General features: G+C 49.7%; 4 protein-coding genes across 10 annotated transcripts in view; 1 reads left to right on the top strand and 3 right to left on the bottom strand.

Annotated features, from left to right (window-relative positions):
- LOC101127189 (pepsin A-5) overlaps positions 1-4,327 on the bottom strand; it is a 9,375-nt gene extending 5,048 nt beyond the window's left edge. The window contains exons 1-4 of the mRNA XM_004051301.5: positions 4,221-4,327; positions 3,572-3,734; positions 1,205-1,322; positions 214-332 (exon numbers count right to left, since the gene is read on the bottom strand). Of these exons, the coding sequence (XP_004051349.4) occupies positions 214-332; positions 1,205-1,322; positions 3,572-3,734; positions 4,221-4,276 (456 nt within the window). The 5' untranslated portion in view covers positions 4,277-4,327. The remainder of the gene's footprint in view (positions 1-213; positions 333-1,204; positions 1,323-3,571; positions 3,735-4,220) is intronic.
- A 9,085-nt stretch (positions 4,328-13,412) lies between these two features.
- Positions 13,413-22,127, bottom strand: LOC115936305 (pepsin A-5). 3 transcript variants are annotated; one of them, XM_063693190.1, is made up of 7 exons: positions 22,028-22,127; positions 18,670-18,788; positions 17,795-17,994; positions 16,327-16,443; positions 15,046-15,190; positions 14,846-14,944; positions 13,413-13,725 (listed from the first exon to the last, which is right to left on the bottom strand). In XM_063693190.1, exons 2-7 carry the CDS (start codon positions 18,700-18,702, stop codon positions 13,576-13,578), a joined length of 744 nt encoding a protein of 247 aa, XP_063549260.1. In that variant the 5' UTR covers positions 18,703-18,788; positions 22,028-22,127; the 3' UTR covers positions 13,413-13,575. The 3 variants fall into 3 exon arrangements, with proteins under 3 accessions (XP_063549260.1, XP_063549259.1, XP_063549258.1); XM_063693189.1 differs by lacking the exon at positions 22,028-22,127 and adding an exon at positions 19,283-19,385; XM_063693188.1 differs by lacking the exon at positions 13,413-13,725 and adding an exon at positions 19,661-19,778 and having other exon boundaries at positions 14,348-14,944; positions 22,028-22,115.
- Positions 22,128-62,363: 40,236 nt separating this feature from the next.
- VPS37C (VPS37C subunit of ESCRT-I) lies at positions 62,364-92,689 on the top strand. 5 transcript variants are annotated; one of them, XM_055354244.2, is made up of 6 exons: positions 62,431-62,657; positions 77,265-77,544; positions 84,101-84,199; positions 88,730-88,901; positions 89,609-89,691; positions 90,406-92,689. In XM_055354244.2, exons 3-6 carry the CDS (start codon positions 84,107-84,109, stop codon positions 91,123-91,125), a joined length of 1,068 nt encoding a protein of 355 aa, XP_055210219.1. In that variant the 5' UTR covers positions 62,431-62,657; positions 77,265-77,544; positions 84,101-84,106; the 3' UTR covers positions 91,126-92,689. The 5 variants fall into 5 exon arrangements, 4 of the variants coding, with proteins under 4 accessions (XP_018893156.1, XP_055210219.1, XP_055210218.1 ...); XR_010129122.1 differs by lacking the exon at positions 77,265-77,544 and having other exon boundaries at positions 62,517-62,657; positions 90,406-91,405; positions 92,344-92,689; XM_055354245.2 differs by lacking the exon at positions 62,431-62,657 and adding an exon at positions 62,858-62,964.
- A 2,412-nt stretch (positions 92,690-95,101) lies between these two features.
- On the bottom strand, positions 95,102-119,869 carry CD5 (CD5 molecule). The gene is made up of 11 exons (XM_004051298.5): positions 119,634-119,869; positions 107,715-107,753; positions 104,594-104,899; positions 104,097-104,159; positions 103,499-103,840; positions 101,178-101,471; positions 99,908-100,033; positions 99,003-99,056; positions 97,806-97,925; positions 97,116-97,206; positions 95,102-96,669 (listed from the first exon to the last, which is right to left on the bottom strand). Exons 1-10 carry the CDS (start codon positions 119,686-119,688, stop codon positions 97,118-97,120), a joined length of 1,488 nt encoding a protein of 495 aa, XP_004051346.1. The 5' UTR covers positions 119,689-119,869; the 3' UTR covers positions 95,102-96,669; positions 97,116-97,117.
- Between the last annotated feature and the right edge of the window lie 20,552 nt (positions 119,870-140,421).

Below are 140,421 nucleotides of genomic sequence, written 5' to 3'. Positions count from 1 at the left end.
GGTGGAGCTGAGGCTGGGTTATGGCTCCTCGCACCCCACCCTTTTACTCACTGCCACCCGAGCTAGCAATGTCTGTGACATCTCTGCTGCTTCTCCCCCACCCTGCACCCCCAATCAGGTTACTTCTGTGATCACCAAGACTCATCTTGCTGGAATAAACTTATTTTGGGGGTGCCTGATGGGTGGATGCAGCGGCAGCCTGCAGGTGCCCACCTGGACAGTGTCGTATCCGAGGATGCCTGTCATGCTGCCGGTGCCATAGGTGATGGAGACCGTCTCGCTGGTGGACTGGTAGGTGGAAGAATCCTCAGGGTTGAAGCGGTTGTGGTTGGCTGCAAGGACAAGTGGTGATTGTTATTCTCTGAGAGCTGGGTGAAGGTCATGGGCTGGATGTCTTCCTGGGATGGGGTGCCCTGGCCCTGGGACGGGCTCTCGAGGTGAGCAGCAACCTTTCGCCCTAGACCCTTGGAGCCCAAGAGACCCCAGGTTCTGTCCTGTCTCGTTGAACTACTGGGACCATCCACTGATGGCAGTTTCCCCAGCCAACCCCAAGGGCCTCCTGGGGACCTCCCCAGACCAACATTGAGTGGAGCAGGCCCATGGCTGCCCAGTGACGAGCGCTTTCACCCTCTAGCCCCCGGCCAGTGCTCCTGTTATGATGTGGATGATGCCACAGGCACCTCATCTTCATTAAAACTCCGGTGAAAACACTAGAAGAGGAAGGAACCTGCAACACACATTGTTCATGACTTCCAAAGACAAACTCTCTTTCATTAGCAAACCAATGATTCTTTTTTTTTTTTTTTAAAATGAACTCAGCACTCACCTCTAGCCTGTCCTAGCCAGGCTTTGAAGCCATTTTCTCACACTGGACTCTTTCCTGGTGGGCTATTCTATAGCCCTTTGGCCCTGTCTTGCTTTGGGCCCCCCATACTTCCTCTCCCAGGCAGTGGTTATTGAGGAGAGCTTCTCTGTGACCTCAGACTGTGAAGTCTTTGACTGCAGGGATCATATCATTCATCCCTTTACCCCCTGGAGCACCTGAGCCCAGTGCTTGGCACGTAGTAGGTGCTCAATAAATGCCTGTCGAGTGGCTCCAGCAGGCTTGAGGTGGGAGCTGTCTGAAGCCCGTGGGTGTCCAGGGTTCTCCAGGTTCGGCTGGTGCTGGGGAGTGAGAGTGGGGTAGGGCGGGCTGGGCACTTACTGCAGGCAAGACTGGAGCAGTAGACTGAGGGCACCCACAGGTTGGAGGAGCCGGTGTCAAAGATGACGGTGAAATCCTGGGCAGGAGTTCCGATGCCGATAGTGCCGAAGTACTCCATCTGTCCAGGCGAGGACAGGGCAGTTCACGGACCAGGGTCTCTGTTTTGGGGCCTCCCTAGGGGCTGTCTCTGGGTCATCTCCTCAGTCCGCCTCTCCATCTTTTCCTTCATTCCTCACAGTTCTTGTCTTTCTCTTCCCAGCCACTGCCTTCATCCTTCAAAGCCCAGCCCTGGTGCCCCATCCTCCTTGAAGTCTTCCCTGATTGCTCCCCCAATTTACCCTTTGCTCTCTGCTAAGCACCACAAGCACCTAACAATCTGCTGTTCCCTCTTTAGCCATTGTCTTGTCTGTCACAGTCTTCCCATCCTTACAGCGCATGTTCTCAGAGGATGGCGGTGGAACCTTCTAGCACCAGGCAAGTGACAGCTTAAGTGCTTGTGCCTTAAATTATCAGAAGCTAAGGAAACCACCTAAAGATGGAAACCTGTCCAGTTTTCTTATTTCTACATCTAGATGTGTATAGCAGGTTGCAAGAAAGGGCATTGCCAGTATTTTTATTCTTTTTTTTGAGACAAGTCTCACTCTGTTGTCCAGGCGGGAGTGCAGTGGCGCGACCTCGGCTCACTGCAGCCTCCTCCTCCTGGGTTCCAGTGATTCTCTTGCCTCAGCCTCCCAAGTAGCTGAGATTACAGGTGCGTGCCGTCACGCCCGGCTAATTTTTGTAGTTTTAGTAGAGATGGGGTTTCACCATGTTGCCAGGATGGTCTCGAACTCCTGACCTCAAGTGATCCACCCGCCTCCGCCAATCAACAAGTATTTTTCTTGTTAGTGGCAGCATTTCCCCCCTGCCGGCTCTGTTCCCGCCACACTGGTCTGCTTGCTGTTCTTTGGCGATGACCAGTCACTCCTGCCCTAGGGCCTTTGCACTGGCTATTCCTTGTGCTAGGAAATGTTTATTCTAGATCTTTCCTTGGCTGATCCTTTTTTCAAAAATCAATCATTCAGATCTCTAGTTAAATGTCCCCTCTGCCAACAGGCCTTCCGTGACCACTTTATCTAAATTTGCCCCCTCTCTATCTTCTTGTTCCCCATACTCCCATTAATTAATTTGTCATGGTCCTCATCATTACCTGAAATTATCTTACGTGGTTGTTTATTTGTCATCCCCTTTAGAGTATAAGCTCCAGGAAGTTTGATTATTCACCATCATTTTGGCAACTTGCATAGCCTCTGGCACATAGAGAGGTGCCAATATTTGTTAAATATTTGTGAACTAAATAAATGCGCTAATTAAGCCTCTTACCAAGGGCCTGCCAGACCCCATGCTAAGCACTCCAGAAAACATGATCGTGTTAATTCCTGGCAACAACCTCTGATGGTAGATATTAGTGGTTCTGTTTTCCAGACCAAGACACAGGCTCAGAGTATTTAAATGACTTGGCCAAGGTCCTGTGGCTTAGAGGCACTAGGACCCATATTTGCACCAGGTCTGCTGGATGGCAGAGGCCAGTCTCTGAACCACGGGCATCACTGCTTTGTGCCCTGTGCCCTGTGCCAGTCACAGAGGGGACATACAATATCTGCAGGAGGGCAGGGTGTTTGCTATCGGGTCTCAAATAACAAAGTCAGGGTGATCTTTCTGAAACTCAGATCTGATCTTGTCACCCCCCTGTTTAAGATAAATCAGAGGCAGTTAGGATGGAGTCTCTCTGCGTCCACCCCTCAGCTCCTCGGACTGCAGTCTGCAGCACCCTTCTTCCCTCCCTCTCGGCTCCCCTTCAAATGCACTGTGCTCCCGCCTGCTACAGGGTTTGGCACAAGGGATCAGGCTATGCGGAGTTCTGTCTTGTTCTCTTGGAAACTGCCGTTCTTCCTGCGTGGCTCCAGGGAGGCTCCCTGCCCAAGTGGCAGACTCTCGCAGTGTGACACCGTCACTCTGTAGTCCTCCTGCTGCCTGTTCCTTTCATTGCTTTGCGAGACTCCTTGATGACTGTGTTTGTCTCCTAGGCTATGAGTTTGCTCACCGCTGTCTCCCCCTGAGCCCAGCACAGGCCCTGACATAGAATGAGGCGCTCAGAAGAAATTAACATTGCATGAACGAGTGAACGAATGAATGAATGAACAAAAGAGCAACAGCTCTGACTGTGAGCTTTCCTGCCTGCCCTGGGCCACTGGCATCTAGGGGGCAGACTCTGCGTCACCGCCTGGAGCGGCAGAGCCCAGGCCCATCCTCCAAGACCCCTGGGACACCCTCTTTCCTGCGGGCCAAGTCCTCAGAGCTGGCCCCACCACTTGCCCACACACTCACATCCAGGTAGTTCTCCAGGGGCTGTTCATCTACCAGGGTGGGAGCCTCCCACTGGGGGAAGTACTTTCTGGCTGGGTTGAGGTTGTGCTTCTTCAGGAAGTCCTTCAGCAGGCCACGCTCGGACAGGGTGCGCCTCAAGGACTTCTTTCTGATGAGGGGGACCCTGTGGTTTGGAGAAGGAAGAGGAATTAGGCAAGGATTCTGCTGACCGGGTGCTGTGGCAGCCCCAGAAGGGAAGGGAAGCTGGTCTAAGAGAGGAAGAAGGAAGGAAAGGAGATGCCCCCACTTCTGCCCAACAATGCAAAGAAGTTAAGTTGACTAGTGGTGGAGCTGGGAACCAAACCCAGGCTGGACTCTTAACCAGCTGATGTAAGAGAGGAAGATGGAAGGAAGGGAGAAGCTCCCACTTCTGCCCCATAATGCAAAGAAGTTAAGCTTACTAGGGCTGGAGCTGGGAACCACAGTCAGGCTGGGCCCGAGTTTTAACCATGTCTGCAGGGCTGCCTCCCAAAAAGGCAGAGAGAGAGGCGGAAAAGGGGGATGGAGACAGCTGAAGAGAGAGAGAAAAAAAAGGGAAGAAGGAAGACACGGGAAGAAAGAAAGGTGATGTGAGAGGCAGCGTCTTCACACCCACACCACCCGGACTCACTTGTACATGATGCACTCAGAGAGCGCCACCAGACCCAGCAGCAGCAGCCACTTCATGGTTCTTCCTGGATCCCAACTCGAGGGAGAAGGCAAGACGGGAGGAAGGTGCAGAGCAGCAGCATGAGCTGCCCCTTATATACAAGTTGGGTCCCGCCTTATCGGCCTCAGAAAGTCACCGGTTCCCCTGATCCCAAACAGAAAAGCTCCTGATAAGATTGTGGCTGCCCTGAGCCACATTCTGAGATCTTTCCAGCTGAGGCACTTTCCATTGTAACCTTGCACCATGGAGAGAGGGGAGGGTGCCATGGGGATGGACCCGCAGAGAGAGAGAGGAGCAATGACCTGGAGGCTTTTTTCTTTTCTTTTTCTTTCTTTTTCTTTTTTCTTTTTCTTTCTAAGCAATGACCTGGAGGCTTATTTGTTTTCTTTTCCTTTGTTTCCTTTCTTTTCTTTCCTTCCTTTCCTTCTTTCTTTCTTTCCCTTTCTTTCTTTCTTTTTCTTTCTTCCTTTCTTTCTTTCTTTCTTTCTCTTTCTTTCTTTCTTTCTCTTTCTTTCTTTCTTTCTTTCTTTCTTTCTTTCTTTCTTTCTTTCTTTCTTTCCTTCTGTCTTTCTTTCTTTCTTTTTTCTTTCTCCCTTTCTCCATTTCTTTCCTTTCTTTCCTGATGGAGTTTTGCTCTGTCGCGCCGCCAGAGGCTGATTTCTGAAGCATTGACAAGGGCCTACGTTAAAACTTTACAAGCTGAGCATTTCGACAAAGTTGGTTAAAAGTGCATTTAACGCAGCATTGGACAGATGTGAAGGAGCCCCAGGTGGCCTGATTTGTCCCCGTGGTCACGCAGCTGGGGTTCTTAGAGAGGAGCCCCCCGACTCAGTCATAGGTGGTACTGGTTGTGGTCACTGCTTATTCACAGCACATTGGGGGGTCAGTCGTTTGGGACTCAGGACACAATTCCCCACATAAGTGTCATTGTGTGGGGTTGTTGGGCGTCTGACTAGCCTATGGGCCTTGCGGCTTGCTTTTGGTGCAACTGGGCTGAGTCTGGGAAAGAGATGTGCGCAGTACACGGGGGAGGAGGGAGACAGCACCGGGAGAATGCTGCCTTCCCTTCCTGGAGGAGGCAAACTTCAGACAGGCCAGGTATGTCTTTGGAATCTGTGTCTCTCCCTTTCTGCACCCCTTCTCTTTCTTTTGCTCCTTTCCCACCCTCTCCACCTTTGAGATCCCACCTGGGTCTGATTTCTCCAGGTGTTCCAGGCTTACAACTGGGTTGAAATCAGCTACAATGGAGCGAAGCAATCTGGGCAAACGATTCATACTCGTGGCTGAGTGACTTAGAAAGAGGATGCTTGGCCGGGCGCCGTGGCTCACGCTTGTAATCCCAGTACTTTGGGAGGCTGAGGCAGGTGAATCACCTGAGGTCAGGAGTTCAAGACCAGCCTGGCCAACATAGTGAAACCCTGTCTCTACTAAAAGTAGAAAAGTTAGCTGGGCATGGTGGTGGGCGCCTGTAATCCCAGCTACTGGGGAGGCTGAGGCAGGAGAATTGCTTGAACCCAGGAGGCAGAGGTTGTGAGAGGTGAAGCCCTCTGAGCTGCTGAGTCGATTAGCGACTTGGAGAACTTTTGTGTCTAGCTAAAGGATTGTAAATGCACCAATCAGCACTCTGTGTCTAGCTAAAGGCTTGTAAATGCACCAATCAGCACTCTGTGTCTAGCTGAAGGGTTTGTAAATGCACCAGTAAGCACCAGCTGTTACACTCACCGCGAAGGTCTGCAGCTTCACTCCTGAAGCCAGCGAGAGCACGAACCCACCAGAAGGAAGAAACTCTGGATACATCTGAACATCTGAAGGAACAAACTCCGGACACACCATCTTGAAGAACTGTAACACTGATCGCGAGGGTCCACGGCTTCATTCTTGAAGTCAGTGAGACCAAGAACCCACCGGAAGGAACCAATTCAGGACATAGTTGCAATGAGCCCAGATCTTGCCTCTGTACTCCGGCCTGCATGACAGAGCTAGACTCCGTCTCAAACAAAACAACAACAACAACAAAAAAAAACAAAAGAAAAAAGAAAGAGGATGCTTACCAACCCAATGGATCCTCTACTTTGTGAGCTTTTATTCACTGAAGAAAGTAGAGTGAAAACTCTGATACATAAATCACTGGGGAGGAGGACAGGGGAGCGGGGAGGTCACCAGGTAGATAGGAAGCCCTGTCTCAGGGTCTTGTTCTGAAATCAGATCCCCTGGGGCATCCTCAGACTGTCCAGCCATGAGAGCCACAGGTTCTATAAAAGCTCCAAGTGCCCCCAGTGCCTCCAGGTGAGTATTGAGGAGTGGGCAGTGTGGATAAGTTCAGGGACAGTGGTGGTTAGTAGAAAACACATTGACATTACAGACTCCCCTGTTAGTTGACATCTTTGTGCCCCAAATGTGAATCCTGGGCCCATTTTCTTTTGTTTCTTTTCTTTTTTTAACCGTGAATGTTACTCCAGTATGACTAGCCCTTGTATTTTCCACGTTCACGTCCTCTGGTGCCTCCTTCTCTTCCTCTCAAGCTTCTCTCTCTCTCTCTCCCTTTCTATTTTTTTGAGACAGGGTCTTATTCTGTCACTCAGGGTGGACTGTAGTGGTGTGGTCATGGCCTACTGCAGCCTCAACCTCCCACGCTCAATCAGTCCTCTGGCCTCAGGCACTGAGTAGCTGGGACGATAGGCATGAGCCACTACACCCAGCTAACTTTTGTATTTTCTGTAGAGACAGGGCTTCACTATGTGACCCAGACTGGTTTTGAACTCCTGGGCTCAAACAATCTTCCTGCCTCAGCCTCTCAAAGTGCTGGGATTACAGTGAACCACACTGCACCTGGCCCTCTCTCTCTTTATGGATACATAATATTTTACATATTTTGGGTACATGTGATATTCTGTTACATGCATAGAAAGAGTAATGATGAAGTCAGGGTATTTGGAGTATCCGTCACCTAAGTATGGGTTGATCCTAGCACTCATGTGAAGAACCTGATGGTCCTGAAGATGCTGCCTAAGTTCTGGGGGCACCAGGTGGAATCCCCTCACTCAAGGCTGCCACCAGATGGAAGGGAGGGAGCTTGGAGCCCAAGGATGGGCACTGATTTTGGGGGCACAGCTTGTCTGGGGCCCACATGGGAATTTTGAGCAGAGGAGAAGTATATTTGGGAAGCAGAAGGAAGATTCCCCAGGCAGAAACCTGCAAGCCCCTTTACACATTCATTCAAATGCCTTATTGTGCACTTGCTGTGTACCGTGCAGGGATGCTCTAGCTGCTGAGGGTACATCCCTGAGCATGGTAGGACTAGGCCGTGCCTTTGGCGCATTTGTGGTCAGTCGAAGGGAAAGCTGGTGTGGAAGGGGCTCTTTCTTTCCACCTGGATGGATATTAGGATCACATTGAGGGGAAGCTCTCAGATTGGTGAAGATGATAATGTTTCTCCACATTAGAGATTTTAGCACCCTGAGAGACGCTGGCATGCTTGCTGACACCAATTCAGGGGTATGGCAGAGAGACTCTAGGATGGCCCCCAATTATTCATGCTGCTGGTGTTCACACCCCTGTATAATCCCCTCCCCTTTTGTGTAGGCAGGACTTACTTCTAACTAACAGGGTACAGCAAAGTAGATGGGATGTCAGTTTTGTGATGACATTATACAGGCTTGTAGCTTGTGTCTTGCTAGCACACTGTCTGTATAGACTCTTCCCCTTGCTGACTGTGATAAAGAAAGCTGCTCTATAAAGAGGCCCAAGGGGAAGGAACCAAGGGTGGCCTCCAGCTGACAGCCAGCAAGGAACTCAGGCCTTCAGTGTGACAATCTGCAAGTAACTGAATCCTGCCAGCAGCGTGTGAGCATGGGAGCGGATCCTTCTCTAGTCGAGCCTCAGATGAGACCACAGACCAGGCTGACATCCCTGACTGAGAGAGGCCTCAGCTGAACCGAGCCTGGATTCCTGACCCACAGAAACAGTGAGATAGTCAGTCAATGTGAGTTGTTATAAGTCATTCAATGTGTGTTAACTTCTCATCAGCAATAGAAAACAGGACTGGAAACCTCGCTGATAACTCGAAAAGGATCCACCTGATTGCCTCTTGCTCTTCCCTCTTTTGGGACCATTTCAGTGCTCTGCTAGTTGTTTTTCTGCTTAGGTAATGTGAGTGATCTGAAAAGGGGGAAGGTGACATTGTTGGTCAGGTCATCTGCAAGTCTCCCACCACACAGCAGTGCTTACATTTGTGTGCCTATTTGTGCTTTTCTGAATGCTTTGAATTATTTTAAACAAGAATCATTATACTATAACCCCCACTTTTTCCCAACTGATGTGGCTCAGAGGGGTTAAGTGATCAGTGCAGGTTCACATAACTAAGTAATGACACAGATGGGACCTGAACCTGGGTCTCAGGAGGCTCTGGTCCCCGGCCAGACTATGTGACCATGTACATCCACCTGGTTTCTGTTCATGGGTTAGTGTGTGACATGAACATGCCATGATGGCTGCAGCCTCCATCCCAGGCGCACTTGGAGAAGCCATTCCACTCAGCCCCCTTTACTAGAGGAACCCTTGGGATGGAAAAGGGAATCCTGATTCTGCAACCACGTGCGCCCATGAGATCTGATTGTCAGCCAGGGCTGATCCGTGGCTGCCAGCAAGGAAGCCACAACATCTCATTGTACCAGACTGGCCCGGCAGAAAGATTAGACAACAACGTTTGCTTTGCCATTAGCCCTGCCTGGCACTCAGTATGGTAGTGCCTGGCTTTCAGGGGCACTGGTAGCAGTGTCTCCGATGCAGGGCAGCCCCTGCCAATGGCACAGGTGTTCATAAATGTTCCACGAACCAATCAAATCAAGTAATGGAATGAGATCTAAGGAACCCAATCATGGCAAGGCTGAGATGGAGCACTTAAGCATGATAAGTGTTATCAAGCTGGTGTGATAGGCATTGGGGCAGCTGGTCCCCTAGCAGCTTTCAATCAAGGTCTCACCCCAGGGACATGATCTTCCAACACCAAAGAGAACACTGTGTTTTCCACTCCCCAGTCCCACACCTGCGCTGCTTCTCCAGAGATGCCTGCAGGTTTTCAAAGTTAAATTGATGATAACTTTTTTGGCTCAAGTATAGAAGTAATACATGATCACTGTAGATTATTTATAGGTAAATACAATTTTAAAAATGGCTTATAACCCGACTACCCAGAACTAACCACCACTGGCGTAGTAAATGAATATATTGATTTACTTACAAATATAGGACCACAAGATATGGCACATGTTGTTTTGCAAGCAACCCGCTTTGATGGGCCCAGCTCACTTCTGCTGCGCTACTCTATCTGCAACCTGAACCCGCTTTTAAAAGAAAAATCATGGTCCTGTATTTTACAAGTGATTTTTATAAATCTACATTATCATTTTAAAACTTTTCTCAAAATATGATATGCACACAGAAAGGTGCATATCATAAGAAACAGCTTGATGAATTTTCACAAACCAAGCACACACGTGTAACCAGAACCCAGACCCAGCAAAAGAGCATGTCAGGTACCCCTGGAGCCCACCCCAGGCTCTTCCCAGTCACTATCCTAGGGCCAAACCAAGCGTATCACTACTCTGATTTCCAAACAGCAAAGATTCGTTTCACCTGTTTTTGTACTTTTGCTAAGCAGTACCACATAACAAGCACTTTAGTTTGCATTGCGCTTCTTTGCTCAAAATCATGTTTAGGAGAGGCATCCACGAATGGCGGCGTGTGGAGTTGTTACTCAGTCATTTTCATTGCTGTGTATTATTCCTCTGCATCAATATACCCGTTATTTTCTCTTTTTCAGTTCATAGGCATTTGGGTAGCTTCCAGTGTGGAGTTCTTAGGAACAGTGCTCTATGAACGTTCTCTTATATACACATCTTCTTTCTTCTTTTATTTATTTATTAAAAACAATAGAAATGAAGTCTTGGTATGTTGCTCAGGCTGGTCTTGAACTCTTGGCCTGAAGCAGTCCTCCTGCCTTGGCCTTCCCAAGTGCTGGGATTACAGGCGTGAGGATTATGCGAGGCACCGTGCCCGGCCGGCATATGCATTTTTAATTTTGATAGATACAGCCACATCATGCTTCTTAGGGTGGTGCCAGTTTTCACTGCCACCAGCAGTGTGTGGAGTGATCATTTGGGACAGGTGAGGATGGATGGGGCAGGAGACCTGTGAGATTAAAATAACACTCCTGGACGAGTGTGAATGAAAAGGATGGAAGGAGCTGTGCTTTGACCCCCAGGGCCCTTCGAGGAAGATGCATGGAGCAGAGGCCTGAGACTGCAGGAAAGGATTGTGAATTCATCTTCTGTTGTGCAGCAACATGAGGAGGATGAAATCAGATATGTTGGCACAGGGCTTTCTGGTCAAATGATCTGTCTGATGAGGAACCTCTTTAGATTATGACTGGGTTCAGGAATCCCAGGGTGGGAATGGAAGAGGTGCTGGGCGAGAGAGGCTGAGCTGCAGCTGCTGGGGTTGAGATGGGGGAGGAAGGAAGGTTGGGCCAGGTGCAGGAGAACAGATAGGATCCAGGAAGACCTGCCTTCCTATATCCCCGGAGCCTAGCACACTGCCTAGCTTCAAAGTAGGTACATGGGAAATGTCAGAAAAACAAATCCAGCAAAGAAGCCAGGATAGGGTGACATTCCTTCCCAGAAGCTTGAGAAATCCACCTGCTTATCCCATGACAGAATATGACGAGGATGGAATGTCGGTGGGGGTGGGAGCTGACCCACCTGTTGTTATTCACGTGGCCTTGGTCAAACCATATCCCCACTCTCATACTCTCATCCTATCTGAGATGTTTCCTTTTAAAAAGTCATCTCTAATCACTCTTTCAGCAAATATTTATTGACCTCCTAGTATGTGCCAAGCCCTGCTCTTGCTGCTTGGGCTTCAAACCTAATTAAAACCATCACCATCCCTGCCCTTGTGAATCTTAAACACTGAAATGCACGGTTACAGGTAGTGCCAAGTACCATGAGGGAAAAGGTAGGCCCAGGCTCTCTGAGAGAGTGGTGAGGGAGGGCTGATCACTTTTACAGGGAAGTGGCTTTTTTTTTTTTTTTTTTGAGGTGGAGTTTTGCTCTTATTGCCCAGGCTGGAATACAATGGTGCAATCTCAGCTTACTGCAACCTCTGCCTCCTGGGTTCAAGCAATTCTCCTGCCTCAGCCTCCCAAGTAGCTGGGATTACAGGTGCCCACCACCACGCCCAGCTAATTTTTTGTATTTTTTTTAGTAGGTATGGGGTTTCTCCATGTTGGCCAGGTTGGTCTCAAATTCCTGACCTCAGTTAATCTGCCCACCTCGGCCTCCCAAAGTGCTGGGATTATAGGCGTGAGCCACCAAGCCTGGCTGAGAAGTGACATTTAAGCCACGTCTGCAGATGCTAGGTGTTAGCAAGTCAAGAAAGAGGGAAAAGCAACCGTGGCAAAGGGAACAGCATGTGCAAAGTCTGGAGGTGGGAAAGCACTTGGGCTATTGTGGCCGTGGGAGGCCAGGGTGGAGGGAGCTCAGGGTAACGGGATCAGAGTGAAGCAGGGAAGGTTTGGAAGGAAAGGAGCACACAGGACGTGGGACTATGCCAGAGATTTGCTGTTTTATTCCAATGGCAATGGCAAGAAGGCATTAAGAGTTTAAAGCAAGGAAGGGATGAGATGAAATTTATGTTTCCTAAAGTTTATTCGGCTCTGGAAAATGGGCTTGGGAGGGTGAGAGTGACCCTGGGGAGACTGGGTGTTGGAGCTCACTCCCACCCTTCCTAGAGCCCAGCTCCAGCCTCTGGGCTTGTGTCTTCAGCAGAAAGCCTGGGTTGGCTGTCACCAGAAGCAGGAGCTATGGGAATTTTCCCAGCATACATGCCGGGGAGCCCAGGGCTGTAATAGACTTACTAGCAAGAGAGAGTCTGAGATGAAGCTCAGCTGAGTTAAAATGAAACAGATCACTTTGTAGCAGGGCTTGTCAGAGCCTTTGATTGGGAACTGTAGCTGGTGAACCCTGGGGAAGGGCCTAGAATGTAGCATGTTCTATACTTATTTTGAAACTGTGTTTTCCATTGAACATTTTGCTACCAAGCCCAGTCTGAGAAACTGCTCCATTTCCTCTTTGCCTTTCTAGGGTATATATGCTAATGAACATGCTTAATTCTCTGTCTCACAACCTCTGCTCAGGGAAGTGGAACACCATTCTCTTTGGTTACAGATGGGGAAACAGATGGATTCAGTGTCTTACGCCTAGGACCTTGGGGAGATTAACTGTTAGTCTTGGTCTTGGTAGCCAGTGAATCACAAGGGCATCCTGGAAGACTGTGGGGTGTCAGTTTCTTCCACTTCTCCTGTCCATGTCTTGCAGACAACACTGCCCTGTCCTATCTACTTAGGGACATCACCATTAGTGTCTACCTCTCCTGACTCTCCTGATTGCTTTCCTTTCCTCATGATCTCTTTTCTTTTTTTTTTTTTTTGAGATGGAGTCTTGCTCTGTCGCCCAGGCTGGAGTGCAATGGTGCGATCTCAGCTCACTGCAACCTCCGCCTTCCAGGTTCAAGCGATTATCTTGCCTCAGCCTCCCGAGTAGCTGGGATTATAGGCGCGCACCACCACACCCAGCTCATTTTTGTAAATTTGTTAGACAGGGTTTCACTGTGTTGGCCAGGCTGGTCTCAAACTCCTGACCTCAGGTGACCTGTCCGCCTCAGCCTACCAAAGTGCTGGGATTACAGGCGTGAGCCACTGTGCCCAGCCTTCTCATGATCTCTTATTGGCTTTGGGAGAATGAAGAAGTTGACTCCCTCAACTAAGAGCTTCAGTGTCCTATTTTTTTCCTTTTGAGCTGGAGTCTCTCTGTGTCGCCCAGGGTGGAGTACAATGGCAGGATCTCAGCTCTGTGTCCCTTCTATGAGAAGACAATTAGCCCAGTATTTTGGCCCCCAGGTCTTTTTATGATGCTTCCAGCACAACCCCCGAAGCCTCTCTGTCTTCCTGGCTCCATCATGAAGTGTTGGCTGCTGGGGTCACTATGTTGGGTGTCATCCAAGTGGATGTGGTCATTTTCATCCCTGCCCTGGCGTTCTAACCCCAGTAATGTGAAGGAAAAAGACCAGCAAAGAGAAGCAGCTCCACAAAACCTGTTTCAGTGGGTTATGTTTTTATTCTACATTATTGGTAGGACAGGGAACGGGGCCAAGACCTCCACACTCCCCTGGGAAGAACAGTCAGGAGAATTAGATACATCTAAAGTGGGCACAGGACGGAGGCCAGATCTTCCTGGGAGGTGGCTGAAGAGACTTCGGCTTAAGCCACGGCAGCCAGGCCGACCTGATTGTTTGCCCTGTCGAAGACGGTAAAGTACTGGCGGATGAAGACATCACCCAGGATCCAAAGCTCTCCAGATTCGGTGGGGACGTTCATGCCCTCGAAGCCACTGATGCAGCTCCCCTCGCTCTGGAGAAAAGGAGAATAAAAGTGGAGCTGGGACACCGATTCAGCAGTGACAGGCGCTGGGTGATAAACATCCAGGGTGCCCTGGTCCAGCTGTAAGGCACGTGCAAGGAGGAGCTTCCTGGCTCAGTGTCCAGGGACTCGGCTGTTCTTGGCCTGGAGTCGGCCTGTAGAAGCTGTACATTGCACGACTGGTTTCTACGCATTACTGGACATTATCTGGTGTTTCTGGCAGGCACACGAACCCTGACATGATCATCATTGGTGCTAAGGGGCTTAGGGAGAATTCAGCTGCTAGGAAGGAGTTTAAAAACCCTGCCACCACAGCCTTTTCTCATTATTATTCTGATCCGGTCAGAGGCAAACCGGATGAGCTATTAGCCCTCTTGCCTCACTAAGTCACTGGGCTGCGACCTTGTCTGCACATCACCTGGGGAGCTTTGAACCCCGGCAGCCCCATCCCATTGCTGAGGCCTTGCCCTCTCCTAATGTAATCAGAATCAGTGGGGGAACCCAGGCATCAGTGCTTCTTGTTGAATAACTTGAGTCCACTGGCAAAATTCGTTTTCCACCTGACATTATGATAACAGAAGGGAAAGAGTTTTCTTGTGGCTCGTATAGCTAAAGATTTGCTACTTGGTAGAGATGGTAGAAGTGTCAGAAGCCCCAGCCTATGGAAATTAGGATTTCCATTTGCCCAACCCTTGGTAGGTCTGATGTGATCAGTCTCACTTGGTTGACCTAACCGCACTCTGAGGGTGGGGAAAGCTGCCATCTCTACCTTTTGGATGAGAAAACTGAGGGTGAGATGAGTTGTAATTTGCTCAGAATCAGTGGGATAGTAATTCAGACCCAGGACTTGGACCCAGGGGTCCAAATAGAATCCTCTTTTCACCCCATTAACTTTCGCTTCACTTGTTCCCTTAGGGGGCTGTATCCGAGTTCTTATTCCTGCATTTGTTTTTAATATATTCTTTTTCTCTGGAGGCTGTCTAGGGCAGATGTTCGTCTGCCTCTGCCTGTTGGCTTCAGCTCGTGGAAGTGTACTTTCTGTCTGCAGAGGGCGACTCTGTGTCCACATTCTGTGTGAACCCCTCTAGTGGATGGTCCAGAGCCTCCTCACCTGCAGGATGTAGGCACTGGGTGGCACGGGGTACTGGACTCCATTGATGGTGAAGATGATGTCGGGCAGGCTGCTGATGGCTGAGCAGCTGACCACCATCTGGAAAGAGTGAGGGTGAGAAAAGTTAGAAGGGTTTCTGTCCCTTCTGCCTGGCACACCCACTACTTGAGTGTAGAACAGAGCAGTGGGGCTGGACTCACGTCGCCGTCTGAGTTCTCGCTGGCTCCGATGTCGCTCTGGATGTTGGCAATGGGGCTGGTTGGGCCGGTCAGCAGAGAGGTGCCGGTGTCAACAATGGCCTGGCAGCCCTCAGCGCAGGCGATGGTCTCTCCGTTCATGGTGATGCTGAGGGCAAGAAGCAAGTTAAGCTCCCTGAGCCCTCAGGGGTTCATCTCTCCAAGGAGGAACCAGGAGGTGAGTGAGCCCAGACATTTCTTCCCCACCCATCCATTGGCCAATGCGTGAAATTTCTGTTCCTCTCGTTCACGCACTCATTCGTCCCGCATTCATTCGCCCAACAAATATTTCCCAAGTGCCTACTCTCTGCCAGGCGTGGGAAACGCAAAGCGAAACAAGACAGCCTCACAGTTCCAGGCTGCAGGGAGCTCTTGGCCTAGCTGGCAAGATAAGTTATGTTGGCAGAAGGGCAAATGACCAGTCAGGCATGTGGTAGGGAACAAAAACAGGGTCCAGGGTGAGAGGTGGTGAAGGGGAGCAGCCAGGTGAACTGACACCCAGGGATGCCAGGCAGGTGAAGAGAGAAGGAGGACATCATCAGGGGATGGTATGTGGGGAGGGACAGAGACCAGAGGGCTGGGGCAGGTGTTGGAGGAACTGGTGAAATTCTAGCATGGCTGGGCAGACATGAGGTGATCCGTGTGTCCTGATTTGCCTGGGCTGGTCCCAGTTTTAGTACTGAAAGTCTCTGTCCTGGGAAATTATTCATTCTTGGGAAAACCCACACCACTGAGCACCCTAGCAGGCTAGCTGGGGAAGAACAGCGTGGAAATGAAGCTACAAGGGAGGCCGGGGAGGCCCTGAAGGGGAGGGTGGAACGAAGTGACTTCACACAATTTCTTAGCCATTTTGCCCCACTTCTAGACTGAAAGTGACATGTTTCCTCGAGTGGGAGGAGCATGTGGTGGTTCACAGGCCCCTTAAATTGTGAGATGCGTGGACAGGTGGGTCCCCCAGCTCTCCCCAGGGATGCTGGTGGATGGTCCTGCCTCCGTGACTAGGAGGACAGTGGCTATCTCACCCTTGCAGAGTCTCGGCTTCCCAGACAGCTCTTCCCTCCTCCTGCAGGGAGGTGTCTTTCTAGGGGTCTCTTTGGCTTGGCCAACTTCCACCTTCCCCCTGGAGTGTGTTCCCCTGTGCCAGCTGTTCCTGGGGGGATTCTGGAAAGCTGGTTGGCTATGAATCCATAAGGAAAAGGGATCTGGGGCCCAGGCCTGGATGCTGCCCGTCCATGGCAGTCTCACCTGTCCACGGTGATCTGCCAGTAACCCTCGACGGTAACAGGCACCCAGTTCAGGCTTCCAGTGTAGTAAGAAGAGTCAATGCCACCAAAGATCACCACGCTGCCACTCTGGTCATCGCTATGGAAAGTAAGGGGAGAAGACATGAATTTTTTTGTTCGTCCATTTGTGTGACCATCTGCTGTTGCCTCCTCAGAGCGACCGTTGATTGGGCACTTTCCAGGGCTGTCCTGGGGTGTGACCAATGTGGTTTCTTTTCCTCTTAGGCCAGGGCCCATGCAGTGGGCACCGTCACTGTTATTTCCACTTACCGTGAGGAAACTGAGCCTGCGGGAGGTGAGGCCACCTGCCCAAGGTCACACAGCGTGGGAGTGGTGGAACTACGTTTGGAAGAACACAGGCCTTTTAGGTTGAGTGTGTGGTTTCCATGGTGGTACCCACTCTGGTTGCCATGGGGCCCCCAGGGAAGTGAATGCGTGACAGTGTCGGCTCTTAAGGACTTGAGGGTGGAGGTCACTGGTTCTTAGCTGGGAGCAGTTTTGCCCCCAGGGGAATGTCTGGAGACATTTTGGATTGTCATGATTGGGTGGGGGTAGGGGATGCTGCCGGCATCTCATGGGTAGAAGCTGGAGATGCTGCCAAACATCCTACAATGCACGGGACAGTCCCTGGTGGCAAGGACTTATGGTGGTCTGAAATGTTAATAGTGCCCAGACTGAGAAACTGGGATCTGGCTGGGGAGATACAGTGGCCCCACATGAAACATTTAAGTGCTCATAAAGGCAGATGATGTTTCAGAGCCACCTTGAACATTAACTGGCCAAGAGGAATACATGACAAAGAGCCTTCCTGTTGTAAATTGCAGGAGTCCTTGTTATTGCAATATTCATTTTCTAAATCTCTGCAGTTTCAGGTTAGATGAGGAAGCAAATGTAGACAGCAAGAAGAAATTTGTCATCCAGGGCCAGGCACGGTGGCTCACGCCTGTAATCCCAGCACTTTGGGAGGCTGAGGCAGTCAGGTGATCGAGACCATCCTGGCTATCACGGTGAAACCCCGTCTTGAATCCCTGACTTCAGGTGATCCTTCTGCCTCAGACTCCCAAAGTGCTGGGATTACAGGCATGAGCCACCACACCTGGCCAAGTGTATTCACTTTAAATGGCATCTTTGCGGGCCAAGGATGAGGGAAGTGGCACTGAGGGGCTAATGGCTGATGACATTTGAGTTGTGCACATCAAGGGGACAAAGACGCTGGTAAAATAAGATGGAGTGCACATGGCCTGTCAGAGACAGACTTGGCACTATTCCTCTCCAAAGACACACTTCTCCAGCCTCAGACATTGACTTTCAAATCCCTTGCTTCCCAAGACCCTCTCCATCGCAGCCAGCCTTGGACAGCTCCTGCTGGGCAGGATCACTGTGACCTCTGGAGGGGGAGGTGGGAGGAGGCCCCTCTCCACTCAACTTACGCGCTGAGGTAGACAGAGAAGAGGTCCTGAGAAACCAGGCCCTGGTTCCAGATGTTGTCAAAGACGGGTGTGGCCCCGGAGGAGGAAATGCTGGGGTAGGCCAGCCCCAGGATGCCATCGAAGGGAGCATAATACAGGAAGGAGCCGGGTTCCGTCTCGCTCAGGCCGAAGATCTGATTGGTGTCAGAGATGCCTCCAACCTGGGTGGGGAAACCAAGATGATGTTCACCATCAGGTCATGTTCACTGAGCTCTGGGTGCCAGCGTCAGGCCCAGAGCCACCCTGGTTCATCTCATGCAGGACTTGGCTTCCAGGGTATCAGTCCGGAAGGAGGGGAGAGGGACTGTCTCCTGGAATGCTGGTTCCTCTGCTGGAGGTAACCATGGCAGCTGATCTCCAGATGGCCACAGTCGATGACTCAGGGTGAGATTTTGCTGGAGAACAGATGGTCACTGTGTGTTTGTGTTTCTGATGAACAAATGCAAAGCAGACCCCAGACCCCAGGCCTTTGACCCCTGCCATGCCCCGAAAGTAGCAGGGAGGGCTTGTGGAGATTTCGTGACTTGGGGTGCTGCATGTCGGGGGAAGAAGGAAGAGAAGGAGGTGCTAGTAGAGAAGTGAGCCTTTACTGACTCTCCCCACACTCCATAACATTCTGCTTGGGTGGAGCTGAGGCTGGGTTATGGCTCCTCGCACCCCACCCTTTTACTCACTGCCACCCGAGCTAGCAATGTCTGTGACATCTCTGCTGCTTCTCCCCCACCCTGCACCCCCAATCAGGTTACTTCTGTGATCACCAAGACTCATCTTGCTGGAATAAACTTATTTTGGGGGTGCCTGATGGGTGGATGCAGCGGCAGCCTGCAGGTGCCCACCTGGACAGTGTCGTATCCGAGGATGCCTGTCATGCTGCCGGTGCCATAGGTGATGGAGACCGTCTCGCTGGTGGACTGGTAGGTGGAAGAATCCTCAGGGTTGAAGCGGTTGTGGTTGGCTGCAAGGACAAGTGGTGATTGTTATTCTCTGAGAGCTGGGTGAAGGTCATGGGCTGGATGTCTTCCTGGGATGGGGTGCCCTGGCCCTGGGACGGGCTCTCGAGGTGAGCAGCAACCTTTCGCCCTAGACCCTTGGAGCCCAAGAGACCCCAGGTTCTGTCCTGTCTCGTTGAACTACTGGGACCATCCACTGATGGCAGTTTCCCCAGCCAACCCCAAGGGCCTCCTGGGGACCTCCCCAGACCAACATTGAGTGGAGCAGGCCCATGGCTGCCCAGTGACGAGCGCTTTCACCCTCTAGCCCCCGGCCAGTGCTCCTGTTATGATGTGGATGATGCCACAGGCACCTCATCTTCATTAAAACTCCGGTGAAAACACTAGAAGAGGAAGGAACCTGCAACACACATTGTTCATGACTTCCAAAGACAAACTCTCTTTCATTAGCAAACCAATGATTCTTTTTTTTTTTTTTTAAAATGAACTCAGCACTCACCTCTAGCCTGTCCTAGCCAGGCTTTGAAGCCATTTTCTCACACTGGACTCTTTCCTGGTGGGCTATTCTATAGCCCTTTGGCCCTGTCTTGCTTTGGGCCCCCCATACTTCCTCTCCCAGGCAGTGGTTATTGAGGAGAGCTTCTCTGTGACCTCAGACTGTGAAGTCTTTGACTGCAGGGATCATATCATTCATCCCTTTACCCCCTGGAGCACCTGAGCCCAGTGCTTGGCACGTAGTAGGTGCTCAATAAATGCCTGTCGAGTGGCTCCAGCAGGCTTGAGGTGGGAGCTGTCTGAAGCCTGTGGGTGTCCAGGGTTCTCCAGGTTCGGCTGGTGCTGGGGAGTGAGAGTGGGGTAGGGCGGGCTGGGCACTTACTGCAGGCAAGACTGGAGCAGTAGACTGAGGGCACCCACAGGTTGGAGGAGCCGGTGTCAAAGATGACGGTGAAATCCTGGGCAGGAGTTCCGATGCCGATAGTGCCGAAGTACTCCATCTGTCCAGGCGAGGACAGGGCAGTTCACGGACCAGGGTCTCTGTTTTGGGGCCTCCCTAGGGGCTGTCTCTGGGTCATCTCCTCAGTCCGCCTCTCCATCTTTTCCTTCATTCCTCACAGTTCTTGTCTTTCTCTTCCCAGCCACTGCCTTCATCCTTCAAAGCCCAGCCCTGGTGCCCCATCCTCCTTGAAGTCTTCCCTGATTGCTCCCCCAATTTACCCTTTGCTCTCTGCTAAGCACCACAAGCACCTAACAATCTGCTGTTCCCTCTTTAGCCATTGTCTTGTCTGTCACAGTCTTCCCATCCTTACAGCGCATGTTCTCAGAGGATGGCGGTGGAACCTTCTAGCACCAGGCAAGTGACAGCTTAAGTGCTTGTGCCTTAAATTATCAGAAGCTAAGGAAACCACCTAAAGATGGAAACCTGTCCAGTTTTCTTATTTCTACATCTAGATGTGTATAGCAGGTTGCAAGAAAGGGCATTGCCAGTATTTTTATTCTTTTTTTTGAGACAAGTCTCACTCTGTTGTCCAGGCGGGAGTGCAGTGGCGCGACCTCGGCTCACTGCAGCCTCCTCCTCCTGGGTTCCAGTGATTCTCTTGCCTCAGCCTCCCAAGTAGCTGAGATTACAGGTGCGTGCCGTCACGCCCGGCTAATTTTTGTAGTTTTAGTAGAGATGGGGTTTCACCATGTTGCCAGGATGGTCTCGAACTCCTGACCTCAAGTGATCCACCCGCCTCCGCCAATCAACAAGTATTTTTCTTGTTAGTGGCAGCATTTCCCCCCTGCCGGCTCTGTTCCCGCCACACTGGTCTGCTTGCTGTTCTTTGGCGATGACCAGTCACTCCTGCCCTAGGGCCTTTGCACTGGCTATTCCTTGTGCTAGGAAATGTTTATTCTAGATCTTTCCTTGGCTGATCCTTTTTTCAAAAATCAATCATTCAGATCTCTAGTTAAATGTCCCCTCTGCCAACAGGCCTTCCGTGACCACTTTATCTAAATTTGCCCCCTCTCTATCTTCTTGTTCCCCATACTCCCATTAATTAATTTGTCATGGTCCTCATCATTACCTGAAATTATCTTACGTGGTTGTTTATTTGTCATCCCCTTTAGAGTATAAGCTCCAGGAAGTTTGATTATTCACCATCATTTTGGCAACTTGCATAGCCTCTGGCACATAGAGAGGTGCCAATATTTGTTAAATATTTGTGAACTAAATAAATGCGCTAATTAAGCCTCTTACCAAGGGCCTGCCAGACCCCATGCTAAGCACTCCAGAAAACATGATCGTGTTAATTCCTGGCAACAACCTCTGATGGTAGATATTAGTGGTTCTGTTTTCCAGACCAAGACACAGGCTCAGAGTATTTAAATGACTTGGCCAAGGTCCTGTGGCTTAGAGGCACTAGGACCCATATTTGCACCAGGTCTGCTGGATGGCAGAGGCCAGTCTCTGAACCACGGGCATCACTGCTTTGTGCCCTGTGCCCTGTGCCAGTCACAGAGGGGACATACAATATCTGCAGGAGGGCAGGGTGTTTGCTATCGGGTCTCAAATAACAAAGTCAGGGTGATCTTTCTGAAACTCAGATCTGATCTTGTCACCCCCCTGTTTAAGATAAATCAGAGGCAGTTAGGATGGAGTCTCTCTGCGTCCACCCCTCAGCTCCTCGGACTGCAGTCTGCAGCACCCTTCTTCCCTCCCTCTCGGCTCCCCTTCAAATGCACTGTGCTCCCGCCTGCTACAGGGTTTGGCACAAGGGATCAGGCTATGCGGAGTTCTGTCTTGTTCTCTTGGAAACTGCCGTTCTTCCTGCGTGGCTCCAGGGAGGCTCCCTGCCCAAGTGGCAGACTCTCGCAGTGTGACACCGTCACTCTGTAGTCCTCCTGCTGCCTGTTCCTTTCATTGCTTTGCGAGACTCCTTGATGACTGTGTTTGTCTCCTAGGCTATGAGTTTGCTCACCGCTGTCTCCCCCTGAGCCCAGCACAGGCCCTGACATAGAATGAGGCGCTCAGAAGAAATTAACATTGCATGAACGAGTGAACGAATGAATGAATGAACAAAAGAGCAACAGCTCTGACTGTGAGCTTTCCTGCCTGCCCTGGGCCACTGGCATCTAGGGGGCAGACTCTGCGTCACCGCCTGGAGCGGCAGAGCCCAGGCCCATCCTCCAAGACCCCTGGGACACCCTCTTTCCTGCGGGCCAAGTCCTCAGAGCTGGCCCCACCACTTGCCCACACACTCACATCCAGGTAGTTCTCCAGGGGCTGTTCATCTACCAGGGTGGGAGCCTCCCACTGGGGGAAGTACTTTCTGGCTGGGTTGAGGTTGTGCTTCTTCAGGAAGTCCTTCAGCAGGCCACGCTCGGACAGGGTGCGCCTCAAGGACTTCTTTCTGATGAGGGGGACCCTGTGGTTTGGAGAAGGAAGAGGAATTAGGCAAGGATTCTGCTGACCGGGTGCTGTGGCAGCCCCAGAAGGGAAGGGAAGCTGGTCTAAGAGAGGAAGAAGGAAGGAAAGGAGATGCCCCCACTTCTGCCCAACAATGCAAAGAAGTTAAGTTGACTAGTGGTGGAGCTGGGAACCAAACCCAGGCTGGACTCTTAACCAGCTGATGTAAGAGAGGAAGATGGAAGGAAGGGAGAAGCTCCCACTTCTGCCCCATAATGCAAAGAAGTTAAGCTTACTAGGGCTGGAGCTGGGAACCACAGTCAGGCTGGGCCCGAGTTTTAACCATGTCTGCAGGGCTGCCTCCCAAAAAGGCAGAGAGAGAGGCGGAAAAGGGGGATGGAGACAGCTGAAGAGAGAGAGAAAAAAAAGGGAAGAAGGAAGACACGGGAAGAAAGAAAGGTGATGTGAGAGGCAGCGTCTTCACACCCACACCACCCGGACTCACTTGTACATGATGCACTCAGAGAGCGCCACCAGACCGAGCAGCAGCAGCCACTTCATGGTTCTTCCTGGGTCCCAACTCGAGGGAGAAGGCAAGACAGGAGGAAGGTGCAGAGCAGTAGCCTGACCTGCCCCTTATATACAAGTTGGGTCCCGCCTTATCGGCCTCTGAAAGTCACCGGTTCCCCTGATCCCAAACAGAAAAGCTCCTGATAAGATTGTGGCTGCCCTAAGCCACATTCTGAGACCTTTCCAGCTGAGGCACTTTCCATTGTAACCTTGCACCATGGAGAGAGGGGAGGGTGCCATGGGGATGGACCCGCAGAGAGAGAGAGGAGCAATGACCTGGAGGCTTTTTTCTTTCTTTTTTCTTTTCTTTTTTTTGTCTTTCTTTTTCTTTCTAAGCAATGACCTGGAGGCTTATTTGTTTTCTTTTCCTTTGTTTCCTTTCTTTTCTTTCCTTCTTTCTCTTTCTCTCTTTCCTTCCTTCCTTCCTTCCCTCCTTCCTTCCTTTCCTTTCTTTCCTGACGGAGTTTTGCTCTGTCGCGCCGCCAGAGGCTGATTTCTGAAGCATTGACAAGGGCCTACGTTAAAACTTTACAAGCTGAGCATTTTGACAAAGTTGGTTAAAAGTGCGTTTAACACAGCATTGGAGAGATGTGAAGGAGCCCCAGGTGGCCTGATTTGTCCCAGAGGGCGCGCAGCTGGGGTTCTTAGAGAGGAGCCCCCCGACTCAGTCATAGGTGGTACTGGTTGTGGTCACTGCTTATCCACAGCACATTGGGGGGTCAGTCGTTTGGGACTCAGGACACAATTCCCCACATAAGTGTCATTGTGTGGGGTTGTTGGGCGTCTGACTAGCCTATGGGCCTTGCGGCTTGCTTTTGGTGCAACTGGGCTGAGTCTGGGAAAGAGATGTGCGCAGTACACGGGGGAGGAGGGAGACAGCACCGGGAGAATGCTGCCTTCCCTTCCTGGAGGAGGCAAACTTCAGACAGGCCAGGTATGTCTTCGGAATCTGTGTCCCTCCCTTTCTGCACCCCTTCTCTTTCTTTTGCTCCTTTCCCACCCTCTCCACCTTTGAGATCCCACCTGGGTCTGATTTCTCCAGGTGTTCCAGGCTTACAACTGGGTTGAAATCAGCTACAATGGAGCGAAGCAATCTGGGCAAACGATTCATACTCGTGGCTGAGTGACTTAGAAAGAGGATGCTTGGCTGGGCGCCATGGCTCACGCTTGTAATCCCAGTACTTTGGGAGGCTGAGGCAGGTGAATCACCTGAGGTCAGGAGTTCAAGACCAGCCTGGCCAACATAGTGAAACCCTGTCTCTACTAAAAGTAGAAAAGTTAGCTGGGCATGGTGGTGGGCGCCTGTAATCCCAGCTACTGGGGAGGCTGAGGCAGGAGAATCACTTGAACCTGGGAGGCAGAGGTTGTGAGAGGTGAAGCCCTCTGGGCTTCTGAGGCGGGTGGGGACTTGGAGAACTTTCGTGTTTAGCTAAAGGATTGTAAATTCACCAGTCAGCACTCTGTGTCTAGCCAAAAGTTTGTAAACACACCAGTCAGCACTCTGTGTTTAGCTAATGGGGTGGGGACTTGGAGAACTTTTGTGTCTGGCTAAAGGATTGTAAATGCACCAAGCAGCACTGTGTCTAGCTGAAGGCTTGTAAATGCACCAATCAGCATTCTGTGTCTAGCGAATCGGGTGGGGAATTGGAGAACTTTTGTGTGTAGCTAAAGGATTGTAAATGCACCAATCAGCTCTCTGTAAAATGGACCAATCAGCAGGATGTGTGTGGTGCCAAATAAGGGACTAAAAGCAGGCCACTGGAGCCAACAGTGGCAACCTGCTCGGGACACCTTCCAGGCTGTGGAAGCTTTGTTCTTTCGCTCTTCACAATAAATCTTGCTGCTACTCACTCCTTGGGTCTGCACTACCGTTATGAGCTGTAACACTCACCGCGAAGGTCTGCAGTTTCATTCCAGAAGCCAGCGAGATCACGAACCCACCGGGAGGAATGAACAACTCTGGACGCGCCACCTTTAAGAGCTGTTACACTCACCGCGAAGGTCTGCAGCTTCACTCCTCAAGCCAGCGAGACCACAAACCAACTGGGAGAAACTCCGTACACATCTGAACGTCTGAAGGAACAAACTCCAGACACACCATCGTGAAGAACTGTAACACTCACCGTGAGGGTCGGCGGCTTCATTCTTGAAGTCAGGGAGACCAAGAACCCACCGGAAGGAACCAATTTGGGACACAGTTGCAATGATCCAAGATCGTGCCACTGCACTCCAGCCTGGGCAACAGAGCTAGACTCCATCTCAAACAAACAAACAAAAAAAAAAAAAAAGAAAGAAAAAAGAAAGAGGATGCTTACCAACCCAATGGATTGTGAGATTTTATTCAGTGGTCAAAGTAGAGTGAAAACTCTGATGCATAAATTGCTGTGGAGGAGGACAGGGGAGCGGGGAGGTCACCAGGTAGATAGGAAGCCCTGTCTCAGGGTCTTGTTCTGAAATCAGATCCCCTGGGGCATCCTCAGACTGTCCAGCCATGAGAGCCACAGGTTCTATAAAACCTCCAAGTTGCTCCCAGTGCCTCCAGGTGAGTATTGAGGAGTGGGCAGTGTGGATAAGTTCAGGGACAGTGATGGTTGGTAGAAAACACATTGACATTACAGACTCCCCTGTTAGTTGACATCTTTGTGCCCCAAATGTGAATCCTGGGCCCATTTTCTTTTCTTTTCTTTTCTTTTTTTTAACTGTGAATCTCACTCTAGTATGACTAGCCCTTGTATTTTCCACGTTCATGTCTTCTGGTGCCTCCTTCTCTTCCTCTCTCTTTCCTCCCTCTCAAGTCTCTCTCTCTGTTTTTTGAGACAGGGTCTTATTCTGTCACTCAGGGTGGACTGTAGTGGTGTGGTCATGGCTTACTGCAGCCTCAACCTCCCACGCTCAATCAGTCCTCTGGCCTCAGGCTCTGAGTAGCTGGGACGATAGGCATGAGCCACTACACCCAGCTAACTTTTTTTTTTGTATTTTCTGTAGAGACAGGGCTTCACTATGTGACCCAGGCTGGTTTCGAACTCCTGGGCTCAAGCGATCTTCCTGCCTCAGCTTCTCAAAGTGCTGGGATTACAGTGAACCACACTGCACCTGGCCCTCTCTCTCTTTATGGATACATAATATTTTACATATTTTTTTTGGGTACATGTGATAGTCTGTTACAGGCATAGAAAGAGTAATGATGAAGTCAGGGTATTTGGAGTATCCGTCACCTAAGTATGGGTTGATCCTAGCACTCATGTGAAGAATCTGATGGTCCTGAAGATGCTGCCTAAGTTCTGGGGGCACCAGATGGAATCCCCTCACTCAAGGCTGCCACCAGATGGAAGGGAGGGAGCTTGGAGCCCAAGGATGGGCACTGATTTTGGGGGCACAGCTTGTCTGGGGCCCACATGGGAATTTTGAGCAGAGAAGTATATTTGGGAAGCAGAAGGAAGATTCCCCAGGCAGAAACCTGCAAACCCCTTTACACATTCATTCAAATGCCTTATTGTGCACTTGCTGTGTACCGTGCAGGGATGCTCTAGCTGCTGAGGGTACATCCCTGAGCATGGTAGGACTAGGCCATGCCTTTGGCGCATTTGTGGTCAGTCGAAGGGAAAGCTGGTGTGGAAGGGGCTCTTTCTTTCCACCTGGATGGATATTAGGATCACATTGAGGGGAAGCTCTCAGATTGGTGAAGATGATAATGTTTCTCCACATTAGAGATTTTAGCACCCTGAGAGACGCTGGCATGCTTGCTGACACCAATTCAGGGGTATGGCAGAGAGACTCTAGGATGGCCCCCAATTATTCATGCTGCTGGTGTTCACATCCCTGTGTAATCCTCTCCTGTTTTGTGTAGGCAGGACTTGCTTCTAGCCAACAGGATACAGCAAAGTAGATGGGATGTCGCTTTTGTGATGACATTATACAGGCTTGTAGCTTGTGTCTTGCTAGCACACTGTCTGTATAGACTCTTCCTCTTGCTGGATCTGATAAAGAAAGCTGCCCTATAAAGAGGCCCAAGGGGAAGGAACCAAGGGTGGCCTCCAGCTGACAGCCAGCAAGGAACTCAGGCCTTCAGTGTGACAATCTACAAGTAACTGAATCCTGCCAGCAAGCGTGTGAGCATGGAAGCAGATCCTTCTCCAGTCAAGCCTCAGATGAGACCACAGACCAGGCTGACATCCCTGACTGACAGAGGCCTCAGCTGTACCGAGCCTGGATTCCTGACCCACAGAAACAGTGAGATAGTGAGTCAATGTGGGTTGTTGTAAGTTATTCAGTGTGTGTTAACTTCTCATCAGCAATAGAAAACAGGACTGGAAACCTCTTGAAAACTCCAAAAAGATCCACCTGGTTGCCTCTTGCTCTTCCCTCTTTTGGGACCATTTCAGTGCTCTGCTAGGTGGTTTTCTGCTCAGGCAATATGAGTGATCTGAAAAGGGAGAAGGTGACATTGTTGGTCAGGTCATCTGCAAACCTCCCTCAACATAGTAGTGCTTACATTTGTGTGCCTATTTGTGCTTTTCTGAGTGCTTTGAATTATTTTAAACAAGAATTATTATACTATTACTCCCACTTTTTCCCAACGGACATAGCTCAGAGGGGTTAAGTGATCAGTGCAGGTTCACATAACTAAGTAATGACACAGATGGGACCTGAACCTGGGTCTCAGGAGGCTCTGGTCCCTGGCCAGACTATGTGACCATGTACATCCACCTGGTTTCTGTTCATGGGTTAGTGTGTGACATGAACATTCCATGATGGCTGCAGCCTCCATCCCAGGTGCACTTGGAGAAGCCATTCCACTCAGCCCCCTTGACCAGAAGAACCCTTGGGATGGAAAAGGGAATCCTGATTCTGCAACTACGTGCTCCCATGAGATCTGATTGTCAGCCAGGGCTGATCCGTGGCTGCCAGCAAGGAAGCCACATCATCTCATTGTACTAGACTGGCCCGGCTGAAAGATTAGACAACAACATTTACTTTGCCATTAGCCCTGCCTGGCTCTCAGTATGGTAGTGCCTGGCTTTCAGGGGCACTGGTAGCAGTGTCTCCGATGCAGGGCAGCCCCTGCCAAGGGAACAGGTGTTCAGAAATGTTCCATGAACCAATCAAATCAAGCAATGGAATGAGATCTAAGGAACCCAGTCACGGCAAGCCTGAGACAGAGCACTTAAGCATGATAAATGTTATCAAGCTGGTGTGATAGGCATTGGGGCAGCTGGTCCCCTAGCAGCTTTCAATCAAGGTCTCACCCCAGGGACAGGATCTTCCAACACCAAAGAGAACATTGTGTTTTCCACTCCCCAGTCCCAGACCTGGTCTGCTTCTCCAGAGATGCCTGCAGGTTTTCAAAGTTAAATTGATGATAACTTTTTTGGCTCAAGTATAGAAGTAATACATTATCATTGTAGATTATTTATAGGTAAATAAAATTTTTTAAATGACTTTTAACCCCACTACCCAGAACTAACCACCATTGGCGTAGTAAATGAATATATTGATTTACTTACAAATATAAGACCACAAGATATGGCACATGTTTTGCAACCAACCTGCTTTGATGGGCCCAGCTCGCTTCTGCTGCGCTACTTTATTTGCAACCTGAACCCGCTTTTAAAAGAAAAATCATGGTCCTGTATTTTACAAGTGATTTTTTAGAAATCTACATTATTATTTGAAAACTTTTCTCAAGATATGATATGCACACAGAAAGGTGCATATCATAAGAAACAGCTTGATGAATTTTCACAAACCAAGCACACACATGTAACCACAACCCAGACCCAGCAAAAGAGCATGTCAGGTACCCCCGGACCCCACCCCAGGCTCTTCCCAGTCACTATCCTAGGGCCAATCCAAGCGTATCACTACTCTAATTTCCAAACAGCAAAGATTAATTTCACCTGTTTTTGTACTTTTGATAAGCAGTACCACATAACAAGCACTTTTGTTTGGGTTGAGCTTCTTTGCTCAGAATCATGTTTAGGAGAGGCATCCACGAATGGCGGCGTGTGGAGTTGTTACTTAGTCATTTTCATTGCTGTGTATTATTCCTCTGCATCAATATACCCATTATTTTCTCTTTTTCAGTTCATAGGCATTTGGGTAGCTTCCAGTGTGGAGTTCTTAGGAACAGTGCTCTATGAACATTGTCTTATATACACATCTTCTTTCTTCTCCTTTTATTTATTTATTAAAAACAATAGAAATGAAGTCTTGCTATGTTGCTCAGGCTGGTCTTGAACTCTTGGCCTCAAGCAGTCCTTCCGCCTTGGCCTTCCCAAGTGCTGGATTTACACCATGAGCTACTGTGCCTAGCTCTTTTCTTTTTAATCGACATGTAATAATTGTACATATTTATGGGTACATAGGGATGTTTCCGTACATATAATGTTTAGTGATCAGATCAGAGTAATTAGCATATTTATCATCTTGAACATTTATCATTCCTTTGTTTTTTTGGAGACAGAATCTCGCTCTGTTGCCTAGGCTGAAGTGCAATGGTGCCATCTCGGCTCACTGCAAACTCCACCTCCCGGGTTCAAAAGATTCTCCTGACTCAGCCTCCCAAGTAGCTGGGATTACAGGCACCTGCCACCAAACCTGGCTAATTTTTGCATTTTTAGTAGAGACGGGATTTCACCATGTTGCCAGGCTGGTCTCGAACTCCTGAACTGTTCCCAGGTGATCCACCCGCCTCGGCCTCCCAAAGTGCTGGGGTTACAAGTGTGAGCTACCTCGCCTGGCCTTATCATTCCTTTGTTTTGGGAGCATTCAATATCCTCCCTCTAGATATTTCAAAGCATAGAACTTACTATTGCTAATTACAGTCATTCTAATACAAATTTTTTTTTTTTTTTTTTTGAGACAGGGTCTTGCTCTGTCACCCAGGCTAGAGTGTAGAAGCACAATTATGGCTCACCACAGCCTTGACCTCCCGGACTCAAGCAATCCTCCCACCTCAGCCTCTCAAGTAGCTGGTACCACAGGCGTGTGCCACCATGCCTGGCTAATTTTTTTATTTTTGTATAGACAGGGTCTCCCTGTGTTGCCCAGGCTGGTCTCAAACTCCTGGGCTCAAGTGATCCACCTGCCTTGGCCTCCCAAGGTCCTGGGATTACAGGCAGGAGCCACTGTGCCCGGCTTCTAATACACATCTTTTAGAGAACATATGTATGTGTTTCTGTTGGGTGTATACTCAGAGTGGAGTGTGTCCTTGAGCAGGAAGGGTGCTGGGGTCTATGGTCCAAGCTCTCAAGGGAGAGTCAGGAAGCAGAGAGGAGGCACTGGGGGCAAGAATTTGCCCAAGCCCTGGGAAGGGAGTAGGAGAGCCGGGAATCTCAACCACAGCCTCCCAACACCAAGCTGCTCGGCCCCCAGAAAGGGTTCTGACACCTGCTTTGGGCAAAATACCAGAGAAGGTCTTGGAGGAGGCAGTGACAGAAATTCGGTACTGGGCAGAGCAAGGGTTAACTGGAAGCAAAAAAGAAAATGTTTGGAAACTGGGAGTGGGCTGGGGGCAGATGGAGGGAGGACGGAGCTATTAAGCAGGAGCTGGAAAATTCCTGGGAACTGGGGCATGACCAGGAAGTTGGCCTGCAGTCTCCAGGCAGGCACGGGGAGATTCTGGGCCAGCCTCCCCAGCCCCTCACAGCCCTGCTCTCCCTCAGAGCACCTGCCTTGAGCTGCGCCTGCCCAGAGCCCCAGTGTAAACCCACTGAAACTGGTGGCCTGGGGTGTGAACCCCTCTTGGGGACAGAGGTTAAGGTCCCCTGATAGTGCGTCCTGCCCCCGACGGCCGCAGCTCTTTTGTCCTCGGTATCTCAAATACCACGTTACTCCCAGGTGTGCACAGCTCTGGACCTGGCCTCCTCAGCCTTTTCTGATCCAATCTGATCCCATCTATGCCCTGTTCCTTCTAAGGGGTGACCTGAATCCTGGTTTCTGACCTGTGACTCTGCCACCATTGGTGCCAGGGGCAGTAGGCTGGGGGTGTGGCCAGAGGGTATTTAAAGAACCTGTCCTGGGCCTCCTGCTCCAGATGGGAGAGCCAGGGAGCCCAGCTGCCTGCTCCTCCAAAGGACCTGCAGCAGCAGCTTTGAGGGTCTTCCTGCCTTAGCCTGGGGTGGGCGGCAAGGCAGCAGATTCAAGCAGAAGGCTCTGCCGTCTTCTTACAGCCTACTCCCTGGCCAAACTGGCCACGCTTATGAGCCCTTTGCCTTGTTCATCTTCTCATTCATTCACTCATTCATACATTCCACATGCCAGGCAGTAGGCTTGATAGAGATGAATCAGCCATGAGTTTTGTCCTCAGTGAGTTTACATCTGAGTGAGAGAAGTAAGACCCATACCTCGGTCACTGTAATAAAAAGCAGAAAACAGTAGAAATTATTAACTAGGGCAGACACTAAGAAGGGTATAAAAGGGACAGAGTGCTAGTCATTCAAGAAAAGGAGCTTACTTCCAAGGGACATATGGGAGGCCATCGTGGAGGAGGAGGCATTTAAACTGTCTTAGTATCTGGAGGCTGAAATCAGCTCAGGAGTGTGTTCCTCCTTCCTAGGGGAGCATCTCATTTTTACAAGGATCTGGACCTGGGGCAGTGTAGATGTTGAGTGAATGGTTGAGCATTAAGCATCCAGGCTGACTGTCAGGTATGAAGTTTTCATTGCTAGAAAAGGTAGAGAGGAGGGCTGGGCATGGTGGCTCATGCCTGTGATCCCAGCACTTTGGGAGGCCGAGGCGGGCGGATCATGAGATCAGGAGTTCAAGACCAGCCTGACCAACATGGTAAAACCCCGTCTCTACTAAAAATGCAAAAATTATCCAGGCATGGTGGCGCGTGCCTGTAATCCCAGCTACTCAGAGGGCTGAGGCAGGAGAATCGCTTGAACTCGGAAGGCAGAGGTTGCAGTGAGCCGAGATTGCAGCATTGCACTCCAGCCTGGGCAACAGAGCGAGACTTTATCTAAAAAAAAAAAAAGAAAGAAAGAAAAAAAAAAAAAGGAAAGGTAGAGGAGGCTTCTGGGCCTGGCTGGAGGCTCCAAAACCACACCACTGTGGAGGAGGAACACAAGCCTCCTGTTTTTGACCTCAGCAAGGGATGTGCCTGTGTAATCCACGGTGGAGCCTGGAGCCTGCTCCTGTGTCCCAGTCCATGCTCCGGGATGGGCTCAGGTAAAGCTGTAGGCAGGCCCCGGCCAATGCGTCCTCCGGGGGTGGGGGATGTGGGGCTCAGGTGGGAGGTGTCACAGTTCCCAGTTTCAATGCTGAGAGCTGTGACCTGGGCTGGAACAGCTTGCCTTCCTGCCCTCCTGCCCTGGGCCGTCTGAATTCTCCCACTGGGCACATCCTCCCCTGCCTCTGAGCCTTGGCACAAGCTGTTCCCTTTGAAAGCGTTTCTCTGTCATTACCTAGAGTGTCAGAATCCTTGTGGAAACAGGTGGCCCACCTAGAGGTTTGAAGAGATTTAGTGAGGGGGTGGGCAAGGGTAAAGGACCCCAAAAGCGATGAGGAGGCACCGGGAGCCAGCAGCAGTGGAAAATCAAAAGGAGCGCAGGGAGGGACTAGCACTGCCAGGACCCAGCTCTAGCTGGGGCTGAAGGTGGAGGGTACTGGAGCCTGGGGGTCAGTCTCTCCACCTCGCCTCGGAGCAAGGCAGATCCCGGTGGAAGGCAGGAGAGAAGAGGAGGGGGAGGGCCCTTGCTGATGCTCTCCTTCAGACCCTGCTCCCCTGTACCTTCCTCCCATGTCCTGCGGCCACCTTTCCCCCCAGCACCCAGCAGATGGTGCGTGACCACCTGCAGTCGACCCTGTGCTCAAGGGGAGGGGCGGGGTCTTATCCTTTTCCTCTGGCACCCACCCCAGTCTGGCACAGAGCCCAGAGATATCAGTATGTAAAAATGGCAAGGAGAGCCGGGCACGGAGGCTCATCCTGTAATCCCAGCACTTTGGGAGGCCAAGGTGGGTGCATTGCTTGAGCCCAGGAGTTCGAGACCAGCCTGGCCAACATGGTGAAACTCTGTTTCTACTAAAAATAGAAAAAATTAGCCAGGCATGGTGGCACACGCCTGTAGTCCCAGCTACTCAGAAGGCTGAGGTGGAGAATCACCTGAGCCCAGAAGGTTGAGACTGCAGTGAGCCATAACTGTGTCACTGCACTCCAGCCTGGGCGACCCGAGTGAAACCCTGTTTCAACAACAACAAAAGAAAATATTTTAAATCTACAGAAAAAGTGCCAGAATAGTGCAACAAATTCCCATATATTTGGGAGGCTGAGGAGGGCAGATCACCTGAGGTCAGGAGTTAGAGACCAGCCTGGCCAACACGGCAAAACCCTATCTGTACTAAAAATACAAAAAAATTAGCCGGGCGTGGTGGTGCATGCTTGTGATCCCAGCTATTAGGGAGGCTGAGGTGGGAGAATGGCTTGAACCTGGGAGGCGGACGTGGCAGTGAGCCAAGATGGCACCACTGCACTCCAGCCTGGGTGACTGAGAGAAACTCCCTCTCCAAAACAAACAAACAAACAAACACCTCCCACAAATTCCCATATATATTTCACTCAGATTCATTATTATTATTATAATTGCTTTTAGATTCACGTATTGACATTTTACTGAATTTATTCTCTTTGTCTCTCTCTCCATACACATGCATACATGCATATTATTATTATTTTGGCTGAATGATTTGAGTCAATTGCAGACATCATGATCCTTTGCTCCTAAATCTTTAGTGTGTGTTTCTAAAGACATTTGCTTACATGGATGATGTCAAAATGACCACAGGCAGTAAGTCTTACATTGATACGATACTATTATCGTATCAATACATATTCAGATTTCACCAGTTGTCCTAAAATTGTTCTTTTTTGTGATTTTTAATTTTCTGATCCACAACTCAATCCAGGATCGCACATTCTTTTGGGTTCCAGGTCTCCCAGGTGTCCTTTGATCTTGAACAGTCCCTCCCTCTGCCTTTTTCATTCATCACGTTGACACTTTTGAAGAGTATAGGCCAGTTGTTTTGCAGAATGTCCCTCAACTAGGGTTTGTTTGATGTATTCTTTCTTTATTATTATTATTTTTTGAGACTGAGTCTTGCTCTGTTGCCCAGGCTGGAGTGTAATGGCGCAATCTTGGCTCACTGCAACCTCCGCCTCCCCAGTTCAAGCAATTCTCATGCCTCAGCGACCCCAGTCGCTAGGATTACAGGTGCACACCACCACGCCCGGCTAATTTTTTTATTTTTATTTATTTATTTATTTATTGAGATGGAGTTTCACTATTGTCGCCCAGGCTGGAGTGCAATGGAGTGATCTCGGCTCACTGCAACCTCCACCTCCCAGGTTCAAGCAGCTAATTTTTGTATTTTTAGTAGAGACGGGGTTTCACCATGTTGTCCAGGCTGGTCTGCCACTCCTGACCTCAGGTGATCTGCCCGCCTCGGCCTCCCAAAGTGCTGGGATTATAGGTGTGAGCCACCGCACCCAGCCTAATTTTTGTATTTTTAGCAGAGCCAGAGTTTCTCCATGTTGGTCAGGCTGGTCTCAAACTCCTGACCTCAAGTGATCTGCCCGCCTCAGCCTCCCAAAGTATTGGGATTATGGGCGTGAGCCACCGCGCCCGGCCTAGGGGTGACTTTCTAATTCTATCATTTCTTTTACATTTTACATTTTTAATTGGCATTCTTTGGTAAGGAAAATCTTTTCTTCTTCCTATTTATTTACCTATCTGTTTGTATTTCTTGATCAGTGTGGTGTCATAGATTCCTGCTTTGGTCAGTGAGTTCTAATCCATTATTGCCATTTATTTTCATGCTTAAATTGCCCAGTATTCTTTAAACACATTCCAGCATTCTTTGTGTTTCTTGGTGTTATGGGTTGAACTGTGTCCTCCCTAAAATTCATACGTTGAAGTCCTTATAGAAAGTAAAAAGTTCCTCTTCAACGTTTCCCTTCTTGTTAAAGATTAAATCATAAGTGTTAAAAATAACAGTTTCTTTTAAAAACTAAGTTCCTTCAAGCCTCCTTACTTTATGCAAATAACTTTGTTGGGCCCTATCCTATGTAGCTGTTAAACGTGCTCATAGGCTTGTAGTACATTCTATGTCCTTGTACCTTAACCAATATATTTGTGCTGGACACGCTCACAGTCACGTTCCAGCTCACAGCCTATGCCCCTTCCCTATTTGGCATAAGCAACTTCCTCTTTTCCTTTATTTTTCCATTACTTTTACCTATTTAGAAAAGTTTTAAACTGTTAGCCAATCGAGTTTTAGTTTAGATTGTGAGGTCTGGCTCCAGCCAATGAAGACAGGACACAGTAGCAGGGACCAACTGCATAAAGGATAAAAATTGCTTCCCTCCTTTGTTCAGGTGTGTTCTCACCATTGTTGCATCTGCGATGAACACCCTTTCTGCAGAAAGTAAAAATGGCCTTGCTGAGAGAATTACATTTATGTTCAAGTACCATTTCTTTGCAGAACTGGGGAACAAGCATTCTGTTTCTAAATAAACATTTTTACATATAACAGTCCTGCCCCCCAGTACCTCAGAATGTGACTGTATTTGGAGACAGGGCCTTTAAAGCGGTGATTCAGGTTAAATGAGGGCTGGGTGCGGTGGCTCACGCCTGTAATCCCCAGAAATTTGGGAGGCCGAGGCAGGCGGATCACCTGAGGTCAGGCATTCGAGACCAGCCCGGCCAACATGGTGAAACCCTGTCTCTACTAATAATACAAAAATTAGCCAGGTGTGGTGGCGGGCATTTGTAATCCCAGCTACTGGGGAGGCTGAGGCAAGAGAATCACTTGAACCTGGGAGGTGGAGGTTGCAGTGAGCTGAGATTGAGCCACTGCACTCCAGCCTGGGTAGCAGAGCAAGACTCCATCTCAAAAAAAAAAAAAAGGTTAAATGAGGTCATCAGAGTGGGCCCTAATCCAACATAACTGGTGTCCTTATAAGAGGAGGAGATTAAGACACAAACACACACAAAGACCTTGTGAAGACACTGGAAGAAGACTGCCATTTACTAGCAAGGAAGGAAGCCTCGGAAGGAACAACCCTACCAACACCTTGAGCTTGGGCTTCTAGACCCCAGAATTGTGAGAACACAGATTTCTGGGTTTTTTTTTTTTTTTTTTTTTTTTGGTGTTGTGTTTTGTTTTGCTTGAGACAGAGTCTTATTCTGTTGCCCAGGCTGAGTGCAGTGGTGCAATCATGGCTCACCGTAGCCTCAGCCTCCCAGGCTCAAACGACCCTCTCACCTCAGCCACCTGAGTAGCTGGGACTACAGGCATGCACCACCATGCTTGGCTAATTTTTGATTTTCTGTAGAGATGGGGTCTCACTATGTTGCCCAGGCTGGTCTCGAACTCCTGGATGCAAGCAGTCCTCCTGCCTCAGCCTCCCAATGCTGGGATTACAGGCATGAGCCACCATGCCCAGCGAATTCTGTTGTTTAAGCCACCGTGTCTGTAGCATTTGTTGTGGCAGCCTGAGCAAACTCATCCAGGCGGCGATGTCCATGCTTCCTGCTTTTGCGGAGTTGCACTCAGCATGCACCTATGACGTTGGGTTTTCTTAACATTGAGTTCACATGATGTTCATTCCAAAAGTATTTATTGAGCAGCTATTATTTTAGGCACAGAGGATTCATCAAGAAACAGGACAGACCCAAATCTTTACCCTCATGAGTTTACACACCAGGGAAGGAGACAGATAACCAACAAGATAAATAAGCAAATTATAGCGTGTGATTCTGTGAAGCCAGAAAGAAACTACAGTAAGGAAGAAGACGGGGACTGTCAGGACGGTTGACGTTTTAGACAGAGGGACCACAGAGGGCCCCACCCTGGAGGGGGCATGTGAGTGGAGACTGGAAGGAGGTGAGGGAGGGAGAGTGCTTGTTACTCATGATTTGAGCTGTGCTTTTCTTTTCTTTCTTTTTATAGGCAAGTCAACTTTATTTTTTTGGTTTGCATTTTATCCTTTCCATTGTTTATCCATTATGTATCTACATACTTTTTTTTTTTTTTGAGACAGAGTTTCGCTCTTGTCGCCTAGGCTGGAGTGCAATGGTGCGATCTCAGCTCACTGCAACCTCCACCTCCCGGGTTAAAGCAATTCTCCTGCCTCAGCCTCTGGAGTAGCTGGGATTACAGGCTTCCGCCACCATACCCAGCTAATTTTTGTATTATTAGTAGAGACGGGGTTTTGCCATGTTGGCCAGGCTGGTCTTGAACTCCTGACCTCAGGCAAACCACCGGCCTCGGCCTCCCAAAGTGCTGGGATTACAGGCGTGAGCCACTGCGCCCGGCTACGTTCTTATTATTAGATCTTGCTGGGTGCAGTGGCTCACTCCTGTAATCCCAGCACTTTGAGAGGCCAAGGTGGGAGGATTGCTTAAGCCCAGGAGTTCTACACCAACTTGGGAAAGATAGCGAGACCCCCATCTCTATAAAAAGTTTAAAAATTAATGGGGCATGGTGGTGTGTGCATGTAGTTCCAGGTTCTTGGGAGGCTGAGGTGGAAGGATGGCTTGAGCCCAGGAGGTTGTGGCTGCAGTGAACCGTGCAACTGCACTGCAGCCTGGGCGACAAGTGAGACCCTGTCTCAACAAGAAACAAATTTAAAAACTTTAAAAAGTAAATGAACAGGCCTTAAAGTAAAACATTGTCTACCTGGGAAATATTTTTAAATAGCCAAATATATGTGTCTAACCATTGGAAACATTTAAAAGTCATAATATTTATTTAGAAGATAATATTAATTGCAGACTTTCTTTAGGAAATATGATATTTATTGTAAAACTGTATTCTATAGTTAATATAACCTTTGTAATAAAAACTCAGGCAGCTAATTTTTCATTGCATTCTGTTCTGCACAAAACATTTTTGCAATATATCAAAATTGTGTATTTGTAAAAATGGTCCGTGCTTTTCTTTAGATGGATGGGCAGATGTAGTCCACGCTCATCACTTTAAGAGCAAGGAGCAGGCCGGGCATGGTGGCTCACACCTGTAATCCCAGCACTTTGGGAGGCCAAGGCAGGCTTTTCACGAGGTCAGGAGTTTGAGACCAACCTGGCCAACATAGTGAAACCCCATCTCTATTAAAAATACAAAAAATTAGCTGGGCATGGTGATGGGTGCCTGTAATCCCAGCTACTTGGGAGGCCGAGGCAGGAGAATCGCTTAAACCTGGGAGGCAGAGGTTGCAATGAGCTGAGATGGAGATCACGCCACTGCACTCCAGCCCAGGCGACAGTGCAAGACTCCGTCTCAAAAAAACAAAACAAAACAAAAAAAACAAAAATTAGCCAGGCATGGTGGTGCGTGCCTGTAGTCCCAACTACTTAGGAGGCTGAGGCAGAAGAATCTCCTGAACACGGGAGCCAGAGGTTGCAGTGAGCCGAGATCGCGGACTGCACTCCGGCCTAGGCGACACAGCAAGGCCCTGTCTCAAAAAAAATAAATAAACAAAAGAAAAAGAGCCAGGAGCAGATTCTTTCCTATTGATAATTTCCCTGCTCTTAGAATCTGGGGTGCCTTTCATCTTTCACTGGTAATAGAGTCCCTGGGAAAATCTTTGTAGCTAATATATATTTTATAACTAATAATAATAAACATATATTTACTTATGTGAGATATATTTCTCAAAATGGGATTCTCAGGTCTGAAGGTAGGAGAGTTCATATTACAGTGGTTTCATGTCGCAGATGGAACCAATGGGCGGGTCTAAGACCACCACACGGAGTGTGTGCCAGTGCATGTATGCATGTAATATCCGCCTTGGCCACTAGGCGTCAGTCCTCCACTGACAGTAGGCTTCCTGATGGCCTTTTTTCTCTGGGGAACAATTCACTCCAACAGGAACCCAGGCAACCCCAGCAAAGATATAGCCTCCTCTCTATTGGGTGTCTTTCCCTCTCTTTTATAGAATAATGCTTAGCTTTCCCACGATCTTAAAAGCAATCACGGAAAAAACTCAGAAAAGTATAAGGAGAGAAAAAAATTGTCCAGACAGTTGCCTTTTGGATAGAATGAGTGTTAAATCCTTTGGCTAACTGTTAACCTTTTGGTCTTTGTCTGGTGTTTAAAATAGAAATAGCTCGGCCGGGTGCGGTGGCTCACGCCTGTAATCCCAGCACTTTGGGAGGCCGAGGCGGGCGAATCACGAGGTCAGGAGATGGAGACCATCCTGGCTAACACGGTGAAACCCCGTCTCTACTAAGAAATACAAAAAATTAGCCAGGCATGGTGGCGGCCGCCTGTAGTCCCAGCTACTCGGGAGGCTGAGGCAGGAGAATGGCGTGAACCCGGGAGGCGGAGCTTGCAGTGAGCCGAGATTGTGCCACTGCACTCCAGCCTGGGCGACAGAGCGAGACTCCGCTTCAAAATAAATAAATAAATAAATAAAATAAAATAGAAATAGCTCATGCTACGAGGTGACAGGCATGTTCTAAATGTTTTATATGGTAAACTCATTGAGTCCTCACTGTAGTCCTAGAAGGCAGAAACTGTTCTTCCCTGTGATTTTTTGTTGTTGTTTATAAAGTTTAACAGCTTTATTGAGGTGTGTTTCGCATATCATAAATTTGCCCATCTAAAGTGTACAGTTCAATGGTCTTTTTCATGTTTACGGAGTTGTAAAAGCATCACCGTGATTTACTCTCAGAACATTTCCAGTACCCCAGGAAGAAACCCACATGCATTAGCATACCTACTCTTGCCCTTACCCATGACTAGAAGGGACTATTCTTATCCCAGGTTTACAGATTAGGACGCTGAGGCCCAGAAACAAACTTTCCCAAGGTCACGTGACTCGTACATATCAGTGCTGGGGTTTGAACTCGGGCAGAAAGGCTCTGGGCCCCGCATGCCTGGCTACTTGCAGACATCATGATCCTTTGCTCCTAAATCTTTAGTGTGTGTCTCCAAGGACATTTGCTTACATGGGCAATGTCACACTGTTCACATGTAGAAAGTCTAACATTGATGTGCGCTCAGCAAGACTGGGGTCATGTGACTTAAGATGGCTGCAGAAAAAAACAAATTAAAAATATTTTTTAGGAAAGGTCAGGTGTGGTGACTCACACTCGTAATCCCAGCACTTTGGGAGGCTGAGGCAGAACGATTGCTTGAGCCTATGAGTTCAAGACCAGCCTGGGCAACATGATGAGACATCGTTTCTACAAAAAAATCACGAAAAAATTAGCCAGACGTGGTGGCGCGTGCCTGTAGGCCCAGCTACTCGGGAGGGTGAGATAGAACTGCTTGAACCCAGGAGATTGATGCTTTAGTGAGCTGTAATCATGCCACTGCGTTTCAGCCTGGGCAACAGAGTGAGACCCTGTCTCAAAAAAATGAAAACATAAATAAAAGAAAAATAAAAAAAAGGCCGGGTGTAGTGGCTCACGCCTGTAATCCCAGCACTTTCGGAGGCCGAGGCAGGAGGATAACTTGAGCTCAGGAGTTTGAGACCAGCCTTGGCAACATATTGAGACCCTGTTACTCTAAAAAAAAAAAAAAAAATTTTTTTTAAAGAAAAGAAGAAACAAAAACGATGAAAAACCAAAAAGATGGCTGCATGATTGTCTACCTATGCTGGGGCACTCTGCTTAACAGACACTGGGAGGCTCCGGATTTTCCCTTGTGTAAGAGACTCTGAAGATTACATCCCTGCTCATATATGTTTCTGGGCATTTCTGACCATTGAGTTAGCCTAAATCCTGAAAGCAAAATTGCTGGGACAAAGACCACACTTTTTAATTTTTTTATTTTTTTGAGACGGAGTTTTGTTCTTGTTGCCCAGGCTGGAGTGCAGTGGTGCGACCTCGGCTCACTGCAACCTCCGCCTCCCGGGTTCAAGCGATTCTCCTGCCTCAGGCCCCCGAGTAGCTGAGATTACAGGCAAGCACCACCCGCGCCTGGCTAGTTTTGTATTTTTAGTAGAGATGGGGTTTCTTGATGTTGGTCAGGCTGGTCTTGAACTCCCCACCTCAGGTGATCCACCCGCTTTGGCCTCCCAAAGTGCTGGGATTACAGGTGTGAGCCACCGCGCCCAGCCTGGCCATACACATTTTAAGAACAAATCAACTCCAAAAAGACTGTATCAATTTACACTCACAAGAAGTGTCCAAGAGCTGTCTTTTAAAAAAAAGTGCTTTATTTCTTAATATGCTTTAATGCTTTTTTCACTTTCCCCAAATTATAAACTGTAGGCTAATGACACCACCTAGAACTAAGGACGTTTACTCAACACAATCTACTGATAGACGTTATAGTCGCTCGCTTTAATTTCTTCTCACTTCTTAAGAAACAGCATAAAAATAACGAGAAGAATAGGCTGAGATTCTTTTCAGAAGATTAGAAATGAATCCCAGGCAATGTTCATGAATAATAAAAAGCCTCTCAAATTTAAGGACTCTGATGCAAAACCAGAATTGGGAATGATATACTCAGTTATCTTTTCGAGGTTCCATACAACACAGAGATCCTACAATCCAAAAACGTTTTAAAGAGAGACATTTTAATTTTGATAAGAGCCATCTTTTTCTCCACATTCTCTCTCAACAAAGGTTATGAATCTCTTTGGTCTGCAGTTGGTAAAGGATAAAAGTGGAGGGGGCAGAATTCTGCTTTGTTATTTACATTTATTTTATTTTATTTTTCTTAGAGACAGGGTCTCGCTGTGTTGCCCAAGCTGGAGTGCAGTGGCATGATCACAGCTTACTGCAGCCTCAGTCTCCTGGGCTCAAGTGATCCCTCCCACCTCCACCTCCCCAAATGCTAGGATCCCTCCCACCTCCGCCTCCCCAAATACAGGCATGCACCACCATGCCTGGCCAGGGTTTTGCCTTGAAGATCAGAATTCATCCTCATGCTGTTGGCACAGGTTACAAATATAGAACCTCAAAAAGAGTTTTATTTATTTATTTATTTTATTATTATTATTTTTTGAGACAGGGTCTCACTCTGTCTCCCTGTCTAGAGGGCAGTGGTGGGATCTCGGCTTACGCAACCTCCACCTTCTGGGTTCAAGTGACTCTCATGCCTCAGCCTCCCAAGTAGCTGGATTACAGGTGTGCACTACCATGCCCAGCTGATTTTTTGTATATTTAGTAGGGACTGGGTTTCAATGTGTTGGTCAGGCTGGTCTCGAACTCCTGGCCTCAAGTGATTCGCCTGCCTTGACCTCCAACAGTGCTGGGATTACAGGCATGAGCCCTGCCTCAAAAAGAGTTTAACTCCCTCCTTCTCACCGCTGCACTTGATGAGTCTTAAAAAAAAAGTTTGAATCATTAATAGACACCAGCTCCAGCCTGTGCCGTGGAAATCTTCCCCTGGCTCCCTGAAGACAAAGACAGACATTTAAGGGTGCAAACCCTGACCAGCACGCTGTCACCTCTCAATAATACAAAAATTAGCCAGGCGTGGTAGTGCACACCTGAAATCCCAGTTACTCGGGAGGCTGAGGCAGGGGAATCACTTGAATCTGGGAGGTGGAGGTTGCAGTGAGCTGAGATCACGCCATTGCACTCCAGCCTGGGCAAGACTCTATCTCAAAAAAAAAAGAAAAAAGAAAAAAGTGTGATTGAACAAAAAGGGAATGATCTAGTGTTGATAGACTGAGTGGGGAAGCCCAGCAATGCCCGTCTGTTGAGATTCTTCTTGGTCTCTCCGTGCAGCATTCCTTCCTCCAGGGTATGGGGCAGGACCCCTCTGAAGTGGAGTTTTATGACCTGCAGTCGGCCAGTCAGAGAATTTCTTTATGAACAGAGGCAGGGGAAGATTAGAATATATTTTTAGGTGCTAAGGCCTTCCTTAGAGAGAAAAAGGAGCAGGTGAAAAGAAGGCCGAAGGAGGTCAGGGAGAAAGATTCTGTTTTCTGGGGCCTGGTTAGAAGCCTAACACACTCCAACCTTATAACAAAAGACAGTAACAAGGGCTATGCGGGTTATGAGCCAGGAACTTTGGATGAAAACTGATGTGTATTTATACATATACCTATATATAAACACACATTTTATATATATATATATATATATATATATATATATATATATATACACATAAAATAAAAAGTCAAAAGTCTGGATATTTATGTGAAATCCCTGATCTTTAGCTGTTAGCAGCTAATTAATTTGTTTTTCAAGAAACATAGTGTGGGCCAAAACTTAAGCAACTGTGGGATGTGTAGGTTTTTATTTCTGGCCTAGAGTTGGGAGTAGAAAGGGGGCTAGAAAGGGAGGGTGTAGAGGGCTAGAAAGGGAGAGTAGAAAAGGGGTAGAAAGGGAGGGTGTTCAATTCATGTTTGTTGAATGAATAACACATGGAATGCATTGATTTTCCTTCCACTTGTAAAGGCTACCAGGGTCAGATAAACCAACTGACTTACTGAGAACTCCCACTTGATGAGCACCCGCTGTAATTCCCCTGATAGGATCCAGGCTGGAAACATTTTGTCTTCCAAATAAAAAGAAATAATTAAAGTGTATTGCCAATCAAAAGAGACAAAAAAAGGACCACCAGGAGCTTCTGCTTGCCTGAGATGAGAAGAGCTACCTTCTTAAACTGGCATTATTCCAGGCGAAGTAAAGAAAATGGAATGGTGTGGCTCCTTCTGGGACTTCCAGGGCCCTCATGTTCTCATACAAGATCCAGATCCAGTCTGTGCCCATCTTGGGTAGAGCAATGCCAAGGCTGATCTGATCCCCAGGGTTGGGTTGCAAGTGACTTGGGGGCTCTGCATCTTTTTTTTTTTTTTTTTCTGACACAGGGTCTACCTCTGTCACTCAGGCTGGAGTGCAGTGGCACAATCAATCTCTGCTCACTGCAACCTCTGCCTCCCTGGCTCAAGCAATCCTCCCACCTCAACCTTCCTCGTAACTGGGACTACAGGCATGCGCCACCACACCCAGCTAATTTTTGCATTTTCTTTTGTAGAGACAGGCTTTTGCCATGTTGTTCAGCCTGGTCTTGAACTGGGCTCAAGTTATCCTCCTGCCTTGGCCTCCCAAAGTGCTGGGATTACAGGGATAAGCCACAGTGCCTGGCTGGGGTTCTGTGTCAGTTTTACCCCTACTGCCCAAATTTGTCACCATGGGATATCACAGGACATCAGCTTATTAGTAGACTTAGGGAAACTATAATCAATACTTACGTTAATTTTTTCTATATGAACTATATTCTGGGTAATCACAAAGAGTTGACTAAAAAGTTTTTTTTAAAACATCAGTTTAAGGAATAAGGAAAAAAAGTTGTTTTATTAAAAAATTCCTGGCTGCGTGTGGCGGCTCACACCTGTAACCCCAGCACTTTGGAAGGCTGAAGTGGGCAAATCACTTGAGGCCAGGAGTTCGAGACCAGCATGGCCAATATTGGAAAACTCTGTCTCTACTAAAAATATAAAAATTAGCTGGGCATGGTGGCGCATGGCAGTAATCCCAGCTACTCAGGAGGCTGAGGCTGGAGAATCGCTTGAGGCCGGGAGGCAGAGGTTACAGTGAGCCAAGATTGTGCCATTGCATTCCAGCCTGGGTGACCAGAGCAAGACTTTTTCTCAAAAAAAAAAAAAAAAAAAAAAAAAGCTGGGGGGACCTATAGAGATGGCAACTCTTGCTCTAACTGGTTCCTCTCTGCCTCTCTGCAAAGGTTACAAGGTTAACAGAGTCTCCTCTTTTATTAAATCCCAACAATCCTGGCCAGGCATGATGACTTACACCTGTAATCCCAACACTTTGGGAAGTCAAGACAAGAGGATGGCTTGAACCTGGGAGGTTGAGGATGCAGTGAGCTATGATGGTGCCACTGCTCTTCAGCCTGTGTGACAGAGAGAGGCCCTGTCTCAAAATAAATAAATAAATAAATAAATAATAAATTCCAATGATTAAATTCAGAAGGAATGGTAGAATTTGGAACTCATTGTTTTGCAACTTCTAATGAAACAATGGATCTAGGGCAAAAATCATCAACAGATGCCAAAACCGTAAGGTGGAAGGTTGAAGGGTAAGTTCAGGATTGGATGGATTAGGTTGATAACACCAGGACCCACGGATTAATCTAGCATCTGTAAGAGTGAGACAGTCAGAAATTATGTGCTTCTTTATGTGATACAATAGGGAATATATGGAACTACCTAAGAAGTATTTTAATTAAAATTTTGAACTCAAGTCTAGATCTCATGACCAGGCATAGGAAATAATGTAGGTCAAGGAACAAAAAAACAATCATTCAAAGCCCATACGTCGGACATCCTGTAGGACAAATGACCTCTCCATGCTCCCCCTACTTAAAAAAACAGACTTTACTTTTTAGAGCAGTTTTAGCTTCACTGCAAAATTGAGCAGAAGGTACAGAGATTTCCCATATATCCATGCCACCCCACCTCACATGCACAGCCTCTCCATTATTAATATCTTGCCCCAGAGTGGTACATTTGTTACAATTGATTAACCTACGATGATGCTTCATTATTACCCCAAGTCCATGGTTTACGTTAAGATTCACTGTTGGCATTGAACATTCTATGGGTTTGGACAAATGTGTGATAGGTACCCACCATTATGATATTATACAGAAGGCCGGGCATGGTGGCTCATGCCTGTAATCCCAGCACTTTGGGAGGCCAAGGCAGGTGGATCACCTGAGGTCAGGAGTTCAAGACCAGCCTGACCAACGTGGTGAAACCGCATCTCTCCTAAAAATACAAAAATTAGCCATGCATGGTGGTGGGTGCCTGTAATCTCAGCTACTCGGGAGGCTGAGGCATGAGAATCACTTGAACTGGAGAGGCAGAGGTTGCAGTGAGCCAAGACTGTGCCATTGCACTCCAGCCTGGGCAACAAGAGTAAAACTCCATCTCACACACACACACGCACACAAAATACAGAACAGCTTCACTACTCTGTGCTCTGCCTATTCATCCTTCCCTCCCACCAGCCCCTGGTTACCACTGATTGTTTTACTGTCTCCATAGTTTTGTCTTTTCCAGAATGTCATATAGTTGAAATCATACAGTATATGGCCTTTTAAGATGGGCTTCTTAGCCAACTCATTTTCAACAAATGCACCAAGAACATACAATGGGGAAAGGACAGTCCCTTCAGTAAATGCTACTGGGGGTGCTGGGCACAGTGGCTCACGCCTGTAGTCCCAGTACTTTGGGAGGCCGAGGCGGCGGATCACATGAGGCCAGGAGTTCAAGACCAACCTGGCCAACATGGCAAAACCCCATCTCTACTACTTGGGAGACTGAGGCACAAGAATTGCTTGAACTCAGGAGGTGGAGGTTGCAGTGAGCTGAGATCAGTCATGCCATTGCACTCCAGCCTGGGTGACAGAGCAAGACTCTGTCTTAAAAAAAAAAAAAATGGCCTGGCACGGTAGCTTACTCCTGCAATCCCAGCACTTTGAGAGGCCGAGTGCTGGGATTACCTGAGATCAGGAGTTTGAGACCAGCCTGGCCAACATGGTGAAACCCTGTCTCTACTAAAAATACAAAAGTTAGCCAGGTGTGGTGGCAGACACCTGTAATCCCAGCTACTCAGGAGGCTGAGGCAGGAGGCTTGCTTCAACCCGGGAGGCAGAGGTAGCAGTGAGCCGAGCTTGCACCATTGCACTGCAGGTACTGGGAAAACTGGGTATGCTATGCAGAACAATGATGAAACTAGATCATGCAAAAAGTTCAAATCAAAATGGATTAAATGCTTAAATGTAAGACCTGAAACTATGAAACTACTAGAAGAAAACATTGGGGAAATGCTTCAGGACATCGGTCTGGGCAAAGATTTCTTGGATAAGACCTTAAAAACACAGGCAAACAAAGCAAAAATTAACAAATGGGATGTAAATCAAGCCAAAAGTTTGTGCACAGCAAAGAAAACAATCAACAAGGTGAAGAGACAACCCACAGAATGGGAGAAAATATTTACAAACTATTCATCCAACAAGGGATTAACAACCAGGAATATATAAAGAACTCAAACAACTCAATAGCAAAGAAACAAATAATTTGATTAAAAATGGGCAAAAGATCTGAATAGACACTTCTCAAAGGAGGATACAAATGGCCAACAGGTGGAGAGAAAAAGACTCAACATTCATAATGATCAGGGAAATGCCAATTAAAATCACAGTGAGTTATCATCTCACCCCAGTTAAATAGCTGTGATCAAAAAGACAGAAGATAACAGATGCTGGTGAGGAGACCAAGAAAGAGGAATGCTCATTCACTGTTGGTGGAAATTTAAATGAGTACAGCCTCTGTGGAAAACAGAATGCAGATTTTTCAAAAAACTAAAGATAGAACTATCATATGATCCAGCAATCCCACTGCTGGGTATATATCCGAAAGAAAGGAAATTAGTCGGCCGGGCACAGTGGCTCACGCCTGTAATCCCAGCACTTTGGGAGTCTGAGGTGGGTGGATCACCTGAGGTTGGGAGTTCGAGATCAGCCTGACCAACATGGAGAAACCCCGTCTCTACTAATAATACAAAAAAAATTATCCGGGCATGGTGGCACATGCCTGTAGTCCCAGCTGCTCAGGAGGCCGAGGCAGGAGAATTGCTTGAACCCGGGAGGTGGAGGTTGCCATGAGCCGAGATCGTGCCATTGCACTCTAGCCTAGGCAACAAGAGCAAAACTCCGTCTTAAAAAAAAAAAAAAGAAAGAAAGGAAATTAGTCTATTGACGAGATATCTGCACTCCTGTTTTTATTGCAGCACTATTCACAGCAGCCAAGCTAGATATACTAATTACCCAGATTTGATCATTACACACTGCATACTTGAAATCAAAATATCCCGTGTACCCCATAAATGTGTACAACTATTATGTATTCACATATACATTTTTAAGACTGGCTTTTTTCACTTAGTGATATGCACTTAAGTTTCCTCCTTTTCATGGCTTGATAGCTCATTTCTTTCTTTTTTTAATTTTTATTTTCATTCTTATTTTTTGAGACAGGGTCTCATTCTGTTTCCCAGGCTGGAGTGCAATGGTACCATCTTGGCTCACTGCAACCTCTGCCTCCGAGGCTCAAGCCATCCTCCCACTTCAGTCTCCCAAGTAGCTGGGACTACAGGTACACACCAGTATGCCTAGCTAATTTTTCTCTCTATATATTTTTTGTAGAGATGGGGTTTCGCCATGTTGCCCAGGCTGGTCTTGAACTCCTGAGCTTGATGGATCCACCTGACTCGGCCTCCCAAAGTGCTGGGATTACAGGTGTGAGCCACCGTGCCCAGCCGATTGCTCATTTCTTTTTAGTGCTTAATAATAATCCATTGTCTGGATGGAGTACACTTTATCTTCTTATTCGCTTACTGAAGGGCATCTTAGTTTCTTCCAAGCTTTGACAATTATAAAGCTGCTATAAATAGTCATATGCAGGTTTTCGTGTGGATATAAATTTTCAACTCCTTTGAGTAAATCCAAGCAGTGTGACTGATGGGTAATATGGCAAGAGTATGTTTAATTTTATAACAAACTGCCAAGCTGTCTTTTAAAGTGTCTGTGCCATTTTGCATTCCTACCAGCAACGAATGAGAGTTTCTGTTGCTCCACATTCTCACCAGCATTTGGTGTTCTCAGTGTTCTGGATTTTGGCCATTCTAACAGGCCCATACACTTACTTTATAAATAAATTAATGGCATATAAAGGGGGACTGCTATCTACTAAAAGTCTTTTTTTTTTTTTGAGATGGAGTTTCACTCTTGTTGCCCAGGCTGGAGTGCAGTGGTGCAATCTTGGCTCACTGCAACCTCCGCCTCCTGGGTTCAAGCGATTCTCCTGCCTCAGCCTCCCAAGTAGCTGGGATTACTGGTGCCCGCCACCACGCCTGGCTAATTTTTGTATTTTCAGTAGAGATGGGTTTTACCATGTTGGCCAGGCTGGTCTCAAACTCCTGACCTTGTGGTCTGCCCGCCTCAGCCTCCCAAAGTACTTGGATTACAGGTGTAAGCCACCACGCCCAGCCCATTAAAAGTCTTAAGAAACAGCCACCAAATGCAACACATGCGGATAATCTCAAGATCTTGATCCTGGATCTGAATATATCAACTGTTAAAAGGCATTTGTGAGAGAATCAAAGAAATTTGAACATGGACTGGTTATTAGGTGATATTAAAATTGGTAATTAAAAGAAAAGTTGGTAGTTTTGTTTGGAATAAAAGAGCATTGCCGCTATAAATATATATATTTGAATATATATATTAATTACAGCTGTGTATATATATATATATAATATGACCCTTATCTCCTAGAAATGTACAATAAAGTATTTACAGTGAAATGGTAAGCTGTATGCCTTAAAATATTACAGCAAATATAAATATATAAAGAATAAAATTTTAAAAAAGTAAGAGCGTCGCCAGCTGCGGTAGCTCATGCCTATAATCCCAGCACTTTGGGAGGCTGAGGCAGGTAGATTGCTTGAGGCCAGGAGTTTGAGACCAGCCTGGCCAACATGGTGAAACTCTGTCTCTACTAAAAATACAAAAATTATCTGGGTGTGTTGATGCATGCCTGTAATCCCAGCTACTCAGGAGGCTGAGGCATGAGAATCGCTTGAACCTGGGAGGCGGAGGCTGCAGTGAGCCGGGATCACGCCAGTCCACTCCAGCCTGGGCGACAAAGTGAGACAAAGAAAAAAAAAAGGGGGGGGGGTGTATATAAAACAAAGATTTGCAGAAACAGCGTAATTCTTGATGCTGAGTGATGGAATATGAGGTCCATGACACTATTCATTTTTACTTTTATGTTTGAACCTTTTTTGTAATAAGTTGAAAATATTTCCATTTTGAAGTTTCTGTCTTTAGTGGTATCCCGAGGGTCCCAAGCAAGGCCGACTTGTGTGGGCCCCACACTGGCCGAGTTGCTCCTGAGCCTCCCCTGCCCACGGCTCCGGCCCTCGTCCTGCCGCTCCCACCACTACCCCTCGAGGTTGTCTGACCATCAGCTTGAGACTTTGAGGAGCTGTATCAGGGCCTGGAAGTGGAAAGGATGAGAACATTTTTAGAAACAACAAAATGGGGGTCTCCCTCCCTGGCTTTGTCTGCTTTAGTATCATCTGTAGGGAAGGGGCAGGGGCCCGGATAGGGAGGGAGCCAAAGACTGAAGCAGTGGAGGTGTTTTGCAGGGAAGGGGCAGGGGCCCGGATAGGGAGGGAGCCAAAGAATGAAGCAGTGGAGGTGTTTTGAAGGGAAGGGAGGAGGGATTCATAACTAAATAACAGAGAGGAGGGCAGCTTGCACAGGATGCAAGACAGACTGGGATGGGAGAGAAGCCCAGGGGCGTGAACAGAGGGTCTGCAGAGCGGAACAAGATGTTGGAAAAGGGCCTCCTCTGGCAGCGGGACATATGCAGTGAGTCAAGTTTAAACAGAGAACAGCCAGCTGTGGGGAGGAGAGAGCTAGGATTTCTGTGGTACCTACCAGCAGTCCAGTCGCACTTGGATCTTCTGGTCAAATGGTGCTGGAGGCTGCGTCCTTCCTGCTAGAATTCCTGCTCCAGACATGGAGGTGGTAGAGATGCTTACTGCTGGTGAGCCATGGGAACGAGGCCACATTCAGTGGCCCTTTTATTACTCTGTGGCCATTGGCATCATCTCAAGCTGGACAGCAAAATAGCAGGTCACCCAAAACATCTCTCCTTTTAAAATATTGTCCAATATATCTAACCTTTCTTGGCACGTCTTGGACCTAGAATTTTTTTTATTGTTATTCATTCCTTTAGTAAAGGTAATTCATCAGCCTGACTCGAGTTTCTGTTGAAGAATCCATGAACTTCCCAGTTGGTAACTTCTGCCTTATGGCTGTCAGATCTCATCCCACGGAATCCAAGTGTTGGAATGTTCCATCGGGCAGGGGTGCAAAGGTCCTTTAGCTCCTGCCTGTCAGTGACGTGGCACCTGGTCTACCATGCTCCATTCTGTGTCCAAGGCAGATATTGCCAGTGAACCACAGCACCCCCTACCACTGGATGTGGCCCCAGAATCCCGAGCAACATACAATCCCTTCAGCCACGTGTTCTAGCAACCAGCGTGGGCACTGGATCGGGAATGATTGCTATTCTTGGACAAGTCCAGTCTGTTATCCCGGAGATGGGGAAACTGAGAGCTGGGGTGTATAATTTACAGAAGGGATGCAAGGTAGGTTAGTGAAGTGCTGGGACCTGGGGCTTCTGGCTCTCAGGTAATCCTCTTCCCACCAGGGCATAGGCTTGGGGAGCTCTGAGAAGGGAAAGGTGAGAGAATGCTCAATTGCAGTCCCTGCTGCCAGCTTCCGTAGGTCACTTTCGGGGGTCTGCAGGTGCCAGAGCTGAAGTTCCTTCCTCTTTCTCCTTAAGTCCGGCTCCACTTCTGTTGCCAGATCTGCCATCTTATGGCAGCAGGAAAGCAATATTGGAAGCTGCCAGACACAGTGGGGGCAGCCCCGGGTGGAGTGGCACCAGGAAGCAGGAGGCAGTGGTGCTGATTAGTGCTTGACCTGTGCCCAGCTTGGCAGCCCCACAGCTTCCCCTCCTTGTTCATACCACACTGACCCTTGTAAGTTGGTGTGACACTGGCCTGTATTTAGAGTAAGGAACATCTTCTGGTCAGACTTCGACAATTGAAACCCAATGTTCTATTTCATCTTTAGGGGATTCTTGGCTGAGTTGGGAGGGTCAGACAAGGGTGCATTCAAGGACTTGTTGCCTCTCTGAGGCTCAAGAAAGACCTTGGAACTTTGAAGGCCCTGATGAGGGATGAACAACTCGTGCTTTCTGGGGGCTTCACTGTATGGAGACAAAGAATGGAGCAAGGAAAACCCACCGGGAAAGCCTGGGCATTACTTGGGTCTCAACTGATTTCAAGTTGAATTCTAGCCACCAGACATCATGGTCAGGTGCTGATGCCCCATGGCCATCTTCCAAGAAGGAATGGAAGAACCAGACTCTGCCAAAGGAGCAGCCACCTTCGGGGGGCCCCTGTGATAGCACTGGGGGAGATTAGACAAGAGTGTTTACTTTCCTCCTGGCCCTATGGGTGTGCTGGGGGTTCCAGCAGGAGGACAAGCAAACCCCAGGGTTCCTGGTGGTGGCAGTGGCACCCACTGTGCCTCTTGGAGCTGGAGCTGGTGATGATAACCAGCTTATCTACATGGCCCTGGGCCCAGAGCAAACTCAGCTCTATTGACACCTCTTATTTTTCCGCCTCAGTTTGCACATAGCCCCAGGGCTTGCCATTCTGGGAAAGGGGTTGATAATTCATTGCTGGTAACTTGCTCCGAGTCAACAAATCAAGTGTGTGATGAGGTCATGGTGTGTAACTTGTGGCCTCGATGGCCTGGTTGACGATGGTGTGTTCGGGTGTGGACGGAAGACTGGAGATGGAAAAGTAGCCATTTATTGAACGTGGTTACCTTGGGCCTTTGCAATTCCTGTTCCCCCTGTCCAGAAGGTTCTTCTCCCAGCTTTCTGCGTGGACGGCTATTCAGCCATCATCTCAATATTCCCTCCTCAGTGATGCCTTCCGTGGCCACTCTGGTCTCCCAGCTGTAGAGCCTGACTTGGAGGAGCCCTGGAGACACCTATTGAACGCCTTTTCCCATGTGCTCTTTGTGGGCGCCCTGTGAAGCTGATAATGTCTCCAATTTATAGATGAGGAAACTGAGGCTTAGAGGAGCTAAGTAACTTCCTCAAGGATTTATGGCAAGTAAGTGGTAGAGTCAAGATTTGAACTAGGTCTGTCTGACTACAAATTCTAGGCTCTTGGCCACTCTGCAGCTCATTAGTACTGGGCTTGGGAGGTCAGGAAATGAGGCAGAACAAAAGGAGGAGAGGACAGGTGGGAGGAGGAGGGGATAATTGAGGACAGGTCTCATCTATTAGGAAATATTCATTCTTTCAGTGAACACTTGAGGGTGCTCGAAGCCAAGTTCATAAATTGCTCGCTGTTTATGAATAGGCTTGCAGACAGGGCCATGGAGGACATTGTGCAATTTGTGCCCAGAACACAGGTGTCAGGCCATGGGGGAAGGAGGCCTGAAGTCAGGTCATGATTCACTGCTGAGCCATGCACCTGGGCAGCTGCAGCCACCTGGAGGAGGCCAGCTTTTTCTGAATCTAACAAAGGCTCCAAATGGGCTAGCAGTGGCCCTGAAGTCCAGGAAACAAAACATTTAGAAAGGTAATGTGGTAGCACTGCAATAGAGGCATGCCCTGGGCATCCTGCAAAGAGGATGCCCAATGCTGCCTTAGGTGGAAAGTTAGGAAGTCTCCCTAGTGGAGGAAGCACAAAACATCAAACAGAGAGGAAAGCCAGAGAAACGGGTTGGGGAAGCACTGGACAGTGAGTGAAAGTCAGGCCCTCCGGCCTCCAACCCTCCCTTTCATTGGGAAGAGAGAGACTGGGGAGAAAGGGTTGGTGGGAGGAGGTGGGGAAGACGGAGACCAGACAGACATTTTGAGGGGTTGCTTAGACTGGAAAATCAAGACTTCGGTGGAGCTTGAGGGCCAACCACAAATATCTAAAAGTTTTTTGCAAAAACAAGGGACTAGACTTATTCCATGGCAAATGTTCAGAGTAGCATAGGGACAAAGACTGGGAATTATAGGAAGGCGGATTTAACTTTTATTTGATAACAACTTCTGTTATCAACTTAAGCTTGTTATTTGAAATATGTACAAGCACCTTGCAGGGGTGAAGAGGCGTGTAATGTTTTGAAATGTTAATTTCCTTCCTGTTCTTATGGCTGAAGGAAAGAATGAATGAATATTTAATACTGCAGGCTAGGACTGTGCTTTGAGGGTGACATGTGACAATTAATGGCTTTGTGGTATTCTAGGACTGTACTGAAGAAAACCCCCACCCAAGCCGGTGTTTAGAAGATGAAGTTAAATGAGAATGGGGAGGTAAATAGAGGGCTAAGTGCCATGTTAGAAATGAAGAGGAAAAAGCTGGGTGTGGTGGCACACACCTGTAGTCCCAGCTACTTGGGAGGCTGAGGTGGGAGGATTACTTGGGTCCAGGAATTGGAGGCTGCAGTGAGCTGTGATCGCACCACTGCACTCCAGCCTGGAAGACAGAGTGTGACTCCATATCTAAAAAAAGAAAACAGAAAATCCCCCCAGAAATGAAAGAAGGAGGAAGCCCTCTCTGGGGGAAAGAGGGGTGATGGCTTCCTTACACAGCTGAGGCTGGTTATGCTCCCAATTCTGGGCCACAGAAAGAGGCAGAACTTATGATCCTAGGTAGGTAGATGCCAGAGTCTCATTTCTGAGCATGTGGCTTTGGGAGGAGCTGGCAGGATACCCTAGGAATTGTCCTTGCCCTGGCTTGGGCCCTTGGAGTGGCATCTCTGTGACCTGCCCAGTGACCAAAGGCATTGCCATGTCACCCTGCGGCAGACGAGGCTGTGGCTAAGAGGGTGATCACCATGGTGTCTAAACTCAGCCCCCATTCCCCCTAATTTTCCTTTTATTTCTTTTCTTTTCCTTTTTTTTTTTTTTTTTTTTTTTGAGATGGAGTCTTTCTCTGTTGCCTAGGCTGGAGTGCAGTGGCACAATCTTGGCTCACTGCAACCTCCGCCTCTCGGGTTCAAGCAATTCCCCTGCCTCAGCCTCCTGAGTAGCTGGGACTACAAGTGCCCGCTGGCATGCCTGGCTAACTTTTGTATTTTTAGTAGAGACGGGGTTTCGCCATGTTGGCCAGGCTGGTCTTGAACTCCTGACCTCAAGTGATCCGCCCACCTTGGCCTCCCAAAGTGCTGGGATTATGGCATGAGCCACTGCACCCTGCTTCCCCCTAGTTTTTCTGACATTGTCATGGTCTGGAAATCTCACAGGATTCTATGGAGTAGGAGGAAGGAATGAACAGGCTGCTTTGGGAGCCTCCAGGCCTGCACGGGGATCAAGCAGAGGCTGTCTGACCTCCAGCTGGTCCGAGGGCTCTTCTGGGATGCTTCCCAGAAGAGAGACTGCCCTTTCATTCTGATGTCCAGCTAGCCTTAGGGGTTGGGGGGATTTGTTTGACTCCCTGTGGCCTTATCAGCTGATACCATGTCGTTTCCAAAGACTTGAGAACCTTCGCAACATTCCTGGGCAGGTCCTTGCCCAGAGACCAATACGGATCCAAGTGTAGGGAGCTGCAGTGGCCGCCAAAGCTCAGAGTTCCTGGGGGCTCAACCTAATGGGACGGAGCATGGCTGGTCGTGGCCGAAAGCTTTATAACAATCACGCCACTCCCTGCATCTTGCTCTTAAAGAGCTTGTGTCGGGGGGCAGGGATTTAAATGCCATGGGTGCCACTGGGGTGAGTGCATTCTTCCTCCAGCTGCTGGCTTCTCCACAGATCACAGGTGCAGTGGGACACACCTGTAATCCTAGCTACTGGGGAGGCTGAGGCAGGAGGATCACTTGATGCCAGAAGTTTGAGACCAGCCTGGGCAACATAGCAAAATTCCATCTCTAAAAACAAAAAACAAAACTTAAAAAAAGGGAATCTCTTTATGTCTTTTCTGTTCCATTGAGGGGGTTTTGGCCACTGGGAACCAGAAAGGCTCTCTCCCTCAAAGCCTTTTTAGGATTCCTGATATGATGTTGATGGGAGTAGAAGAGGTGTGGAACATCCCAACATCACCTGAGCTTGCACTTTCACCGGGTTTGAGGTGCTTTTGCTTCTCATGGCACCTATGACTTGTCTTTGGAGAATAGAATACATTGGCCCACAGGTGTAGGGTGACCCTTAGCCAATGACTGAGGGGTGCAGGTGGGAATGTGAAAGCCCAGCTTGCTTGCCTTAGGTTGGGGCAATTTTGAGGCATGACTTACATTCCAGGGGCCCCTGTGGGATCAGGCTGGAGCTTCCCTCTGCAGGACTTGCATAAAATCACACTTTGGCTTGGCTTCATCCCCTTCCCAGTCCTGCTTCCCTGTTCCCTCCCTCACTGGTTTCCTGAACCACCTTTGAAATAAATCACTTGTACATGAAACCTCATCTCACTGGTTACTTCTGGGGAGCTTGACCTGAGACAGTTTCCTTCAGGCAGCCACTGAGACCCCAGCTATGAGTTCCTAGAGCACCTGGAAGCTTTCCCTGCCATGTGGCTTTGCCCCGGCCTGATTTTCTGAACCCCCGACTGGACCACATGTTCCCGAGGGCAGGGATCTCACTTGACTTGTTCATAAGTCCATGGTCTCTACCTGCTATAACTCTAATTGTCAAAACCAGGCTAACATCCAGGAATTAGGCTGCAGGTTCAACTGCTGTAACCAAAGCCCAAATAACAGAGGTTTAAGTAAAATACAATTTAATGGCTGGGTGCGGTGACTCACATCTGTAATTCCAGCACTTTGTGAGGCCGAGGCGGGCAGATCACAAGGTCAAGAGATCGAGACCCTCCTGGCCAACATGGTGAAACCCCGTCTCTACTAAAAAAAATACAAAAAAATTAGCTGGGCCTGGTGGTGCGCGCCTGTAGTCCCAGCTACTCGGGAGGCTGAGGCAGGAGAATCACTTGAACCTGGGAGGTAGAGGTTGCAGTGAGCTGAGATTGAGCCACTGCATTCCAGCCCGGTGACAGAGTGAGACTCCATCTCAACAACAAACAAACAAACAAACAAACAAAAATTTCATTTATCTTTCATATAATAGATAATAGTCCAGGTGGCTCTCCAGTGATTGAAACCCAAATTCCTTCTTGTTGCCTTGCCGTCTTCAACACATGATATTCATCTCTTGGTCCATTATAGCTGCTTCGGCTCCTGTCATTACATCTGCATTCCAGCCAGCAGGAAATAGAGAAAGGGAAGTGGGATATGCCCCTTTCCTTAAAAGACATAATCCAGAAATTGCAAAGATTACTTCTGCTCATATGTCAATGGCCGTAATGAAGTTAACAGGGGCACTTCTAGGTGAAAGAGAGGCTGGGAAATGTAGTCTTTAGCTAGGTGGCCACAGACTAGGGTGAAAGTTGGAGTTTGATTACTGGAGGAAGTAGATGATGAGCAGTTCCTGTTATACCCTCCTGCTTCAGTGAAGATAAGCTGGTTTCCACCCTCCACATCTCAGAGGATCAATACAACTAAGGTTGATTTCTCACTCACAGCCGACCTGGGTTGGCAGGGAGCTCTGCTCCTCGCAGCCACGCAGGGACTCAGGCTGATGGATGCTCTGTCCTGATGCAGGGGAAGGGGATGGGTGAGAAATGGGACTCTGGTTCCTAAAGGCTTCCACCTGGAAGTGACACACGTCACCACCTCTGCTCACATTCCATTGGTCAAAGTAAATTTGACCAATGGGGTTGGGTGGTGGGGGGATGAGGGTGGGAGGGGGATGGTGGTTTGGAAGAGGGAGGGGAAGTGTGGTTCTGCTGCTGTGGTTATGAACAGCAACAATGGCCATACCCTTCATCCATGTGCTCATGCCTCACTCACCTTTGGTTCTCCCCACCCCCGCCCTAAGCGTCTTTTGGCCAACATACGCAGATTTGGATGAGACTATACAGGAGGACATGCACTAGGCTGTCAATAAGCAGGGGAACCAACCAAACAACCAAAGAAAAAAAAGAAAAGAAAACATCCCCAAACTATGCTTAACCATGTTTATAATCACAATTTGCATATATGCATGATTATGTATATGTGCATTTTTTTTTTTTTTGAGACACAGTCTTGCTCTGTCGCCCAGGCTGGAGTGCAGTGGCTCGATCTCGGCTCACTGCAACCTCCGCCTCCTGAGTTCAAGCAATTCTCGTGCCTCAGCCTCTGGAGCAGCTGGGATTATAGGCCCCCACCACCATGCCCGGGTACTTTTTTGTATTTTTAGTACAGATGGGGGTTTCATCATGTCGGCCAGGCTGGTCTCAAACTCCTGACCTCAGGTAATCCACTCGCCTCGGCCTCCCAAAGTGCTGGAATTACAGGCATGAGCCTGTTATAGTCTGTGCTTTTTTTTTTTTTGGCAGCCTGAGCAGACTAAGACACACAGTAACTGTGTAGTAGTATCAGGTTTAAGTTTAAGTGCACATTATAGAAAACCTGAAATAACCACAACTTTAAAAAGATAAAACTTATTTTTTTCTCCCTTAAATAAATCTGCAGATAGGCTGTTCAGTTTGAATGCTTTCCATTTCCAAAGTCACCTCATAGTCCAATATGGCTGCAGGAGTTCCAGCCAGCACATCTGAAATCTAGTGAGTACTTAGAAGGCGGGGGAAGGCAAAAAGACTCACACCCCAGCTGAATCAGCTCCTTTAAAGCAGCCTTCCAGGAAATCCCCCTCAACACTCCTGCTTATATCACAGTCACCTAGTCACAACTAACAGCAAAGGAGGTTGGGAAATGCAGTCTTTTAGCTGACTGGACACATTGCTATCCTGAATGAAATGTACTGTTTTTAAGGAAAAACAGAGAACGGATAATTTTGTAGGCAGCTGCCAGCCCCTACTTCAGAGGCAAATCCATTGTCTGGATTGTGCAGGCTGAATGGCTCGGCACAGCGTGGGAGCCACAAGGAGGAAGCAGAAGTGAGAAACCAGCCAGACAGATCTGACTCCCAACTCTAGAAATAAAAAGATAAAGTAACTCTTCACTGGCGATCCTCTGAAGACCAAACTAGAGATTCTACATGCCACATAGCAAAACTTCCTTTAAAAACTGCTCTTCTGGCCGGGCACAGTGGCTCACACCTGTAATCCTAGCATTTTGGGAGGCTGAGGTGGGCAGATCTTGAGGTCAGGACATTGAGACCATCCTGGCTAACACGGTGAAATCCCGTCTGTATTAAAAATATTAAAAATTAGCCAGGCGTGGTGGTACGCGCCTATAATCCCAGCACTGGGGAGGCTGAGGCAGGAGAATTGCTTGAACCTGGGAGGCGGAGGTAGCAGTGAGCCGAGATCGTGCCACTTTACTCCAGCCTGGGTGACAGAGCGAGACTCTGTCTCAAAAACAAACAAACAAACAAAAAACCCCCAAAACAACAACAAAACTGCTCTTCCAACCCAGTTCCCAAATCTCTCGCAATACCTCAGCTTCTCAAATGTCTCATTACCTCGAACTCTTAACTTCCTTGTCTTGTCTTCCTTACTTGTTTACGTTACCTGTCCGTCCATTCAACCAGTATGACAAGGTCCAGGGCTGAGCAGCTAAGCAAACAAGCAAGCAAAGAAGCAAAACGAAACCCTCACTTTTTAGAAGGGGTAGAGAGGCAATGCAATGTATATACTTCAACGTAGTGTCATATTTTTTGTTCCTGATCAGGGTCATTTGAAGGACTGAGTTATCTTGGGCTAGAGATACTTTGTTTTCTCTCCAATCTCAACCAAAAATGTGACTTCCTTGAGGCTGGAGAGGGTATCTGTTCATCTGTGTATCCGCAGGTCTTAGCAGTGTGGGTATTCAGTGAATGCATGTGGAATGAACAAAGGAATGAAGTGAATGTGAGAAACAGAGTAAGGTACCCCCTTCTGTAACTGGGGTTGTTTGTGTTTATAACTTTTTTAAAATTTTGCATTAATCAGGGCCACACCACTTATGAATGAAATTGGGTGTAATTGAGGTATAGAACGTGGGAACATAGGTGTATGTGATAGGAGACCAGGACTGGAGGAGGGGCTAGAGCCAAGGGAAGTTGCAAAAGGCCCAAAGTGGAAAATAGCAGGAACCAAATAAAAAGAGCACCCTTTTTCCCAATGCCACTTCCCTCCCATGACTTGAATTTCCTGCAATTTTCTCTTCCTCCCTCCTTCGTCCTAATTCTCTATCTTTGGTTATTCAGGAGGGCCAGCACCCTGTGGCCCCAGAAGATAATGTGGCAACGACTTAGGACACGCGGAGAGAGCGTAGACAGCAGTGTGTCATTTCCCCTCAACACCCTTGGTAGAATCATCGTGTCTGTCACATTCACAAGTTCTTCTTCTTCTTCTTTTTTTTTTTTTTTTTTTTTTTTTTTAGCGTTAGCAGTTTCCAGCATCTGCATAAAATGATGTATAAAATAGAGTCTCTGCCTGTCCTTAGAGAAGTTACTATCTAGGGGGAGTGAAAGGTCAACTACAGAAAAGTGTAGAGAATGCTAAGAAAGGGTTGAAGGGTGGGGTGTTTGAATAACATACAAGGGGGGAAGTTACCCAGTCTTAGGATATAGGGGCTTTCCAGAAGTAGAGTCTAAGACTTAAAGGGCACAAGTGACAGAAAATCCAAAACAACAGTGACACGAGGTGGTTTATTTCCCTCTCACACAGAGCCCAGAGGCAGCCGTCCAGCGGTGTCATGGTCCTTTATGGAATCAGGGCTCAGGTTCCTTCTATTTTGTTGTGCCACTAGTGTGGCCTCTATTCCTATGGTCGCCTCATGGTTCAAGATGACTACACTTGCTCCAGCCATCATGTCCATGTCCCACCTTCCAACATGGTACCAATCAGTGAAGAGATTGCTGGATATAAACTCAAGCTAATCCATCAATAGTGTTTCCTAATTATTTTCCTTCAGAAATGAAACACATGCAGAGTTAAAAATCACATAGCAGCTGAGCGTGGTGGCTCACGCCTGTAATCCCAGCACTTTGGGAGGCTGAGGTGGGTGGATCACCTGAGGTCAGGAGTTCGAGATCAGCCTGGCAACATGGTGAAACCCTGTCTCTACTAAAAATACAAAGACTAGCCGGGTGTGGTGGTAGGTGCCTGTAATCCCAGCTACTCGGGAGGCTCAGGCAGGACAATCACCTGAACCCAGGAGGCGGAGGTTGCAGTGAGCAGAGATCACACCATTGCACTCCAGCCTGGGCAACAAGAGTGAAACGCCGTCTCAAAAAAAAAAAAAAAAAAAAAATCACATAGCACAAAAAGGCTTATGACAAAAAATTAAGGTCATCTGCCCTGGCCCTCCCTAACCCTCAGAAACAATTTCAACCTGGCTTTCAAACAGGTGCTGTCAATGGGAGTCACTCTGACATTCTGTACCAAGTGAAACGTTTGCAAAACCAACATGCCCCCGCTCAAAGGAGTCACCAGTGTCTCAGAAGGGTCAGCAGCTGAGACTGCCTTCTTCATGGACCCCTTCTGTTATAAGGAGTTTTGACAAATTCAGTTTGACAGAGTTTAATTGAGCAAATAATGATTTGTGAATCAGTCAGCCCCCAGAACCAGAATAGGTTCAGAGTGACTCTGAGGCTGCCAGGTGGTTGGATAACATTTACGGATAGAAAACGGAAAGTAGGTAGGGCATGGCGGCTCATGCCTGTAATTCCAACACTTTGGGAAGCCGAGGCTGGAGGATTGCTTGAGTCCAGGAGTTCCAGACCAGCCTGGGCAACATAGCGAATCTCCATTTCTATTAAAAAATAATCATTAAAATTTAAAAATAAGAAAAGAAAAAGGAAAGAGATGTCCAGAAAACAGAAGCGAAGTACAGAAACAGCTGGACCAGTTATGTAAGCGCAGAACCAGCCCCATCTGGTTCAACTTTGTGTAATAAAGTGGTGAGTTGTTTTTTCAGTTGCCATGATCCCAGGTTGCAAGTTATGTAACCTGAGCGTGCCCAGAAGAACCAAGCATGCAACCACAGGCGCAACCTAAATGCTCAGACCAAAGAACCGGAACAGAATTAAGAAGTAGATACATGGTACAAGCCATGATCTAATCAGATTGAGCCATGGCATCATCCCATGGCAAGATCCAGTCAGATCATTGCTTACTGCAAGATTCAATCAGATCACGGCTCATTACCCTCTGCCTATAACACCTGCCACAGCCCCTGGCTTGGGGAGACAGATTTGAGCATGTCTCCTTGCCAGTTGACTTGCAACAAATCTTTCCCTCTACAAAAACCTGATACTTCGGTGTTTGGCTTTCTGAGGGCAAAGGGATCCAGTTTGGTTCCCTACCAATGACAGATTGACATTTGCCTTATTGGAACAAGGTTTGAACAGGTGGCTGCCTGTGATTGGCTGAAACTCTGTGATTGGTATGAGTAAGTTCCAGTTCACTATGTACGGAGAAACCTTTAGGACAAACTTAAGATATGCCAGGAGACAACTTTAGGCTAAACTGAACACTTCTCCCCTTTTGGTCAACCTCTTGATTTTGAGAGGTTGGAAACTTTAGACATTGACATCAGTTACCATTGTAAATAGACTTATTTGGTCTCAAATTCCCCTGGGAAATAGCAGAGCAGTGGGTTTCATAGGTGGGAAAGGAAACAGAATAGAAAAAAAAAAAACAAAAAACAAAAAACACCTGATTAGTTAACATCAGGTCACTTCAGATTCCTTTTTTTAAGGGTTAGAGCAGAGGGGGCTTCCTTATTATGCTGGAATCTCCTGTTTCCAGGGGGGAAGGGAGGAGATGGGGAATATTGATTATTCTGTAGAATGAATGGGTGGGGGAAAGAGATTAACTAGTAAATGGAAATGAGTGTGTGGTGGCCTTGGGCTCCTCAGTCTGAGCTCAGCCCATCCGGGGCTCCTCCTAGGTTCTGGGCTTCAATCTGCTTCCCCCTCCTTTTGGGTCCCTCTGAGAAGCCTCCCAAGATCGAGCTGTGTACAGAGCGAGTCCTCGCTGGCCACTCGGAAGGCGGCGGACGTCCGCGCAGGCGCACTAGCCCAGAGCGGCCTGGTCTCCGCCCAGTGGGCAGGGCCTCTTGCCGGGGGCGGGGCCGGGGCGTGCGGCGAGCGCTGGAGGGGTCTTGTGGGCGCTCCCGTGGTTGTGGCCCGGGCGGCCGCGAGCGTGTGTATGTGGCACGATGTCGTGGTAACTCAGAGGCGCGCGAGGCGGGGCGCCCAACGGGGTCGCGGGGCGAGCACGCGCGCCACTGGGGCGCCGGACGTTGCAAAGGGGTCACATCCGGTAGGGGGCGGGCCTGGCGGACCCCGGAAGTGTGGGCGCGGCTGCGGTTTAACCCGCGGTGGCGGCGGCGACGGCGGCCCTGGCAGGTGAGCGGAGACTGGGGAGGGTCCCGGCTCTGCCGCAGGCGGGCGGGGCAGAGGACGACGGTGGGGGCGGCGCCGGCCGTGGCTCCCGGAGCGCCCCCGCCTGCCCGCCTCATCCTGGCAGAGGCCGGTGATTGGGCACGAGGGGCGCGTGACTCTCGCCGGGGGGCGCCCCTGCCCCTCGCGGTGGGAGGGAGGGAGGGAGAGCGCGAGGCGCCGCCCCGGCTACCCGGCGGGTCGCACCTCCAGTTCCGCCCCACCCCTCACCGCCACCCTCCTTTCTGCGTCTCTGCAGGCCCTCGTCCCATATGTGAGCATCTTGCGGTCACAATTCTGATGACATTAGAGCCAATTAGCCCATTGTATAGATGGGGAAGCTGAGGCCTAAGAGTAGGGTCCGACTTGCCAGAGGGCACGCGGGAGACGAGTGGCAGAGGGGAGGTTGGAGGGACTTTGGTCTTTGACTTACTGGCTTGTGCCCTTTCTCCAGGGCATTGAGAGATGGGACTTTCAGCTTTGGCTTTGTTCAGGACTCAGACTTGGACCTCCCAGCATCACTGAACATTTCTTACCCCGGGACCCTCTGGGCGCAAAGGGCAGTGATGTATACATACCCATTATATGCCTGGTTCCTCTTTATTTCCTCCTCAGCCGATGAGGCGATTTCCCACTTTACGGATGGGAGAAGGAGTTACCTGGAGGTGTTTTGTGAGTTACTGGCAGAGTTGACTCTACAACTTGGGGTTTTAGTCGCTGAGCTGAGGCAGTGCTTTCCCAGCTACACCTTGTCTGGGCTCACTTACCCTGGGAATCTCAGTCTTCAGCTCCAGAAACTTCCCAGACTCATTTCCCTTCGCTCCAGCAGTACCTCAGTTCTCTTGCTACCTAAGGCCTTTTCCACCCTCTTTATTGGCTCCAGGAGTCCCATTTCCTACTAATGCACCAAGATGCTGCCACCAGACTCTCAGTTCTGTGACTTTTGGCCTTAGAGCTGGAGGTGGTGGTGACCGAGGAACTGGGGAAAGAAAGACTCTTTGTTGTCCAAAGCTGCAACCCTGCAGACACCTGAACTGTGTAGTTCCGGGTGGGATCGGGGACTGTTGCAATGAAAATACTGGACGCTAAACTGAGTCTTTGTTCTTTGCGGTCATAGTGCCCAGAAAAGCCTTTTACCTAGATTATCTTGGAAATGTGGTTCCTTGCCTTTGTAATTTCCATTAAGTAGAACATTTTCATTGTAGACTTTCTGAGCAGTTTCTGGCCGCTGTTTTGCAGGTAGCAATAGCTGTGATTTGTTGCTTGGCTTCATATGCTGGGCACTGTTCTAGGGCTTTCTGAACATACCGAATTTTGCGAACATGTCCAAATAGGTGATGATCCCGTTTTACAGATGAAGTGAGTTGCAGAGATGTTAGATAACTTGGCTAGCGTCACACAGCCAGTAAGTGGCCAAGTTTGGATTTTTTTTTTTTTTTTTTTGAGACGGAGTCTTGATCTGTCGCCCAGGCTGGAGTGAAGTGGTGTGATCTCAGCTCACTGCAACCTCCGCCCCCCGGTTCAAGCGATTCTCCTGCCTCAGCCTCCCAAGTAGCTGGGATTATAGGTGCCCACCACCATGCCCGGCTAGTTTTTGTATTTTTTAGTAGAGACGGGGTTTCACCATGTTGGCCAGGCTGGTCTCGAACTCCTGACCTCAGGTGATCCACCCGCTTTGGCCTCCCAAAGTGCTAGGATTTACAGGCGTGAGCCACTGCGTTTGGACGCAAGTGAGATATGTAACCCATCAGTCTCATTTCGAAGTTAATGTGCTTTTAACTCTGTGATACTGCCTCTCAGACCGTTTAGTTTCCCAAAGGTGCTGGACCTTAAGAATAATTTCTGATGCTTGTTAAAAATACAGAGCTCCACCTCTAGAGATTCTTGGGCTATTGTCTGGAGGAGGGCCCAGAAATCTATTTTTAACAAATGCACTGGGTGATTCTTACGGTAAGGCAAGTTTGGGAAACACTGCCTTTAAGAACTTTGTAGATTTGCTGGGCCACTGGTAGCTTGGAAGTGACATTATTCCTGAGGATTCTTGTTTTCTTTTTGTTTATTGCTTTGAAATTTGTTAATTTGCCCTTAAAAGGCCTTTGGGTTAACTAGCCATATGAATCATTTCTGGGCATTGTTGGCCAGTAATAGTAGGGGTTTTCCAGGCTGACAAAATTAGATCACTCAAGACCTGATTTAATGGATTTAGCTCTTTTAATCCAGCTGGATCTCTGTTGTGTGGAAATTCTGTTAGAAGTGTCCTTGAAGGATGTGGCGTTTCCACAAGGTTTTGGTCTGTTCCCAGGTGCTTACCGAATGACAGAGAGGTGTCTAATGGCAGCACTGTCTGAGGTTTTGCTAGCTGTAAAGGCATGTTTACTTAGTAGGTGCTCCTTCCAATTCATATCTCACCTCTTTATCTTCCTTTACTGGTTTATGTGAAAGACTTAAGCAAATATCAAACAGGTTTGTCTTGATTTAGCTGGGGCTGACAAGTAGGACCCCTGGGGCTTAGGATGGGCTGGAGAGGAGAGAGAGTCTCCCCAGTGAACCTCAAACAGATAGCTCAGGCAGGTAGGCCCTACCTTTGAAGACCTGTTAGTATTTTTAGTTCCGCTGATTTATCTGGTCCCACCTCAAGCAGGATTACAACTAGTCACGGATAAAGTCAGCATTATAGGATTACTTTATTCTCCTATCTGGTAAACACTGATTTCTAATTTATTTTCTTTTAAATAGAGAACATACTTCTCTATTAAATTTGCTGAGACTTCTTCTGTGGTCTGTCTTGGTAAATGTTCTGTGAGCACTTGAGAAGATTGCATCTTCTGCTATTGCCGGGTCAAGTGTTCTATAACTTTCCATTCAGGCAGGTTGGCTTGTAATATTCAAGTCTTCTGTGTCCTTACTGATTTTTGGTCTTTCGTTGTTTCAGTTATTGAGAGAGGGACATTGACACTTCTGATTGTAATTGTGGATTTGTCCATTTCCCCTTGTAGTTTTACCAATTTGTGTTTCACATGTTTTGAAGCTCTGCTGTTAATTGCATAAACCTTTATGAGTATTATATTCCGTGTGTGAATTGACCTTCTTTATTGTATTGCATTAGTCTGTTTTGCATTGCTATAAAGGAATACCTGAAGCTGGATAATTTATAAAGAAAAGAGATTCATTTGGCTCACGGTTCTGCAGGCTGTACAAGAAGCATAGTACCAGCATCTGCGTCTGGTGAGGACTCAGGAAGCTTTTACTCGTCTCAGAAGGTGAAAGGGGAACAGGTGTGTCACACAGCCACAGAGGGAGCAAGAGAGATGCCAGGCCCTTTTAAGCAACCAGCTCTCATGTGAACTAAGAGAGCAAGAGCTCATTACTGTGGGAGGGCACCAAGCCATTCATGAGGGATCTGTCCTGTGACCTAAACATGTCTCACTAGGCCCTACCTCCAACATTGGAAATCAAATTTTAACGGATTTGGAGGAGACAAATATCCAAGCTGTATCATTGATCATGAAAAGACCCTTTTAGCCCCTGGAAATAGTCTTTGCTCTGAAATCTACTTTGTCTGATATTAGTATAGCTAATTCAGCTTTAAAAAAATAGTGTTAGGAATTGATTTCCAGAGTATGTAAAGAACTTCTACTACCCAACAACAAAAAACAACCCGATTCAAAAGTGGGTGAAGGACTTGAATAGATATTTCTTCAAAGAAGATACACAAATGACCAATAAGCACATGAAAAGATGCTCAACATCACTAGTCATTATGGAATGCAAATCAATACCACAGTGAGCTACTGCTTCACCCATTAGGATGGCTATTATTAAAAAAAAACAACAACAGTAAATAATAAGTGTTGACCAGGATGTAGAGAAATTGAAACCCTTGTGCTTTTTTGGTGGGAATGTAAAATGGTATAGCCAGTGGAAAATAGTATGGCAGTTCCTCAAAAAATTAAACATAGAATTGCCGTATCATCTAGCAATTCCACTTCTGGGTATATACGAAAATAAGGGAAAGCAGACACTTGAACAAGTATTTGTATACCCATGTTCGTAGCAGCATTATTTACGATAGCCAAAAAGTTGGGAGCCATTCAAGTGTCCATGGACAGGTGAATGGATAAACAAAATGTGTCATATGTATTAGATAGAATATTATTCAGTCTTAAAAAGGAAAGAACATTTGATACATCTTGTAATACAGGTGAACCTTGAAGACATTATCCTAAGTGAAACCTGCCAGTCACAAAATAACAAATATTGTTGGATTCCTCTTACATGAGGTTCCTAGAGTAGTCCAATTCGTAGAGACAGAAAGTGGAATGGTGGTTGCCAGAAGATGGGAGAAAAGGAGAATGGGAAGTTAGTGCTTAATGGGTGCAGAATTTCAGTTTAGGGTGATGAAAATCTTCTGGAGAGGAATGGTGGTGATGGTTGTACGACAAAGTAAATGTACTTAATGTGAAAGAACTGTATACTTAAAAATGATTAAAATGGTAAATTTTGTTATGTATAAAAGTTTTTAAAAATAGAGGATTTAAAAATTATGGTATATCTCTTAAAAAGTTTTTTACTTCTAAACAATTTGTGTCTTTATATTGAAAGTGGGCTTCTTGTAGGCAGCATATAGATGGGTGGTGTTTTTTTTTTTTTTTTTTTTTTTGAGACAGAGTCTCCTTCTGTTGCCCAGGCTGGAGTACAGTGGTGTGATCTTGACTCACTGCAACCGCCTCCTCCTGGGTTCAAATGATTCTCATGCCTCAGCTTCCTGAGAGCTGGGATTACAGGCGTGTGCCTACCATGCCCAGCTAATTTTTTGGTATTTTTAGTAGAGGCAGGATTTCACCATGTTGGCTAGGCTGGTCTTGAACTCCTGACCTTAAGTTATCTACCCACCCCTCCCAAAGTGCTGGGTTTACAGGCGTGAACAACCGCACCTGGCCGGGGGTTGCTTTTTAATCCAGTCTCACAAGCTGCATTTTAATTGGGGTGTTAAGACTATTTAGATTTAATGTGGTTATTGATATGGTTGAGTTTAAATCTACCTTCTTGCTATTTGTTTTCAATTTGTCCCATGTGCTTTGTTCCCTTTTTCCTTTTTTATGACTTCTTTGGGATCGAATAATTTTTATGATTCCATTTTGTTTCCTTTGTTGGTTCATTAATTCTAACACTTTTTTTAGTGGTTACTTTAAGGTATATAGTATGCATCTTTAATTTGCTACAGCCTATCTTCAAGCGATATTATGCCACTTTAGTGTAAGAATCTTGCAATAGTTTACTTTCATTTCCTTCCTCCTGGACTTTGTATTGTTGTCACCTGTTTTACTTCTACACGTGCCATAAATCCCATAACACATTGTTATTTTTGCTTTAAATAGTCAATTATTTTTTAAGGAGATTAAAATGTAAAGTTCTTTTATATTTACTCATTCGTTTAACATTTTTGGTGCTCTTTATTCCTCCATGTAGATCCACATTTCTATCTTGTTTCATGTTCCTTCTGACTTGAGGACGTCTTTTTAACATTTCTTGTGGTGCTGGTCTGTTAGTGATGGATTCTTTCAGCTTTTGGGTGTCTAGAGAAGTCTTTATTTTGGCTTTGTTTTTGGAAGTCATTTTCCCTGTATAGAATTCTGGATTAACTTTTTTTTTTTTTCAGTGCTTTAAAGATGTTCCAGTGTCTTCTGCTTGCATTGTTTCATATCAGTAGTCTGCTATTTTTCTTTCCTTTTTTCTCCTTGCTTTTTAAGAGGCAGAGTCTCACTCTCTCATCCAGGCCAGAGTGCAGTGGTGTGATCATAGCTCACTGTGGCCTCAAACTTCTGGGCTCAAGTGATCCTCCCACCTCAGGGTCCCTAGTAAGCTAAGACTACAGGTGTGTATCACCATGCCTGGGTAGTTGTTTTTTAATGATTATTCTTTATTTTTGTAGAGATAGGGTCTTGCTATGTTGCTCAGGCTGGTCTTGACTTCCTGGCCTCAAGTGATCCTACGGCATCGGCTTCCCAAAGTGGTGAGATTACAAGCATGAGCCACCACACCTGGTCTGTTTATTTTTATTTTTTGCTCTTCTGTTTGTAATGTATCTTTTCTGCTTATAACTGCTTTTCTTTCTCCTTGCCCCCCCGCCTTTTTTTTTTTTGGAGACAGGGTCTCACTCTGTCATCCAGGCCAGAGTGCAGTGGCGTGATCATAGCTCACTGCAGCCTCAAACTTCTGGGCTCGAGGGATCCTCCCACTTCAGCCTCCCAAGTAGTTGGGACCACAGGTGTGTGCCACCATGCCAGGCAAATTTTTTATTTTTTGTAGAGACGGGGTCTCACTATGTTGCCCAGGGTGGTCAAAAACTCCTGGGCTCAAGCGATCCTCCCACCTTGGCCTTCCAAAGTGCTGAGATTGCAGGTGTGAGCAACTGTGCCTGGCCCTAACTGCTTTTCTAACTGAGTTTAAACAATGTCATGATGATGTGCTTTTGTGTAGTGTAATTTTCTTCATGTGTTTTGTGCTTGGGTTCATTGAATGTTTTGGATTTGTGGGTTTATAGCTTTCATCAGATTTGGAAATTTTTCAGTCAGTAATTCTGCAAATATTTTTTTTATTCCCTTTTCTCTTTCCTCTCTTTCGGGGACTCCAGTTACATGTATGTAAGGGTGCTAGAGGTTGTTCCATAGCTCTCTGATCATTCATTTTTCCCAGTAGTCCCTTTTTCTTTTCTCTCTGTGGTTTGTTCTGGTTAGTTTCTATTGCTCTTTCTTCAAATTCACTGGTCTCTTCTGCATTGTCTAATCTGCTGATATTACCTTTCAGTATACTTTTTATCACAGACATTGTAGTTTTCATCTCTAGAAGTTTGATTTGGGTCTTTTAAATATCTTCCCTGTCTCTAACATGCTTAATCTTTCTTTTAGCTTCTTGAACATATGGAATGTAGTTTTAGGAACTGTTTTAATGTCCTTGCCTGCTAATTCCATTATCTGTGTATTTTTTGGGTCTGTTTCTATTGTTTCCCTCATTATGGGTCTTATTTTCTTGTTTCTTTGTATGTCTGGTAATTTTTTATTGTATATCAGATGTTGTGAATTTTACCTTGTGGGGTGCTGGATATTTTTGTATTTCTAGAAATGTTCCTGGCATTGTTTTAGGACACTGTTAAGTTACTTGGGAACAGTTTGATTCTTTAAAGCTGCTCTCAAGGTTTGTTAGTTGGAATCAGAATAGCCTTAGGCCCAGGCCTGATTTTTCCTCACTACCGAGGCAATTCTGTCCTTAGTACTTTACCAATGTCCTGTGAATGATGAGGTTTTTCCAATGTGGCTGGTGGGCACGCAAGACTATTTCTGTTTCAGTTTGAGCTCCAAGGATTGTTGCCTTGGACTAGTACATACAGATCAGTACCAGCTGAGAACTGGAGGGGGACCCTCTGTAGGTTTCTGGGTTCTCTGTGTGGCCCTTTCCTCTCTGGTACTCTGCCCTGTGAACTCTGGCTACCCTGGCCTCCCTGGAGTGTGAATTCCTCTCCTCCACTGCCTGTGTGTTGGGCCTGGAGTCCCTCTAGGAGTAACTTGGAGCAACTATAGCACTCAGCTTGGTTGTTTCCCACTGTCAGGGGTCACTCTTCTGTGCTATCTGATGTCCAGTGTTTACAAACTATCGTTTTATGTATTTTGTTTGGCTTTGTCTGGCTTTTTAGTTTTTTGAGGCAGGAGAATAAATCTAGTGCCTCACCCTCCACATTAGCCAAAAGCGGAAGTCCCTGTCCAGTCAGCATTCCTTGGATGCCTGGTGTATTAGTCCGTTTTTTCACACTGCTATAATAAAAAGAACTGCCCAAGACTGGGTAACTAATAAAGGAAAGAGGTTTAATTGACTCACACTTCTGCATGTTTGGGAGGCCTCAGGAAAGTTACAATCATGGCGGAAGGTGAAGTGCGCTCGTCTTAATGGCGGCAGGTGAGACAGTGTCTGTAGGATAAACTGTCAAACACTTATAAAACCATCATAGCTCATGAGACCTCATTCACTGTCACAAGACCAGCATGGGGGAAACCGCCCCCATGATCTAATCACCTCCCACTAGGTCCCTCCCTCCGCCTGTGGGGATTATGAGGATTACAATTCAAGATGAGATTTGGGCAAGGGCACCGAGCCAAACCATATCACCTTGTATGTGCCCAGTGTTGACCTAGGCGCTGGGATGCAGAAACAGACATGACATGGGCTGTGCCCTTGGGGAGCTCACACTCTTGCTGGAGAAGCATGCTGATTCCTAAATAAGAAATGCTATGTGCTGTGTACAGAGTACCATGGAAGGCAGGATGAACTCTTTGGGAGGAAGAAGCAAGGAAAGCTTTAGAGAGTTGCTGGCTTTTGAGGGATGGAGCAGGCATTTTCTAGATGGGGAAAGTGTAGGAAAGAGTATTCCAGGCAGAGTGGAGAGCAAGAGCAAAGGCGGAGAAGCCTGTGCTGTGAATTCCTTGCCGGGCAGGATCCCTGTCTTACTGCTGTTTAGAGATCAATATATGTTAAGTGACTGGAAGTGTGGTTTTTGTTCTGGGACTAGTAGGTAGAACAGAAAGAGTTGGGATGGAGTGAGCAACCCATGGAGAAATAGAGGCTCGGGGTCAGCTGATACAAGGCATTGTATACCAAGCTGAGGAGCACAAGATTTGGAACATAATACCAAATGCTGGGGAGCCATGGGAGGGCCATGGGAGCTCTGATAGTGTTCTCTCGAGGTTACTGGGGGGTGTAGAAGAGGGCTGGAGAGGGCCAAGGCGGGCTTAGGGCAGACTTTCTGTACAAGGATGAAAATGAGTCCAGAGCTCAGTGTGGTCATGGATACAGCTTTGCCACCCTTTGTTTGATAATGGCCTTCGTGGATTCCTGCCTGAGTCAAGAATTGATTTGAGAAGGCCCTGGCTTGGTTTCTCTTTTTCTGTGGCTATACCTGTCTGCCTGTGGATGATTCCACTGGACCCGGAAGTTCTGGGTCTGGCTTATCACTGGCAGCGGTAGGGTCTGCAGCTGCCCCACTTTATGTCAGCGTAGGATGGCCAAACCTCAGTGAGTACAGCGGTCTTATCATCTTGGGCTTTGAACAGACACACCTTGCATGACCGGTGCACACTCCTGGATGGTTGACCTTCCTCTTGATCCCTCCTTAAAGGGACAGTTGAATCCACTTGCTCAGCTTGATCTGTGTAGATTAGAAGTGGGCTGGGGGAGGATGGACAGCTGCAGATTGAAATCCTTTCCAAGTCATCTGAACAGTAGGGACAAAGGAGATACAATGGAAGTTGGTGTGAAGTCAGTATGTTTTCCTTTTCAAGTGAGTCATGGGCCAAAGAAAGAAGAGGCCTTGCCAAGTGGCTTGGCTTTACTGTCAGGAAGTTTCAAAAACCGGCTACCTATTAAATCACCTGTTTCTTGGCCATCATTTTGATTGACGCTGAATGCTGTTGGTCTGATTACATCCAGCCTTTGGAGTTATGTTCCTCTGTTGACTGATTCCAGCTCTGGAGTAATCTTAAATTCTCTGTCCTGCGTTGACACGGGAAGTGCTTGAGTTGCAGAGGTAAGAATGGGCTGAGTGTCTGCCCTCAGCCACAGTGGTAGAAATCACGAGCGACTGTTTATTGATCCCTGCCTGAGAGCCAGACTTTAGACTTCCTAGGCATGAAACTCAATTCCTCCTTACAAAAGCTCCATCTTATAGAAGACACTGAGGCACAGAGATTTTGAATTACCCACCCAAGGTCTCCCCAGACAGTAAGCAAGAGTGCAGGGCTGTCTGCCTTACAGATTCAGAGCCTTTAATCCCTGGGTCTCCCCTGCAGAGCTGAGTTTCAAAGGAGGCACTGCTCCTGTGCTGCCGGGGCTCCTGGGCCGGTACATCTGTTTGGACTTTAGTCTGAGGGCTGGTGAAGGAGAGTAGTTACCACTTTAGTATTTGTTAGGACAGCATCATGCTGGGTTCTGAACAAAATAGAACAGATCCTACTCTTCAGGGGTCTAGTTGAAGATATCCGTACCAATGACCATTGATGAAGTTGGTCCCCAGAGCCAGGCCTGGTGTTCTGTGGATGTAGACTTGATCGAGGCAGCCGAGCACAGTGAGGCGCGTGGGCCGTGAAGCTGGACGGGCTCCGTTGCAGTTCAGGCTCTGCGTTTCCTCCCTGGGAAACTGTGGGCAGGCACAGAACTTCAGTTTTCTCCTATTTAAAATGAGAAAAGCCTGAGGATGGACAGCAGCTTAGGAGCGGTGAGGATTACCTTAGTTGCTGTGTACGGAACACCCGGGCCAGCCTCTGGACTGTGAGCAGCCTCTAAACCTCAGATGCAGGGCCTGTCACAGTTCCTGACACTGATGGGACAGTGAGGCTCTGGAGGGCAACTGGGCAGGAGGCGGTAAGGCCTGGTTTGTTGACTCCCCACACTCTACGCTGCTGGCAAGACATCACAGCTGAAAGGGAGTGGAGGAGGGGACCAGGGGAGGGGCTGGTGAGGGTTGGGAGCAGCAGGGGTAGGGGGTTAGGGCGGTGATCTCAGGGGCCAACTCTAGGTCAAGGGGGAAACTGAGCTGTGAGAACAGGGCTCCCCCTGACCCGTTTGCCCAGAGCATATGTGTTGTGAAGTGTTGTGTGCAGTAGGGTTTGGATTAAATGTTCTGTTTGGAAAAGAAAAAAAAAAACTCCTTTGAAAAAGGTTGAAAGTGACAGGATTAGGCCAAACCGGGCAAATGGGCAGAGGAGGGAGGTGTCTTGTCCAGACTGGTTAGGCTACTGGACCCCTCCCACCACCACCCATTGACAGGTGGGGGCGGTGAGGGGAGGAGGGGGGCAAGACGGCCTGCCTTAGGGAAGCAGCATGATAGGACACATTCATCCGGAGAGCCTGGTGGGATGGTTGTGAGAAAGAGACCCTGGAGATGGGAAGACTAGTTTGCAGCCTGCATAGGGCAGGGATGGGTGTGTGTGAGAGCCTTTGGAACACTGACTAGCTAAAACTTGGTGATTGGACATCAGGGGTGGGGGGGACCCACATGTCTGAGCTGACCTGAAAGTCAGGGCCAGGAGCTGAAGTCACTGATAGAAACGGAGGCTGGGAGGAAAGTCTGGTTGAAGAGTGAGAGGAGTGGAGATCTAGGAATGCTGGAATGCAGGTGTGTGTGGAGGTTCAGCAGGTTCGGGAAGAGTCCCTTTAGGGGACGGACTGGGTCAGCAAAGCCAAGCCAGCGACCTAGGGGGCAGGGTGTGAGTGCTGGGCTCTGCAGCCTGCCGCGTGCTGATAGAGCCTCCCAGCCAGCCGAGTGGCTTAATTTCCTGAAGTCTTCTGCCACTCTGGGTGCCTCCCACCATTTGGCACAGTGAATGGGCTTATTATTCTTGAGTCTTCTCACTTGACGGCCCTGCCTCTGGACAAAGGGGGGTCAGATGGAGTTTTTCAGTGGATTGAGGAGCATTCAGTTGTTATGTAAATATTTATGTAAAGATGACAGTTTCCTTCATGAAGCAATTTCCCTATGAGAGGTTGTACATTCCCCCTATGTATGCTTATGTTTGAGGACTCTTGTCTAGATTGGTTTGGAGCTTGTTTGGAGCCACATCCTTTGCTTCCGTCCAGGATCAGCTCTTTCAGAGTCCTCTGGTTCCAGACCTAGCTGGCTGCCTGGCACAGTTGACAGGCAGCATTTCCTAACAATAAGTTGTGAGGGAGTGGGAATTAATACTGCCTGGTGCCAGACCTGCTGCTTGGTGGTCTTGTTTAATTCTCATTTAATCCTTACAACCCCATGATGTTGGTAGTATTAGCCCCATTTTACAAATGAGAAACAGAAAGAGAAAGGCTGAATAATGTGCCCATGGTGATATAGCTAGTGAAAGGTCAGGATGGGATTGAAATCTAGGAGTTTTTATCTCCAAAGCCTCTTCATTTAGTCTTTTTTGTTTGTTTGTTTACTTTGAGACAGAGTCTCGCTCTTTCGCCGAGGCTGGGATGCAGTGGCGCGATCTCGGCTCACTGCAAGCTCCGTCTCCTGGGTTCATGCCATTCTCCTGCCTCAGCCTCCTGAGTAGCTGGGACTACAGGCGTGTGCCACCACGCCCAGCTAATTTTTTTGTATTTTTAGTAGATAAATATGGGGTTTCACCATGTTAGCTAGGATGGTCTTGATCTCCTGACCTCGTGGTCCGCCCGCCTTGGCCTCCCAAAGTGCTGGGATTACAGGCATGAGCCACCGCGCCTGGCCCCTCTTCACGTAGTCTTAACTATTTATCCCTGGTGGGTGGGAGGAATTCTCCAACCCCAACCCAGCCCCAACACCAGCAATTCCTTAGAAAGGATGAAAGCCATCTGGGGGCAGTGGCACAGGCCTGGACTCCCAGCTACTTGGGAGGTGAGGTGGATTGCTTGAGCCCAAGAGTTTGAGGCTGTGAAGTGAGCTACTTTTGCGTCCCTGCACTCTAGCCTGGGCAACAGAGTGACAGAGCGAGTCCTTCATCTCTTAAAAGAAAAAAAAGAAAACTAAAAACGCAAAAAAATGAAAACTAAAAACACCTTCCTCTCCATGGTTTACACTGTAACTTTTCCACTTGTGGGGAAAGTGAGTTCAGTGCTGCTTTGGGTCAGGTGAGAAGAACTTGATGATTTGATTTTTTTTTTTTTTTTTTTAACCTCCTGTGGGAAGTCAGGAAACAAAAGAGTCTGGTAGTTGGACGCACAGCTGGAATCATTCCGGGAAAAGAAAACCAGATCAGGCCTGCAAATATTTCCTCATTCAGCAGCATGATTAGGAAGGTTTCTAAGGCAACAGCAGGTGTTTCTGACATACGGGGTAAGATGGGGCCAGTTCCTTTTTAACACGTGCAGGTTGGACTTTGCAGGTTGCCCTGGTAACAGCTTCTTCTGGTACCATAGGTGGATGTGGGGAATTTGTAAGAAACCAAGGGACGTCACAGCTCTTCTTGCAGTGTGATTTCGGGCTAGAGGTCACTGGCAAGTTAGTGTTGTCTGGTAAGGCGAGGGGAGTGCTGGGAGCCGTGTTTCAGCTCCCAGGTGCTGGAGCTGGTGGAGGCTGGAATCCTCCTGCACGATCTCAGCAGCCATTTCACTTGACACAAGATTGCAGCCCAGGGGTTGCAGGAGTAACGCCAGGAGGTGGAATAATTTATATTTGTTCAGTGCTCAGGAGTTTGCAAAGCTCTTTTTGGGCTGTTCGCTTATCTGAGCCACACAGCAACCCCTAAGGTGGGATTATCATCATGGTGCCCCATTAAGGAAACCGAGGATAAAGGACTTGATTAAGGTCACACAGTTAAAGAGCTGTGGAGCCAAAGCACAAACTCAAGGCATCTGTTTTCAAATTCCATGTCTGCACAGGACAGAATTCTGTCCAGACACAGAATCTGGGGGGAGAGTTGGCATGAACCACTTAGAGGCAAGGGGTGAGGGGTGAGGGGCAGTGCAAGTTGTCTCTAGGGCTGGCATGCCACACTGTCATCTCAGTGCCCTCACTGTCTAGAAAATGCTGCATTTTGCAGTCCAGCTTTTTTTTTTTTGTTGAAGGTTATCCTTGGAAAGGATCTCTGATCAGTGGAAACGATTTGTTTTTGAGCTGATTAGCTTGTTGAGGAAAACCATCATTGCATGACTTTTTTTTCCCCAATAAAAACAGATCTGGAAGGCTGCCCCAAGTTTGAACCCTCCCCAGAGTTCCCCTTCCACCCCGGTCTGCTAGGAAGTTCTGTGGCCTCCCTTGCTGGGGACGTGGTGCTGCCTTTGGCGTAAATCCACTGGCCCTGTGCTATCTTTTACCAGATCGTGTACCCTGTGCTGAAGACCTGTGGGATCGATTTAGTCAAGATATAAAGTAATGGAAAGAAGTTGAGACCAGAGATCAAAGCAACAGGTGCCAGTTGGCCAGTCCGGCTGCACCCAGAAATGCTGCTTCCTTGGTTCTGATAGCAAAGCTCCAGCGAGTTCAGCCTGTGCCCCCACCCCAACCTCCTTTCAGTGCATTGTGGCAAACGGTGGGGCTCCAGGATTCTTGTGGGATGTCTTTATCACCTCTCCCCTCTGCCCCACCCCCTTTTCTGTGATCTGTACCCTTGCACTTGTCTCCCATAGAGGATATGGCATCAATTCAGGTCACACACCTGAACTGTGGGTTTTGATGGCCCACCCAGTTTCTCACAACTTTGAGTTGAAATTGAAGAATGGGAAGATGCACCTAGATGTAGATTTCTGGCTTCTCTTTGGAGAGCTGATGGATCTGGGAAAGCTGGCAAGGCTGCAGGAGGGGCCTAGAATCACCAGGGCGGCTTTCCAGCCATACACACTCTGCCTGTCGCTTGGCCTCCTACTACCAGCCTGGCCTTTGTAGGCCACTGGGGTTGGGACCTCTGGTGGGGGTGAAAACTGCAGAGAGACAACTTTAAAAAGCAAAAGGAAAAAACAAAAGCAAGTGTTCTTCCTTCTCAGGTGCTGGAAGTGAGGAACCAGGGGCACTGTTCCTGTTCTCTGTGCAAGGAACGCAGACTGGCTCACGCATAGCTTTCTCACCTTGTTCCCTCCCAGCCAGATCACTTTCGAGTTGATGATATCGCCCCAGAAAAGGTGTTTTCTGCTGTACCTGTGAACCTGTGCAGCCGCCTGCCCCGCAGCCCTCCCTCCTCCTCCCCTCCCAGCCCCTTGGATCTGCAGTGGCTCCCGCCTGGGCTGTGCTGCTCCTGGCATGGCATGCGCAGGCCCCTGTGGCCAAGCTTTCCAGGCCCACAGAGCGGCCCATCTCTCCTCCTCACTCCGTTGGTCTCTGCCTCTGTTACGCCGCTCTCATCTGTATTCATGATGAATTATTGTGAGTATTTTTGACTTTTTAAAATGAAACTGAGTTACTTGAGAGTTAGGATCAGCTCTTACCTGTGAATGCCGTGTCTGGCTCATAGTAAGAACCCCCCAAATATTTGCTCACATCCTGCTGCCCCTATTTATCCTTCCTCCTTTGATGTGGGTCTCACAGTATTCTTGGCAAATGCAATTGCTTCATAAATATTGATTCATTAAGGGAGTGGAGAAATGCGAGCAGGCGGGGGTGAGGGGAAGAATGCCCGTTCTCTGTCCCCACGTCTTCACTGACTTGTTCTCTCCTTCCTGTCTCCATCACTTTTTGGGCAAACGTTATTGTGAGCTATCTGACAGCCAGTCTGCTGGGCTTGGGTTGACGAAGATGAGTGAGACATTCTCCTTGTCTTCAAGGGGTCGATTTATTCTCACCCTCAACAACTCCCTACTCCTGCGCAGCAAACCCTGGGGGTCACTAGAGCAGTGCTGCATCCTCCCGGGCATCTTGGCAGTGGGAGGGGCTCTGGGCCAGGGCTCTGGTACTGAGGGGCCCAGGTAGTTGGACTCGTCACACCCTCCAGAAACAAAAGCCCATGGACTCTGGGTCCCCGAAGGACATCTCAGGAACCCCCTAGTTCTCTACTTTGAGACATATGCAGTGGCTGGGGTCACTCTGAGAAGTGTCACTTTGGACTTGTCCCTTGCGTTGGGTGATGGAGTCAGACACCACCAGCAGTGGATGGCCAAGCTTCAAGGGCACCTTCTTAGCAGCTCTGTGGGCTGTGGGCAAAAGAGTTTCCTGTTCTCCCTTCTCCGTATTAGGGACCCAGGGAAGTGCTTGCTGCTTCCAGCCTCGCTGATGGCTCTGAGGAGCAGGTGATGGCTGTGGCATTGGTGAGAGAAAGGGACCTGTAATTTCCAGGGGTGGGTGATGCTGTGGTAAACCCCACAAGGTGGCACTTGCTTGCCCAACCTGAGATGCTGTATGAGGGCGGTGAGGTGGGCGTCCCCCACCCGGAGGCAGGGACAGGGAGGGATGGGATAATTGGCCTGCTTGCATGGGCTCCTAATCTCTGGATCTCGGGCCTTATGGCTAAACACCTTATCCTCACTGCACCCCTCTGATGGGCCGAGCAGGTGGGGCAAAGATGTTGGTGAAATGAAGACACCCGCACAGGGGGGCAGTATCCTTCCTGCTTCTTTCTGGGATTCATTTTATCTCTGAAATAGGAGGCACTTAAGCTCATGCTGGCTTTACATACTAGAGAGGTTATGTAAATTAACGGGAGAGTTTACAGAGGGCTTTGATCTCTTTATTTATTGTTTCAATTAAAGACCAGTGTGATAGTACAGAGGGCTTTGATTTCAGAAGAAAAGAGCCATGTAAGGGTTTGTTTGCCCATTTTACAGATAAGGAAAGTTGAGTCCCAAAACGAACATCCTTGCTAGCACGGTGAAACCCCGTCTCTACTAAAAATATAAAAAAATTAGCCGGGCGTGGTGGCGGCTCCTGTAGTCCCAGCTACTCGGGAGGCTGAGGCAGGAGAATGGCATGAACCCAGGAAGGCGGAGCTTGCAGTGAGCCAAGATTGCGCCATTGCACCCCAGCCTGGGCGACAGAGCCAGACTCCGTCTCCAAAAAAAAAAGAAAAAAATTAAGAATCGGCCGGGCGTGGTGGCTCACGCCTGTAATCCCAGCACTTTGGGAGGCTGAGGCAGGTGGATCACTTGAGGTCAGGAGTTCGAGACCAGCCTGATCAACATGGAGAAACTTTGTATCTACTAAAAATACAAAATTAGCTGGGCATGGTGTTGCATGCCTGTAATCCCAGCTACTGGGGAGGCTGAGGCCGGAGAGTCACTTGAACCCAGGAAGCGGAGGTTGCCGTGAGCCAAGATTGTGCCATTGCACTCCAGCCTGGGCAACAAGAGCGAAACTCCGTCTCAAAAAAAAAAAAAAAAAGAATTGGCTGGGCGCAGTGGCTCACACATGTAATCCCAGCACTGAGGCAGGTGGATCACTTGAGGTCAGGAGTTCAAGATCAGCCTGGCCAACATGGTGAAATCCCCATCTCTACTAAAAATACAAAAATTAGCCAGGCTAGTGTCAGGCACCTGTAATCCTCGAGAGGTTGAGGCAGGAGAATCGCTTGAATCCGGGAGGTAGAGGTTACAGTGAGCTGAGATTGTGCCACTGCACTCCAGCCTGGGCGACAGAACAAGACTCCGTCTAAAAAAAAAAATTAAGAATCCTGGAGATTCTACAGTTCTAGGTCTGGAGGAGGACTTAGGACTCAGGGACTCCATGAGGCACATGTTGAGAATCCCTGGACCTGTAAAGGCATTGTCATTCCAAACTGCATGACCTTGGGCAAGTAACGTCACCTCTCTCAGCCTTGCCTGTGAGGTTGGGGTGATATTGACGCCCACTGTCTAAGGTGGTTGCCAGGGTCCTCATAGCAGCAAATGCTTAGTGGTACTTACTATGTTCCACACACCGCTCTGTTTTACAGATTGAGAAACTGAGGCACAAAGGGGTTCGATGACACAGTAAGTGGCAGAGATGGGTTCATACCGAGGCAGTCCGGCCCCAGAGTCTCATCTCTTAACGTCTAGACCAGTGGCTCTCAAAGTGTGTTTCAGGGGGACTCCTGGAGGTTTCCAGAGACCCTTTCAGGCCATACATGAGGTTAGAGTAGTTTTCATAATCATTCTGAGACATTATTTTCTTTCTTCACTCTCTTTTCTTGCATGAGTATACAGTGCAATTTTCAGAGGCTGCATGACCCATGATCATGTCGTCATTCTGGCAGCTAATGGAAGGTAGTGTTTGTGTATTCTTGTATTTTAAAAATTTCTCTTCTGGGTGTGGTGGCTCACACCTGTTATCCCAGCACTTTGGGAGGTCAGGGCGGGAGGATTACTTGAGTACAGGAGTTTGAGACCAGCCTGGATCAAACAGTGAGACCCCATCTTTACAAAACATTTGAAAAAATTAGCTGGGTGTGGCGGCACATGCCTGTAGTCCAGGTTACTCAGGAGGCTGAGGTGGGAGGATTGCTTGAGTCTGGGAGATTAAGGCTGAAGTGAGCTGAGATCATGCCATTGCACTCTAGCCTGAGCGATAGAGCGAGACCCTGTTTGAAAAAAATTTTTCTTCCACTTTTAATTTCTAACATGGTAAATACCGATAGCTATAATCCACATAAACAAAACTCTTTGGAGTCCTCCTTAACATTGAGAGTGAAAAGGGGTCCTGAGACCAAAAAGTTTGCGATGTGTTGTTGGAGGCTGTGTTACCTTATTAAAAGTGATACTTGTCAAACATCTGGTGGCACCTCCTGTGGTAAGCAGCTGGAGGGGAGTTGGTGCCTGTCCCAGGGAATCTCGGCTCTTTCAGGGCCTCCCCACGTGTGGAGACCTCCATGTATGAGACTGAGTCCTGAACCTGCTGGGTGCTTTCACAGATGGCGGTGCTGACTGTGCTGTTTGTGTGTGGTCAGCTAGCTGCCTGGGACAGAGCTTCCATTCTCCACCTGGCTGCACCTGCAGTGCTCAGCCCTGACTGCAGGAGTGAGCAGATGCTCAGTGGCGGGCCTCCTCTTGGGTGGAGCCAATATGGGTGCGGCTGCTGCGGCCCTGCAAGTTCTGTTCCAGGCCAGGCCTGGCACCGAGCCAGCACCGCCTGTGCTATCCCATTGAACCTCGCACCCGCCCTGTGAGGGAGGGGCTGTTGTGAGTCTCATTTTACAGGTGAAGAATTCAAGGCTCAGGGAGGTTCCACCTGTGCGAGGGGCAGGGCCTGGACTTGAACTGTCTCTGGCTGGCTGGAGCCTGCGCCCCTGATGTGTTTCGGTATCTTCACAATGTTGCTCCTGCTTGTGGCCAGCCCATTTGGGTTTGGATTTGGGGTGTGCTGCCAGTGTTCCTCCCAGGGTTCTGCTCCAGCCCAGGCCATCTGCAGGCTGCTCTTTCCCTGCTCCAGCTCTAGCTTTTACTTCTTTTCTTTTCTTTTTTTTTTTTTTTGAGACCGAGTCTTGCTCGGTTGCCCAGGCTGGAGTGCAGTGGCATGATCTCTGCTCACTGTAACCTCCACCTCCCAGGTTCAAGTGATTCTGGTGCCTGGGCCTCCGGAGTAACTGGGATTACAAGTGTGTGCCACCACGCTGGGCTAATTTTGTATTTTCAGTAGAGACAGGGTTTCGACATGTTGGCTAGGCTGGTCGCGAACTCCTGACCTCAGGTGATCTGCCTACCTCGGCCTTCCAAAGTGCTGGGATTATAGGCATAAGCCACTGCACCTGGCCCAGCTTTTACTTATTTTCATTATTTTATTTCATTTTACAATTTTTACAATCAGATGCTGTATTGCCTAGGCTGGTCTTGACCTCCTGGCCGCAAATGAGCCTTCTACCTTGGTCTCCCAAAGTGTTGGGATTACAGGTGTGAGCCACCGTTTCCGACTTGGCTCTGGGGCTTTTAGACCAAGGGTTTTGGAGTGGTAAGGTGAGGTGTGGACAGAATGCAGGTTTGAATTTTGGCTCTGTGTTTGCTGGCTGTGACTGTAACCTTTCTGATACCCTGTCTGCATATGACATGGCGGCTGCTACCTCTCCTCGTAAGGGGAGAACAGCTCAGGGAAAACTGACGTTGCCTGTACTCAGAAACCAGGGGTCTCCACTGTGATAGGACTGGCATGGAGCTGTCATCTTCTCAAAATCTGGCCCTGGACCAACTGTGTCAGTCTCTCCAGGAGGGATTCTGGATTTCCGGGCCCTGCCCTGACCTACTAATGCAGAGCTCTATGGGAGGGGCTGGCCACCTGTATGGCCAGTGAGCTTTGCTGGAATTCAGGTGCACACTGAAGTTTGGCAATCCCTGCTTAGAGGTTGGGGGCCACTTTTAACCCTCAAGACATAACAAATACCGGTCTCCTCCCTATATGGATAGTTCTTTATCAGTGGCCATATGATTTGTTGTTTAAAACAGGGCACCCTTGAGTGGGTGGTGGGGGGGGGTCCCCCGAGGAGTGCACTGGGACTTCCTGGTACATGGGAACATGTGGTCGTTTCTCAGTCCTCCTCTTACCTTTCTGATGGCCCTAGGAGATGCTGTTCTCTTCCTACTGCAAATGGGGAAACTGAGACCTGGAGAAGGTTGCATCTGACCACACAGCTGTTACCTTGGTCCTTGATTCTAGAACGCCTTCTCAGCTGGGTTGTCAGCCTTGGCTCACCCTAGCTGAGTGCTGGTGCAGGTGGGCTGTGGAGAACCCTAGATTTCTGTGGTGCTGGAATCTTTTGAAAACTAACATAATCTTTGTGATGAGAGAAACCAACATTAAAGCTATGGAGCTGGACATGGTGGCACACACCTGTAATCCCAGCACCTTGGGAGGCCAAGGCGGGAGAATTGTTTGAGCCCAGTAGTTCGAGACCAGCCTGGTCAAAATAGTGAGACCCTGTCTCTACAAAACATTTAAAAATTAGCTGGAGGTGGTAACGCACACCTATAGTGCCAGCTATCGGGAGGTTGAGGTGGGAGGATCATTTGAGCCCAGGAGATCAAGGCTGCAGTGAGCCCTGTTTGCACCATTGCTTTCCAGCCTGGGCAACAGAGCCAGACCATGTCTCAAAACAAACAAACAAACAAACAAACAAACAAAAAAACTATGGAATGCACCTCTGGAAGAGATACAAACCAGATGAAAATGGAGGACCCTGTCAGCAGAAAGGAAGCAGGTGCCGGGTGTATTTGTGCTTCCTCTCTTCAGTCCCTGGGGTTCCCTCCTGGGCCTGGCTGTGACCCATCTACCACACAGACAATCGGTGGCCCTCTAGGCAGAGTGACAGGGAGAGGGCCGCTGACACCAGCTCTCCGTCAAAGCGATGTCCTCTTTGGGTCGGTCAATTTCTTTCCTTCCTGATTGCCTGCAAGGCCAACTGGCTGATTTTTTTTTTTCCTGCTTCTATGAGAATGCGCATATGACAGTCCATTTTGGTGGCACATGGAGAGGGCTGCAGTTAAGGGGAATTCTGGAGGGAAACCTGAGGTTTCTGGAACACTAAATATAACAAGCAGTGACATAGTTGAACCAGTGATGTCGAAGCCAGCAAAGCCCCCATGTGTGGAGCTTGGTGTATTTCTGGTTCAGACAGAAATAGACACCTACCAGAGGGCATGATGTCATCAGTGCTTGCGGGCAGCCTTGGGCCAAACTTAGTCTCCATCCCTGCTGCCTGGCCCTCTCCTCCTGCGTTTTCCTCTCTGCTCCTTGGGGAGCTCCATCTAGCACCCGAGGGTTGTGGTTTTGCTTCTGGCTGCAAGTACTTTCACATATCCTGTTGCTCATGAGAGGGTGGAGGGAGCAGCTCCTTGGTCTCCCTGGGGAGGGGGTGGGCTGAGCCGCAGGAATGTGCTCTCAGAGATCTCTGCCTCTCCTCGAGCCTCCCGGTGGAGTGGTATTATCGCAGGAAAACTCCAGTTTGTTTTTGATAAATCATATGTACAGGCTCGGGGGTCCCTTCGTCTTGGGCTGCCTGTTCGTTACTTTGGTGTCACTGTGTTCACAGGGAAGGATGGAGACGCTGAAGGATAAGACCCTGCAGGAGCTGGAGGAGTTGCAGAATGACTCGGAGGCGATTGACCAGCTGGCCCTGGAGTCCCCTGAGGTAGAGGGAGGCTGGTATGGGACCCAACAGAGGCCAGCAGATGAGGCTTGTTAAGAGGCGCTTTTTAAGGATGCTGGCTTATTGGAAGTTTTGGCCAAATTCATCTCCCTTTTCTGTGAACTTCATCCTGGTTTGGACTCAGAGGAATCCCTGAGGCTTCAGACCAGTTCCTGGGAGTTCTTGGTAGTGCTGGGGAGTCCACTGCCTCCTGGTGCCTTCCCAGGACCCAGATACCCCAGGAGTCCCCACACTGTCGTTCCAGCCCAAATCTGGAGGCAGCTCCTCAAAGCACTGGTATGGTTTTGTACCCACTTTTCCCCAAGAGCCTTGTGCAATCCCATATCTCCAGGTGACTCTAAGGCTTCTAGGAGCCATTCTTGGGCTAAAATCTAACTCGTCTCCCATTTGATCCTGTTTCTCCTCATAACTGGCCCCTAATCCTCTCGTTCTTAATCACAGAGTCCTTGAGGACAGAAACAGAATCCTGCCTGTGCAGAGATTTACACTTAATAAAGGACATTCCCTGCCCCTAGCATCTCCTGTGACTCTGGGATGTCCCCTGTGAGATGGGAGAGGTCAGGCCACACAGCCAGAAATACCCACGGTCACCCATTGAGTGGCTGCAGCTCATCTGTTGTGCTGGAAGCTCCTGCTTCCTATCCCTAATGTGAGGGAGAGACACACACGCAAGCAATGCCAGCTCCTTTGATTTGCATTTGGAGTACATGTTTACTTGCACGGATGAGCAGGTATGTTGTGTCTCTTCTGTGAACTTGTATTTTGAAAAAAATAATGACGTTCCCCCATCCAGTGTCTCCGTGCTTCCATGTCATGGGGGGTGCCAGGCCGGTGAGTCCCCTGCTCCTGTTCCTGCTTGTGCTTTTGCCGCCTGCTGCCTGCTTTACTGCCTAAGTGAGGAATCTTAACTGGTGTTGGAGGTGACTGAACATTGGGTTGAAAAGACCTCCTGGTGGGCAGATTGTGAGGAGAGGTGGACACCATGGGCCACATTCTACCACCCTAGGGCTTTTTCAGTCCTCAGCAAGGACGTGGAGCAAAGCTTGCTTGTCGAAGCCCCAGGGCTGACTCAAATGGCTTGTGAGGCTGTGAGCTCTGCCAGGGCGTTGCTCCTGCCCAGCCTGGTGCTGGGCACAGTGCAGCTCTGCCTGCGTTCCTTTGTCACATATAAAGCACTGTGAGCATGGTGCCATGGGAAGCCCAAGACCTGCTTCTAGAGTGTGCAGAGCTGAGCAGGCTGACAGAATCGTGACAAAGCAGAGAATCATGGAAAATGTGAGCAGAAGCGACCTCTTGGGCAGAAGGCACTTGAATTTTGTGGTGTGCAGCCACACCTGTCCCATCGATCTGAACTCTCTGAGGGAAAAAAACACTCATGGATCAGGTAGAAATGAAGCAGGACAAGCCACTTAGACTTCAGACCATTGGCAAACTTTTTTATCGTGGGCTATAAGACAGTCATTGAGTCACAGTGGGATTGTGAGAAGAGACAGGAGCTCTCTATTAGTTCGGGATATGGACATGGCTAGGAGAGAAGGGAGTTGGCAGGGGCTCTCTCCATGTAGAAGAATGTGCATAGAGGGGTGTGTGGAGGGGAGCTGCTTTGGGTTGGGGGCCAGATATAGAAGGGAAACATCGTAACTTATTAAGGAAAGTTAGTCAAAATGGTTTTATCTCCCACTTTGCAACTTTTTTTAATTTTTGTTTTTTTAGGCAGGGTCTTACTTTGTCTCCCAGGCTGGAGTGCAGTGGTGCCATCATGGCTCACTGCAGCCTCCACCTCCTGAACTCAAACAATCCTCCCACCTCAGCCTCCCAAGTAGCTGGGACTACAGGCGCACACCACCACACCTGGCTAATTTCTAAATTTTACATAGCAACTTTTAAGAACTATTAGATACCTCTTGTTGAGTTTTGCTGTAGATTCAAAGAAAATTGATAATTATCTATAAAGGTTAGCAGCGACTCCTTCCTTTTCTAGCTATATATCTGTATGAGTATAGATTCTTCCTGCTTATTTCCACCAAAGTAATATACTAGGGCAGATTGAATTCAGAAGCAGCAAAACATGTGAAAACATCTTTTATTTACCTATTTTTAGTCTTACCGACCTCTTTTCAGTGAGGACTTCACACTGAACCCCTAATATGCACCGATATGCAATTTTCTAAATTGATGCATATTTTGCATATTTATGGGGAAGATGAGAATCTTTGTTGCATGCATAGAATGTGTGATGATCAGGCTGGGCGCGGTGGCTCATGCCTGTAATCCCAGCACTTTGGGAGGCCGAGGTGGGTGGAAGACCTGAGATCAGGAGTTCGAGAGCAGCCTAGCCAACATGGTGAAACGCCATCTCTACTAAAAATACAAAAATTAGCCAGGTGTGGTGGCATGTGCCTGTAGTCCCAGCTACAAGGGAGCAAGGGAGGCTGAGGCAGGAGAATCGCTTGAACCCAGGAGGCAGAGGTTGAAGTGAGCCGAGATCGCGCCATTGCACTCCAGCCTGGGCAACAGAGCAAAACTCTGTCTCAAAAAAAAAAAAAAAAAAAAAAAAATGTGTAATTAAGGTCAGGGCATTTAGGGTCTCCATCACCTTGAGTATTTGTCGTTTCTGTGTGTTGGGAACATTTTACGCTTCTTGCTACTTTGAAATATACAATACATTGTTGCTGACCATAGTCACCCTACTCAGCTGTTGAACATTAGAACTTACTTCTTCTATCTACCTATATGTTTCTACCCATTGACCCACTTCATGGAGAAAGATGTGAGAAGGCTGTGGGGACAGGGAGCAGAAATAAGTAGGGCAAGATTTAGGGGAAAATGATACAGTGTTGATTTGTTGGTTTAGACGCAGGGAAAAGGCAGTGGACATATAGGGAGGCCAGAGGATCCATGGGGCCCTGCAAGGGATGGGTGAGCAGGAGGGCTTTCCGCCTTTCACTCTGGGTCAGCCATGTAAGTAAAGTTTCCATGGCTAATAAAAATTAGATTGAGAGTCACGTATGGTGGGTTGTGCCTGTAGTCCCAGCTATTGGAAGGATGGGATGGGAGGATTGTTTGAGGCCAGCCTGGGCAACGTAGGGAAACCCCATCTCTACAGAAAATAGAAGAACTTAGCCAGGCGTGGTGGTGCGTGCCTGTAGTCCCAACTGCTGGAAAGGCTGAGAAGGGAATATTGCTCGAGCTCAGGAGTTTGAGGCTGCAGTGACCTATGGTCATGCCATTGCACTCATTCTGGATGACAGAATGAGACCATGTCTGTAGAAGACAGCAGCGTGGGCTCTCGGCTGGACAGACCCTGGGCCCTACATCCCTGAACCCTGGCAGCCTTGTCTGGAGGGCTCAGGGAGGGCAGGGAGCTGTGGTATCCCTCTTTCCAATCTGGAGCACAAAGAAGAGGCAATGGGCCTGCCCCAGAGTGCAGGACCTCGGCCCCTGTAGCTGGGACAGCAGAAGGGGTAGCCTTTCCCCGAAGCCTCCTCTTCCAGAATGCCCACGGGCTTCCTATGTCTCGTGGGGCATGAGCCAGTCTGGCTTGGTCTGTCACATGCTGACCATGGTGGAGAAGCTGCACAGAGAAGCTGCACAGTGAGGGCCTGACTTAGAGTCAGTCTTGCTGAGCTGTTCCCTGCACCCTGTGGTGGGTGCCGAGGCCTCTCTTCTGGTGCCCCATGCTGCTGACAGTGTACTGTCACCGCTGGCTCAGCATGCAGGTCTGACTCCTCAGCCCTCCTCTTAGGAAGAGGACTCCTTGGCGGATGCATGGGGCGTCACATCACAACAGCTGGCAAGGGTGCCTTGGCTTCTGCCTCACTGGCTGGCAGCGACGAAGAGCCTGGCAGAGGGGTAAAGTGCCGCTTGGCTTGGGGAAGTGTTTGCAGCAGGGAATGTCCAGGGTGGCCCCTCTGGCTCATCTGTGCAGCTTCTCTGCAGGACACATGTGTGGCATAGGAGGCAGGTCCAGGTCTCTCCTAAGTCAGTGGCATAGTCTGGTCCAGGGACCTGGCTCTCTCACCCCTCACAATAACTTTATTTGGGGCCTCATTATATGTCTTGCCTGTGCATCTGGCCAGGACCACCTGAGCCCACCATGGTAGGTCTCTTGACTCTGAAGCTTGGGGATAAGTAATTGGGACTTTTGATCCCTTCCCTCCTGGAAAGCCTCTGCTTTTTCTCATGTAAATTGGTCCACCCCCTCCTTGGGGCTCTGCACATTCCATCGTGGATACCAATCACGTGGCCTTGGGCGAGCTCTTCACCTTCAGCGCCAGGTTCCCATGCGTCTCCACCTCATGGGCTGTGGGTTAAGGATTAAGTGAGGCACAGAGTACTTCATTCAGGGTTTGAACCTGGCTTTGTCTGACTAGTTGAGGGCTGAGTATTGCCCCAAGGATGAGCCTCTCCGCCCCAAGGTGAGCAATGTGCCCCTGAAGCCCCTGACCCAGGCTGCCAGGAGGTTAAGGGTGATGGACGTTTTCCTTAGGTTCTGTTGTCCTGCCCTTTTAGGTCCAGGACCTACAGCTGGAACGAGAGATGGCACTGGCCACCAACCGGAGCCTGGCAGAGCAGAACTTGGAGTTCCAGGGTCCCCTGGAGATCAGCCGCTCAAACCTCTCGGATAAATACCAGGAGCTCCGGAAGCTCGTGGAGCGGTGCCAGGAGCAGAAGGCAAAGCTGGGTAGGGTGGCTCCTCTGTGAACTCAGGGTCCCCATTCAGGGTTGGATGGAGGCCCACCGTGTTCCCAGCCCTGTGCTAAGTGCTTTATGTATATTTTTTCACAACAGCCATAGAAGGGTGGGTACTGTTGTTACTCCATTTTATAGGTAAGAAAAATGAGGCTCAGAGAGATTCAAGAACTTGACTAAGGTCACCAGCTTAGAAATAGGTGGAATTGGGATTTGAATTGAGACAGCCTGCATCCTTTGCTGCTGCCGTTACCCCTGGCAGCTCAGCTTCTGTGCTTTACTGAGCTGTTCCTGAGCTGCTCTGAGCTCTCTGTGTCCCAGGACCTGTCACCTTTGAAGGTGGGAGGGTGGTCCTTGTCTTGATGGTGAGAAAGCTTGACACTCAGGTTAGGTAACTCCCCTGGCTGGCAGGCAGAACTGGGTCAGTTGGGCTCTGAAGCCCGAGTCATTTCCCATCCCAGGATGGCGTAGGGTAGGCTTGGCCAAGGTCTAGGCTGGGTTCATTTGGGCCCTTCTCTGCTCAGGAAGGTAGTCTAAGGAACTGGACCAAAAGTGCTCATCAAGCCCACCCGGAAGGACCCTTTGGTGGACCCTGGTGTGGTGGCTGGGCCTGGATGCACACAGAGGGTATGCAAAGTGCCTTTAACACCGAACCAGGAAGCACCTTTCAAATGTCAGTCGTTCTGCCCTCCCTTCCAGAGAAATTTTCTTCAGCACTGCAGCCAGGGACCTTGTTAGACCTTCTGCAGGTGGAAGGCATGAAGATCGAAGAAGAGTCCGAGGTGAGAGGGCGAGGCGACACCCCTCTTCCCTGGACGGGGTGTCAGTCCCTGCAGCAGGGGCCCTTGGAAGGAGGAGCAGATGTCTGCAAAGCATGGAACAAGGGAGCTTTCGTAGATGGCAGAGGTGAAGGACATCTTTAGTCCTGGGGAGGCCTTTTGGGTATAAATAACAGGAACCCAGTCCCACTAGCTGAAGCAGAAACGGGTGACAGTGGACAAGGGCAGCTTGCAGCCCTGGATGGTAGGGCAGCACAGCAGGTGGCTCCCAGGGGCTGAGGCCAGCTCCCTACTCCACTCTCCCTGCTTCCTGCTTCCCTCCGGCCCCCTCTTCAGCCTCTGTGGGCAAACTGGTGCTGTCCACTCTGTGTCTGGGTGGAAGAAGCTTCTAGGCCCTCCCAGTCCCTGGGCTAGTGCTCATCCAGGTGTTCAGCACATATATGCAGTGGCCACTGTGGGCTTGGCATGATGCCAGGGTGCCAGGACCAGGTGACCATGACAGAGACAGTCCTCGCCCTCAAGGGACTGACATTCTAGTGAGGAAGACAGTGCATGTACCATATGTCAGCTGTGAGAAGGGGTGCATGGGCAGGGAAGAGGAGGGGGTGCCTGAGGCGGCATGAGGTGGGAGGGCTGCAGCTGAACTCAGACCCTGGGGAAAATCAAGAGGCCTTGATCCCAGCTGCCCCTGTTGTCACTGGACCTTATGTCTTCCAGGCCATGGCTGAGAAGTTCCTGGAGGGCGAGGTGCCCCTGGAAACGTTCCTGGAGAATTTTTCCTCCATGAGGATGCTGTCTCACCTGCGCCGGGTTCGCGTGGAAAAGCTCCAGGAAGTGGTGAGGAAGCCCAGGGCTTCCCAGGAGCTGGCCGGCGATGCCCCTCCACCCCGCCCACCACCCCCGGCGCGCCCAGTCCCCCAGCGAACACCCCCTGTGGTTGAAGAGCAGCCGCAGCCACCATCAGCCATGCCTCCCTACCCTTTGTCCTACAGCCCATCCCCCAGCCTGCCTGTGGGCCCCACTGCCCATGGAGCCCTGCCACCGGCCCCTTTCCCGGTGGTGTCCCAGCCCTCCTTCTACAGCGGGCCTCTGGGCCCCACTTACCCGGCAGCCCAGCCTGGACCCAGGGGTGCTGCGGGTTACTCCTGGTCCCCACAGAGGAGCACGCCACCCCGGCCGGGCTATCCTAGGACCCCAACTGGTGCCTCTGGGCCTGGGTACCCCTTGGGGGGAGGCAGGGTCCCCAGTCCTGGTTATCCTCAACAGTCCCCATACCCCGCAACAGGAGGAAAACCTCCCTACCCAATACAGCCTCAGCTCCCCAGCTTTCCAGGCCAGCCCCAGCCCTCAGTGCCCCTGCAGCCCCCTTATCCTCCGGGGCCCGCCCCTCCCTATGGGTTCCCACCACCCCCGGGGCCTGCCTGGCCTGGATATTAGACACACTCCTGGCCCTCGGCCCCTCCCTAGTCCCACCCACGCTCAACCTTTGGCCCAGCCATCGCCGAGATTCGAGGGTCAACTGGAAGTGGCGTTGGTGCTCCCTGTGGACTTGCGTCGGCACCCAGAGGCCTTGGAGGGACAAGGCACTGGGCGGTGTGACTGCTCATGGCACTTGCTGGCCTTCTGGCCGGAGGTCCTCCTGGAAGCCCCTCCTTTCAGTGCCTGGCTGCAGCGGTGCTAGCCAGGCTGGAGTCCAGCACCTCTCGCCGGTGTCTGTGTGAGTGAGCGCATGTGCGCATTTATGAGCATCTACTTGCAGCTGCGCTCAGGGCCATTTGAATCCAGTGCAGAGTTATCTCGATGAGGAGGCCCCGGGTCTCCAGCCCCCTCCATCTGCCCTGGGGTTTGGCGTATTTGACATGGAGCCCCATGCCAAGGGATGCAGCTGTTGGTGTCTGTCCAGTCCATTCAAGGCTAGCCTGCCCATGCACAGTGGCAGGGGTTGGATTGGAGGGAGAGAACAGAGTTGGGAAAAAACAACAGGTTTGAGTCCTATAAAGCCATAATTTAACTCCAGTAGCTGATGTCAGACAAGCTTGTCCTATGTCCTATTTGAATGGCAGCAGCGCCAGCCCAGCAAGAAGGCTGGGGGTTGTCAAGGTTGTCCCCAGACCTTGCTTGCACTGGTTGGAGAACACAGGGGGCTGCCTTGGGCCCTCTGGCCAGAGGCAAGCGGGCAGCTCTAGCCCTGGAGATTGTGGTCACATTGGGGCTCGTTTAGGATTGGAGGGCCAGGTCACCTCCCCAGCCACCCTCCCTTCTCTCCTCTGGGGTCCCCACTTTAGGGCGATTTTGCCCGAGGCCCACGCATCCATCCACTCCTTTAGTGCCTTGAATCTCATTCACAAGCAGCCCCCTCCCTTCTCCTCCCCTTCTCACTCTGTTGATGTAATCCTCCCACCCCCAGTGTCCATCCTAAGACAGGCATCAAAAGAGGCCCTAACTTTACTTCCCAAATGGTGCTTTTTAAAAAACACCATCACTACATTAGGGACAATTTTTTCGCACCTCCCTGTCTTCAGAATGTAAAGGGTGGGGATTATGTCTCTGTTTAATATGCAGCCCCCTGCACTATGGGGTTTGGGGCATGTTCAGTAATAAGAATGAATACAATAGACAAAGGGGGTGTGATGAGTGTTAACTTGGTTGTTTCAGAGGTAAACCAGGTCTCAGGGAAGAGCCTGGAGCTGCTATTGCTTAAGAAGTTGTATGTGCCTTGAAATGTCCACTACCTGAGGACGCAGCATCTGGTGGGCCCGGGGCTGCTGGGGCCAAGGAGGGACCTTGACCTTCTGGTGCCTGCCCCTCCCCGGACTACGTGCCATCCGCGTGACGCTAGGTCAGCGCTGCCGGTTCTTTACCAAATGTGCTTGCTTCTCCTAAGTTATTTATAAAGAGAAATCACTAATGGACTCTACTGGTTTGAGTGCTTCTGAGCTGGATGACCGACCGCCTGTATGTTTGTGTAATTAATTGCCATAATAAACTTTGATGAGTCACATGTGGTGTGGTGTTGCTGGGTTTGAGTGAAGACGTGGCTGCATGTGGGTGCCTTGAACTCTTCTGCAGCCTTCAGATCGTGCTCTCTGGAGGGGCCTCTGTGATTCACGTCCCAAAGCCCCATCCGTCTGGATGTCAGCCCTCCCTTGCCCGCTCGCCCCAGGGCTGGCCCTGGGAGTATTTACCTTCCCTCTCCCGCTCTTCCGCTTTCTTTCTTAGCCGTTTTCCTATTGGAGCCTGCGTTTGCCTGGTCCTGGACTGAGAGCAATGGCATGCAAGGCCACAGGATGCCACGAGGGGGCGTCTGGTCCTCAGCCCGCCCGGGAGGTGCCGTGTTCCTGCCACCTGCCGGGCTGGCGGGATGTCGGCGTGTGGGCCTGTCTGTGAGCCATCTAATTCTAACCTGGGCTTGCAGGATGGGCTCAGAGGGACAGCAGGCCGCTAAACTGGCTGCGGCTCCAACAGTCTTCTAGGCCTTGGCCCAGCCTGCCTCCCTCCCCAGCGTCGCCCTGAGCTCTGCTGCTGAGCTGCCTATCCCGAGGCCAGGGAGGGCGTCTTCAGCTCAGCAGGAAGGGCAGCTTGGAGGGAGTCTGAAGACCAGGCTTCTAACAGTCCCTCATGTCAGCCCCCCGCCTCTCCTTCCCCGCAAGGTGACTGGGCGGCCACCTGCGGAGGATGCCTAGAGATGCCCTGAGTCGCTATGGCTGCAGGCTGTACTGTGCTTTCAGGCTCATTATGTCCTGGAGTCCTCGCAACAGCCCTTTTATCCCCAGTTTAAATGGGAGGAAACCACAGGGCAGGTGGTTCGGTGAGCGGGTTGCACAGCCTTAGGAGGAGGTGGGACTTGGACTGGGTCGGTTGGATTTCAGAGGCTGCAGGGGCTCCTTCCCCCTGCCTTGGTGGTGCCAGAAGTGCCTCCCGAGGACAGAGCTGAGAGTCTCTGGGCTCTGGTCAAACGTTTACTGCCCTTCACCCCCAGCTGAACTCTGGCCTTGCCTTGCAGGTGTCCAAGGCTGAGGACACAGGACATCAGGGACAGCTGGAAGCAATTTGGCTTTGTAGGAAGAGGCTGCAAATCTCCCTCTAGGCGCATAGTCAGGTCACCTGCCTTGGGTTGGTGCCAGAGTGGTGGCAGGGGGCACGGAGGGGCTGACATTCTAAGAAAGGACCATCATGAGCTGCCTCAGCTGGTCAGCCCGCGTGTCCCACCCTGTGCTCTTTGCTTCCCCCTCTCCCTGGCCACCTCACCTCAGAGGGCAGCACACACAGGCGCTCCTCACGCCTCCCTCCCTGCATCCCTGGGAGATCACTGGCTGCTTTTCACCAGACTACAGTGGGCCTCCCGCTGCAGGGGAACAGACCCTGAGCATCAAATTTAGAGTCTCAGGAGATTTCTAGCTTAGGACACTTTGCTCTGCTGGATGTGGTGAGGCCATATAAATGTCATGTCCTTACAGCTCTCTGTTCTGCTCTGTACTCCCAGATCCCTGGGTGCATGATAACTTTTTTTTTTTTGAGACAGAATCTCACTCATCTGGCTCCCAGGCTGGAGTGTATTGGCGCCATCTCGGCTCACTGCAACCTCCGCCTCCCAGGTTCAAGTGATTCTCCTGCCTCAGCCTCTTGAGTAGCTGGGATTACAGGTGTGTGCCACCATACCTGGCTAATTATTTGTATATATATGGTTTTTTTGGAAAAAAAAAAAAGCCTGTTGCCCAGGCTGGAGTGCAATGGCAAGATCATGGCTCACTGCAGCCTTAAACTCCTGGCCTCAAGTGATCCTCCTGCACCAGCCTCATGAATAACGGACTATAGGCATGTGCTACCATGCTCAGCTTATTAAAAAACTCCCTTTTTTTGGTAGAGCTGGGGTCTCACTTTGTTGCCCAGGCTGGTCTGGAACTCCTGGCTTTAAGCAGTCCTTCCACCTTGGCCTCCCAAAGTGCTGGGATTACAGGCACGAGCCACCATGCTTGGGCACATGGCAGTGTGAAAGCTAGACTTGTTTGGTCCTTGGTATCCTTGACCTAATGTGCTAGAATCAGGGGTTGCACACCCAAACACTCATTGGCCAGGTCACATGATTTACGCAGGAACATAATTTACGGAATGGGCAGGGTTTGAGGGACACACAGGTGAGTGGAAGGGGTGGCCCTGCTCTAGCAGGTTGCTGGGATGTAGGAACGGGGAGGTTGTCCAGGTCACGGCAGCGCGTCCTCTACCAAGGGACGTGGACACCAGCCCCCGAGCACTGGCTGGGGGAGCAGTGGGTTGCCTTCAGCAGCCAAGGCAGGAACTTGACAATGGCACTTTGAAGACTAAAATGCTTCTATTCCATCGCATCACCAAACATCTTTTTGAAATGCATCACCCAAGTCAGCCAACCCTTGAAAAACAGTTTTCTAAAGACTCATTTCTCCTCAACTAAACTCTTTATTTTTGGTTTGGTTTTTAAGTAGGCCATGGTTGCTTTGAGGCCACTGTATGGTGGCCAAACTATAGATGAAAGAGCTTTTATTAAAAAAGGCACTGATGGGAGACACTGGCTGCCCCTGATCCTTTGCCCTCCCTAAGAGCAGCCTCTCAGTTCCCTTTTGAGGAGCCCCCTCACCTCCACCAGATATGGGAAGACAAATGGGGTCCCTGTTTCTGGATTCCCAGCATGGTCGGGGGAAGATCTGTGACCTGGGCTTGGCCACGGGGGCTCTCAGAAGGCAAGGCCTGGTTGGAGGGTGTTGGTGGGGGCAGAAAGCTGAGCAGATTCTGGGAGCAGCCCACCCCATATCCTAGTAACTCCCTTTTGCTCTTCCAGACTTGGATTCTGTGGCTTGGACCATTGATGCCTGTGCTCCCAGGAGATACAGCATCAAATGGCGTGGAGAAAGGCCCTGTCTTAGGATGTGTTCCCATGTTGCTTCACCTTCTTAGGGAGCCGCCGCAGTGAGCTGCGCCTGGCCTCTCCCTTGATCAGACCCGAGGCTCCTGGGTAGACCTCCTCTTCTCACTTGCAGTTAAGGAAGCCGAGGCCCCACGGGATTAGGTGTACGTCCAAGATCTCCAAATACTAGAGGAGTCTGTTTTCGTCAAGGGAGTTATTCAAACCAAAGGAACATGACCAGCCCCATCTCTGACTCTTGGGTTAGAAGATGAACTGTGATGGGCTGAAACTACCTCAGCTTGGGACTTTTAATTGCTGGGTGAAGCAAAAAACCAAGTTGGTTAAGGTTTACTAGGCGCCCCTTTGTGCAGGGCCCTGGGTGGCACTGGTGCCCTGTGGGCTTGACAGCCAGTGGAAAGGAAGGTGTCTTTAGATAAGGGGGTTGGGGAGGGGAGTCATAAGACAGAGGGAGTAGGGTGACGCTGTGGGTCAGGGTGGTGCCCACCCAGACCCCTGGCTGGCAGCTGCGGTGAACGCGCAGAGCTGTCTTTGTGCTCAGGTGAGCAGCCTCTGACCACCACGGCTGCAGAGGTCTCCGGGAGTCCCCTTCCTGTCCCTCCCCAGAGGGGTCCGCAGGGGTGGATGCTGCACAGAAGAGGCCAAAGCGCTCGATTTGTCAGGAAGGAGGAAAAGCACTACTTACAAAAAACTATTCAAAATGCACTCGCCCAGCTGTGAGCTTCCTTGTCACTCCTCACCAGGGACAGAGTCTGAGGAGAAAGCTGATTTCACTGAGACGCCGCTCCCCAGCGGGCAGGGAAAGGGGGCCCCCTTCAGACACCCCCGAGTCTCTAGTTGGAAGGCTGCTTGTTTTGGGGCTCTGCCCACCACAGCTTCCACAAGTGGAGGGGCGGCCGAGCTGTTGTGCAGCAGAGTGTGAGCTGGCCTGCCACTCGGGGCAGCAGCGCCTGTCCGGAAGGCTTCTGGCCTCTGTCCATGTTCTGGCCGGGGTAGAAATAGGGACATGATTTCAAGTGAAGAGCGGACAGTTTTCTCAGGACAAACAGGTCTGGCTCTTGGCTTTTTGCTCATGGATCCCAGTTCTGTGGGGTGAGAAGGAAACGTGTTAGAGGAAGACACCTCAGAGGTGATGCAGGGAGGTCAGGGACAGGACCCATGCTCTGGGCTCCATCTTGGGGACGGCTGCTGTCCTGAGCCAGGGGCTCCTTCTCCCCGCTGGCAGGTTGGCAGCTCTAGAGGGGTGTGACTCCATCACGGAGCTCTTAGGGACTCTGCCTGTGTGGCCTTCCGAATGGAGTTTAAGAGTTGATTGTTAAAGTTCATGATTGCTCTGCTCTAATTGTCAAACCAGCTCGTATAACCTAAACAGCCGATGTTTGTCTTTCCCTTTACAAGAATCAACATGCTGGGGGTCCCCTATTCATGTATGGGCAGGGTGGGACTGAGGGGAGGCATTGAGTGGCTGCTGCTCGCCCCCAGGACTGTGGGGGACCCTGGGGTGCTGGGGTCAGGCTGGAGATGGGCTCACCTTTACAGCCTCTGAGCCCCATGCAGATCGTAGTCACTGTCAGAGGAGTTGTCAGGCTGCGTGGAGGAGCGATGCAGAGCCCCTTCCAGAGCTGGGGAAAGAAAGGACGCTGTTTGCAGAGGGTTTGTGACTCCACAGAGCCCCTTGGATCCTAGAGCCGCTGCCCACAGTGGGTTGGAAGATCACAGGGGCTTTATGAGCCGGTGACAGCCCCGTATCTGTTTTGATCAAATCAGCCAAACGTTCACTAATGATGCTGAACTCCAGGCTCCCTGGGGCTTAATTGGTAGTGCCAGTCTGGGAGCCTTTAGTACAGCGCTCCTGCAGCCCGCTTAATGGCTCTCTTCTGGCCCGGAGGAATCCAAGGGACCTCATTTACCATCCAGGCCCCTCAAGGCCCTGCAGGGAAACAGGCCCATTAGGTCACAGCAAGGCTGGGGTTGATGGCTTTCTGAGTGCATTCTTCTCTCCAGATGAGTAGTTCGTGGTCTCAAACGGGACAGCTGGGGCCTGCAAAGGCTACATCCCTTCCGTACCCCTGCTGCATCCTGCGACGTTTGATCCCCCTGCACCTTGGGGTCTCCATTCTGTCTTTGGGCCATCACCCGACCTTCAAGGGCATCACGTGACCTGCCTTGGCGGCCTGCTGCAGCCCTGCCTGCGTGCCTGGGAGCACCCGCTGGTGCTTACCTGGATAAGCTGACAGGCGGGAGTTCCTGGGAGGTTGGCTGTATTCGTTATCCACGTGGGAGGCTGTGGGGTTCTCAGCATGGGATCGGACGGTTGCCGTGTGGTTGCGATGGAAAGACACTGGGCAGATGGTAGGAGACAGTGTCGTTAGACGTGTGGCTCTGTCCTCCGTCTCCTTCCCCAGCAGGTGCCCAGAACTTTAATCTCCTATTCCCATGATGTTAGCGGGGAGAGGACAAAGGCACCCACAGCCCCTTCAATGCGTCCCCCTCTCCTTTCTTCCTGGGAGGTTCATGCTAGCAGGATGAGCAGCAGACTTTTAGAGCAGGTTTGGGTAACCCAGCAATCTGACTGGCAGGGTGGGGCCTTCCGTGAGTCGGTCATCAAGCATTTACCAAGCAGGAGACTGGAGCACAGGTGAAGGGACAGATCTGCTCCCTGCCCTCCAGGAGCTGAGGGCCTGTATGTTATTAAGAAAGGCTGGACAACACAGAACCCTCTTGAAGGATTTGGCCGTGGACTTGGGAAGGGGGAAGAAGGTGGAATGGGAGGCAGGAAGAGCGCCATGTCTCCATCCATTAGGGTGTCTCTGACTGTGGCTGGAAGGAGGGAGGATGAAGACCAGGGATGGTGTTGGGCTGGCTGCACCAAAATGTCCTAATACTGGCCCTGTAAGTTGTTCCATGATGAAAATAACTTGGACAGCCCTTCTTAATGGATCCTTGCTTTGGAGATGGGCAATACAAAAATGCCCATTAAGGTTCTGATAAGTCCTGAAATAGCCATGCTTAGCTGTGCCTAACTCATGGTTTTCCAGATCTGTTGATCAGGGAGGCCTCTTGTGAGTGCTGCCTGTTAACATCCACCGGCTACTGTGTTGGGGAATACTGCTGGAGGAGGTGAGGGCTGCTGGGGACCCTAGAGATGAGGCAAGGGACAGAAAGGATACCATAAGATGTTTCTACACTCTGAGGCTTCAGCGGTAGAAACCGCTCAGCCATCAGCCCATCAAGAAGCCTCCGCCCTCCCTGGTGTGGGGACATCTGTTGGCCACAGTCACATGTCAGACAAGCACCGTGGAGATCAGAGGCTTCAAGCAGCCACAGGCTCCGTCTGTGGTCAGCAGAGAGCCTCAACTCTGCCTCCATGGCCTCTGTCCAGGGCCTGAGGGAGGCTCCTGCCTCTGGGGACACTTACTGTTTTGGTTCATTCCCGTTGGGCCAATCCACTGGCGCTGCTTCTTCTGGCGGACTGGGCAAGAGACAAGAAAGGCACATCAGAGTGGTGGGGGCAGGTGTGGGTGCGGGCAGGCAGGGGTGGGGATGGGGCTGGGCCTGGGAGGGAGATGGTGGCGGCAGGTGCAGCTGAGGGCAGGGCTGCTGGGCTCTGCCCCCTGGAGTCTCTCGTAGGCCTCAGTTTCCTAACTTGCTCGGGAAGGGAATTGCAGCCATCCTGTGCCAAAGGAGCAGGCCGAGGATGGTGTAGAGGTGCCTGGCTCCCCAGGAGAAAAGACCACAGGCGTTTAGAACTAGACCTGGGCAGGCACTAGGACCTAACACTGTCCTGCTGGGCCCTCTGTTCCCAATCTCTCCCCTCTCACTTCTTTGTCTGAATAATTTCCTCTTAAGTTCTGCAAGGCAAGGAGAACAACCCCCCGCGTTCACAAGGTGTGCGATTGCCCATTTGGTAGATGAAGAAACTGAGGGTCAGAGAGAGGAAGTGGCCCAATCAGCATCTCGGGCAGTGGTAAGTGGTGGGGCTAGGCCTGGGACGTGTGTCTCCTACCATCAGAGGCCGTGCTGAACACCCTCTGTGCCTGCCACAGCCTTGGGAATGGCCACACCTTCTCTCTGACCTGGAGTGGGTCTCAGCTGGGCTCCAGAGATGGACAAATCAGCAATTGCAATTTTGTTTACTTTGTGTTTCTGTTACTTGGGGCAGAAAATGGCTAATGGGCAGGAGAGGGGAAGGCTGGGTGGTGAAGCAGAGGTGTCCTGCGCGCCCAGCTCTCTGGAGGCATGACCCCTCCTCCGGAGGACTCTAGTGCAGCCCCTCCAGTCTCTGCACGTGGGAACGGAGCCACTCAGGGCCGTGACACCTACATTTCTTCACTAGCTTCTTGTAGGCAAGGGGGCCGCACACGACCAGCAGCACCACCAGGAGCACCAGGGCCAGGATGATGCTTGCCACCGTGCCTGCGGCCAGGCCTGCGGGGTTTGGATCCTGGCCTGGGGAAGGAGGAAGAGTTAGGTCAGTCCCAGTCCTGGGGGGAGAAAAACTGTGGGAGGGAAGCTGCTGGCTGCCTGGCTTCCGCCGTCATCCTTGCTCATCTGAGAAATTCACCAGCATGCACGGAAGGCAATGATCTATTTGGCTATCCCTCCATCTATCTCTAGAATTCCCTGCTACCCACTCACCCACCCACCATTTGTCATCTAACAGTTGATCATCTAGCTATCATTTGCCACACTTGTTATAAGCTATTTAATTTTCTACCATTTGCCAGTTATTAGTGATCACCTTGCCATCATATACCATCAGAAACCAATATATGATTGCATACCAATAGCCAGCGGGGCCTCTATTCTTGATCCATCCATCCATCTGTCCATCCACCCTTCTGTCCATCCATCCATCCATCCACTCACCCATCCATCAGTCCACTCATCCATCCATCCATCCAACCATCCATCCATCCACCCACCCACTGATCCATCCATCCATCCATCCATCCATCCATCCATCCATCCATCATCCATCCATCCACCCACCCACTGATCCATCCATCCATCCATCCAACCATCCCCCACCAATCCATCCATGCATCCATCCATCCATCCATCTATCCATCCATCCATCCAACCATCCATCCATCTACCCACCCACTGATCCATCCATCCATCCATCCATCCATCCATCCATCATCCATCCACCCACCCACCGATCCATCCATCCATCCATCCATCCACCCACCCACCCACCCACCAATCCATCCATCCATCCATCCATCCATTTCTCTCTTTTACTTGCCATTTAGTTACCATTCATGTAGCAAATATGTGCTATCTACCATTTGATTTTCTGGCTTCCACCTTGCAAAAGTAGAAGGTAGAAGGAGAAGTTCTATGACTCATCAGCTGCCTGACAGTGATCTACCTGTTGCTTGCCCTGTCTCCTATTATTGTTCATGCCCATTGCTGTCTGAGTACTCTTGCTCCCTGGCCTTCCAATTTCCCTGTCTCCATCCTTTCTGGGTCTCTGGGACTCTCTGTCTAGCTCCCCAGGGCTTCCCTTTAGAGACATGCACCCTGACCGGGTCCTAGAGGTAAAGTAGTAACTGCTTCCACCCACTGTGGGCTGTGGCCAACTCACATGTGACAAACACCTTCTTGCAGTAGGAATTTCTCTCCCAAAGTTCGTGGCACTGGGACAGCTTCTGATGGGGACAGAAGAGCCCCCGGGATGTTGGGTCACCAGCGTCCGGCACTCGATAGGAGTTGACGCTGCCACACTGCTGCTCCCGGCACACCTCCTCCCACCGCAGCGAGCTCCTGGCTGAAGAGCTGTCACACAGGGCTGCCCACTGAGCCCCCTGGCGCACCTCCACGGTGCCTTCACAGATGCTGCTGCCCCCCACCAGACGGCTCTGCACCTTGGGCTGGAAACCTGAGAGGGGAAGCAATGGGAAAGGAGGGTGAAAGTGTGACCCTGAGCCTGTGTGCTGCTTCCTGGGGCCCCATGCCACTGGCAAATCGGGGTCCTGGCTAGGGGAAGGCACTGTATGGGACCACCAGGAGAGGCAGCCTTCTTTTCTGCCCTTCCCTCCTTCTGGCACCCTCTGTGGCTCTTCCCCTGACCCAGCACTGTCTCTGGTGCCTCTGGGCAGCTGCCAGCACCATCCTGAGACACAGCAGCATAGGCGCTTTCTGCAGGGAGGCTGTTGGCAGCCACCAGCAGGGAGTCGGCTCCATGCCAGGTGGAGATAAGAGAAGAGCGTGGGAAATAGGCTCCACCTAGGTCCACTTCTCACTTGGAAACATCTTGTCATTGTCCCGCTGCACTTTGGGAAGAAGGAGGACTTTTCAGAAGAGGGAAACTGAGGCCTGGGGGTTGGAAAGACCTACTGCCCTGAGTCCTGGCAGTTCACAGTTGGGACAGATCGTGCTGCCCAGGCACTGAACGCTGAGGGCCAGGCTTTCAGCAAGTGGGGCCTGGCTCAAAAGAGGCACGCATTTATTTCTGCCTGCCAGGGTGGGGCCTGGGAGTCTGTAGCTGAGGCCCACACATGCTCAGTTTAGAGAGAGTTGTGATCTCACCAGCTTTGCCCAGTTTCCATAGCAACATCCACCTTCAAAGCCCTAGTAAATCTATTTAGAAGAAGCTTCAAAGGCAAGAACCCTGGGTATGGTTTTACAGGTTGTAGCCTGCAGGAAGGATAGTAGCTGAGGGGCGGGTGGGACTGCGAGCCAGCCCTTGCTCTCCTCATCAGGCCAAGAGCCCCTTGGGAGCTGCTTCTGCTGGGGGAGGGGCAGCATTTTACTAATTTACACCAGGTACCCAGCGTGCTTGCAGGACAGCCAGGTGGCCCCGAGCAGTGATTCCTAGATTTGTGCACATAAATCACTGAGGACCTTGCTGAAAAGTGGATTCTGATTCGGAAGTTCCAGGCTGGGGCCTGAGCACCTGCATTTCTAACCAGCTGCTGCTGGTCCAGGACCACACTGAGTCACCAAGGCTCAGATAACAGACTCTAGAGTGACCCTGCTTGAACAGAAATCCCAGCAAGTGCTCTATAGTACTGGGCGAGAGGTTTAGCCTCTCTAAACCTCAGCCTCCTCACTGTAAAAAGGGATGATAATAATAACACCCACCTCCTAAGGCCATGTGAAAAATTTAGAATGTCCAGGAATGGTCCCTGCATGAAGTAAGCTCTCGGTAAGTACAGTGTGGACTTTACTGAGAACACTTCCGGCCATGGGAACCCACTACTTCCGGAGGGAGGCGTACTGCGAAGTTTCTCCCTTCGTTTCAGCTGTGGTTTCTTCCCTTTAGTTTTCTTCATTGATCCTGGTTTGGCCCACTGGGGTCTCACAGACTCAGTCTCACCTGCCTCCTCCCCTCAACCACACAGCGGCGTCATTCTCTTTACCTTGTCAGCGCACGGCGCAGGACCCTCTGCAGAGCCCTCTTGGGGGCTGTCTCTGTTTCTCTCTTTGCCTGCTGTGCTCTGACTCCCGGGCCTCAGGGACCTCCCACCTCTCACCATTGCTGCAATGCCAACTCTTGGGATTTACAAATGCCCTTCCTGCAAGGCCCACCCCTCCAAGTGCCCCATCTTTGGCACAAGCCATAATTCCTACCTAGACATTTTTTTTTCTTCCCCAGACCCACGAAGAGACCTTGCCTCCTCCTGGAAGTCCTGCCGACTCCCCTTCCCCATGTGGCAGCTGAGCCAGCGGTTCCTTTGGGCTTGGGGTGTGTAGCTTTGCAGAGATTACCAAGGCATTGAGTGTGGATGCATCCTCCCCACCCCAACCCTTGTTACCTCTTAGAGGCCAAGACCAGGCCTCCACTTCCCTTGTATTCTCCATAGTGCCCTGTGCTGCACACATGTTCCCTGACCTTCTGGGATGCTCTGTGACCCCACCTAGGGCAGCAGAAGGTGTCATGGGGCTTGGCCAGGTCTCACTTACCTGAGCAGAGGAGGGCAAGAACTCGGCCACTTTTCTGGGGCTTGATTTTCCTGAAGCAATGCTCCAGGGAGGTACAGCTTGAGTTCTGGATCTTCCATTGGATTGGCAAGGGCTGGTGTTCCCGTGGCTCCCCTGGGTCTTGGGCTCTGGCTGCCTCAGTCTCTGGCAGATGCTTCAAGAAGGAGCCACACTGGAGGTTGTTGCAGAGGAAGTTCTCCAGGTCCTGGGTCTTGTCCTGGGCCTCATAGCTGATGGTACCCCCCAGGCTGCCGCTGTAGAACTCCACCACGCCGGCACAGTGCTGGCCGCCAGACTGTGCCACCAGCTGCAGCCTGGGAGGAGCTAGGAGAGGAGAGAGCAGGAGGGGGAGCCAGCCTGAGCGCCGAGGGCTTCCTGGGCACTCCTTGCTGTTTGGCCCCAACTTGCGGACAACTACTGACTAACGCTTAGCCTTGGGAGGTGATGGGGTCCCAAATATTGCATAGAACACACCAATACTAAACATTTCCACCTTTGTCAGAAATTCCAATGTAACCGGGCATCCTGGGTTTTTATTTGCTAGCTCTGACTCCCTATGGGGGGTTCAGAATCCTCTTACCTGTGGGCTCTGGAGTTGTGGTGGGCGGGGGCCTTGTCGTTGGAGGTGTTGTCTTCTGGGGTTCTGCAATGAGACACTCTGGTGAGGGAGGAATGGGTGGTGTGGGGAGGGCCGGGGGCAGCCGGCAGCCTTGAGAGGACCAGGAGCTCCTGGCAGGAGTGCCGCTTGGCACACCAGGTCCACTTGACCCACACGTTGTCTCTAAGCCTCCTGCAAGGCGGGAAGTACCACCCCACTTCACAGATGGGAGAATGGAGGTTCAGAGGCGACGATGAAGTCAGTGATTGGCAGAACTAGGTCCTCCATTGCCATCCTACAGATGGGTGCTGGCCCCTTCCAGTCCCCCTCCTGGGTATGTGTCTTGGGGAGTGGTTATAAACTGGGGTCCCCCCACCCCTTCCACCAGCCTGCTCAGACCCTAGATCACAGGCCTCGGGCAGTCTCCTCGGGGCTGGCGTCCAGGCCCAGGGTGCCCGTGTGGCTGGCTAGTTACCCACCTAAGCAGGTCAGGCCCAGAGAGTGACACATGTCATTTCTGCTGTGGCTGCAGTTGGAGAAGGAGCCCAGGTGTCCGTAGCAGATGATTGAGCTCTGAGGTGTGTGGGTGGCAAGGAAGGGGCCAAGGCTTAAGGGCACCCCACAGTTCAGCCGCTGGCAGACTTTTGACGCTTGACTGGGGTCCTCCCACTGCTTGGAGCTCCGGCCCCAGCTCTGGCTGCAAACCATGTGCCATCCGTCCTTGATGTAGACCTCCAGCTGGCCCTGGCACTTCGAGTTGGAACGGGTGAGCCTTGCCTGGAAATCTGGGGGTCAGAAAGGTGTGGTGGGGGTCAGGCTGGGAGGGGTTCCCCACTGGCACCCCTCACTGCCCTCTCCCTAGGACGCCCAGTTGAGCTCCCTCCTGCCCCGTGGGCTGCCTGCCTTGCCCCTTGTGAGCTTCGTCCCTTCTGGGGCACTGCAGGGGCTTCCCAGAGGACCCTGACCCAGGCAGCCCCGAAGCTAGACCCAGGAGGGTGGGGCTCCAGATTTCAGAGTAAGAAGGGAGCTCAGATAAATGGGCAAGGTGTTCTCGGCACCCACTGTCCAGCAGGTGGCCCCTGTCCTGGAAATTCTGTCTCAAGGGGTCTGAGATTGGGGCTGGTGTCTGCTTTTTAAGAGATCTTTAAAAATTAATTTTAGGCCAGGTGTGGTGGCTCATGCCTGTAATCCCAGCACTTTGGGAAGCTGAGGCGGGCAGATCACCTGAGGTCAGGAGTTTGAGACCAGCCTGGCCAACATGGTGAAACCCCATCTCTACTAAAAAAAAGAAAAAAATACCAAAAATTAGCTGGGTGTGGTGGCAGGCGCCTGTAATCCTAGCTACTCGGGAGGCTGAGGCAGGAGAATTGCTTGAACCCGGGAGGCAGAGGTTGCAGTGAGCCAAGATCGCGCCACTGCACTCCAGCCTGGGTAACAGATCAAGATTCCATCTCAAAAAAAAAAAAAATTTTATTGAGGTAAATTTACATACAGTGAAATGCACTCATTTTAAGGGTACTGTTCGATGGAATTTGACAAACGTATACATGCATGTAACCACCACCATAATCTAGATATGGAACATTTCCATCATCTAGAAAGTTCCCTAAGGCCCCTTTATAGTTAATTTCCCTGAATCTAGCCTCAGGCAAACACTGATCTGCTTTTTGTCACAAAAGATGAGTTTTGCCTGCGCTACAATGTCACAGACATGGACTTATACAGCATGTATTTTATTTTGTTTGATTTGGCTTTTTTCGCTTAGCATGTATTTGAGATTTAGCTATGTCACTGGACGCATAAGTAGTTCATTCCTTTTTATTGCCGAATGATAGTTCACTACACGGACATGCCAATTAGTTTTCCATTCACCATTTGATTTGTTTCCGGGTTTTGCCTACTATGAATAAGGCTGCTGTGAACATTCACATACAGGTCTTTGTGTGGGCGTTTCCATTTCTCTTGGGTAAATACCTAGGATTGGAATTGCTGGGTCATGGGTAGACATGTGTCTTGTGTGATTTTATCAAACTCCATGAGGGGAAAAATATGTGTGTGTGTGTAGTGTGTGTGTGTAGTGTGTGTGTCTGTGTGGTGTAGTGTGTGTGGTGTGTGTGATGTGTGTGTGGTGGTGTGTGTTGTGTGTGTGTTTTATGTGTGTGTGGTGTGTGTAGTGTGCAGGTGGTGTGTGTGTGGTGGTGCGTGGTGTGTGTGGTGTGTGTGCGGTGTGTGTGTGGTGTTTGTGGTGGTGTGTGTGTGGTGTGGTTGTGTGTATGTGTGGTGTGTGTGTGTGGGGTCTGTGTGGGGGGTGTGTGTGTATTTGCATAAAGAGCTCCTTGAAGAATATGCAAGAAACAAATAAATGTAGTCATTACCTGGGGTGTTGGGGTCGACGTCGGGGGCGACTGGGATAGACGGGAATAGAGATGGAAGTGAGACTCTTCACTACAGATCTTTTTATATTTTTTTAAATTTTTGAGCTGGATGAATGTGTCACTGATTCAAGAAATTTTTAGAAATGTGAAAGGCTCTCCCAAGTGATTCTGAGGGGGAGGTTTTCCCTGGTCGGGAACCACGGGTCAGGCTACCCTTTTCTTCTGACGAGGACACTCTGGGGCCAAAGCTCAGGGCCAGGGCTTGCCAAGGGCACTTGGCTAGTTAGAGGCGGAACGAGCGCGTCTCAACACCTAACATTGGTGGGGTGATTTGCAGGCTGTCCGCCCAGCGAGCTGGCTTGTTGCAGCTTCACCAGGCAAGAGATTTTCTTCCCATTTCACAGCTGGGGAAACTGGGGCTCAAGAGGTCAAGCAGTGTGCCAAAGCTTGGAGCTAGGATGTCAGTGCAGGGTCCAGATCGTGCTTAGGGCCTGCCAAGGCCCCTGTCACCCCCTCTGGCTGCACTGTGGCATCTCAAGACCCTTCAGCCACAATTCTCCCCAGGTACATTCAGCACGATGTCATCCCAGTCAATGTGAAGGAGAGGTCTGTGGTGAAATAAGGGTGCAAAGTGCTGGGTTAAAAAGTGTCATGTATTTCTTCACTGCAGGATTTCTCAGATCCTTTACCGGGCCGGTGTACACTGTCAGTCTTCAGTGGGAGATGTGGTGTTGCCTGCCCTTTGTCCAACATGCTCCATGGAACCCTATTTGGGAAAGAGCCTCTATGACTAAACTCCAACCTCTAAGGCTGGACATTCCACACACTGTACCATCAGTCTGCGGCCTCTCTCTGCAGACTCCGCTCTAAACATCTTTGACCATGGAGCATCTGTCAGGATTGGGTGGGAAATAAGACTTTGCAAGGTACATTTATGAGCTGGGATGTCTTCTGTGCATGGTGAGCGGGTCATAATAATTATCATGAGATCTGGCATTTGTGGGTGATTTACGGCTGTCGAGGGCACCCACCTGCATGTGAGCATCTTAAATGTGCAGTGTCTGCATCTCTGTGCCTGTGTGTATGCTGGGGTTCACTCTCTCTGTAGGGTGGGGTTCACTCTGGCAGAAGTGATGGCTTCATCGAGAGGTCCCCGATGGCCTGATGAAACCACAGCCCCACTCTCCCCCTGCCCCAGGCCTTTCTCCATGTGGCTCTTCCTTACCTGGGTCATACCAGCTGAGCCGTCCGAGGCAGGAAGCGACTGCAGAAAGGAGAGAGGAGGGTCAGGAAGTGAAACCTCCCACCCTCTCCCTTCTCCCCAGCTCACCCACCCACAACCCGAGCAATGGCCCTTTCTGCCTCCCCCTATCCACTATCATGGGTTTTAGGGACAGGAATTTGCATACTCCAGGTTGGAACCCCTGAGTGATATGAATTCTATCTAGTGGGATGCAACTATTGATTTTTTTCTTCTTAAAAAACGTTACTTTTAAAATGAACAGACGTGAAATTGATTTTTCTTTACTGCATGATTCTGTGAATGTCACATATATAGATGTGTGTGACCACCATCACAATCAAGGTATACACCAGTTCCATTACTCCCTACCTCAAATTCCCTCATGCTAACCTTTGTAATAATGTAACCATCAATTATTATTATTATTACTTTTTGAGACAGGATATCACTCTCCTCACCCAGGCTGGAGGGCAGTGGCATGATCACAGCTCACTGCAGCCTCAACCTCCCTGGCTCAAAGAATCCTCCCACCTCAGCCTCTTGAGTAGCTAGGATTACAGGCATGAGCCACCATGCCTGGCTATTTTTTTTACTATGTATGTATGTATGTATGCATGTATGTGTGTGCGTATGTAGAGATGGGGTCTCACTATGTTGTCCAGGCTGGTTTTGAACTCCTGGGCTCAAGTGATCCTCGTGCATCAGCTTCCTGAAGTGCTGGGATTCACATGTGTGAGCCACTCAGGCCATCAATTTTTTAAAAAATGAAGTGGAGTAGAATAGAGAGGCCGTGCACGGTGGCTTATGACTGCAATCCCAGCACTTAAGGGGGCCAAGGTGGGAGGACTGCTTGAGCCCAGAAGTTGGACCCTGCAGTGAGCTATGATTATGCCACAGCACTCTAGCTGGGTGACAGAGTAAGACCCTGTTTTTTTTATTTGTTTGTTTTGTTTTAAATAAATAAAAAAGAGAATGTCAGAATGCACTGATCACTTTTTGTGTGTTGGGGGTTGCAATGTAAAAATGTCCCGCATGTTGCTTCCACTCAAAAAAGTTTGAGCTCCTTAGTTCTACAGAATGGAGAAATGATTCAGAAAGGGGCCGGGCATGGTGGCCCATGCCTATAATCCAAGCACTTTGGGAGGCCGAGGTGGGGGGATCACTTGAGGTCAGGAGTTTGAGACTGGCCTAGCCAATGTGGTGAAACCCTGTCTCTACTAAAAATAACAAAAATTAGCTCGGCGTGGTGGTGCATGCCTGTAATCCCAGCTCCTCTGGAGGCTGAGGCAGGAGAATTGCTAGAACCTGGGAGGTGGAGGCTACAGTGAGCTGAGATTGCACCACTACACTCCAGCCTGGGTGAGAGAGTGAGATTCTGTCTTTACAAGAAAAAAAAAAGGAAAGAAAGAAATGAGCAAGAAAGGGAACGAAGAGAACATTTGCTACTTTCTAGCATTCCCAAGGCAGGATAAGAATGACAGCCACTTATCTTTAACAGCTGCCCATTTCTGGAGAAGACCAAGCTCAAAGAGATGGCGGGACCTGCCCACAGTAGTGTAGCCAGCTAGTTGGCAAAGGAGCCAAGGCGACAGGCCCAGGGAACACGGGTCTGCAGGGAACCAGCCTTCCCCCATGTGGACCACGTGGAAGCTCTGCCTCCTTGTAGCCTGGTCTCACTGTGGAGCGGGGGCAAAGTGGCCCATTGCGGGGCTCTCAGCAGAGCAGCTCATCTGTGGCTGGGGGAGAGGTTTAATTTGAGTGGGGACGAGGTGAAGTAGCAAGCTCACGTGGCTTCAAAGCTTAACCTCTGTATTCACCACCTAGCATGATCAGTTAGGTGCAAGTATGGTATTTTGATTTCCATCTGTCTGACTTGGGTTTACTCTTGGATTTACGGCACTGGGTCAAGGAGACTGCTTTATATATTAATAGTGAAAGGCTGTGTTCAAATTGTTCGTGAGAAATTTTTGCTTGGTGGTAAAAAATAGGTGTGTTTAGCTGGGCCAATGGCTCAAGGCTGTAGTCCCAGCTACTCAGCAGACTGAGGCAGGAAGATCACTTGAGCCAAGGAGTTTTGAGTCCAGCCTGGACAACATAGCAAGACCCCATCTCTTAAAAAATCGGTGTGCTTTGAAAAAGCTGTTCTCGCTTGAGTGTTCTCAAGCTGGCGGTTGAATTTTAAGGGGTGATGTGCTCCACAGTTCATCCTTGTCCCCAAATCAAGACTCTTTGTAATGAAGTCATCATGGCCATGTGATAAGTTTCCCCTGAATCTGCAAGATCCTTTTGCGGCTGTTGCTCTAGGAGTCATGGGCCTTGGAAGGGGAAGGTTATTCTCACCAACAGGGAAGTGTACAGAGCTCTGGCCTGGGTGGAAAAGGATGGTCTAGTTGTCAATCATCTGATCAATTTTTTATTTTTTTTTTGAGACAGAGTCTTCCTCTCTTGCCCAGTCTGGAATGCAGTGGCATGATCTTGGCTCACTATAACCACTGCCTCCCTGGTTCAAGCAATTCTCCTGCCTCAACCTCCCGAGTAGCTGGGACTACAGACATGCACCACCACGCCCGACTAAGTTTTGTACTTTTAGTAGAGATGAGGTTTCACCATGTTGGCCAGGCTGGTCTTGAACTCCTGACCTCAGGTGATCCACCCCCCTCAGCCTCCCAAAGTGCTGGGATTACAAGCATGAGCCACCGCACCCAGCCAATCATCTGATCTATTGCAGTGGGCAGGGCAGCCTCAGGAGGCCATCAGGGAGATGTCCAGCTAGCGAGAGAAATAAGGAAGGAGGCCCTTTTGCCCTGCCCTCACCTCTCACTCCTGACCTCTCATTCCCACCTCCCTCTCATCCCAGCTGCCCATCAGGAGCAGGGCAGTCTGCCTTGAAGGAGTCATCCCTCTGGCTAAGTCTCGAGGGCTAAGGCAGCTTGAAGTGCTGCCTGTGGGGAGTGGGAGTCCAAATATCTGCCCTTCAGTGCTACACAGCTCAGGATGGGTTTTCAGTCACCGATAACTTTCTACTGCTCCAGTTCTGAGTATCAGCTCTGCCACTTCCTGCCTATAGAGTCTGAGGAGCACGTCTGTCCTGTCTCTGTGCCTCCAAGCCACGATTTCCTCACTCATAGCATGCGGATGAGCATGGAACTAGGTTTCTAGAGCCATTGTGAAGATGAGATGAGCTAATCGGTGTAAAGGGCTTAGCCCAGTGCTTCCTGGCCTAGTGCTCAGAGCTGGTGCTACTGATCTGTGGAGTAGGGTGGGCTGGGGGAAGCTGTGCCCAGGGCGGCAGACCCTCGGGGAGCTTTCCCAGTGGGAAGATTCCCTGTCCAGGAGCACAGAGAGCCAAGCCATGGGGCTCACCACTTCCTTCTCCTAACTTGGAAACTTCGCACAGATGGTCCAGACTTAGGGTGGTTCAACTTATGACTGTTCAAGTTTGCAATGGGTTTATTGGGGTATTAAATGAATTTTTGACTTAGGGTGTTTTCGGCTTACAATGGGTTTATTGAGAGGTAACCCCACTGTAGGTCAAGGAGCATCTCTATTTCCTAAGTCATCATACTCAACGTTCATTATTAACAGCACCTGCCAACTATTGAGCACCTGCTGCATACTTAGCCCACGGTATGGTTCATCACAGATATTGTTGTTAATCTTCCATACAGCCCCATCATGAGAGTTGAGTATGTTCCTGGTATAAATATCAGGAGAGGGCAAATGCCCTGTCTCGGGTAATATGGCTGGCAGGTGGAGTCGAACCATGTGTCTGACTCTAAAACCCATGCTCTCTGCTCCCAGCCACCCAATTGCTCCTCCAGAGTGCCAGCTTTGGAGATGCAGAGATGAACACCACCTGGGTCTGACCTGGAAATGCTCATGCAGCCAGACCCTGAAGGCCTGGGGACAGGGACTGGGCCTGACAATCTTGGCAGATTCCACACAGAACAGCCTAGGTCTTGCTCAGAGAACATTCTTAGGAAAGACTGAACAAGCTGTAGAACCAAGTGAAATTCTTTAAAAAATGCTCTAACAAATGCTTTAATAAAAAAGATATTTATGCATTCTAGAGCATCGCCCTGGAACCTTCCTCTGGGTGCCTATCTGGTCCCCAGATGAGCAGCAGTTCCTCTCCTCTCCTTCCATCTCTATCACCGTCACCATCATCATCATCATCACCATCACTGTCACCATCATCATCACCATCACTGTCACCATCACCAACACTTTAAAAGTTTTCACTCTTCCGGGCCTTTTACACATTAACTCTCCCAGTCCTCACCACAATGCTATGAAGTAGGTACTATTCTTTTGGTCCCGATTTTACAGACCAGGAAACTTGAGAGGGGTTAAATGACTTGTCCAAGCAGCTAATGAGTGCTGGGGCCCGAACTCAAACCTAGCCGCCTGGCACTGAGTCTTGAGCTTTTGCCAGTGAGGCCCAAACTGCCTCCCTTCCCTCCAGCAGGAAGCCCATGATGGCCTGCCCCAGGTTTCATTGATTCCTGCACCGCCCTGGTGTGCAATCCTGATGAAAGGGAATGAACTTGTGATTCCATTCAGTCAGTAAAACATGCAGTGGGAAGACTTAGCTATGAAGTGCTGTGTGACCTTGGTAAGCCACTCAGCCTCTCTGGGCTCAGTTTCTTAATCTGTAAAGTAAGGAAGTTAGATTCCACAATCCCTCACCTTCCCCCTGGTTCAAACACCTACGATCTATAATCTTTAGCTCCTGATGGATTTCAGCAGCTGGTGGAGGGAGGGCGGTGAGATGTACAGCCGACTTGGAAGCTTCCTGAGTGTGTAGTGTATATTCTTTCTGCCTGTCCACGAATATGTTCAGGTTGTTTTTTGTTTGCTTGTTTTTCACTTATAATCTAGGGAGCAGAATGAACATTGAGGTTTTGAGGGTCCACAACCTATTTCCATTTTTTAGTTGCTTCTCACAGGGGTCAGACCAGCAACCTCCATCCCCTGAGCCCTGCGGTCTGTGTTCAGGGTCTGCCTGACCCCCTCTGGGGGGTCTACAGCTTACTCCTGCACCATCCTTCCTAGCCTCATGAAGCCTGAGGCTCCTGCTATTGCCAAAACTGTGGACAGAATCCCCGAGACTCGAGACCAGGAGGCCCCCGAGGCCTGGAAGTGCTATGCCGTTTCCTTATCCGCCAGCCACACCTCACCCCGAGCAACTGGGGCTACGGATAAGAATTCTCTGAAGACCCCTTCCTTCTCCTGCCCACCTCCCCTTGCAGCTCCCACAATTTAGGGCCTGGACTGGGCAAACCCAGGCAAAATTCAGGGCTAAAGAAGTCAGACGGCTTATCACACCCCCGGAGCCCCCGTCTCTTGTCTTTGCATTGGCAGAGACAATATTTTTGGCCCTGCCTGCCCTGAGGTCTTGGTGAGGATGTCTTCCTCCCCGTCCCTCTCATTCCTCTTGCCCCCACAGTATTCAGGATAATTCTCACTTTGGCTCTTATTACGGCATCCCATGAGTTTTCTTTGCTCTGCACAGTGTTTAAAAATTTTTTGAGCCAAATTAAAAAAAAAAGGTTTCTTTTAATTTTGTTTTGCTTTTTAAACACATTTCAAGATCCAGGCGTTTTTGAAAAATAGGACATCCTGGCTCCACTGGCTGCACCTCTGGAGGCCCCAGGCAGTGGCGGTGGCCCTTGCCTTCTGTTTTGTCAACGCCTCGCTGGCACCTTATGGTCACCATGTGTGTGGAGAGACCTGGCTTCAAACACATGGCAGTGTCTGCAGTGAAACATATGCAGTTTCACACTAAGGGGGATGTGTTAAGATTATAAATAGCCTCCCATTCGCTCAGGTCAGGATTTGCACCAAATGCATTTGCCAGAAACTTACAAATGTTTTTTGGGCTTTGGAATTACAGATGAATATTTGTTGACTTGCATGATGGGTCCCAGTTTACAGAGGAGGCGGCTGTCGTGGTGCATGGGAGTGAGAACTCGGCAGAGCCAGAATTCAGCCCAGGGCGGCCGGCTTCGTAACCTGCACTCCTGGCCCCTGCCTCTGGCTCACTTCTAGGTCCTGCCGCCCCTGCACCCTGGGAAATGGAGGCAAGGGTGTGGCCTGCTTAGGGTTTGGCAGGCACCCGGATTCACAGGCCTGTGATAATGACCGATGATAATAAAATGACAGCATCCTTACCCTGTGCAGACCCCAGGACGAGGATTTTTCACGGAAGACCCCATTTCTTTCTAGAGCCTCAGAAGACGGGGGGCTATCGCCACTTTGTTCCACAGATAAAACACCTACGACTGATTTAGTATAGTTTGCAAGTCAGGTGTTCCCTTTTTCCCGTAGACAGTGATTCCTTCTAACAGTCCACAGACCTCCCCATAGCTACAGCCATCGATGTCCATGAATACAATAGATCTGCCTGTGTTTTGGGGAGGATTCTGGATTTTCCTTCCTCGAACCCTCTAGGTTGGCTGACTTGAAAGGTCAGAAGCTCCTCTTTTCTGAAACGACAGTCATCTGTAGAGTTGGAGCCGTATCAGGGCTTTAGGGAAACGAAGGTCATAAAGGACGAAAATTCCCTTTCTTGGGTTGAGCACAGATGAAATGATTGGTTTATGATTAGGCGGCTTTTATGTGCAAAACACATATAGAATCACACTGGGCTTACACCAGGAGAGGCCTGGGAATGGAGCCCGCAGGAAGGAACAGCAGATTCAGGTCTCTAATCTGGCTCACCCAGGGCCTGTCCCAGTGAGCGGACAGTGGGTCGTGGGCAGAATGACCTTTGCTGTTTGAATTGTTATTTCTCTCTCGCGCTAGCAGTCTGCTGTTGCATGAGTTTCGCACCATATACGGTGTCTCTGCTGTCACAGAGACAAGGCTTTGGTTTTGTTTAGAGCTTTACCTACCCCAAAGCTCTCTCATGCACTAGACTTGTTCTTTCTACCCACAGCCCTGTGAAGAAGGGACCATGCTCACCTCCATTTTCAGATCAGGAAACCGAGGTTCAGAGAGGCTGAGTGACTTGCCCAAGGTCACACAGCTAGCTGGTGGTAGAGTCAGGAGAGAAACCCTGTCTCCATCACCTGACAGGGCCTGTGGGAGTCTACCCCAGGGAGGCCCCAGAGCCTGCTTGCTCTGGAGTACAGATGGGGGAAACTGGGGCCAGAAGGAGGGAGGGGTTCATTCCAGATGTCTCCGTGGGAATCTGTGGCAGTGCATGGGACCCTTGTCGTCTCTGCAGACTGCCACCACCCATTTCCTACGCTATTCCTACCGTATCTGTCCCCCGGAGAGGAGTATTAGGGTCCCTCTGGACACCATGAAAGTCAGGCCTTGAAAGGTACATGATGGTGATGATGATGCTGGTCACGGTGATAGTGGAAGTTATAGAAGAAGTGATCCAGGCCCACAGTCTCTTATCTGCAATTCAAAATCCAAAATCTAAAAGTCTTGTTCTAATGCATTTGGTGGGAGGGTGTTTGCTGTCTTTACATCCCTCTAAGTGTGCAAATTCATGTTTCACTGCAGAAATGGGAATGTGTTGAATGCAGGGTGCTGCCCCAGGCCTCACTGCGTGTGTTAAGAGCACACAGTATTTCCTTCTACATTCTGAAACCTTCTGGAGTTCCAAACGTGTCTGGCCTGGGGTTCAAGATGCACTTGAGGACCTGGAGCGGTGAGAGTTATGCCCACCTCTCTGCTCCTGTGTGGCTGTCCAGTGCATGGGAGAAAAAGCCCAAGTCCTCACGGGGGCATCCGTGGCCCTCATGGCTGCCTCATCGACCCCCCACTGACCTGCAGCTGGAGGCCCCTCTGCCTGCAACACTTCTCCTCAGGTCCCACACAGTGGGCTCACTCCCTTCTTTCAAATATTGACTCAAATATCATCTTCTCATGAGAGCCGCTGAATCCTCCCCAGGTACCTCACACCCCACCAAGGCTTCCGGTCCCAGCCCTCCTCTATCTGTCTGTTTCCACACCTCTCATGACCGTCTAGTATTCGCATAATCACTAGCTTAGCTTGTCTCCTGTTTGTCTCCCCATCACACCCTGACTATTATGCCAGATCCACCAGGGCAGGGATTTTCCACCGTTTTGTTCACTGCTGTGTCCTCAGCACTTAGAACAGCATCTGGCACATAGTAGGTGTTCAATCCATACCTAGTCTCTGAATAAACCCGATGTAATTATTGCAGTGATCTTTTGAGGTGGACACAGCAAGGAACCCCTATTTTTATAGACGAGACCCTGAGAGATGTTCACTTGTGGGTGGCCAAGCAGAAATCAAACTAGGTCTGCATTGCTCCAAAGCTCCCCTCCACAGGGCTGTGCACATCTGTGTTCATACGCACACACAGCATATGGACACACACACACAGTAGATGTTCAATTTCACACACACACACAGAGTAGATGTTCAATCAATTTTGTCAGGTTGAGCTGAGTTTGCCGCCTGGTCACTGCAGGGAAAACCCCTCTGAACTGGTGGTGACAGAGTGACCAGGAAGGCCAGGCCCCTTCCTGGGCCCCCAGGTCCCTTCATTCCCTGCTGGAGGTGGGGAGCTCTGGGTCTTCGAGGAGGATGATCCAACCAGGGCCTCGCCCAGCCTGGGACAGTGGGCCTGCTGCCCTGCTCCCACTAGGAGCCCCACCCTCTCAGGCCTGTCCTTCCCCCTTGCCTTTGCCCTGCCATCCGCTCTGCCTGGGACCCTCTTCCCTTTTTTCTCTGCCTGGCTGGCTCCGTCCCTCATTCAGGTCTCAGATTCTCAGATGAGACCTCGCCTCCTTAGAGAGGCCCTCCCTGCCTGCCCAGCCAAAGGGGTGTCCTCCTATCCCAGTGCAGACTGTATTGTGCCTGAGGAACTTGCTGCACTCAGTATTTCAAAATGTGTAAATATTTCGGGTGCCTTTTTTTTTTTTTTTTGAGATGGAGTCTTGCTCTGTTGCCCAGGCTGGAGTGCAATGGCGCGACCTCGGCTCACTGCAACCTCCGCCTCCCAGGTTCAAGCGGTTCTCCTGCCTCAGCCTCCTGAGTAGCTGGCATTACAGGCGAGTGCCACCACTCCCGGCTAATTTTTTATTTTTAGTAGAGATGAGGTTTCACCATGTTGGCCAGGCTGGTCTTGAACTTCTGACCTCAGGTGATCCACCCATCTTGGCCTCCCGAAGTGCTGGGATTACAGGCATGAGCCACCATGCCCGGTCTTTGGTGCTTGTTTACTTGTGTTCTCTAACAGGTCTCCTGTTAGCTGGTCAAATCCTTGAGGGCAGGGACTCCTGCCTTGGTCCCTGTATCCCCAGTGTTTTGCACAGAGCTGGATGCACAGGAGATGCTCAATAATATTTGTAGATGAAAAATGAATGAATAGCCTGTGCAAGAGGATTGAGGGGTAGAGAGATTGACGGCTGTGCAGGCCTCTGGCAAGACCTTCCTCCCCATTGGCTCCTACCTCGCATTGTTTCTTGCTGACCCTGGTAATAATAATAATCATAGTTGTTGCTGTTATTATTGTTTATTGAGTACTTACTATACTATATGCCAGGATTGTACTTAAGCTCTGTGTGCATTGATTCATTGAATCCTTATAAGCCTCTATGAGGTACTGTTGCACCCGGTTTACAGATGAGAAAACTGAGGCTTACAGAACTAGTCCAAGGTCACCCAGTTGGTAAGTGGCAGACTGGAATTCAAACTGCAGAGTCCATGACTTTCCCACGTCCCAGTGCTGGCTTTCAGAGTCGCATCGGCTGGGCCAGTCAGGGATGTGCAGTTTGTGTTAGAGCCGCTTCCCCGCCTCACTGCCTGCAGCTGTCCAGCAGGCTGGGGCTGAGAGGGGAGCAACTGTGGGAGGCCCTGGCCTGTCACTAGCACCCAGGCATGCTGGGGGCATCTTCATGCCTCAGGATCCAAAGGTCCCCAAGCCCCGATGCCAGCCAGGAGGCTGTGGTGTCCCCAGGGCTCTGGCATGGCTGCCTCTCTCCTTGGAATGGCTCAAAGGGTGCCTGCACTGTTTGACTCCAGCCCCAGCCCTGGCCCTTGGTGTCCCCAGCTCTGGTGGCTGTATCTCTGCTGGTGGAGGTTGTGTCCCAGGGCCATTTTCCTGCATACGGAAGTGCCTTTGGTGGCCTTCCCTTTTAGCTAAGGGAGGGGCCTCTGTGAAGGCAGGAATGCTGGGCTGGGGTCGGCTCGGCTGTGCACCAGCTGCTGCACTCTGGGTTCGCACTCGGCCTTCCTGGGCCTCGCTTTTCCCCACTGTAAAATGGGGCCAATGGGCCCACCTACTTCATTGGCTGTTGCGAAGCTTGCCCCAGAAAATGGCTTTAAAAGTGCTTTGTAAACCGTGACCCACTGAACAAAGGGAATGCTTGGTAGCCACCGGCTCACTCAGACACTGGGAACTGAGTATTCCTGGGGTTCAAGGAGGTCCCCATACTGGGGGTGAAGGGGCTACCTCCAAGTCTTCCTGACTGTGGCCTGTGTTGGGCCAGGGGACTTGCCTGGTGCCATCAGGAGCCTCACCCATGATGGGATTCAGTTGGGAGGGCCCTAGAGCAGGACACAGGTCCCCATACTCAGCTGGGAGCCGCCCTATCTCAATGAAGTCTGAGGCCAGAGGTGAGGAGCAGGTGGGGGTTTAAGGGCCTGGTCCCTCCTCAGCAGGGTCCCCGAAGCCAGCCAGGGGTCTGTCTCAGGCCTCTTACTTTGGGACAGAAGGCATTTTGTACCTGTTGTTGTTACATGTGAGAAGAACCATGTGAACATGTGTGCACAGGTGCCATTGTCACATGTGTTGGGGAGATAATCCTGCCTTTGGAGGCCGCATTGTGCTCATGAAAGCACACACACAGTTCTCACACACATGCGCACAGACTCCCACACAGACTCACACATTCCCCCACACACAGTACTCACACACATGCCCAGAGACTCCCACACAGACTCACACATTCCCCCACACACAGTACTCACACACATGCACACACACACACATGCATTCCCCCACACTCACACCTGCACACCCCGTTTCCCTAGAAGGCTGCTGAGGCTCTCTGCTCAGGCAGGCAAGGCCTCCGGACCCTCTCCCTGCCAGCCTGGAAGCTGCTCACATCCTCCTGTTTCCAGCCCAGAGTCACGCACCTCTGTCACCCTGCCAGACCTTCTAAATCCTCAGGAAGTGGTCAGACCTCATCCAGTTCACACCCCCAACCCCCACATTTCATAAATGGGGAGATCAAGGCCTGGAGAGGCTTGGGGACCTATCTGAGGTCACAGGGTTGGGCTTACAACCCAGGGCTGGAGTGAGAGCAGGCCCAGCGTGTACTCATCACAGCCGGCCTGGCTGGGCCCCTCTGGGACTGACCCAGGACTGGGCATGAGAGGGCCTAGGACTTCCGCTATGAGTCCTTGACATTTGCTCAGACATCCTCCTCAGAGGCGGCTCCACCCTGCCTCGGCCCACTGTCTGTCCAGAGCATCATCAGAGCTGCCTCGGAGAGGGCGAGTTTCCATGTCTCCGGAGGCGACCAAGTAAAGGCTGGGCTGTCAGTGGGGGACCCCGCAGAGGGAGGCCTGAATGCTCTGCTACTGACTCAGCCTAGGAATCAAGTTGTCTGGGCCCCATCGGATGCGGGTCCCCCCTGCAGTCTCTCTTGCACTGGAAGGGTAAAGCAGGGTTCTCAACAGCGCATGAGAGAGGCAAGGTTGTGCTCCTGGCGGGTGGGACATGCAGGACAGAGGGCCAAGCTGCGGCTTAGTGGGGGCAGGCAGGGATCCCAGTGGCCCCAAATCTCCACAACGCTCCAGAGGGCTGACATGTGGATCCCAGAGTCAGCCTTGGGTAAAACTGGGAACTCCTTCCTTGCACTGGAGCGAGCCCGGGTGTTCGCAGGACACCCGGGAGGGGTACTCACCCAGCATCCCCAGCAGGTACAAGGTGGCCAGCGGTTGCAGAGACCCCATGGGCATGGTTTCTGGCCTTCTCTTGCCTCAGCCTGGGCAGCTCGGCACCGCAGGTGAGGGTGTCTGCCCGAGTATCTCGCTCTCAGAGAGGGAGAGGGCGGGGTGGCGTGCTCAGGGAGGGGTGGGACGGGGAGCAGGCAGTGTGGGGCCTGCGTCACCCATGTTTGAAGTTGAACTGTCAACTTCCTCCTGGCAAAACCACCTGCCCCTGTTTGAATGGCAGCCCTGGCCTCTGCCAGCTTCCTGCCCAAGGTACCCAGGGCTGGGGCAGTGCTCTCGGCCACCCCCACACAGGACAAGGCCGTGCATCCTGGAGGGACAGGGCTGCAGGGGGTGGGGACCCTGAGCGGGGTTACGGAGGCTGAAGGCCTGGCTGCAGCTGAGGGCTGGGCTGAGGACAGGCGTCTCTGAGGCAGGGGTCTGGGCGGGGAGAGGCGGAAAATGGGCAGCATGATGCCAGTTCTTGCTGCAGACTCCAGTGAAAGCCAAAACCAAACCCTCCATTCCCCCTTTGTGAGGGATGAGGTTGGAAGTTTGAGCTGACTTTCCACAGGTGTTGTTTTGCTAGCAAGTACAAGAGATGGCTGCGCCATGAATGCTGGGCTTGTGCCAGTGTGTGTGTGTGTGTGTGTGTGTGTGTGTGGAGAGAGAGAGAGATCTCCATGTTGACTTGTGTGATCTCTGTGTTGTGTGTGTCATCTCTGTGTTGTGTGATCTCCATATTGAGGTGTATGTGTGAGCTCCGTGTTGATGTGTATGTAATCTCCATGTTGATGTGTGTGATTTCTGTGTTGTGTGTGATCTCCATGTTGATGTGTGTGATTGTGATCGCCATGTTGATGTGTGTGTGATCTCCATGTTGATACGTGTGTGTGATTTCCATGTTGTGTGTGTGTGACTTCCATGTTGATGTGTGTGTATGATCTCCATGTTGACTTGTGTGATCTCTGTGTTGTGTGTGTGATCTCCATGTTGGGGTTGATGTGTGTGTAATCCCCATTTGATATATGTGTGTGTGATCTCCATGTTTGTGTGTGTGACTGTGATCTCCATGTTGATGTGTGTGACTGTGATCTCCATGTTGATGTGTGTGTGTGATCTCCATGTTGATGTGTGTGTGTGATCTCCATGTTGATGTGTGTGAATGTGATCTCCATGTTGATGTGTGTGTAATCTCCATGTTGATGTGTGTGTGTGATCTCCATGTTGATGTGTGTGTGATCTCCATGTTGATGTGTGTGAATGTGATCTCCATGTTGATGTGTGTGTGTGATCTCCATGTTGATGTGTGTGTGATCTCCATGTTGATGTGTGTGTAATCTCCATGTTGATGTGTGTGTGTGATCTCCATGTTGACGTGTGTGAATGTGATCTCCATGTTGATGTGTGTGAATGTGATCTCCATGTTGATGTGTGTGTGTGATCTCCATGTTGATGTGTGTGTAATCTCCATGTTGATGTGTGTGTGTGATCTCCATGTTTGTGTGTGTGAATGTGATCTCCATGTTGATGTGTGTGAATGTGATCTCCATGTTGATGTGTTTGAATGTGATCTCCATGTTGATGAGTGTGTGTGATCTCCATGTTGATGTGTGTGTGTGATCTCCATGTTGATGTGTGTGTAATCTCCATATTGATGTGTGTGTGTGATCTCCATGTTGTGTGTGTGATCTCCATGTTGATGTGTGTGTAATCTCCATGTTGATGTGTGTGTGTGATCTCCATGTTGTGTGTGTGTGATCTCCATGTTGATGTGTGTGTAATCTCCATGTTGATGTGTGTGTGTGATCTCCATGTTTGTGTGTGTGAATGTGATCTCCATGTTGATGTGTGTGAATGTGATCTCCATGTTGATGTGTGTGAATGCGATCTCCATGTTGATGTGTGTGTAATCTCCATGTTGATGTGTGTGAATGCGATCTCCATGTTGATGTGTGTGAGTGATCTCCATGTTGATGTGTGTGTGTGATTTCCATGTTGATGTGTGTGTGTGATCTCCATGTTGACTTGTGTGATCTCTGTGTTGTGGGTGTGATCTCCATGTTGGGATGTATGTATGAGCTCCACGTTGATATGTGTAATCCCCATTTGATATGTGTGTGTGATTTCCATGTTGATGTGTGTGATCTCCGTGTTGATGTGTGTGATCTCCTTGTTGATGTGTGGGTATGTATGTGAGCTCCGTGTCCCTGTTGCTCTTGGAGGGTCTGGAATCATCCCCCTTGAAGAAGAGGCAGGGTCTCTGCAAAGAAGATGGGAAGCCCGGGGCAGGGGAAAGGCCCTGTGTTTCCCTGAGCTGGGCTGGGTTCCGTTTTTTCCTCACATCCTTTGTGCTCCCAGATGAGAAAGCTCCTGGCTCCTGGGGCTTCCTGTACTCTGGGCCACCCCAGGCAGGTAGGAAGCAGTTCAAGGATGTGATCACTGGTCCAGGTCCCCCAGGGCCTGGGGCCTCCCCCTCCCTGGGCTGGAGAGGCTGGCTCAGTGATGCATCCACTTAGATTCCACTTAGACCTGTAGCAGGACAAGCCACAGACAAAACCCCTCAGACACCGAGTTAAAGAAAGAAGGGGTTTATTCAGCCGGGAGCATCAGCAAGACTCCTGTCTCAAGAGCTGAACTCCCTGAGTGAGCAATTCCTGTCCCTTTTAAGGGCTCACAACTCTAAGGGAGTCCGCTTGAGAGGGTCATGATCGATTGAGCAAGCAGGGGTTACATGACTGGGGGCTGCATGCACTGATAATTAGAATGGAACAGAATAGGACAGGGATTTTCACAGTGCTTTTCTATACAATGTCTGTAATGTATAGATAACATAACAGATTAGGTCAGGGGTCGATCTTTAACTACCAGGCCCAGGTGTGGCGCCGAGCTGTCTGCTTGTGGATTTCATTTCTGCCTTTTAGTTTTTACCTCTTCTTTCTTTGGAGGCAGAAATTGGGCATAAGACAGTATGAGGGGTGGTCTCCTCCCTTATTGCCCCCTTTTGAGAATCTCACTCATGAGTGGGAGTTGTCACTTTCATTTTCACTACCATGTCTTCTTGCAAGACAGATCAATAGTGATTCACATAGTACACCTGGGCTGAAGCATTTTGGTGAACTAAGGTAGCGATGAAGATTTTTATCATTTGAAGAAGTACAGGTAGCAAACAAGGGAGCAGTAAGCAGGTTCCTATTACTATTAAAACTCCTATTATAAGAGTTTTAAATCCTCCTAGTGCTGGGAACCATTTTCCAAACATGGCCCCAGGATCAAATTCATGCCACACTTGCACGGGCACATGTGCCAGTTTTGTCCTATCTCTAACTATATCTTCAACTACTTATCCTTGATCATCTACGTGTAGACAGCAATTAGTAACGTTAAATTTCCCATAGACCCCTCCTTCAGCTGCTAGCAAGTAGTCGAGAGCCAATCTATTTTGAGAGATAGCATTTCTCATCTGAGTTTCTTGCCAGGCCAGAATAGTCAAGGCTCTGCTGGTTTTATCAGTGATTATTTCTAAGACAGCTTATAACCGTATGATTCGGTTGAGCACGTAAATGGGGGTCTGGTATCCCCACAAGCCATCTTGTGCCCAGGTAACAGGCCCATAATATTGTATAATTCTCTCAGGGGGTGGTCATTCATCATCTTTCCAATTTTCTATAGCTATGCTTCTCTTTTCGCGGGAAACATAGACAGGGAAGCCCAGGAGTTCACCTGTTTTTATGGGCAGTAAGAAGAAGGATGGTTTAATAGTGCCAATAACACAACTACCTGCCGACTCGTCAGGTAATTTGGCGTAAGCTCTATGCCCACATATCCAGTATAATCCAGTGGTGGCTGTCCAGTCCCGGTGGGACTCTGGATGGGTCCATATGGTTCGCAACTTTGGGAATTTACTAAATGGATTTCTCTCTGTGTGATTTGAACCCCACCAAGTGACTGTTTCTGTGGTACCATTATACAGTTTCTGTCCCAGACAACTAAGTCGTCCTACGGGGTGAGTGAATTCTTTTCCTTCTCTAGCTATGCAATATTGTCCAATAATTGAGGCTTTTGGGACCCAGAAATTATCAGGGTGATTCTTTTGAGCCGAGAATTCATCAGGAACTGGGTCTGTAGGTGGTAATTCTTGGGCTTCCCATGGCCATTGATCTCCCATTACAGTTCCTCCACATGCACAACATGAAGTGACATTGAGAGACTGGGCTACATGCTCGGCTAATTGCAAAAACTAATTTCTTGTTTTTCCTGGAATTTGTGGTACTGGCACATTGAGTTCATCTTAGGAAGTTTGAAACACTGGCTCAGGAGAGGGTTTGTAAACTTCTCCTCGTACCAAGTCCTGTACTGGCCAGTAGTCCTTGGTCCCTGGTTTAGGGACAGGTAGGAGGGGGGTGTTCAGTGGAGACTGGCAAGGAACTATAATTCCATAGGCTGTCAAGCGCCTGAGAGGAACCTGGATTCCTTCGAGAGCTTCTCTGGGAACCGGATACTGCTTTTGTCTAATTGGTTGGGCCCCAGGCTTAACTTCTATGAGTACGGGGGCTTGGCTGACCGCCAGTCCTGGAGCATTATCCTCCGCCCATACTCGGGGCCATTGCTTAGCTAGAGCTGGTTTTATCTCTTGGCCTGGCTCGGTTAGAAAAAGTCTCCATTCTTCTTCCCGGGGGACCATAAGGGCCATGATAACTCCTGTTCCTGGTAACTTTAGCTGTAAAGAGCCCTGCTTTGTAAAGGAGATGGTGGCTGTCAGCTTGCTAAGCAAGTCTCTTCCCAGCAAGGGCAAGGGACAGTCAGGCATGTACAAGAACTGGTGAGCTATCTCATGTCCCCGCACCGAGCAGGTCCGTGGTAGACAGAAAGCCTGCTTAGTGGAAACTCCTGTCGCTCTGATTATATCAATGGTTTTCTTGGATGAGGGGGTGACCGGGGTGGTCACTACTGAAGGTTCAGCACCACTATCAACCAAAAACTTAATGTCCTTGCCCCCAGTTGTAATCCTGACCTTGGGCTCCTTGGGGTTGCTTGCGCCCGGTCCCCTTCAGTCCAGTAGCCCTTCAGCCAGATTGAACAAAGCTCCCTCATCTTTATCTGAGGTCTTTTGTTCTGAATCACCTTGCTTTTCCTTCAGTTGGGGACACTTATCTTTCCAATGCCCTACTTCCTTACAACAGGCGCATTGGTTACATTGCAAGCATGGGAGATTAGACTGGGTATTCTTCCCAGGACCCCCCTTTTCCTCTCCTTTCGGGGGAATTCCCATAATGGCCACGGCCAGTAAGTCGGCGTTTCGCCTAGCCTGGCATTCGCCTTCCTTACGGCTTTCTCTGTGGCTTGTTGCATTCACAAACACTTGATTGACTATTTCCAGTAACTGTGAGGTATTCATACCCGCAAACCCCAGTAACTGTGAGGTATTTGTACCCACAAACCCAGCCTGTTTCTGCAATTTTCTCCTGATATATTCCGTACTTTGACTAAGTAAGGCCATGTTAATCATGGGCTGATTCTCAGGGCTATCTGGATCAAAAGGAGTGTACATACGGTAAGCCTCATGCAGTCTTTCATAGAATTGTGCTGGACTCTCCTCTTTTCCTTGGATGACCTCAGAGAACTTATTTACATTTGTAGCCTTTTGAGCCCCTTTCCTTAGACCTTCTATTAATGCCTCATGGTACCGTCTTAGCCTCTCCATGTCTGGTCCCTCGTTCAGGTCCTATTGGGGATCTGTTCCTGGCAGCTGAATTCTTATATATTCTTGGGGGTTTTGGTAATCGGCTGGGACGTGCTTCTCTAGCCACTTAGTTGCCGCCTGGAGCACCCTTCACCTTTCACCTGTATTAAAGAGGTACATGAGCAGCTGGTGGCAGTCAGCCCAAGTAGGATTATGAGTCTGTATAATAGTTTGGAGCAAGTCAATTAAAGCTTGAGGCTTTTCAGTGTAAGATGGAGTATTATTTTTCCAATTGAGGAGGTCAGCAGAGGTAAAAGGTTGATACACAAAGGCACGCCTTTCCACCATGTGTCCGTCCTCATCTACCCCAGTATATCACTGCTCTCTCAGGGGCATTTGGATTCCAGTCTTGGGCTGTAAGCGAGCTTTCAAGGGAGGAGTTTCTCCCGTGGCTTCACTTCCTCATTTGTCTGCTCTGGGTGGTCTGGGGTGTGGTTATCTGGTGGAGGTGGAGGTGCTGTGGGCTCCGGAGTGGGGAGCCCTTCCTCTTGATAAGGAGGGGATACTGCTGGTACCAATTCCTGCCATGATTCTTCTGGTGTTGGGTTGGACAGGACTTTTGGTGCTGACTTCCCTCGGCTGGTGGGATCAAGAACCTTCCTTAACTAACTGTCCCTTTGCTACTAGTACTGCTGCTGCCTGTCCTCTTAACTACTGTGGGGGGTCCAAAACTAGCTGTAACCAAGAATCTATATATGAGAACTGATCTGGGTGCCCTGGCTTACAGGTTACCCTGTGCCATACCTTTGAGACAAGGGACCTGTCCAGGCTTCCTTCTGATGGCCAACCCACCTCTAATGCTGGCCAGTCTATCTCACACAAAGCTCTAAGTTTTCCTGGTGTCATAGTGACTCCAGAGTCTCCCTTAAATCCCTTTTTGAAATTTTTCAACATAGTTCCTAGTGGGGTAGGCTTACTTTGTGTCTGACCCATGTTTCCTCGAGACAAAACACCATGCTCACACCACAAAACAACGGGTAAAAAGGGCACACGCACACTTCTACAGTTTACGCCAAGCCAGAATCAAAACCAAAATCAGAGTATCAAGAAATCCAAGCCAGGTCAAAACCAAAACCAAAGTATCAAGCAATCCAAGACAAGTCAAAAACAAAAACCAAAGTGCCGGTACAGGCACACTGTGGGTGATCAGGACACCCTTCTACTCAAATGGAGTAGGCAAGTTCCCAAGACCAGTCCTGTCAAGCGATTCAAACCAAGTCAAAACCAAAACCAAAACCAAAACCAAAGTGCCGGTAAAGCATGCCATGGGTGATTGGGCCACGCTTCCACTCAAATGGAGTGGGCAAGTTCCAAGGACTAGTCTTACCAAGTTTCAGTTGTCCGGACTCCAAGTGCCAGTTCCTTCCCTGTGTTCAGCCACTGCGTTGATCCTCCACAGGGGCCTGCCACGCACTGCTCTGACAAGGCATTCCACTGGGGCAATTGCCTACCTGGGAGCGCTCTCAGGATCCGCGTTGTTCAAGCTGGCCAGAGTCCCCCGCGGGGATGCTCCACAGGGCAGGCCTAAGCTGCCTAAGGGGCTGCCTCGACCATCCGTTAATCACTTTGCTTCCTGGTCAGGGAACCAAGAAATGTAGCAGGACAAGCCACAGACAAAACCCCTCAGACACCAAGTTAAAGAAGGAAGGGGTTTATTCAGCCGGGAGCATCAGCAAGACTCCTGTCTCAAGAGCCGAGCTCCCTGAGTGAGCAATTCCTGTCCCTTTTAAGGGCTCACAACTCTAAGGGGGTCCGCTTGAGAGGGTCATGATCGAATGAGCAAGCAGGGGGTACGTGACTGGGGGCTGCATGCGCTGGTAATTAGAACAGAACAGAACAGGACAGCGATTTTCACAGTGCTTTTCTATACAATGTCTGTAATCTATAGATAACCTAACCGATTAGGTCGGGATCGATCTTTAACTACCAGGCCCAGGGTGTGGCGCTGAGCTGTCTGCTTATGGATTTCATTTCTGCCTTTTAGTTTTTACTTCTTCTTTCTTTGGAGGCAGAAATCGGGCATAAGACAACAGGAGGGGTGGTCTCCTCCCTTAGACCCACTTAGACACTCCCCGGTTTCTGCTCACTCAGGGCTGGAGGGTGCTGTGTGCTTGAACCTCTTTGGCAGAGGGAAGCTTTGACCCCCACCCCAGGATCAAGGAAAGAGAACTCCTAAGGTAGCTGTGATTGGGGCCACACCCATCCCTCATCCAGCCTTCAGAGGTTCCTTTTCCTCCCGCCAGAGGTGCCCTCAGCCTGGGATGGGGAAACCTCACCCGGCCCCTCCCGGCCAGGCCTGGCCCAGTTCCCTGCCCCCTGCCCTCACATCCATCCTTCCTGGTCCCTTGACTCTGGAAATCCCAGCCTCTTTCATTCATTCATTCATTCATTCACTCATTCATTTATCAATATTTGCCCCATGCTAAGCCCAGGGATGTGAAGACGAAAGAGACAGACATAGCTCCACCCTTCTTAGCACCAAAGACTCTGCTGGGATGTTTTTTCTTGATGAGTGCTGTTCGTGGGTCACACAGCTGTGTGCAGTAAGCAGCCCTTCACAGCCCCTGTTCCCACACTCAGTGTACATAATTGCAGCCCAAAAGAGCAAGGAAAGTTTCACTAAGCACCTTCCTCTAGCCAGAGGCGTCAGCTCCTGCAGTCTTCCCAATTATCATGGAAGTGGGCACAGCTTTCCATTTCACAGATGAGAAAACTGAGGCTCAGAAGGTAAAGTATTCGGCCCCAGGAGGTCAACGCTGAAGTATGATCCCACGTTTTCCTCACTCTGCCACCCTTGCCACCACTCCCCACCTCCTTACCCAAAGAAAAGAAAACAAACCAAACATTTGGGCTTTGCTTTGATCTCAGAGTCTTCATCACAGTACAACTTCTACTCTTTTTGTTTGTTAGTTTGGTTTTGGAAAACTGAAAGTAGCTCAGGGCCTCGGGTTGCTGTCTTCCAGGCCTCCAGGGCTTGGCACTGCCTCGACCCTAGTGGAGGGGGTCGCTGCCCTCTGAGAACACTGCCCTATAGGCTCCCTCCCTGCTGCCCACCCCCATAAGTTACCCCTGCCCCTTTCACCCCTCCGGGCCTCTAGGTCCAGAAACCTCTGGGCCCCTGTCCCCGCTCAGACCCCAGATCCCTGGCGGGAGTTTCCTGTCCCCATCACTGCACTTTCCATGACACAAGAGGAAGTCAGCTGAGCCCAGGCTGGGTTTTCCAGGCAGCACGGCCCAGTAGAGGCTGAAGGTGGGGGAAGGGGTTGCTGAGCCCCCGGGGCCGGGTGTCAGAACCTCCTCAGCCTCTACCGGAGAGGTGCCTGCCGGTGCTGCCCTGGGCCACACCAGGTAATCTGGGGTGGGGTGTGCCTGTGTCTGTCACCCCTCTGGAGTCGGTGACTCCTCAGTGCCCCCAGGTGTGCCCTCTTCACTGGGGCAAAGGGGCACTAGGATGTGGGGAAAGGGGAGGAGCTGAGGGTGGGAGGGAGGAGGGGAAGGAGGCTGAGGAATGTGACTGGTGTGTAGTAGGACCTCAGGGTTTGTTGAATGAATGAAGGAAGAAATCTATGGAATGATTCCCAAAGATAATGGATGGCCTGGTGGCCAGATGAGAAGGGCGGAAGAGGCCTACAAGTGTGTGTGGATGACTCAGTCACCTGGATCCTTGGAAACCTCTGTTTGGCTGTGGGGGTGGGGGCACCCAGGGAGCTGACTTTGCAACACTCCCCTCCCCGCCAGCTCAGGAAGTGCCTCTCCTCCCCCAGCTTTGTTCCCACCCAGTTTGGCTGTTGGTGGGGGGTGGGGAGGGGGAGAAGGAGGATCTAGGATCCAGGTCTGGACATGCATGTGGCATGCAGTGTGGTGGAGACGCACTGGCCTGGTGGCACCTGCATTTGAGTCCCACCTTTGTCACCTTTGCAGTCAAGTCCCTGTCATGCTCTGGGCTGAGGTTGGCTCATCTGTAAAATGCGGAGATTGGATGGTCCCTAGGCCCAGCTCTCTTGTCCTAGGAACCCAGCATGAAAGTGTTCAACTGGCGTGCCGAGTCCAGTCGGAGGTGGGGGATTTCTCTGTGTGGGGCCTGGAGGTTTACCTCTTTCGCTAGTGTGAGAGGGAGCTGAGTGTTGAGTGAGTGTCAGGTCTTTGGGGAGGGGCAGAAGACTGAGGATTCCAAGTGGCCTGAACAGGGTCCCGCTGGCTTGGGAAGGTGTCTCAGTGTGTGTACTTTCCCCAAGTCCAGGTGCGAGTCGAGCAGCTGGGGAGGAGGCCGTCTTGCCTGGAGGGACAGATAAGGCTGCCCCACTGACCCCTGCTTTCCTAGTCCCTCACGGACAACACTAGACAGCCTCCTGTGGCTTCTGGAAGGTCTGTGATCAGTGGTACCCTGGCGTGAGCGGGCTGGTTGGCTCAGGCTGCATTCGCCCCTGCCTCTGCTGGGCCCTCCTCAAGTTCCCCTCACTGGGGCTGTGTTCCTGGAGCCCCTTTCCATTGCTACCTGCCCCCCCACCCAGGCCTGCTATAGGCCTGCCCACAGCCCGGGGTGCCAGTCACACATCCCGCAGCCTGAGGCCTTGAGGACTCAGCATTCATGTTCACTCTTCCGCTGCTACTGTAAGATTAGACTTGTTCGACCATAAGGCATAGGCTTTGGTTGAGAAAATAAGGCCTCCTAGTAGTGTACGACAGGTGTTAATGAAGGCTGTTGTTCATGTGAAATAATTGAGGATCAGAGAGGTTATGTGAATTTTCCAAGGTGCACAGATAACCAACAGTGAGCTTTGGACTGGACCGCCAGGCCTCCTCTTCCACAGGCACCCCTTTCCCTGGTGCAGCCTCTCTCTCATCTCAGGCTGGTGCTTCTCGTGGCCATTTAGGGGTTTCACTGTGTCACAGTAGAGATCTTGGGGGCCTAGGAGGCCGGCTGACCCAACTGTGTGTCCTCGGTGTGGCAGCCTTGGCCCTTGGAGCCTCAGATCCCATCTGTAAAACGGGTGGAACACAGCCTGCCTTGAAGGGATGTTGGGAGGCTGGCCGGGTGCACCTGTGGAAAAGGCTCACGTGGCGGTCAGCATGCAGAGCTTCAGCGTGGCTCTCAGCTTCTTAGAGCAGTGCTTAGCGTTCCTGAAGGCCCGACACTGGTCAGGAGCGCTCCTGCCTTCTCTCCCCCGCACCTAGCACCCGGCACAAAGCTATTTCTTGAGCAAATGAATGATTGACAGAGAAGCTTTCAGCAGGGACACATGAAACAGACTGACAAACACACCCTGCTCCCCGTGCCCCCCACCACCGCCCTGAGCTTCCAGCCCAGTGGGGAGGCTACCTGACAGGCAACTGGGACACAGCATGGAAAGGCCAGGCCTGAGGGAGCACAGAGGGGGACGCGTGTCCAATCCAGCCTCTGGGAAAATCAGGGAAGGCTTCCTGGAGGGGGTGACATCTAAATGAAGATCCAAAGGATGAGTGATTTTCCAGCTTGGTGGTGGGATCAATTTTCCAGGCTGAGGGAAGCATGAGGACAATGACTTCTGAGTCCTGCTAGCGTAGTGGCTTCTAGATGGGTCCAGAAGTGGGACGCTGTGGGCAGCATCCTGGCTCAGCCCCTCACTGGCTCCGTGCCTAGGGTGGAGTCTCTCCCCCCGGGTCTCAGTTTATCTGTGAAATAAAGGCGCTGCACCAGATGGTCCACCAGATTCCTCAATCTGTGAGTTGAAGCTTGGAGTCTCATTTAAAGAATATCAGTTACCAGAAGCTGGAAAATTGATACAGCCATTTTTAAGGGACAAAATGGCAAAAGCCACTTTAAAAAAAAATCTCGTATACAAAACACTATTACCTTTAGAGAAGCCTCCTATACTCACCAGGGTGCAAGGCAGTATGCACAGGGGTGCTGAAGTCACCAACGGATAATAAAACACGGAAAGATAGGGCAAAGGGCAAATAAGTTCCAAACCAGCTACACTCTGGAATAGTTGGGAATATAGCCATCAAGAAAGGGCTCATAGATCCCCGTATCCTGACACAGAGAAATGTCCATGATATTTTTGCTCAGTGAAAACATTAAATTTCAGAACAATTTATATATTGCAATCTTATTTTCATGAAATAAAAATATCAATGAGTTGAATAGTTTCTACATTTACAGAAATTAATTGTGGGGGTGAGATTCGATCAAGATGGTAGCATGAGGTTGGGTAGGGATTTTATTTTAAAAGGGGTCTGCAGAAAATCTTTTAAAGAAAAAAGTCCTGGTATTTGTTTGTATAATTATGTAAAACATATAACATTTTTATAATGTGATTTTTTAATAATAAAAATAATGCATGCTTTTGTGAAAAATTAGCAAAACTATAGAATATAAAGAAAAAATAAAACCACTCACAATCCTACCATTCATTATGACCACAGTTAATATGTTATATATTTTATTCTTTTCAATTTATAATTATGATAATCTACTGTTTCAAAATTAGTATCATGTATTTGTGAGATACATGTTTATATGTACGAGGTATATATATTTTATATAAATTATATGTTTTATAAATATACTTAAGATATATACACACAGATATCTATATGTAGATATATATAAAGAGATATCTTTGTATCTGCTTTTTTTCCTAAAGTATATCTTGAGTGTCGTGCCATGTCATAGACTTATATAACACGGTTTTTAAAAATGGGTCTACAATAGCTAATAAAAGTTCTGATTTTTACTTAACCAATCCCTATTATTGGACATTTGTGTTGTTTACTCTTTTTTTTGTTTTGTTTTTTTTGAGACAGTATCTCAGTCTGTTGCCCAGACTGGAGTGCAGTGGTGCGATCACAGCTCACTGCTACTTTGACTTCCTGGGCTCAAGCGACCCTCCTTCCTCGGCCTTAGCTGGGACTACAGGCATGAGCTACCACGCTTGGTTCATTTTTAAAAACAAATTTTTTGTAGAGATAGGATCTCGCTGTGTTGCCCAGGCTGGTCTCAAACTCCTAGGCTCAAGCGATCCTCCTGCCTCAGCCCCGCAAAGTGCTGGGATTACAGGAGTGAGCCACTTTGCCCAGCTCCTCATTTTTTTTTTTTTTTTGCTATTAAAAATAACTGTGATAAATATTTTTGCACAATCATATCGTTATTTCCTTTAATTAGAATTATTTGAATCAAGGATTATGACCATTTTAAATACTAAAAGCACACTGTAAAAATTGAATTAGTTACCTCCATCCCAACTTACTTCTAGTAGATCTGAATACTGATTGGCTGAGTTTACTTAAAGAGGGACACACTTGAGTAGGTTTATAACTACTTTAGGGATCAGGATTTTTCTGTTCCATGATGGGCACTCTAGGTGCCCTGTGACTGTCAGTGTGGAAGAGGTCCAGGTCCACCTTGAGGGACAAGTTTGATATAAGAATAAGACATGTTTGTGATCATTAGTGAGTGTCCAGGACTCCACCTTGGGGGACAAATTTGATATAAGAGTGAGACATGTTTGTGATCATTTACTGAATGTCCAGGACATTCCTCGAGTGACTTCTGTTTGTCTTTGATGGCGGGTCCTTCCCTTTGCCCATTGCTGGGAGGTTTGGAGGAGCCGAGGTCACCAGCCTTGTTTCAGAGATGAGGAGACTGAAGTTCTGAGAGATGAGGGGATGGGTCCAGGTGCAGTCAGCCTTGGCCTGTGGCAAGAGGCAGGTCCCCAAGGCAATCTGGGGAGAGTCGGTTCTGGTCTGGTGTGGAGGGTGGGAGGGCATAGCTCAACAACTTCTACCCCATCCACACCCATGTGGAGCGCTCACCTCGATATGTGTCCCAGCAAGCCCCAACACTTCAGCATGGGTTATATGTTCCTAATTCTGTAAGCTTTTCTGAGGCCAGGGCCATGTTGGGTTGACCCTGTGGGATGATCTGGAAACAAATACTTATTGGTGTTATATGTGGTGATAATGATGATAGTGATGATCATGTCAATGATGAGAATGATGATAATGGCAGTAATGATGCTGGATGGTGATGATGAAATGATGAAGATGATGGTGATGATGATGGTGATACTAGCTACCATTTACTAAGGGCTTACACAGTGCTAGAGACTCTATGTAATTACATTATCTTAGTTTTTTTCCCCAGAGTGAGTATGACACCTTGGCCTGGCGTAGTGGCTCGTGCCTGTAATCCCAGCACTTTGGGAGGCCGAGGCAGGAGGATCACTTGAGCCCAGGAGTTAAAGACCAGCCTGGGCAACATGGCGAAACTCTGTCTCTATAAAAAAATTTTAAAAAAATTATCCAGGCATGGTGGTGTGTGTGTGTAGTCCCAGCCACTTGGGAGGCAGAGATGGGAGGATTGCTTGAGCCCAGGAGGTTGAGGCTGCAGTGAGCTGTGATCATGCCACTGCACTCCAACCTGGGTGACAGAGTTAATATACACATACCACCTTCACTGATATGGAGGATGACTTGAGGTGGCTCACAGATGAACATTTTTATCTTAATAATGTGTTTGTTTTACTTTATATTAATTTATATACTGAAAATAGATAACTAGCTCACCAGATTCATGGTTTATACATTTCATTTTTAGATTAACTAGTGAGTTGATTTAAAGGAAAAATATTAAGTAAAAATAATATTTCATACTTGGATAAGGTAAACGTGAATGGAAATTTTGAATCATTGACATTTGGAAGCATTTGGGGCAGATATCATTTTTATTCTATTTGGCAGAGGAGTGAGTAGATACTCAGAGAGTTTAATTAGCCTGAGATTATACACCATCCAGGTGGTAAAGCTGGGCTGGAACCCAGATGCTTAATTTAAAACAACAACAACTTTTTACTTATATGTGGGATACACACAGCACAGTACATGCAGTGTGTTATAAATGTAACTTCACACACTGCACGTGCTGGTGTAACCAGCACCTGGGAGGCTCCCCACTGCCCTGCACTTCTCCCTACCCAAGTATCCACTGTCCTGACTTCTGTCATCATAGATTGGCTTTGCCTTTTCTTTGAACTTTATTTTCTTTATTTATTATTTTGAGACAAGAGTCTGTCACCCAGGCTGGAGTGCAGTGGTGCCATCTTGGCTCACTGCAGCTTCCGCCTCCCAGGTTCAAATGAGTCTCCTGCATCAGCCTCCCGAGCAGCTGGGATTACAGGTGTGCACCACCACGTCTGGCTAATTTTTATTTTTTTAGTAGAGATGGGGTTTCGTCTTGTTGGCTAGGCCGGTCTTGAACTCCTGGCCTCAAGTGCTCCATCTGCCTCAGCCTCCCAACGTGCTAGGATTACAGGTGTGAGCCACCGTGCCTGGCCCTTTTCTTTGAACTTTAAATGTATCACAAAGTTTATACCTTTTGTGTTTCAATTTTTTTCATTCATTATGCTTGGACGATTCATCCATGTTATTGTGTATAGGAGCTTGTTCTTTTTCATTGCTGTATAGTATTCTGTTGTGTGACTGTACCACCATTTATTTCCACATTCAACCACGACAGGCATTTGGTCATACAAAGTCTACATCTTTTAACCTTGAAGCTCTGCTGCCACCCGCAGATACCTGCATATCACAGAGTAAACAGGACTTTTTCTCAGAGAGCTGGAGACCAAGGAGGGTGTGAAACACACAAAGCCACAATTACAGAGGCAGGTGCTTTCCCAGTTGTAGAGTGGCCTCGAGGTGGCCTGGGTGGTGTATGGTTTGGACACTCTTAATGCCTCTCTTGGAGCACTGCACTTTACAAAGCATTTGCACGGAAGCATCGCACTTCATGTCCCTGACAGCGCTGTCAAGCAGGGAGGTGTCCCGTCCCCGCGCAATCAACGAGGAAACTGACTACGACATCCCCAGTGAAACAGAAACAGAGGCAGAGCCTGCACTTGCATCTCCGGATACTAAGTCCTTGGCTGTTTATACCTCGTTCCAGTTGCCTGGTAAATCCAGGGGAGACCTGAGGCCCTGGAGATCCTTTCTGTCCCCTTGCAGGGAACTTGTAGTCTGGGATTTGAGTCTCCCTCTGTGAAGGATTTAAAGGCAAAACAAGTCTCTGATGTTTTTGGAGTGGAAACCTGCCTTCCCTAGAGCCTCACTTTACTTCATCTGCAAAGCAGGGGAGGGTCCCTGCTCCCGGGCAGGGCGAGGGTTGTGGTCACCATTGTCAGTAACAACCTCTGCCTGTGTCTGCCTTGAGTCATCTTCACTGAGCATGGCACTTTCACATTCATCACTGAGATCGACCTGATCTTCATAACAACCGGAGGAGGAAGACAGCGAAGATGACATTTGCCCCATCTTTCAGAGAGGTGAAGCGCCCTGCCCATCATCACACAGCAGGTTAAGGAAACAACAGGGACCCAGGGCTCCTGATTCTCCCGCTGAGAGGATACCCTCCGCTCGATCAGGCGTTGTCCTCTACGAGGTCAACTTCTGTTAGGACATACCCCACTCTGAGGCCGTGGGGCCCTACACACAGGAGCATGGAGGTCCAGCAACGTTAGGGGGCTTCCCCAGGATACTCAGCAAGAAGGGTTGGGCTGGTGGGAACCCACAGCTCCTGTGTCCTAACCTCTCTGCAGGACAGGGTGGGATGGCAGGGAGACTAGGTGATGAGGGTCAGCAGGGGTCCCAGGACAGACTGGTTCTCAGGGCAGCCTCCCTGGCAGGGACAGGGGGTTAAAATGGGTTTCTAGAGCCCCCTTTTCTTCTCTGTCAATCACCAGCTGTGCAAGCTCCTCTGAAAGATGGGAATAACACTAGTACCTGCCTCATCAGATTGTCATGAAGATTAAATGGCGTGAGGTAGGTAGAGCAGAGGCCAGCATCTGGCAGGAACATTCACTACTCACCCGCTTCCCCACGTGCTCTGCCAAGGAGGGCAGCTTGGGTTGAGTGTGTGCCTAGGAACACAGGTCCCCTCCCGATATTCCTGAAGGGACGTGATTTGTAACTGTGAAAAACGCAATCCAACTGTCAGAAGCAGATGGCACCAGCCGGGTAATCTGTGACCTCGGAGTGTCATTCCTTTGATTCTGTACCAAGACCACTCTGCCGTGTGTGTACCAGGATGGAAAGTAAAGCGTGCCCCATGGCATACAAGCCACACCCTGCCTGTGGGCTTGCCCGGCAGGAAGGGGGCTGCAGGGGAGCCCCTTTACTGGGCTGTGTGTTTCTGTGGGGACTGGATCCTGTCCTCCAGGGGGGCACTCTCAGTGCCTGCTCTCTGTGCCCCTGTGAGGTTTATCTGACCAGTGTGCAGGGCTGCCGAGGTCCCTGGATGAGACAGGCATTGGGCAGGAAGCCCCGGGCTTGATGCTGGGCAACACGCCCATGGGTGAGGTCTGGGTAGGGTGTGGGAAGGAGTGTGGGGGGCGGAAGGAAGCTGGACCTGGCCCTGCCTCCACTCTCACCCTCAGCCAGGCCCTGCCAAGGCTTCCTCCCCCAGGAAGACCTCCTCGGTTCCCTCTCTGCATTGAGGTATGGCCTGCTCCTTCTTCCTCCATCTTTTCTGGAGTCTAAGCTCCCTTCTGACTTTCCCCTCTGACAAAGGGGTTGGATAGAAAAGTGAGAAGTCTCAAATTCTGTAATCCCGAGAGCCCATTCCTCTCCAGACCCCGCTAATACACAGTGCGGACAGAGCGTGTCCAGTCAGGTTCCAGGACAATTTCTGATACAGGATGTGTGGAGAAAATGGGTTACTTAAAGCGCAAATGAAGATTTCTCCTGTGGGGTCCAGAGCTTAGCTGAAGTCCTTCCAGCATCTGGATCCCAAAGAGGGAGGCTGCATGCTGGGGACAAGGGCTGATGTTGGGGATCAGAGAGGCTTCTCTGTGTTGAGGTCCAGAGTCGGGCATGCCACGGAGCAGCCACCCCTGGAAATGGGATCTTTCAGCCCAAGAGACCCTCAAAGGCCTTGGGACAGAGAACTCCTTTTCTGAGGTCCTGTTATTCACTGCCCCCCAGTTGTGAGTGAATCTAAAGGGAGGCCTGTGGGGCCCAGCTAATGAGCTCCCTTTGTTCTGGCCAGAGTTTGGGAATCCCAGGGAGCGGGGAGGAGGTTCTACTCCCAGGTTCTCAAGGTAGCCAGAATGACACGTGGGCCCCAGAGCTGGGGACAGAGCTCCCTCTCCAGGCACTTCATTGAGAGCTACTGGGGCTCTAGTCTGGTTTCTGGCTCCTCTGAGGGTGCCCCTGGCATAGGAAGTTGTCTAGGGGCACACTGAGCCCCGGGTGGAACAGGCATCCTGACCTTGGGATCCAGGTTTGTCCTTCAGTGTTCCACCAGCTGCCTGACACCATGGGTGGTCATTTGTGTGTTTTTCTGGGGAGAAGGCCCGCACCTTTAGTCTGCACCTCAGTGCCTCCCATGCCCCTAAAAAAGGCTCTATGCTGGGCTCATGCCTGTAATCTCAACATTTTGGGAGGCCGAGGCAGGTGGATCGCGAGGTCAGGAGATCGAGACCATCCTGGCCGTGGTGAAACCCTGTCTCCACCAAAAATACAAAAATTAGCTGGGCGTGGTGGTGAGCGCCTGTAGTGCCAGCTACTCGTGAGGCTGAGGCAGGAGAATGGCGTGAACCTGGGAGGTGAAGTTGCAGTGAGCCAAGATTGCGCCACTGCACTCCAGCGTGGCAACAGAGCGAGACTCCGTCTCAAAAAAAGAAAAAAAGAAAAGAAAAGGAAAAAAAAAAGGCTCTAGAAGCTCTGGTGCAGTACAAGGCGGCTCTGCCTGGAAGTGTGGTTTCATATTTTGTTGGTTTGCCAGGTTTAGCTGCAGAGAATGCAACTTCTCCCCACTTTGGAGACCGCGGCTTGGTGACCTGGGGTTTGTGCTTTGTGTCTTCATTGCTGAGCTCCTTGTGCAGTTGCTTGTTCTGCTAGAGATTATAGCATTTCTTTCGTCTTCCCAGCTCCTGCAATGAGGTGAGGATGCCTCTGTTCTGAGGAGCCTCGGGTAGGGTGCTGGGGCTTGTTTGATTCAACAGTTGGAGCTGAAATGAATGCGTTATATAGAGAAGAAAGCTGAGTACCCCCAGGGTCAAGTGACTGACACAGGCCCACATAGCTGGTCCAGACTTAAGGTTCTGGATCCCGGGTCCTTTCATCCTGTTATTCCTCAACCTTCCCTGTTGCTGTGGGAACAACAGAAGGGGCCAGAGAGGGTTAATTCTAGTACTTTTCATGCAGCAGCTGTGTAACCTACTGCACACTGCCATCCTACAAGCATGGGTTCTTGTCCGTGCATTATAGCTGTGGCCCAGAGTGGATGGTTCTGTTGTCTGACCCGAGTCCCTGAGTGTCCCACAAAACCATCCTGTTCCTTTGGATTTTCCTGATCTCTTTTTGCATCACCACAGGCTTCTTTGACTCCAGAAACAGCAACCAAATTTTGTCAACCAAAATTCTAAATTCAGCACCTCAGAAGTATGACCAGCCAAACAGATCTCATACCAAGTCCCACTGGCCCTCTACTTTTAGTGGACAAAAAGGCCTCACAGGCTTCGTCTCTCCCAGGAATTTGAGGAGTTCAGAGATGAGGAGAGGGGATTGGACACAGCAAAGCCTGGCCTGGCAGAGAGGGGGGCGGGCGAGCCTCACCCTGAGAAGGTGTTTCTTCCTCCTTATGGCCGTGGTCCTTTTTGATGTTAGATGCTTTTGTTTCCCAGGTGTATGGGGACCTGGGACCTGTGGGTTTTGGAGTGCTTGTCATGACTAGGCCCAGCTTTGGGGACAGGGTGGGGACGACTACTCCCAGGTTCTCAAGAGGAAAAAACTTCTGTACGTTTCAGAAATGCAATAGATCTGTTATCAGCTCTACGCACTGCAAAACGCAAGTTCCTTTCCTATTTGATCTGACAGTGAAAAAATTCACAGATGTTTTATTGGAAGGTTAGAAAATAAAAAAGAACCCTTTCTCAGTCCAGGTAGTCTGCCCCCCATCACCTTGGCGTGTCTGCGGCTGTGCTGGGCCTGGGCTTGTGCGTGGATGAGGAGACAAGGCTCAGAGTGGAGCAGGGGGAGGCTCGGAGGCCTTTGCTTTGCAGCCCCACCCGCAGGCTCAGCAGGGTGGGCCCCCGTGCTAACACTCACCCCCACCCTGCCCCTCAGTTCTTGTTTCCATCTACCTTCGTCCCTCTCACCAGTCCCAATGCAGAGGGCCAGGTTTTCTTTAGTTTTCTTAACTACGTCTTTTTTTCTGGTTAGGAAAAATAATACTTATTTACTACCTCTTGTACAGTTTGGAAATACATAAAATATGTAGAAAAAAATTAAATCTGGCTGGACGTGGGTGGCTTGTGCCTGTAATCCCAGCACTTTGGGAGGCCAAGGCAGGCAGTTCACCTGGCTGTTGGTCAGGAGTTCGAGACCAGCCTGGTCAACATAATGAAACCCTGTCTCTACTAAAAATACAAAAACTAGCCAGGTGTGGTGGCATGTGCCTGTAGTCCCAACTACTCAGGAGGCTGAGGCAGGAGAATCGCTTGAACCCAGGAGATGGAGGTTGCAGTGAGCCGAGATCACGCCATTGCACTCCAGCCTGGGTGACAGAGGGAGACTCTGTCTCAAGAAAGAAAAAAAATTAAATCAGCTCAGAATCCCACAAGGCAGCGGTCTCCCCAGTAACCACCAGCTGCAGAGGCTGTGTGCCTCAGTTGTGTGCCAGCTGATGACTTCCTCAGCACAACCAGTTAAACGTTTATTTATTTCAGCTTTTCTCTATCTTTATAAAGCTTTCCCCCCCCTTCATTGTGAAGATAGCATGCTCATTGGAGACAATTTGGAAAGCACAGAAAGATATTTTCATGCTTCTTTAAGCAAAGAGAGGAAATTTATTCCCATCTCCCCAAGGTGACTGCCATCAGCAGTTTGGAGTAGCTCCCGGTCTTTGTGGACTTTTGAAAAAGCACATGTTGTCTGGGCGCAGTGGCTCATGCCTGTAATCCTAGCACTTTGGGAGGCTGAGGCGGGTGAATCACAAGGTCAGGAGATCGAGACCATCTTGGCCAGCATGGTGAAACCCC

The sequence above is a fragment of the Gorilla gorilla genome, chromosome 9, assembly GCF_029281585.2.
Source record: "Gorilla gorilla gorilla isolate KB3781 chromosome 9, NHGRI_mGorGor1-v2.1_pri, whole genome shotgun sequence".
Classification (NCBI taxonomy): Eukaryota; Metazoa; Chordata; class Mammalia; order Primates; family Hominidae; genus Gorilla; species Gorilla gorilla.
The sequence above is the reverse complement of the archived record's forward strand: the minus strand, read 5'-3'. Positions and strand labels throughout refer to the sequence as shown.

Coding starts and splice junctions, on each gene's coding strand:
- LOC115936305 (XM_063693188.1), bottom strand. CDS start 19,778: ATGGAGTACTTCGGCACTATCGGCATCGGAACTCCTGCCCAGGATTTC. Junction 17,995..18,669: donor TCGGATACGACACTGTCCAG/GTGGGCACCTGC, acceptor TTCCCCACCCAG/GTTGGAGGCATCTCTGACAC. Junction 15,191..16,326: donor TGGCAGATCACCGTGGACAG/GTGAGACTGCCA, acceptor TCTTGCCCTCAG/CATCACCATGAACGGAGAGA.
- VPS37C (XM_019037611.4), top strand. CDS start 84,107: ATGGAGACGCTGAAGGATAAGACCCTGCAGGAGCTGGAGGAGTTGCAG. Junction 88,902..89,608: donor GGAGCAGAAGGCAAAGCTGG/GTAGGGTGGCTC, acceptor CCTCCCTTCCAG/AGAAATTTTCTTCAGCACTG. Junction 89,692..90,405: donor AGATCGAAGAAGAGTCCGAG/GTGAGAGGGCGA, acceptor TATGTCTTCCAG/GCCATGGCTGAGAAGTTCCT.
- CD5 (XM_004051298.5), bottom strand. CDS start 119,688: ATGCCCATGGGGTCTCTGCAACCGCTGGCCACCTTGTACCTGCTGGGG. Junction 107,754..119,633: donor GTACCTGCTGGGGATGCTGG/GTGAGTACCCCT, acceptor TCCTTTCTGCAG/TCGCTTCCTGCCTCGGACGG. Junction 104,900..107,714: donor GCTCAGCTGGTATGACCCAG/GTAAGGAAGAGC, acceptor TCTGACCCCCAG/ATTTCCAGGCAAGGCTCACC.